At 35.9% G+C, this 107,032-nt stretch overlaps 4 protein-coding genes across 9 annotated transcripts; 1 reads left to right on the top strand and 3 right to left on the bottom strand.

Annotated features, from left to right (window-relative positions):
- Positions 1-5,798: 5,798 nt before the first annotated feature.
- On the bottom strand, positions 5,799-63,229 carry LOC135687731 (uncharacterized). The gene is made up of 51 exons (XM_089110860.1): positions 60,368-63,229; positions 59,193-59,505; positions 58,667-58,799; positions 58,395-58,505; positions 57,853-57,966; positions 57,288-57,401; positions 56,720-56,833; positions 56,321-56,434; positions 55,825-55,938; positions 54,863-54,976; positions 54,476-54,754; positions 48,732-48,957; positions 48,203-48,335; positions 47,934-48,042; positions 47,393-47,506; positions 46,814-46,927; positions 46,246-46,359; positions 44,438-44,551; positions 43,723-43,836; positions 42,481-42,794; positions 42,209-42,271; positions 39,139-39,466; positions 38,573-38,686; positions 36,598-36,711; positions 33,005-33,118; positions 27,512-27,799; positions 26,645-26,675; positions 24,308-24,620; positions 23,672-23,804; positions 23,409-23,519; positions 23,130-23,243; positions 22,551-22,664; positions 21,990-22,103; positions 20,577-20,690; positions 20,065-20,178; positions 19,539-19,652; positions 18,821-19,134; positions 18,533-18,620; positions 13,700-13,772; positions 12,904-13,216; positions 12,268-12,400; positions 12,005-12,115; positions 11,726-11,839; positions 11,161-11,274; positions 10,586-10,699; positions 9,582-9,695; positions 9,012-9,125; positions 7,602-7,715; positions 6,884-6,997; positions 6,358-6,471; positions 5,799-6,249 (listed from the first exon to the last, which is right to left on the bottom strand). The coding sequence occupies exons 1-51, from the start codon at positions 60,484-60,486 to the stop codon at positions 5,834-5,836; spliced, it is 7,644 nt and encodes a 2,547-aa protein (XP_088966986.1). The 5' UTR covers positions 60,487-63,229; the 3' UTR covers positions 5,799-5,833.
- A 1,208-nt stretch (positions 63,230-64,437) lies between these two features.
- On the bottom strand, positions 64,438-76,457 carry LOC135693761 (DNA replication licensing factor mcm5). Its single transcript, XM_065212334.2, has 16 exons — positions 76,200-76,457; positions 74,838-74,964; positions 74,021-74,149; positions 73,460-73,711; positions 72,401-72,477; positions 72,035-72,122; positions 71,057-71,310; positions 70,470-70,725; positions 69,571-69,636; positions 68,518-68,610; positions 68,290-68,373; positions 67,557-67,666; positions 66,648-66,776; positions 65,757-65,988; positions 65,109-65,147; positions 64,438-64,683 (listed from the first exon to the last, which is right to left on the bottom strand). Exons 1-16 carry the CDS (start codon positions 76,355-76,357, stop codon positions 64,582-64,584), a joined length of 2,196 nt encoding a protein of 731 aa, XP_065068406.1. The 5' UTR covers positions 76,358-76,457; the 3' UTR covers positions 64,438-64,581.
- Positions 76,458-76,556: 99 nt separating this feature from the next.
- LOC135687742 (pterin-4-alpha-carbinolamine dehydratase) lies at positions 76,557-82,520 on the top strand. Its single transcript, XM_089110848.1, has one exon. The coding sequence runs from the start codon at positions 76,632-76,634 to the stop codon at positions 76,953-76,955; it is 324 nt and encodes a 107-aa protein (XP_088966974.1). The 5' UTR covers positions 76,557-76,631; the 3' UTR covers positions 76,956-82,520.
- LOC135693724 (MAP/microtubule affinity-regulating kinase 3) lies at positions 79,260-101,447 on the bottom strand. Of its 6 annotated transcripts, none has more exons than XM_065212280.2 (20): positions 100,707-101,447; positions 100,091-100,246; positions 97,884-97,937; positions 97,399-97,447; positions 94,285-94,350; positions 93,906-93,976; positions 92,873-92,929; positions 92,154-92,390; positions 91,639-91,696; positions 91,407-91,468; positions 90,733-90,832; positions 90,154-90,260; positions 88,826-88,837; positions 87,438-87,601; positions 86,844-87,042; positions 86,311-86,435; positions 85,653-85,805; positions 84,915-85,121; positions 84,069-84,110; positions 79,260-81,016 (listed from the first exon to the last, which is right to left on the bottom strand). In XM_065212280.2, the coding sequence occupies exons 1-20, from the start codon at positions 100,824-100,826 to the stop codon at positions 80,656-80,658; spliced, it is 2,400 nt and encodes a 799-aa protein (XP_065068352.1). In that variant the 5' UTR covers positions 100,827-101,447; the 3' UTR covers positions 79,260-80,655. The 6 variants fall into 6 exon arrangements, with proteins under 6 accessions (XP_065068352.1, XP_065068360.1, XP_065068369.1 ...); XM_065212288.2 differs by having other exon boundaries at positions 79,260-81,013; XM_065212297.2 differs by having other exon boundaries at positions 86,853-87,042; positions 100,707-101,446.
- Positions 101,448-107,032: the final 5,585 nt, after the last annotated feature.

The following is a 107,032-nucleotide window of genomic DNA, read 5'->3' as shown; positions in this document are numbered from 1 at the left end:
GGTACCCTATTGTTTAAGTGCTTGGGGTTACCGAAACGCATATGACACCGGCCCTGATCGGGTTGAACTAAGGTATAGTTTTCTAGGAGGCGCCAATTTTGAGCCACCACACCACTGTGCTACAGCGTAAAATCTCAAGCTAAATCTGAATGATTTTTGCAAAGTAGATACCAGGGGCATACTGAGGTAAGGTAGTGTTGGGGATTTTTGTAGAACCCGTCGGTAATTTTGGGCTTTGTCAGTAAATGTTAAGATCCCAAAATTTTCAAGGCCATGATTGATTATACCAAAATCGATACCCCAAAAATTGTTTTCTACTTGAAAAATGCCACATCCCGTACCAATGTATGTTGAACCGAATCCAGTATATTTCTAGTGTACCATTCAAATAAAGTCTTCTAAGGAATTTTAACCTATTTTTCAGCGCGTTCAACGGGCATTTTCTTTCATGCAGGCTAAAGCCAGGGTCAGGAAAACATTACGGTCGCACGGCCACTGACCGGAAGAAGGTCCACGAAAACAAACAGAAGCGCCTATGATACACCCAAGTCACGCCCACTTTTTATTATTTTGCTAGGAAGGTTTGTCTTCTGGGATGTTTTTGTCTAGAGGAAGGTTGACAACTTTTCTGGACTCTGGCTATAGTTCCCGCAAAAGGCAAGGTAGAGTTTTTTGAGATGAACGCTCTGCGAGAAAAGTTATGAAGAGAAGAAGACATGAGCAATGTAAGGATTGAAAATGCAAGATTGATTTTTATGAAGTCTGATTCCTGAGATTGTTTACAGTCTGTAACAAACCGAGCACCGGTCAATAAAACATTAAGCCAGGTCAGAGTTTCAAAGATAAATGTATGTATCTAAATCATACATTTAATCAACCATCATTTTATTTAAGCCGTTGCATTGTCAAAAAAATAATTGCACTGTCAAACAGTAAAAATCGAATAGAATTATCATTTGAGACCATTTGAGACCAAGTGTTACCATTTGAGAATGATACAACACTGTTGTGAACTAGTGTCAAAAACGCTTTGGCCGTTTGTTTAAAGCTACCATGTCATTAATCACATGTTTATCCATTGGCCTAGCTAATAGTACAACTTCCCATTGGATGTGTCACCACTGATCTCAAAAAAGGACTGGATCGAGCTTCTCCAGCCCAGCGTTGATTCCACATTGCAGCGTCCATCTTGAGACCTCGATACGTTGAATGAGACTAGAGAGCAATCATGTTGGTTGCAGTTCAACTTGCTTTTTCATAGCAAAATTCAAAGTAACCATAGAAACAAAAACTTGCATCATTCGGAAGTGATGTTAAACATTTTTGCCGTGGTATTAAGCTTATGTAAGATCACTGTTCATTTATTTTCCTAGGCCTGTTGTATCTTAGAATATTTAAGAGTTTAATGATTGTTCGACCCAATCTTTTTTCGAAATCAGTGCTCGTCACCAGTCCACATGTAACGACAGAGTTGGAATGGATGGGTGTGTGATCCGTTGCAACAAAAAACTCAGAGAAATGTAGTTCTCTCGCTCTCTGTGTTTTTTCTCACCTTGCTTAAAGCCCAAGACACAATAATAACCCATCTTAATTATTCCGTTTTCAAAATTTTCAATAATTTTTGCATTCGTATTGATACAAAAATTTGTTGACTTTGGAGAATGCCTTATACTAAACATCGTTAAATTCTCAATTAGTATATGCTTAGCAATTGACAGCAGTATATAACCGCCCGACAAAAACATCCCAGAGGGCAAACCTTCCTCACAAAACAACAGAAAGTGGGCGTGGCTTGGGTGTGCCACAGGAGCATCTATTGACCTTCCTCCGGTCGGTGGCCCTGCGACTGTAATGTTTTCCTGACTATGCAGCCACCAACCTAATTTTTCCTTTTTTCGAGAATCAATGAAGATATATTCATGTCATGCTATTTAGGCAATTCTTCTTTTTTAACTGAAGTTTAACCAATGTTGCTTTTTGACCAGTCATTTTTACTACAACATTAGGCAAATTTTCAAATCGTCGACGGTCTTACATTTTGGTCATAGTATATCACTGCTATCCATTTACTTTTTCTACTGAAGGACTGAAGACATTATCAAATCTAGTTATTAGGAAAATTTTTCGCAAGTTTCTGGTTTCACTATTAGCAAAGAATTCCACTGCCCTCTTTTGTTCTTACTTTATCATAAAGCTAACAGAGTAATTTTGAAAACCAGGCTTTTGGAGGGCCTTTTCATTGAAAACGGATTTGAAAGATTCTACTTTATGACAAAGCCTTTACACCGTTCTTAGTTCTTGAAAGAATGAGGCCTTCCCACTTAATCAAAATGTCTCATCAGCCAATTCTTCTGTTTTGCAACTATTTACTGACAACGATATATATATGCTTTCATTTAATTTGAAAAGAGCCGCTTTAGCTAAGAAAAACGTATTCAAACAAATTGTCGTTGATTCTTTAACTATACAGCATTGCAACTTGATTACATGAATGCCAAGCCAATTGATTACAAGGTGAAGTGAAAGATGCAGCTTTATGGCAAAAATTTTTTAATCAAATTTCGTTTAGTCTTTAACTTGCCAGTTGCTTACGAGATAAAGTGAAAGGTACAGCTTAATGACAAAAATTTTTAATTAAAATGCGTAAAGCCTTTAGAAGATATTGTCTTGCAACTTGATTACAAGATAAAGTGAAAAGTGCAGTTTTGAGACAAATATTTTTTAATCAAAATTTTAAAAGTACATTGCCTTGCAATTTGCTTACAAGAAAGTGAAAATTGTAGTTTTTATTATTCAAAATATTTTGATTCTTAAGAAAGCAAAGCCTTGCCATATGATAGCAGGATATGCCTTGGCTACGACTACATGAAGCTTTGCATCGTATTAATACTCGTTAGAAGCCAAATATTGCTACATTGTTACACCATTACACTGGAGCAACATGCCATCAAAGAATTAAAATTTTCTCTTGAAAGTTTTTCATTATTTGAATTTTCCAGCTTTTCCGTTGGAAAATGTAGATCCTTGTTGATACTAGAGCCTGGACTACTTGACTGCAACATACTGTTTACAAATAACGCTAAGTGAATCTTTCTTGTACTTCACGGAATGTAAACAATTTCTTTTGTTAAAACAAACTTTTTTCTTTAATTTTTTCATGTCTCAGCTCTATATCCTTAATTTTTTAGGATCAAACCGCTTCAATGATTTTTAAAATCTATATTCTAGTTATTTGATAAACATCAATACCCTAAAGAATTATTTTTGTAAATATTTCGGATATAAAGGCATAGATACTAAAGTGGCCTAAAACCTAGCGCAGACTGCAAAATCTATCAGCGTTACATGTAATTTTTGTGTTTCTTTGAAACTTTTCATTGCCGCACACTGCACGATTTTCATCGCATGTTCCCGTTCTGCACACCAATTCTAATGATAAGCAAATCAAAATTTCTAAACAAAACTATTCCTTACAATCATAATTGACAAAAAAATTATTCAGATATTTTTTCGTGGTGATTCTTTTGTACATTAGTACATTTTAACTGTGCAGAACTCTTTTTAAATCTGCAAGGAACTGAGTGAAATATGGCTAAATTAAAACACAACTTACAAAGATATTTCTAGAAATATTTCAGAGCTGTAATATATATTCAAGCCATTGCTCCACTCTGCAGGCCAATGCACCGGTCACAAAACCGAACCCTCACAAAAGTCGAACCCTCACAAAACCACATCTTGCACTGCCAGCCCTCGTCTTGACCATCTTCTTCACTTTTGAAAACATTTGCTCAAAGTGCCAGTATCACTAAAGACCCGATTCATTATCGAGAGCAGTTTAGTGAAGTAACTTGCAAGCAAGATTTCTGGAAGATTTATAGCAAAGTAACCAATAAGGGAAAAAGAACGAAAATAGGCCCATTAAAATCGAAAGAGGGGAAACTAATTGTTGGCGACAAAGAGAAAGCTGAAGTTATGAACGATTTCTACGCAAATATTGGCAGGGAGATATCACAAACATTCACACAAAATAATGGCAAAAAAATTGAACATGTATATAGAATAACTCCTACAGTACAAGATCCAAGCTACGACAGAGAAGTTCTCTTGAAGCAGTTAAGGAAAATAAGTCCACATAAAGCGTCGGGACCTGATTCAGTTACCAGCAGAGAACTGAAAATACTTCAAGGCAGCATTGTAAACAGCCTGGCGATTATTTTCAAATCAAGTTTCCAACAGAGTGTATTTCCAAGATGCTGGAAGATAGCACGGATTAAATCTTCTTTCAAGAAAGGAAAGAAACAAGAGAGAACAAATTACAGGCCTCTCTCGATGTTGTCCATCCCATCTAAGCTACTAGAGAGTCAAATCTGCAACACTGTCGATAGCCATTTAGACGATAACAACATTGTGACTGACATGCAGTGGGGATTCACCAAAGGAAGATCTACGGAGGGTATCCTCTTAAAATTGACAGAGTCATGGAAACAATCAGTTGATAACGGTTTGATTGTTGGTGTGGTGTTTATAGACTTCCAAAAAGCTTTCGATACGGTTTCCCATGAAATTTTGTCGTATAAATTGCAAGCAGCTGGAATTTCTGGAAATTTACATGCATTGATTATGAATTATCTTACAGACAGGACTCAGTATGCTGAGATTAATGGTGAGTGCAGTTCAACAAAACATGTTGAGTTTGGTGTTCCCCAAGGATCCTTACTAGGCCCTAAGCTGTATAGTTTACATGTCAATGACTTACCATCTGCAATCACGCAAGGTGAAATGTATCTTTTTGCAGATGATACAACCGTTTATTGCACAGGCAAAGACTTGGAAAGTGTTGTAGACACATTAAACGGCATAATGGATGAGATACATAGTTGGTGCATATGGAACAAGTTGAAAGTACATCCAGGAAAATGTGAGGCTATGTTCATGACGAGGTCTCCCTTTATAGGGCCAATGAGGCCCATTTTGTATGGAGATGACCACATAAAGATTGTTCAAGAATCAACTTGTCTTGGATTGCGAATAGACAACAGGCTAGATTGGAAGCCTCAAGTACAAAATGTATGCAAAAGTTTTTCCAAGAAACTGGGTGCATTGAAAAGAATGAGACGCCTACCATCAAAAGTCTTAGAAGAAATATATTGCACAACAATCATTGCTAGGACAACGTACTGCATTTCAGTGTGGAGGAACTGTTCTGAAGCTACATTTAATATGCTTGAGGTTAACCATGCTAGGGCAGCGAGGCTAATACACAATCTACCTCGAAACTTAAGTAATGAAGAGAGCCTTGCAAGAGCAAATTGGCAGCCAATCTCATTTTTGTATAAACGGAGACTGCTCACATTAATGCACCAGATATACTTTGGATCAGCTGAACAATCAATTGCACAGATGTTTCAGAAGAAAGACCCGGAAAAACAAAGAACAAAAAATAAACTCCAGTTCGAAGTGAAAAGATATAATACAAACACTGGGAGAAACAGTTTCACATACAAGGCAACAATGATCTGGAATTCTATCCCAGACCAAATTAAGGACGCAGAAAGTGTACAAACTTTCAAAAAAAGACTAAAAAAGGTGCGTCAGGCAATAAATAACTTCACTTTAAACAAAGAGAATGATTTTAAATATTACTAGACTGCTAGTAAATAATTTTTTGAATTTTTTGATCTTTTACATGATGTAATAATTATTTCCTTTAGCCTTTAATTTATAGCAGGTCCACATCAGCTCTTTTGAGTTGCCAGACTTTCTAACCTGCTTTAAAAAATAAAAAATGTATGTATGTATGTATGTATGTATGTATGTATGTATGTATCTTTTACGTGAATTGTAGCCTGCATGAGAGAAAAAACCAGTTGAAAGATCTGAAATAATACTTCAAATTGTTTATAAGTTCCATCGGAGATACTCTTTTGAGATTTCTTCTAAAATCTGAAGTCTGAGAAGTGCTCTCACCTGTTCTGTAAACAGAATTTCTCCAGCTTCCACCACAATACATTCCAGTGCTATCTTGGCATTTTGTCGAGCAAGTGCTTTCATCTCCTTTCCCGTGGATGTCATATGATGGTCCACAAAAGCAATGGTAAAAGTACTGCAACCCTGCATATGGTTGATTAGATGCGAAACAAGCCTTTATGCAGTTGGCTGTAAGGTGTCCTGCTGAAATGTCTAGCCTTTTTGCAAGCGGGAGTGCCCTGGTTTGAGAATCTATGTAGCAGCCGACGTAATCTAGAACTGAAGACAACAAAAGAAGATGGAATAAATCTCAAACGGGAATGGGCACAGACAGAGAAACCTCAAAGAGAAATAAAAGAATATACGGCAAAAAAAATGCAATCTTACCAGTGTCACAGAGTAGACCTATTTTGCCATTATCACATCTGCAAGTAAACCTGTTGACACCATTAATGCAAGTGGATCCAACATGACATGGGTTGCTTGCACATTCATTAATATCTAAAAATATAATATAGTCAACTGTAGCTCTGCACAAAATGGATCACTTTGACAATAGATGCTAGAACTCTCCTGTAAATATTACCAAAAGTCATTTTTATCAATTTTATCATCAGATCTAGAAAACCACTGTAAGACTCGCTTTCTGAGATAGACTTTCAAACATAACGATTGTGTTATCATTACCTGCTAATATCAACCACATCAATATTATAAATTGGGATTAATATTAACAAATAAAAGCTGTTCTAAATATTACTTTGCAACTTGTGAGATTCGACTTCTGTTAAGCAGATAAAGGGCTTCAAGTCTGAAACCTTGATGTTCAAAGTAGAATGTTTTTTAAATATACGACCAGTAAAATCGGTCGAAATATAAGGGAAAAGGACTATTTGTAGAAGAGACACTTTACCAGTCTGACAATGTTGTCCGGAGTAGCCTGCGACACAGGTGCATGTATATCCGTTGATTCTATCAACGCAAGTCCCTCCATTTTGGCACGGACTGCTGGCACATTCATAAATGTCTGTTGTAAATAAGATTTCATTGAAGTTAATTAATGACTGAACTGATAACATTCGTTGCAATGTGCTGCAAAAGTACCGACAACAAAAAACATTCAATTGAATATCAAACACGAAATCAACTGATTTTATTTTGAATAATGTGGGCTGCTTTTGTCAACTACATCCTGAAAAAATGATTAAATTCAATGAAGGCGGTTCTCGCGATCGTGATACGTTTTGTGTAGGTTGATAATTATTCAAACAGACAAGAGACTTAAAAACCGGAAAGTTCCAGATATTCAAAGTGCAATACTTTGCAGTTGGGCAGGGTGCAAGTCTATTTTGTGCAAAACGGAAAAAGTCCAATTTTGGGAAGAGAGACATAGTGGAAATTGCGAGCGCATGCGCACTAGGATGGAGTCTTTACGGCTGTGATTCTGAGCCTAAAAAAAAAATTCAAAATGGAGACTTTGAAAGACAAAATTTCGATGAGCAAAATACATATAAAGACAGGAACGTGTTTTTCTATTGGTCGCACCCTAACAGTGGTGGCGCCATTATGGACTGTCCAAAGTTGTGCGCATGCACTCGCGATTTCCACTATGTCAGGAAGAGACATTTTACCAGTCTGGCATTCTTGTCCCATGTAGCCTGGTAAACAGCTGCAAGAATATTTGTTGATTCTATCGACACACGTGGCTCCATTTTGACATGGGGTACTGGCACATTCGTTGATTTCTAAAAGCATAACATTTCAACTCAGTCAATTTCTGAATAAATAAAAGGATTATTCAAATAATCTACAGAAATCTGGTAATCAGATATTAAACTTACACAAAAAGGAGTAACCTGTTTTTTGCAATAAAATGTCTTTTAGATTGAAACATTCGTAATCTTCAAAGTAAAATATTTTGCAGAAAAGAACTATTGTAATCCTGTGTATCCTGGTACACAGTAACAAGAATATATGTTGACTCCATCAATGCACGTGGCTCCATTTTGGCAGGGAGTACTGGCACATTCGTTTATATCTAAATATATAAGCATGTTTACTAGCAATACATGAATTGAAAAAATTGAAGTTGAGTGGAAATGTTTGTGAAGTGAAACTGAGCTTTCTGTTGTGAACTTTTTCATTTGTTCTTGCTATAAACAGAAACTCTTAACTGTTAAATTTGCGGTGATGCATAGGGACAAGATTATAACTAGGCAAAAATAGCAACTTGCTTTATTGCATTTTTCTGTTTAAGCTGATAATTTTCTTGCAATGTTAGCTACAAGCAGAAACCATAAAGAAAATTTATCGCTAATTTTTTTCGACAATTTTTTTATTTCTAGAAAAAAAGCGGTTTTCCAGCAGTGTGTCAGTAAAACAATTACAGCAAGGCTGATACTTAAAGGGCTTATGTATGCAATGTTAGAAACAAAGTTTGTTAGTTTTATTTAGAGTGCAAAAATTAACTTGCAGACACGGAAATAGCATGCTCCGTTTTATTTGCTGTTCGCAATAAAAGAACCATTCTAATTTAAAAAATGCACCACAACCTGCTTCAAAATCAAATGTTTCTTTTTTTATGCTGTAACTTGCTTTCTAAATAATATCAAATAGATTCTCAATTTATTTTTAAGGGATATAATTAAAATGTTTTTCATATCTAGATTGCTCCATCGGTACCATTAAACATCGCAAAGGTTACAGGACCACAACCCGGCGTTGCATAATACTGTGCCTGTGTATACATTTAGCAAAACAAATGAGACAGTTTCCATTGAAACACGATAGATTTTCAAATGCAAAAAACTATGTGTGATAGATAATTTTAAAGGAAATAAACTCTTTTAGTAGAGGGATTTGCTGCTTTCCCCAATTGCAACCGAGACCCTAAATATGATGTGTCATTAATAGTAGCAGCTTATACGTTAATGGTGTGAATTGTGTGGTTTAACTACTGCTAAAAAACAGAGCTTTAAGAATGGAACATCCATAATTTTCAAAGTAAAATATTCTGCAAAAAAGAACGTTTGTTATCTTACCAGTCTGGCATTGTTGTCCTGTGTAGCCTGGTAAACAGTTACAAGAGTATCTGTTGACTTCATCAATGCAAGTGGCTCCATTTCGGCACGGGCTGCTGGCACATTCATTAACATCTAAAATTTAGATATATCGACGCGGTTTATGCCAGAAATAATAAACTTCAAAGATCTCCGCAAGGATATGTTGGATTTTTAATAGGCAGGCTGTTTCCAATATAATATTGCAATTATGCTTTAGAGAGGGCACCACTTCCGCTTCAAAGTTCAAGGAATGGAAAATGTCAAATTTATTTTTGAATTTAGGCCAAAATGACAGCTTTTGGCAAAAGATGTTAAGAATTTCTTGATATGCTTTCAAAGAACATCTATATCAATTATACATCATAATAACATATACATCATTTTAACTGGAACCCACCAAACTTTGAACATTTCAAATAAAAGCTGTTGTCACAAAAATGGTTCCATTTCTGTAAATTGACATGAAGGCTTTCAAGGACCTTGTAATTGAGCTGATAATGAATTATTTCGTCTACAGACAAAGCAATTACTTTACAAAAGAACCTTTACCAGTTTGGCATCTTTTTCCTGTGTAGCCTGGTAAACAGTTGCAGGTATATTCGTTGACTCTATCAATGCAAGTGGCTCCATTTTGGCAGGGAGTACTGGCACATTCGTTGATATCTAAAGATATAAGCATGTTTACTAGCAACACATGAAATGAAGAAATTAAAGTTGAGTGAAGATATTTGTGAAGCAAATGCGAACTCGCTGTATGCCAAATACAATTTTGCATTGCTCATTGCATTGCATTGCAATGTTAGCTACAAGCAGAAACCATAAAGAAAATTTATTGCTAATTTCTTTCGACAATTTTTTTATTTCTAGAAAAAAAGCGGTTTTCCAGCAGTGTGTCAGTAAAATAATTACAGTAAGGCTGATATTTAAAGGGCTTATGTATGCAATGTTAGAAACAAAGTTTGTTAGTTTTATTTAGAGTGCAAAAATTAACTTGCAGACACGGAAATAGCATGCTCCGTTTGATTTGCTGTTCGCAATAAAAGAACCATTCTAATTTAGAAAATGCACCACAACCTGCTTCAAAATCAAATGTTTGTTTTGTTTTGCTGTAACTTGCTTTCTAAATAATATCAAATGGATTGTCAATTTATTTTTAAGGGATATAATTAAAATGTTTTTCATATCTAGATTGCTCCATCGGTACCATTAAACATCGCAAAGGTTACAGGACCACAACCCGGCGTTGCATAATACTGTGCCTGTGTATACATTTAGCAAAACAAATGAGACAGTTTCCATTGAAACACGATAGATTTTCAAATGCAAAAAACTATGTGTGATAGATAATTTTAAAGGAAATAAACTCTTTTAGTAGAGGGATTTGCTGCTTTCCCCAATTGCAACCGAGACCCTAAATATGATGTGTCATTAATAGTAGCAGCTTATACGTTCGTTAATGGTATGAAATGTGTGGTTTAACAGAGCTTTAAGAATGGAACATCCATAATTTTCAAAGTAAAATATTCTGCAAAAAAGAACGTTTGTTATCTTACCAGTCTGGCATTGTTGTCCTGTGTAGCCTGGTAAACAGTTACAAGAGTATCTGTTGACTTCATCAATGCAAGTGGCTCCATTTCGGCACGGGCTGCTGGCACATTCATTAACATCTAAAATTTAGATATATCGACGCGGTTTATGCCAGAAATAATAAACTTCAAAGATCTCCGCAAGGATATGATAGATTTTTAATAGGCAGGCTGTTTCCAATATAATATTGCAATTATGCTTTAGAGAGGGCACCACTTCCGCTTTAAAGTTCAAGGAATGGAAAATGTCAAATTTATTTTTGAATTTAGGCCAAAATGACAGCTTTTGGCAAAAGATGTTAAGAATTTCTTGATATGCTTTCAAAGAACATCTATATCAATTATACATCATAATAAGATATAAATCATTTTAACTGGAATGGAACCCACCAAACTTTGAACATTTCAAATAAAAGCTGTTGTCACAAAAATGGTTCCATTTGTGTAAATTGACATGAAGGCTTTCAAGGTCCTTGCAATTGAGCTGATAATGAATTATTTCGACTACAGACAAAGCAATAACTTTACAAAAGAACCTTTACCAGTTTGGCATTCTTTTCCTGTGTAGCCTGGTAAACAGTTGCAGGTATATTCGTTGACTCTATCAATGCAAGTGGCTCCATTTTGGCAGGGAGTACTAGCACATTCGTTGATATCTAAATATATAAGCATGTTTACTAGCAACACATGAAATGAAGAAATTAAAGTTGAGTGAAGATATTTGTGAAGCAAATGCGAACTCGCTGTATGCCAAATACAATTTCGCATTTCTTAAAAATTGTACAGCACTTCTTAAAAGAGAAAAATCATTTCTCTTAAATTTATCATAGTAAGTAAACGTAGACAAGAGTAAAATAAAACTAAAAGTAGCAACTTAATTTAATACTCAGATCTGTTTTAAACTCTGCTTCACTCCATCATTAGCAAGGTGATTTTACAAAAATGAATAGCAAAAATATTTAGCTAACTAACAACCTAAATTTAAAGACTGCAATGTCTTTCGTTGCGTTTACATCATATTCCAAAGTTAACATCAACTTTCAAAACATTATAAATCGTGCCTGACTCTGAAGCAAGGGAAAAGCTTTAAATTATTCGTTTGCTTACCTTCTTCGCAATGAGTTCCTGAATATCCAGCAAGACAGTTACACTGAAATCTGTTCACGTCGTTTCTGCATGTTCCTCCATTAAAACAAGGAAGGCTCTCACACTCATTTATGTCTGTGAATATCGTAGATAGAAATTGCTTTAGAGACATCGTGAAATAATAAATAGAGCCGTAGAGCCGCCATGAAATAAATGTCACATGTCCGCTAATTAATCCTCAACTTATTCAATTATTAATGTAAAATGAAGTCAAAGTCAGATTCTCGACCAAAAGCATACCTGATTCACAATTCCTTCCCGTAAACCCTGGATCACAAATGCAAAAATAACTGGCATGTTCATCCACACACTTGCCATTCTCACAAGGGTTCTTCTCGCAGTCGTTTTTATCTTCAAAAGAAGGTTACATTGCAATTATGTCATTGAAAAATATGAATGATAAAAATGCTCTTAAACTAAGTATGATTTCTTTCATACAAAGCAAAGGAAACAGCAATAATAGAAATTTGTAAGAGAGATTGCTCAAATCATAAGAAACATACCAAGTGAAATGTCACAGTGTAGCCCACGGTGATTCGCATCGCAATAAACGCATTCATAAAACGGGCTTGTGCATTTATCTCTGCATAGGATGTGAGAAGGACATGGGTTAAGAGCTCGGCATGTCGCACCAATCTATTCAAAACAAACAGTATATCAGGTTACCAAACAGCTCAATAAAATTTTTCTTGAGAACTAACTTTAGGATAATTTTTTCCTCTGATTGATACGAGTTAAAGCAAAGACAATTTTTCTTCTTTTCTCCGTATTACAGGTTGCACGCTTATATGCCTCTTTGAACAAATTTGATGAAGGAAAGAAAGATTATTTGACAATAATTACCACACAAACAAAAGATTTGAGAAGTGCGAAAACATCAATGGCAGCTGTGGCACTGGACGAAATATAAAAGATGGCGCTTGATTTCATCCCTTTTCAGGTTCTTTATCAACAAATACTTATCTCAAGTATCTATTATCGACGAATTCTGTTTAATGAAAAGCCACCGTTAAGGAAATTCGAGTGGTCTCTTAATAGAATCAAGAAATTCTTTTTAAAAGGAAAGGGTTAGCTAGACGCCAAGAGACTGTTTTCATCAAACATAAATTCATAGAGATAGCAACAGACAGTGAGCTCACCAACTTTTTGCTGTAATCAGTCGATTTGTACAACCAACCAGGAGCATCGACCAACTGCGTACCGTTTTCTCCATGTCTCCTTTCGTTGAGCTGGCACTCTTTGGTCTGCACGTTTAAGTTGTATGATCGACATTTGTGGTGCTCCACGCACTTCCTCGTGCATCCAATGTCGTCCACATCGCGTTCCGTTTTGATTACGTGGCCTTTAAGAGCTTTGCCCATGTGGAACACTGTGAATTCGGCAAAGGTTTGACAAGGGAGACGGAGTATCGTCGACTGTGCAAGTAATGGCAAGTAAAACAACACTGTCAGCCTAGAAACACAATAAACAGTAATGTTCTATAATAATAATAATAAAAGTAGTAATAAAAATAATGATGATAATTATAATAGTAATAATTTTTAAACATCTCATTTTCATTGAATACATTTTAAATTTACAATTATACGACTCGCTTTTACAGGCATCATATAATTGGCTTATCTGCATTACAATATTTAAAAGTCAATTAGTTCGGGGCTTAGCCATGGTTTGTTTCGACGACAGAAGATATAGTAGGTGCAGCGGATAGAAATGTTCATGAGTTTCATCAAGATGGATTTAGTTTGATTTGAGTCAAAATTCAGTTGGTGTAGCATGTCAGAGAGAGAGGTAGATGAGCTTCCAAGAATGCCAAGGGCACTCATAGAAAGGTTAACAAAGGTAACACGTTTATAGGCAGGGCTCAGTTCCTTGATAGGATCGCTATATTTCCTAGCTTTTCGAGTACTGTTTTCGTCGATGTTGCTTTCGAACCCAACAGTAAGCTCTAGCATGTAAAGGATTCGATCTTCAGTTACGAAGACAAGATCTGGTCGATAGGAGTCGCCTGTGATTAAAGAAGGTGATAGAAATGAAAGCAGGTCGGCGTAAAGTGAGCTGTTTCTAGGTGTTGAAAGGATTTTAGCCAAATATAGAAGTACAGAATCATGTCTCCAGGTATACCTACCATGTTCAAGATAATTCTTGCAGCTAGAGACTATGTGCTGTAATGATTCTGATTGGAGACAGAAAGAGCAGGCAGATGACTGAGTAATTGACCATTTGCAGAGGTTTTTCCTAGTGGCAAGAGTGTTGTTTAGGTATTTGATGGTAAAGTTGTAAATGTTTTTTGGTAACTTTTGCTGGACACTAGACCAAAGTTGATTAGTTCCCTTAGAAGCAAATTTTAAGATGCACGAGATAATAAATCCTTGAGATGTAAGAACGTTTTCAATGCGGTTTTCGTGTTCACTTTGGATGGATTTGAGAACTTGTTTGGTGTTGCGATAAACGTCATATTGGATGTTTGTACCAGTGCTAGAGTCTTTCCATAAAGAGCGAATCTCTTGGTTTGGGGACAGTCTTAAAGAGTTGCGGATAACTGTTTGGCATTGTAAGAACTTGGTAGATGGAAGAATGAGATTGATGCCAAACTTCGATTTTGGAATGACGAGGCTACTTAGTGAAGCACTTATTGGCAGCTCGAGCCATTGTCTAACAAAGCTTGAAACAACATTGTCTAGATTCTCTGTCACCCATAATAATAATAAAAATAATATTAATAATAATAATGACATCGGAGCTCTTGGTACACTAAGCAAAAATTTGAAGAAATTTGATGAGGGACCTTAGTTGAGAAAGTTTAAGTCTTTATAACAGAGGACTTGCATACTTAGGACAGCAAAAGTAATAAGAAGGACGCTGGACACCTAAGATTGAGGGATTCAATCCGCTGTCAGAAAAAGCCGCCTAACATCAAAAGGGCGTGAGGAAGAGACAATAAAAAGAATAATAATAATAATAATAATAATAATAATAATAATAATAATAATAATAATAACAGTTTTAATAACGGATGTTGACAGATCCACATAACATGGCTATTCTTTGTTAAACAATAAGTAAAATATTGTCCTTAGTTTAAGAAATATTGTCCTGAAAAGATGTTACAAAAGTGTCTATTAAATACGTTAAAATAAAAGGAAAAACATTTTCCTGAACTATCTTAATGCATCGTACAATTAAAAACGGTTTATTCAATTTATTGAAAACGCTGCAATTTTATTCTTAAATAGTTTTTCGATGATGATACAAATTTACTACATACACTACAGTTCCTTATGTTTTCTGGCAAAGAGTCTTGCTGCATTATCCTGGAAGGTTACGGTTGTTTCTTTTGGTACATTAGTGTTTTGGCTTTGTTTGATCGAAGCTCTCTGGTAAATTTTTTCTCGTCTAGAGGCAAGGGAACTCTTCATTAACTTTTGCATTTGTATATTCAAAAAGAAAAGAAACTTGCATCTGGACGACATCTGTAAACCCTCTTATCTATATATCTGGCTTTTTTTAAATATAACCAACTTCGTTCGTTTTAGAGTAGACAAATAAAGTATTTCTAGACAGAATTATATTCAACAAAGCTAAGGTGGACTTCCACACCACGGTATGGACGGAAAACGGTATACTGTACTAGGGCTCTAGACGCACCGAACAAGATTTCAGGCTAAGGGTTCAAGACGTGTCGAAGAAGTTGCAGGATAATGTAATTTATTAACTAACTTCCAATAACATAAGATACTTACGTAATTTTTGTCATGTTTACGTCTTGGTTAAATCACGAAAAGATGATATTCGTCTTTTGAGATTCATTGATCAGAGCAAGAAAAGACGCCCTTCCGTCGCCAATCAAGACTTCGAGGTAGTTCGTTATCAATTCTTCATTAGTTAAATAGAAGCTAAAATATTCAATTTAGCACAAACACCAGTCTTAGAATGCTGATTAACAGATGAATTTTCGATCGATATAGCAAGCACAATGTAGTTTAGAAAAGCAAGCGGGACATTAAAATCCAAACCATTGCGCCACACGATTCAATGGTGTTTTATTCCAAAACGCTCTTCTTGTACCTGCTGCATTTTCATGAATTTGCTTCTGGTGAGAATGCACAGTTTGAGCAGCAGCAGATTTAAAATGTATTTAAGAAAGGGGATTGGGTCGTTGCTCACAAAAGTTTCGATTTCTGGAGGACAAATGAAGGACGGACTTAAAGTTAGATGAGAAAATCACAATGGCAATGGTTAAAGGGAGTAAAGATGTTTGCTTTAGGTGCTTAGGGTAATCTTGTTGAAGACCTTTGATGCAATACTCATGATACAAAGATGCAGTTCTGATAGAGGTCTGATAAAGCTCTTGCAACCACAGGCTCTTGAATTATCTTTAACCGGGTGTAGCATTCAGCATAGGATTTTGGATAGACTTTTGCATGGAGACAGATCCACATATTATACCAGCCGTAGACATTTGGTAAACCATTTTTGCCTACACAGTATAGCATCATCGTCTTTCCATTGACCACACCGAAAGTATGAAGAAATGGTGCGTGTTTAATGTCTTAGACGTTTACGGGAACGCAGACTGCACTTACCGCAAATACACAATTGGCGACCGGAAGCTAATCAATTAAGGAAGTTTTAGGTGGGAACTTATGCAAGGGCGGCTTATGCAAAGAGAGGTGCTTATAATAATAATTTCCAAGCTGCCATGTAGATAGTTTGTTTTGTTGTTTTTTTCAAAATCTTCAAGGCAGTTTATTTGCAAGTTCACTTGATAATTCTTTACCTTGATAAAGTTATAAATCCAAGCGCAAAAAGATATCTTAAACCAAAATATTGATATGTCCATTGTCGTCGGTGGTCTCTTTGCAAAGCCAAAAGCAACGACTAAGTCGATGGTGGGGGAATTTTTACTACCAGGATGGCAGCTTATTCGAGGAGGCTTTACAAATTCTTTTCTTTAGATTACTGGGTTTATACCCACAACTGGGTATCTTATTCTGACGTTTTCTGTCCTGAGGAGTGTCGGAGGAAATAGCAGTTATGTTATAGAATGTTTGCTTTTTTCAAAGCCATTTTCAGATTCTGTACCGCCAAACATTTAAAAACGAACCTTAGAATGACATTTTTTGCGTTTCGAAGAGTCCCTTTGACACAGTTTTCTTCTATGCTCATAAAGAATAACAATACACTGCTACAAAATTACAGTACAATAGCGTTACCACGGGGGATGTGAAAAACTCATAACAACCTTGTTGCTATTCACAATTGTTTTGCACCAATTGTTTCAAAGTCGCTAGAGATGCTAGGTGAGACACCCAGGGAGGAGGGTAATCAGAACTTCCAGGTGAGACAACCAGGAGAGCTTGGTCGTTTATGCACACTCTCACCCAGCTACATTTTCCAAACAGGCTTTGATAATAAGTTTACAGAGAACCAGGTACACGGCTCAAAAAGAACAGAAACTAAAAAACATGAGTCTGCGAGAAGGATGGGTAGTAGCGACTGACCGAAAACGTTGCGTGCATGAATGTATCTCAGAGTTGTTTTGAATGTTTCACTAATAAAAGCACCAACAGCTTTTCGCTAAAGCATCGTAAATATTTTGTCTATAGAATTCTGGCCTAAGAAATCACTTGCACAAGGATTCATGGCTCGATTAGGCAATTAAAGTTACAAAATTTTATTTCAAGTTATTTCAAGATTTTATCTAAATTTGCTTAACAGGTCCTTTTATCTGTAGCTGAAAATTGTTGCCGTAAGAGGTTCAGCGAATGGTCTTCCTAAACGAAATCATTAACAGTTTAATGGCATTCCAATTTTTCACATTTTTACAGAGCAATATTTATGTCAGAGATTATGGAATTAGGGTAAATTGAAATACATGAAGCAAAAAAATGCTAGAACTCCGGCTCATTTCAGCGTTGATTTTTCTGTAGCCGGTTTGTTCCACTCTGCGAGCCATTCCAGAATCAAAACTTTACTACGTTCTTCACTTTTCGACATTTTGCCACAGAGTGTATGTATCATTAAACTCCAGATTTCTCGCCGTGTGCGTAAACTGTAGCCTGCACGAGAGTAAAGGCTCGTTAAATGAACTTGAAAATAATATCTCATAATTTCTTTCGTTCAGTTTTTTCTGAGATTTTTTCTGAAATCTCAGTTCAATCGCAAATATGATTCAAACTAGAATACAATCTGTTTCAGTAGCAAACCTGGATTTTTCTAGCCTTAAGCGCTGACAGAGAAAGAGTAATTTAGCATTCCATGTTTCCGCTTTTCTGTGCTTTTTATGGCCAAGCACCAACATACTCTTTGATGTAACAGTAACCTTTCAACGATCCATCAGCCAATCAGTCACTACAATCACTTCAATCACTGCACTACAATCAATTAATCCATCAATCAATAAATACATCCCATATAAAGCTTCCTGGGTACATTCTGTTAGTTTCAAAGAACCAGAAAATGAAGGTGCAGGTTGGCTGTTCTTAATTTTTCAATAAACTTATTTAAGGCAAGATTAATATTGCGTAAATTCTTTGGGAATATTCACCTCCAAGGAAGCCAAAAAATTAGCAAATGACATTTCCCAAACGAAAACTTTTAATCAATAATATAACTGACAATAAATTTTCAGATTTTTTTTTCGCGCTAATTTTTAATTTACAATGCTAAACTTTGAAGTAAGCAAAATTAAGCTAAACTTAAATACAACTCTGACCAAGAGTTTTAATGGTCAGTGGTCATGACAATGTTTTCAAACCACCCAACTTGACAATGTTCCGTACTTTTCAACCTTTTCTTCAGAATGTTTGCATCTTTTAAGTCCAAATTCATCGTCTTTTACGTGAAATGTAGCCTGTATGAGAAAAAAAGCCAGCTGAACGATCTGTTAAATAATTTTGATCAATTTCCTTGTACTTACTTTTTTGAGATTTCTTCTAAAATCTGAGTTTTGACTATATGCCCTTTGGTTCAGTCATACCTGTATAGCTTTAAAATGGTCTATTAAGTTCTTTTGGTGATTACTACGAAATATTTTGTAAAAAATATATTTTACAAGTAGTAAGCTTTTGTATGTATTATGATCATACCTGTTCTGTAAACAGAGTTTCTCCAGCTTCCACCACAATACATTCCAGTGCTATCTCGGCATTTTGTCGAGCAAGTGCTTTCGTCATCTTTCCTGTAGATATTATATGATGATCCACAAAAACATTGGCTATGGTACTGCAACCCAGCATATGGTTGATTAGATGCGAAACAAGCCCTTATGCAGTTAGCTGTAAGATGCCCTGCGGAAACTTCTAGCCCTCTCACATGCGGGAGTGCCCTCGTTCCACTATCTTTGTAGCAGCCGACGTAATCTAGAGCTGAGGTCAAGAAAAAGAATAGAATAAACCTCAAACGGGAATGATATGAATTTTGAATCGCTTTAATATCTGTGAACTCTTTTTTCTTTCAGTTTCCAATTATCGTTTTTTTCCGATTTTTGCCAATAAGCTTGTAAGAAAAGAAGATTGTCAATTGAGAATGTCTTGAGTGATTGACTGTTTCGCCGATCGATTAAAAGACTGGTTCAACGATCGATTAATTGATTTGGGATGATTAAATGACTGATTTATGTGATTGAATGATTGTTTGTAATGATAAATGGATTGATTTATGCCTTTATATCTATTCGTCAGTTATCATTAAGTTGCATAACATACTTGCAGTCCTCATTTTTATCAAACAGAACTAAAAGAATATACGGCAAAGAAAAATGCAATCTTACCAGTGTCACAGAGTAGACCTATTTTGCCATTATCACATCTGCAAGTAAACCTGTTGACACCATTAATGCAAGTGGATCCAACATGACATGGGTTGCTTGCACATTCATTAATATCTAAAAATATAATATAGTCAACTGTAGCTCTGCACAAAATGGATCACTTTGACAATAGATGCTAGAACTCTCCTGTAAATATTACCAAAAGTCACTTTTATCAATTTTATCATCAGATCTAGAAAACCACTGTAAGACTCGCTTTCTGAGATAGACTTTCAAACATAACGATTGTGTTACCATTACCTGCTAATATCAACCACATCAATATTATAATTTGGGATTAATATTAACAAATAAAAGCTGTTCTAAATATTACTTTGCAACTTGTGAGATTCGACTTCTGTTAAGCAGATAAAGGGCTTCAAGTCTGAAACCTTGATGTTCAAAGTAGAATGTTTTTTAAATATACGACCAGTAAAATCGGTCGAAATATAAGGGAAAAGGACTATTTGTAGAAGAGACACTTTACCAGTCTGACAATGTTGTCCGGAGTAGCCTGCGACACAGGTGCATGTATATCCGTTGATTCTATCAACGCAAGTCCCTCCATTTTGGCACGGACTGCTGGCACATTCATAAATGTCTGTTGTAAATAAGATTTCATTGAAGTTAATGACTGAACTGTTAACATTCGTTCCAATGTGCTGCAAAAGTACCAACAACAAAAAACGTTTCAGTTGAAGATCAAACACGAAATCAACTGATTTTATTTTGAATAATGTGGGCTGCTTTTGTCAACTACATCCTGAAAAAATGATTAAATTCAATGAAGGCGGTTCTCGCGATCGTGATACGTTTTGTGTAGGTTGATAATTATTCAAACAGACAAAAGACTAAAAAACCGGAAAGTTCCAGATATTCAAAGTGCAATACTTTGCAGTTGGGCAGGGTGCAAGTCTATTTTGTGCAAAACGGAAAAAATCCAATTTTGGGAAGAGAGACATAGTGGAAATTGCGAGCGCATGCGAAGAGACATTTTACCAGTCTGGCATTCTTGTCCCATGTAGCCTGGTAAACAGCTGCAAGAATATTTGTTGATTCTATCGACACACGTGGCTCCATTTTGACATGGGGTACTGGCACATTCGTTGATTTCTAAAAGCATAACATTTCAACTCAGTCAATTTCTGAATAAATCAAAGGATTATTCAAATAATCTACAGAAATCTGGTAATCAGATATTAAACTTACACAAAAAGGAGTAACCTGTTTTTTGCAATAAAATGTCTTTTAGATTGAAACATTCGTAATCTTCAAAGTAAAATATTTTGCAGAAAAGAACTATTGTAATCCTGTGTATCCTGGTACACAGTAACAAGAATATATGTTGACTCCATCAATGCACGTGGCTCCATTTTGGCAGGAAGTACTGGCACATTCGTTTATATCTAAATATCAAAGCATGTTTACTAGCAATACATGAATTGAAAAAATTGAAGTTGAGTGGAAATGTTTGTGAAGTGAAACTGAGCTTTCTGTTGTGAAATTTTTCATTTGTTCTTGCTATAAACAGAAACTCTTAACTGTTAAATTTGCGGTGATACATAGGGACAAGATTATAACTAGGCAAAAAAAAACAACTTGCTTTATTGCATTTTTCTGTTTAAGCTGATAATTTTCTTGCAATGTTAGCTACAAGCAGAAACCATAAAGAAAATTTATCGCTAATTTTTTTCGACAATTTTTTTATTTCTAGAAAAAAAGCGGTTTTCCAGCAGTGTGTCAGTAAAATAATTACAGCAAGGCTGATACTTAAAGGGCTTATGTATGCAATGTTAGAAACAAAGTTTGTTGGTTTTATTTAGAGTGCAAAAATTAACTTGCAGACACGGAAATAGCATGCTCCGTGTTATTTGCTGTTCGCAATAAAAGAACCATTCTAATTTAAAAAATGCACCACAACCTGCTTCAAAATAAAATGTTTGTTTTGTTATGCTGTAACTTGCTTTCTAAATAATATCAAATGGATTGTCAATTTATTTTTAAGGGGTATATTTAAAATTTTTTTTCATATCTAGATTGCTCCATCGGTACCATTAAACATCGCAAAGGTTACAGGACCACAACCCGGCGTTGCATAATACTGTGCCTGTGTATACATTTAGCAAAACAAATGAGACAGTTTCCATTGAAACACGATAGATTTTCAAATGCAAAAAACTATGTGTGATAGATAATTTAAAAGGAAATAAACTCTTTTAGTAGAGGGATTTGCTGCCTTCCCCAATTGCAACCGAGACCCTAAATATGATGTGTCATTAATAGTAGCAGCTTATACGTTAATGGTATGAATTGTGTGGTTTAACTACTGCTAAAAAAACAGAGCTTTAAGAATGGAACATCCATAATTTTCAAAGTAACATATTCTGCAAAAAAGAACGTATGTTATCTTACCAGTCTGGCATTGTTGTCCTGTGTAGCCTGGTACACAGTTACAAGAGTATCTGTTGACTTCATCAATACAAGTGGCTCCATTTCGGCATGGGCTGCTGGCACATTCATTAACATCTAAAATTTAGATATATCGACGCGGTTTATGCCAGAAATAATAAACTTCAAAGATCTCTGCAAGGATATGATAGATTTTTAATAGGCAGGCTGTTTCCAATATAATATTGCAATTATGCTTTAGAGAGGGCACCACTTCCGCTTCAAAGTTCAAGGAATGGAAAATGTCAAATTTATTTTTGAATTTAGGCCAAAATGACAGCTTTTGGCAAAAGATGTTAAGAATTTCTTGATATGCTTTCAAAGAACAATTATACATCATAATAGCATATACATCATTTTAACTGGAACCCACCAAACTTTGAACATTTCAAATGAAAGCTGTTGTCACAAAAATGGTTCCATTTGTGTAAATTGACATGAAGGCTTTCAAGGTCCTTGCAATTGAGCTGATAATGAATTATTTCGTCTACAGACAAAGTAATAACTTTACAAAAGAACCGTTACCAGTTTGGCACCTTTTTCCTGTGTAGCCTGATAAACAGTTGCAGGTATATTCGTTGACTCTATCAATGCAAGTGGCTCCATTTTGGCAGGGAGTACTAGCACATTCGTTGATATCTAAAGATAGAAGCATGTTTACTAGCAACACATGAAATGAAGAAATTAAAGTTGAGTGAAGATATTTGTGAAGCAAATGCGAACTCGCTGTATGCCAAATACAATTTTGCATTTCTTAAAAATTGTACAGCACTTCTTAAAAGAGAAAAATCATTTCTCTTAAATTTATCATAGTAAGTAAACGTAGACAAGAGTAAAATAAAACTAAAAGTAGCAACTTAATTTAATACTCAGATCTGTTTTAAACTCTGCTTCACTCCATCATTAGCAAGGTGATTTTACAAAAATGAATAGCAAAAATATGTAGCTAAATAACAACCTAAATTTAAAGACTGCTATGTCTTTCGTTGCGTTTACATCATATTCCAAAGTTAACATCAACTTTCAAAACATTATCACTGACGACAAACACGTCGTGCCTGACTCTGAAGCAAGGGAAAAGCTACGAATTATTCGTTTCCTTACCTTCTTCGCAATGAATTCCTGAATATCCAGCAAGACAGTTACACTGAAATCTGTTCACGTCGTTTCTGCATGTTCCTCCATTAAAACAAGGAAGGCTCTCACACTCATTTATGTCTGTGAATATCGTAGATAGAAATTGCTTTAGAGACATCGTGAAATAATAAATAGAGCCGTATAGCCGCCATGAAATAAATGTCACATGTCCGCTAATTAATCTTCAACTTATTCAATTATTAATGTAAAATGAAGTCAAAGTCAGATTCTCGACCAAAAGCATACCTGATTCACAATTCCTTCCCGTAAACCCTGGATCACAAATGCAAAAATAACTGGCATGTTCATCCACACACTTGCCATTCTGACAAGGGTTCTTCTCGCAGTCGTTTTTATCTTCAAAAGAAGGTTACATTGCAATTATGTCATTGAAAAATATGAATGATAAAAATGCTCTTAAACTAAGTATGATTTTTTTCATACAAAGCAAAGGAAACAGCAATAATAGAAATTTGTAAGAGAGATTGCTCAAATCATAAGAAACATACCAAGTGGAATGTCACAGTGTAGCCCACGGTGATTCGCATCGCAATAAACGCATTCATAAAACGGGCTTGTGCATTTATCTCTGCATAGGATGTGAGAAGGACATGGGTTAAGAGCTCGGCATGTCGCACCAATCTATTCAAAACAAACAGTATATCAGGTTACCAAACAGCTCAATAAAATTTTTCTTGAGAACTAACTTTAGGATAATTTTTTCCTCTGATTGATACGAGTTAAAGCAAAGACAATTTTTCTTCTTTTCTCCGTATTACAGGTTGCACGCTTATATGCCTCTTTGAACAAATTTGATGAAGGAAAGAAAGATTATTTGACAATAATTACCACACAAACAAAAGATTTGAGAAGTGCGAAAACATCAATGGCAGCTGTGGCACTGGACGAAATATAAAAGATGGCGCTTGATTTCATCCCTTTTCAGGTTCTTTATCAACAAATACTTATCTCAAGTATCTATTATCGACGAATTCTGTTTAATGAAAAGCCACCGTTAAGGAAATTCGAGTGGTCTCTTAATAGAATCAAGAAATTCTTTTTAAAAGGAAAGGGTTAGCTAGACGCCAAGAGACTGTTTTCATCAAACATAAATTCATAGAGATAGCAACAGACAGTGAGCTCACCAACTTTTTGCTGTAATCAGTCGATTTGTACAACCAACCAGGAGCATCGACCAACTGCGTACCGTTTTCTCCATGTCGCCTTTCGTTGAGCTGGCACTCTTTGGTCTGCACGTTTAAGTTGTATGATCGACATTTGTGGTGCTCCACGCACTTCCTCGTGCATCCAATGTCGTCCACATCGCGTTCCGTTTTGATTACGTGGCCTTTAAGAGCTTTGTCCATGTGGAACACTGTGAATTCGGCAAAGGTTTGACAAGGGAGACGGAGTATCGTCGACTGTGCAAGTAATGGCAAGTAAAACAACACTGTCAGCCTAGAAACACAATAAACAGTAATGTTCTATAATAATAATAATAAAAGTAGTAATAAAAATAATGATGATAATTATAATAGTAATAATAATAATAATAAAAATAATATTAATAATAATAATGACATCGGAGCTCTTGGTACACTAAGCAAAAATTTGAAGAAATTTGATGAGGGACTTTAGTTGAGAAAGTTTAAGTCTTTATAACAGAAGACTTGCATACTTAGGACAGCAAAAGTAATAAGAAGGACGCTGGACACCTAAGATTGAGGGATTCAATCCGCTGTCAGAAAAAGCCGCCTAACATCAAAAGGGCGTGAGGAAGAGACAATAAAAAGAATAATAATAATAAAAAGAATAATAATAATAATAATAATAATTATAATAATAATAATAATAACAGTTTTAATAACGGATGTTGACAGATCCACATAACATGGCTATTCTTTGTTAAACAATAAGTAAAATATTGTCCTTAGTTTAAGAAATATTGTCCTGAAAAGATGTTACAAAAGTGTCTATTAAATACGTTAAAATAAAAGGAAAAACATTTTCCTGAACTATCTTAATGCATCGTACAATTAAAAACGGTTTATTCAATTTATTGAAAACGCTGCAATTTTATTCTTAAATAGTTTTTCGATGATGATACAAATTTACTACATACACTACAGCTCCTTATGTTTTCTGGCAAAGAGTCTTGCTGCATTATCCTGGAAGGTTACGGTTGTTTCTTTTGGTACATTAGTGTTTTGGCTTTGTTTGATCGAAGCTCTCTGGTAAATTTTTTCTCGTCTAGAGGCAAGGGAACTCTTCATTAACTTTTGCATGTGTATATTCAAAAAGAAAAGAAACTTGCATCTGGACGACATCTGTAAACCCTCTTATCTATATATCTGGCTTTTTTTAAATATAACCAACTTCGTTCGTTTTAGAGTAGACAAATAAAGTATTTCTAGACAGAATTATATTCAACAAAGCTAAGGTGGACTTCCACACCACGGTATGGACGGAAAACGGTATACTGTACTAGGGCTCTAGACGCACCGAACAAGATTTCAGGCTAAGGGTTCAAGACGTGTCGAAGAAGTTGCAGGATAATTTAATTTATTAACTAACTTCCAATAACATAAGATACTTACGTAATTTTTGTCATGTTTACGTCTTGGTTAAATCACGAAAAGATGATATTCGTCTTTTGAGATTCATTGATCAGAGCAAGAAAAGACGCCCTGCCGTCGCCAATCAAGACTTCGAGGTAGTTCGTTATTAATTCTTCATTAGTTAAATAGAAGCTAAAATATTCAATTTAGCACAAACACCAGTCTTAGAATGCTGATTAACAGAGGAATTTTCGATCGATATAGCAAGCACAATGTAGTTTAGAAAAGCAAGCGGGACATTAAAATCCAAACCATTGCGCCACACGATTCAATGGTGTTTTATTCCAAAACGCTCTTCTTGTACCTGCTGCATTTTCATGAATTTGCTTCTGGTGAGAATGCACAGTTTGAGCAGCAGCAGATTTAAAATGTATTCAAGAAAGGGGATTGGGTCGTTGCTCACAAAAGTTTCGATTTCTGGAGGACAAATGTAGGACGGACTTAAAGTTAGATATGAGAAAATCACAATGGCGATGGATAAAGGGAGTAAAGATGTTTGCTTTAGGTGCTATATCATATCATAAACATATCAATGATATATCGTGCAGTTATTTCTTTTTGTCATTAGCAAAAGATACCCTGTCAGAAGGATTTATCTTAAATAAATAAATTTCATGGTATCTCAGCCTCAGCTTGTTCCTAAATTTCATTTTTGATTTGGACCAATTTTGAGGCTCGTGTTCATATAAAGCCGTTCTCTGTACAAGAAACTGTATATGAATTGATAATGATTGCGTTTTCAAAGTAAAAAGTTTACTTCAAAGGAAACCAAAACAAGGTAAAACGAAAACATTTCGTTAATAACATAACTGACAATAAATCTTTCAGATAATTTTTTTCGTGCTGATTCTTAATTTACAATACTGAACTTTCACAGTGCAATGTTCTGTCAACTCTGCAAGGAATTAAGCAAAATTAGGCCAAACTTAAATACAACCCTGACCAAGAGTTTAACTGGTCAATGGTTGGTGTAGTCCACTCTGCAGGCTATTGAAAAGTCAAAGCCTTACAAAAACTCATATTGCATTTCAAACCCCCAATTTGACAACGCTCTTCACTTTTCAAAACTTTTCCTCAGAATGTTCGCATCATTTTCATCTAACTTCATCGTCATTTACGTGAACTGTAGCCTGCATGAGAGAAAAAGCCCGTTTATCGATAATACCTCATGATTGTTATTAATTTTCTTGTACTTTCTCGTTTAAGATTGCTTTTGAGATTTGGCTATTTATTTTTTGGTTCAATCGAACATATTTTTCAACATACATTTTTTATAGTTACATATCTTACATATTTTTCAACAGAATATTTTTTATAGAAAACCTTAACATTTCTAACATATAAAGTTTTTAAAACGGCCTATTTGTACCACAATTTATTGTAAAATGGCTTGCTATTGTCACCAAAGACAAATTAAAAATTTAAAAAATAGAAATAAAGTAGAAAATCCCAGTTGCTGGCTTTATGAATCGTAAGACAAACAAATGGCCGCAAAAAGCAACAAAGACAAATAAGGATAAGTTGCAAACACAAAACAAGGAAAGCTTACCAGACAAAACAAATACCACTGAAAAGTCCTCTGATCAACTTTATAAAAAAACACAAACCTTCAAACTTTAAGGTTGAAATACAGAGAGTTTGGCAATAATAATACGTCGTACTTAAACGTCAAAAAATATCTTGTCCAAAACATATTTTGGAAAAAAGCATTTGGAGTATTGTCAATCATACCTGTTTTGTAAACAGAGTTTCTCCAGGTTCCACCACAATACATTCCAGTGCTATCTCGGCATATTGACGAACAAGTGCTTTCGTCACCTTTCCCGTAGATGTTGTATGATGATCCACAAAAACATTCCTTATGGTTTTGTAGCCCTGCGTATGCCTGATTGGATGCGAAACAAGCCTGAATGCAGTTGACTGTAAGGTGCCCTACCGAAATGTCTAGCTGTTTTGCATATGGAAGTGCTCTGGTAAATGTATCTATGTAGCAGCCAGTGTAATCTAGAGCTGAAAACACTAAAAGAAAATGGAATAAACCTTAAACGGGAATGGGCACAAAAAAGTTCAAGCGCCCGGAATAGCGAGAGAAGAATTTTGAATCGCTTTAATATCTGTGAATTCTCTTTTCCTTTATCTTCTCCGTCTTTTTCTGCTTTATGCTTATAAACGTTTAAGTTAACGGGATTGCAAACTATAAAAATTAAGTTGAACTTAAGGGTGCACTTATTTTTTGTAAAATATACATGTTTTTTATTTTAGCTAAAAAGCACTGAGCTCAAATATCTTGAGCGATTGATCGATCGTTGTGGTCGATTGCAATGATTGATTGATTTGGGGATTAAGTGGCTGATTGAAGTGACTTAGTAAATGATTGTAATGTAGAGATTGATTGATTGAATGACTTAATAAAATGTGATCAGGGGCGGACTGGGTCAGAATTATTAACCGGCCATGAAGAACTGAGAGGAGCCCAGGTGGGTGCAGTCTGGAAATTGGGGCGTGGTCAAGTGAACACTTCATCAAAATCGTTCAATTTCTGAGCAAGATAACATATGTAGCTGGAATAGCAAAGTTGCGCTGTTGATTACAAATGGGTGCAGAGTACTATAAATGAAATTTAACATTACATAATGAAAATTCGGTCTGATTTTGTTTTCAGTAATTTTGCGCAAGTTACCTTCTTGTAGAAGACAAAATTAGAATAATAAGAGAACTAACCTCAGATTCATAAAGGATAGTAAGTTTAAAATGAAAGGATGACTGAGGTGTGAGGAATCTTCATCCCTAATACAATGTTGGCAGACCTTATATCAAACTACAAAGGATAGTATACTGAATTTTTCTTGCACAAAGTGTGGTTCCCATGAGGAATACATTGAACGCTTATTGGATTGTCCAAATTTCTATCAAAAACCCAAAATAGAAAAGACTTTTTTAGCGACAAATCAAGCCAAAATTTGAGAAAAGCAGAAAAAACTTTAACTCAAAATAATGGTTTGTTAATTTGTAGGACCGAGCTTGTTGTACCCAATTGCGGGGTAACTGCTTCAAAATGAAGATTTAGCTTTCTGATTACAATTATCAGATATTTTCTGTTAACAGTTGGGGCCAGATTGTAGATTTTTTCATCAAATTCGTTTTCTATACAGCTGTACGAAAATTTCATATCTTAATCCTAAGAAGATCATAGCTAAATCATAACAGGAAGGTTCCCTTGAATTTTTGGTAATCATCCCCTAAATTGGTTTGCTTTCTGTATTTCAGACTTAATACGTGCTTATATACGATATTTTTTACAAAACTTTAGCATTTCAATCAAATACTACCAAAAGTTACATTTCTTTCCTTTGCATTCAAAGAAACCAGTGACCAGTCCTGTCCTCTTTTTGACTTTTTGCAACAACTTTGACTTCTTTTCTGAGAACCACTTGCAACTCAAAGTTTATTCGCCCACTATGTGCAATTTGTTTGATTCTTGTCATTTTCTTGACATCATTTTATGTCAATTTTTCCTTCCATGAAGCAATACCTTTATAGACAGGGCATATGCTCTAAGAATCTAACAAACATGCTAACCGTTGTTTTCTCAACAGATCCCGCTAAACTAAGATCTAAACTTGACAATTTCGATTTGTACCTTTTCAGAAAATCCTTTGTTGTCAAATGATCGGTGACGTCATTTTGGTATAATTTCTGTGTTTAAATGGTCATAACACGATGGTTATTCGTCAAATGACATTTAAACTTACATAGGATGAAAGATCTCAAAGAGTTCTTTTGATTGATATACACATATTTACTATTTTGTCGGCATTTTTGTAATCACGTGACCTTGAAAGTTTCAAGCGTTTAAATGGTCATAACTTGGTCGTTATTCGATATATGACGATGAAACTTGAATGAAATGCAATATTTCAAAGAGCTCTATTGATTGATATATTCAGTTTATGCTGATGCCAGCATTTTTTAATCACTTCACCCCCAAAAAATTGTTCTTTAGACAATTGCTCTCTTAAACATTCATGAAGTAAAAATTACAAATATTCCTAAAAATAATCTTGTTTTCTCCATCAATGTTCTTTTTTCTCAAAATACGTGACAGATTTCAAGCAAGGAAAAAATGAGATTGTGAGGCCATACAAAAGAAGCAGCCACAACTTGTCAGAAACTAAGAAAAATAGTGTAGTCCCACTCGCAATGCACTTGGCGTTGCAATACAGGCATGTACCAGGAGAGATCTGTTCCTTTTCTAATGTATCTTATAAGCATCCAGAGACCGAAAAGAGATGCAGTAGCTGATGGCCATTGGGGGCACGTGCCATCATCCCACTTTTCACAAATGTTCAAAGGAGCTCTCAACATTTTGAAAACGTGTCCGTTAACACCTGAATAAAACAAATTTTTCCTTAAATTTTCCGATTCTGTCTTACCCTGCAAGGACCTCCCTTCCCTTTGCCCGTCTCTGTCTGCAATGGATTTGCATCGAAGGGGCCGGGCGCACCTGTATGTGCATCGAAGTTAAAATGGAATGTCCTCGTCAAACCTGACAAATCAAAGAAGAGGATTTCGACATTGGTAAATTTCGTTGTCTAGAGACCAAATTGCCTTAGTATTCCAAGGTCTAGGGGGCCCCACAAAGTAATGAATGGCATCAATCAAATCTTAACAAATGCATGCCTAAAGGATAGCGACACGCTTTAGCCAATTGCAAGAAAGTGACTACAAGAAATATTCTGAAATCTACTTGAGCTTATCTAAAAGGCGTGGTCGCTGAAATTTTCTGCTCGCTTTACCCGCAGGGGACCTCTTTAAGATTTCCCATAGTGCTACTGGGTCCTCTCGCATGGTTCTGTTCAGGAACTGCTCCTGATTGCCTCAAGGCAGTCTGATGGAACCCTTGAGGGATTATCCGAAAGTTGACAATTCTAGCAAGAAATAATTTTGCTGGGCACGAAAATTCACATGGGTTGTACAGATAATACTTCCAGATGCACGCTAATATTTATCTATCAGCCCCTTCAAGTGAATCTCCAGCAGAAATATTAATTTCGGTCCAGTTTTAATTCTTGTCTTAAGTGAATAATGATTGAAAAGAGATGTAAAAATTTACTTCTTCTTAATATACAAAATACAGAACAGAAAAAATAGATATAGCTGAGATAGCTAAAGATAGCGAAACGTAAGTAGATAATATGTTTTGTAAATTTTAGAATTTTTTACAATCTTAATAATCTATATCTGCTCAGTTCTATATTTTATTGCCATTTTTCTCAGTTCTATGTTTTATTTCCATTTGTAAACAAAGAGTTTGATTGAAGTGCCCTAAAGCTCCTGTGTCCCTACCTACCAATGGAAGCAGAAGCAACAGTGTTGAGAAAGTGACTTCATATCTAATGAAGATCACGTTTCTATCTCGGGGCAAAGGTTGCAATGCAAGTTGTAGAGCGAACAAGTAGATTCATCGGTGCAACCCTAACACGAAGGGGTTACTATGCTAGTTAAACAAAAGCCAAGAATATAAATGCTATTATGGAGGGAATGGACAGCAAAAGTACCTTTTGCCCACTTTAAGCCGATGCACCAGTCCTACCTAAAAGCATTCAAGCATAAATAGCATAAAATATGTCCAAAGGTATACGGAGTTTCCATGATACTGGAAAAAGAGACTAAAGCAATTAGAAAACAAAAAGGCTTATTGGGTTAGTTTTTTGTTGTTTTTAGAAAAAGCGAACAGCACTCTGGTACTAATGCTTTACCAAGCAAAGTTTACCGTACGCTTTGTTGAGCCCATAAATACCCCTACATCAACCAAGGGAACAGAAATGCCAGTAAACCGCAGACCTTACCCTGGTATTCTAAACCAAAAACCATAGGACCAAGACTCCACAGCATTGCGCGCTATTCTTGTTGAATGGATAACAGTAATAACTTGAAGAAGCACGTGGCAAGAGATCTAACGAATCGGAAACAAATATCAACTAAAGGCGAATCAATTAAAGGACAAGCTCCCCTCATGAAATAACTCCGATTTCCTCTAATCATCATCATAGTAACCATTTACTGTGAATAGTGGAAAATGTTTTTCTAAATCACGTGATAGCAGAAATGCTGACATCAGCAATTTTTGAGATATTGCATTTCATCGTCTATGGCCATTTAAACACTGGAAACTTTAAAGGTCACGTGATTACAAAAATGCTGACTTAAGTAAATAGTTAATATGTATATATCAATCGAAAGAGCTCTTTGAGAACTTTTATTTTATGTAAGTTTTAATGTCGAGTTTAATGACGAGTAACCATTTAAACACTGAAATTTTACCAGAAATGACGTCACCAATCACGTGATAACAAAGGATTTTCTGAATAGGAACAAATCGAAATTTTCAAGTTTAGAGCTTAGTTTAACGGGATCTGTTGAGAAAACAAAGGTTAGCAGGTTTGTTAGATTGTTAGAGCATATACCCTGTCTATTACCCGTTCGTGTTATACACTAAACAGTCAATCGCAAGAAAAATTCGGTAGAAGAATCTTTAAGAAGATGCAGCAGCCCCCGTTGAATTGAAGTATCATTTGTATTCCATCATCTTAATGCCATGGCTTGAGTAAAATAAATAGTTAACGCCGGAAGTTGTTTTAAAGTTAACTACTGAATCACAGCTCCTTACTTTATTGCTAGCTTAGACCCTCGCCGTAGGCATAAATTTAAGTGAACTCTGCAACTAATGCTGTGCATGTGAACTGAACCTGGGTCTATGAAAAATTCCAGAAAATTCCATCATATTAAAAGTTTCAAATCCCTATTAACCTTCCAAAACTTTCCAAGTGATACTTTTTCAACTTTGACCCAATACTTTTTACAACCACATGAAATGACGCTATATTCAACCTCAGTTTTGATTTAATCCATGATGTAAATTATTCGTAATAGGACATCATAAGGCCTCATATTCCTAAAATGGTGCCCTTTTTCTGCAAAGATGGGACCTTATTTGCCAGAATTTTAGGAAGGGTCAGCCACTGAGTGTGATGACTGATTGATTGATTGATTTGGGGAGATTAAGTGCTTGATTTAAATGACTGAATGATTGTTTTCAGTGATATATGGATTTCAACTATTCTTCAGTTTATTATCAAGTTGCATAACACACTTTCACTACTCATTTTTATCAAACGAAAATAAAAACGAAAAAATAGACGGCCAAGAGAAAGGCAATTTTACCAGTTTTGCAAAGTGGATCTCCGTATCCTTCAACGCATTTGCATGTATATCCGTTGACACCGTCAACGCAAGTGCCTCCATTTTGACACGGGCTGCTGGCACATTCATTGATGTCTATAAGAATAAGCATGTTAACTCAGGAACACATGAAATGAAAGAAAAAGCTTGCCAGAATTATTGTAAGCAAATATACTTGCTGTAAAACTTTTGAATTTGAATTTCTGTATTATCTTATCAAAAATATCACTTGCTGCTTATAAGCGAAAAAGTGCCATTCTTTAAAAGTGTTGTCGAAACCGACACCCTAACCATCAGAGTATCAAAACTTCAATCAGTGTATCGGAAGAATGCAACTAGAAAATAAGCCATATTATCAGGGGCGCAGTGGCTGGGGGGGGCAGGGGGGGCAGCCGCCCCCCCTGGCAAAAAATTTGTCGGATTGTCGGAAAATCCAACGTTTGTCGGAAAATTTGAAATATTAGACAAAATGTAAGGTTTTCATCGATCCTGTCCAAAAGGTCGTATATTTTTTTAAACCTTTCGTAAAATAGGGCATGATCAACCCTTCTTACTCATTTTCATTAGAGTATTTATCGGAATCATCGCATTGCTGAAATTTGTAAAGGAAATTAACGCTCTGGTCTCAGTTATTTTATAAACTCCCATTTCCGACAGTTAAAATTCAACTCAGTTCATTTCGAAATGAATTCGCTGGTGTTGTAGAAGACGCAAAAAGTTATTATTTTCGCCATGACTTAGAAGAGAAAAATTTTGTCGAGCGACGAATACGCAGAAAGAAAAAGATGCCAAGGGAAAATTGCATAGATGAATTAGAGGGGAATAGGGAATCCGTATATCATTGTGATAGTGGATACAGCTATCAGCTCAATGAATACAATATTTACGTCTCATAAGGCAATTTTGACAGATTTTGCCTTGCTCAACCCTGAATGTTTTCAAAAAACAATTGAAAGGCAGTTGTGTGCAGTGTAATTCAAAAAGGTTGCGAAGAATTACGGCCTGGATGACGAAAAATTAAGAGATGAGTACAGCTCTTTCGCCAATAATTACCGTAAATTTTGGAAAGTTAGAGAAAAGAGCAACCCTCTCCTGGCTGCAGAAGAAAGAGAAAACTTTTCAGTTCCATTCAGTTCTTCAGTTGATGATAAGTATAACCTGCAAAGTGCCTTTCCACAGCTGGTCCTTCTTTACAAGGTTCTCTTCACTTTGCCAATAGGTTCAACAAACTATGAAAGAGCTTTTTCAAAGCTGAGGATTGTAAAAAAATCGGCTACGGTCAACGATGGGACAAGACCGCCTTTCCTCTCTGATAACAATCAACGTCGAAAGTGATATTTTACAGTCGATAGACTATGGTGACATCATCGATTTGTATGCTGCCACACCTCTTTTGAGAAAGATGCTGCTTGAGTAACAGTTTATATAAATTCAGTTAAAAGAAAACTATTCTTTTGGACGCGTTGTATCTATTTAAGGTTTAGCATAAATAAATGCAAAGTAATTATGATGCGATTTAAAACTTGCCAAAAAAACTTTTTGCTATAAACAGCTATAAACACTGACTTGACAGTTCATTGTTTAGTATAGCGAGAAGACTTGTAGGGTGTAAATTTATAACTAGTTGCAGTTTTGTTCATAGCGATTTATATTTGATAAGTTTTGTTAGAATAAAGGCCATTGTTGAACTTGAAGGTGTATAACGAACGATCCATTCGTTAACGATTTCGAGATCCATTCGTGATATTGTAGTATCAAGTGTTGCAGTATATGCAGCAAGGATAATCTTCAAGGAATGTATTGAGAAAAAATTTGTCGGAAAAATCATAGTTTTTTTCGGAAAATTTTCAGCTTTGCCCACCCAAAAAGTTAACTCCCACTGCGCCCCTGCATATTATCTAATAATAAATTATCATTTTCTGTCAGATGAGCAAAAACTAAACATCACAAATTCATTTTGCTCCTTCAGGTCAATTTTAGGATGTTTGTTCAATTATTAAAAGCATTTAAGCACTATGAATATTTTGAGCTAATTCACAAAAGGCTTGTGGAAAGCTTGATTTTGAGTGTAAATTAAAAACTGGAAAATTAGTAAGTTTAGAGAATATTTTCAAATCACTCCACAATTTGCGGCGCAGCGTCCGGGTATTCAAGGTATTCAGTGGATACCCTGTAATTTTTCAGAAAAATTATTTATACGACGTAAAAAAGTAATAACTTGAAAATGCTTAGGTGAGTATTGATTCGGGTTGAATTTGTTGCCTTCGATACGTTGTATTTCGTAAAAGTTCAAAATATCACGAAATTCATGGGAAAGTAAGACAGCGATAACACTGCGAAGCATCGAGAAGCTGTGAGATCTTTGAAGCTAATTTTGAAGATTGAGCTACGTTATGTTGAATTGAGACTGGTCATTAATACGCAGAGGTACCCTAGACGCCAGATGGTACTTCAACCAATCATATTGCTCCTTTCCATGAATAATAAATACCGTTGATTAGCTAAAACAATGAGAAATATGCAGCGTACAGCCTCAAGTTTGGCTCAAAATAGTCTCGCTTTTAGAGCGATATAAACAGTTAATGGACGTCGTAGCGGTGCGACAGCGGTGGTTGCAGTGATGGAGCTTCATCGAAATCAGTAAATATGGCTATGTCTCGAAAAACTATTGCAAATGACGTCTGTATGTCCGTATTACTGTTTCATCATCATTCTCCTATTTTACCCATAATCTACCAACAGCAAAGAGCAAAGGAGAGGTAGACTACGCTTAGTTCTGTGCCCTGAAAGTGCCAATTTTGTTATTACTTGTCAGCCCTTGTCAGTCAGGGATGCTTCAGTTGGTATTACGTGATAAAATATAAAACATGCAGAGAAGCTTGGATGATTTCCTTGGTGCATGCATGTTTATTATTGGCCTATTTTGTTTGCATTATTCTACATACCACAAACTATTTATAACTCATGTAATGCCCTGTTTGAATAATTTCGAAACATTCGAACCCGATTTGCATTAAGGTATCAAAAGTAGGTGTTTAATTTTTTTCCTCTTTACATCAGTACATATTTTAGAGAATTCAACAACAACTATTGCGACATATTTCGACCAATAAATTATTACTGACTTTCAATGAGATGTTTTGATTTGAATTACTTTTGATGATGAAATGGCTAGCGGTTAATTGATGTAACTGATGAGTTTGAACATGGACTATGGTTTGAAAATGTCTATTTGTATAATGATTGATTGACTTTAGTGATTGATTGATTGATTAATTGATTGACTGATTGATTGATTGATTGATTGATTGACTTTAGTGATTGATTGATTGATTGATTGATTGATTGATTGATTGATTGATTGATTGATTGATTGATTGATTGATTGATTGATTTGGGGGCGAATAAGTGCTTGATTTGAATGACTGTTTAAATGAATGATTGTTTTCAGTGATATATGGATTTCAACTATTCTTCAGTTTATCATCAAGTTGCATAACACACTTTCACTACTTATTTTTATCAAACAAAAATAAAAACGAAGAAATAGACGGCCAAGAGAAAGGCAATTTTACCAGTTTTGCAAAGTGGATCTCCGTATCCTTCAACGCATTTGCATGTATATCCGTTGACACCGTCAACGCAAGTGCCTCCATTTTGACACGGGCTGCTGGCACATTCATTGATGTCTATAAGAATAAGCATGTTAACTCAGGAACACATGAAATGAAAGAAAAAGCTTGCCAGAATTATTGTAAGCAAATATACTTGCTGTAAAACTTTTGAATTTGAATTTCTGTATTATCTTATCAAAAATATCACTTGCTGCTTATAAGCGAAAAAGTGCCATTCTTTAAAAGTGTTGTCGAAACCGACACCCTAACCATCAGAGTATCAAAAACTTCAATCAGTGTATCGGAAGAATGCAACTAGAAAAAAAGCCATATTATCTAATAATAAATTATTATTTTCTGTCAGATGAGCAAAAACTAAACATCACAAATTCATTTTGCTCCTTCAGGTCAATTTTAGGATGTTTGTTCAATTATTAAAAGCATTTAAGCACTTTGAATATTTTGAGCTAATTCACAAAAGGCTTGTGGAAAGCTTGATTTTGAGTGTAAATTAAAAACTGGAAAATTAGTAAGTTTAGAGAATATTTTCAAAATCACTCCACAATTTGCGGCGCAGCGCCCGGGTATTCAAGGTATTCAGTGGATACCCTGTAATTTTTCAGAAAAATTATTTATACGACGTAAAAAAGTAATAACTTGAAAATGCTTAGGTGAGTATTGATTCGGGTTGAATTTGTTGCCTTCGATACGTTGTATTTCGTACAAGTTCAAAATATCACGAAATTCATGGGAAAGTAAGACAGCGATAACACTGCGAAGCATCGAGAAGCTGTGAGATCTTTGAAGCTAATTTTGAAGATTGAGCTACTTTATGTTGAATTGAGACTGGTCATTAATACGCAGAGGTACCCTAGACGCCAGATGGTACTTCAACCAATCATATTGCTCCTTTCCATGAATAATAAATACCGTTGAAAAGCTAAAACAATGAGAAATATGCAGCGTACAGCCTCAAATTTGGCTCAAAACAGTCTCCCTTTCAGATCGATATAAACAGTTAATGGACGTCGTAGCGGTGCGACAGCGGTGGTTGCAGTGATGGAGCTTCATCGAAATCAGTAAATATGGCTATGTCTCGAAAAACTATTGCAAAGGACGTCTATATGTCCGTATTACTGTTTCATCATCATTCTCCCATTTTACCCATAATCTACCAACAGCAAAGAGCAAAGGAGAGGTAGACTACGCTTAGTTCTGTGCCCTGAAAGTGCCAATTTTCTTATTACTTGTCAGTCAGGGATGCTTCAGTTGGTATTACGTGATAAAATATAAAAAATGCAGAGAAGTTTGGATGATTTCCTTGGTGCATGCATGTTTATTATTGGCCTATTTTGTTTGCATTTTTCTACATACCACAAACTATTTATAACTCATGTAATGCCCTGTGTGAATAATTTCGAAACATTCGAACCCGATTTGCATTAAGGTATCAAAAGTAGGTGTTTAAGTTACTTCCTCTTTACATCAGTGCATAATTTAGAGAATTCAACAACAACTATTGCGACATATTTCGACCAATATATTATTACTGACTTTCAATGAGATGTTTTGATTTGAATTACTTTTGATGATGAAATGGCTAGCGGTAAATTGATGTAACTGATGAGTTTGAACATGGACTATGGTTTGAAAATGTCTATTTGTATAATGATTGATTGACTTTAGTGATTGATTGATTGATTGATTGATTGATTGATTGATTGATTGATTGATTGATTGATTGATTGATTGATTGATTTGGTTTGGGGGCGAATAAGTGCTTGATTTAAATGACTGAATGATTGTTTTCAGTGATATATGGATTTCAACTATTCTTCAGTTTATCATCAAGTTGCATAACACGTTTTCACTACTCATTTTAATCAAACGAAAATAAAAACGAAAAAATAGACGGCCAAGAGAAAGTCAATTTTACCAGTTTTGCAAAGTGGATCTCCGTATCCTTCAACGCATTTGCATGTATATCCGTTGACACCGTCAACGCAAGTGCCTCCATTTTGACACGGGCTGCTGGCACATTTATTGATGTCTATAAGAATAAGCATGTTAACTCAGCAATATGATCTTGACTAATCAAGGGTCATCAGACTTCTGATCGCAATATTCAGGCATTATATTACTAAGATGATGCAAGGCCAATGACATTTTCAAAAAAGGACGTTTATTGAATTGCGTTTAGCGAGGTCGCAAATAAATTTTCAGGATAGGCTTTTGACCCATCTACCTATAATCGCAAATGTCCCCTGATCTTGCAACCTTGTTTACCAAATTAGCTGTCATATCAATATAAAACAATAACAATTCTAAATATCTGATCTTCCTTCAGACATATCTAATACACGAACTAATAGCAGTATAAAAATACCAGAGTTCAAACTTTAAATCAGAAGCTATCTAAATCAGAAGCTATCTAAACGAATTATTTTATAAATGACAATGTTTTCTTCTTCTTTTTGCAAAATTTCAGAATGCACAAAATACCTGATTGTTTCTTGACCCAAATAATGAGATTGGACTTCTCGGCTGGAAAATCATGTTGATCAGTCAATCTATAAAACTTCTGATTCTTGACATCCTTAATAACAAAGCGGCATGACTTGTCCATGCTGCATTGATGGAAAGTCTTATGAAACATGCTTGTCATTGTCTGTGATGGGTTATGAACTTCTTCGAAAACAGCTTTACTTGCACTATCGATTTCGATTGCCATCATTGTAGCAAAGCAAAACAATGAAACTAGTAGCGTCAAGTACATTGAAACTCCAAAGATGGGCAATAGATCTGTTGACATGGTCCCTAAAAGGTGAAACTTTTGTCATTTCGTAAATTTCGCAAAGGTTTTACGTCTCCAATCCTTCTACAAAATAAGCGTGGTTTATGCAGATAACAAAGTATGAGAAAGCAAGAAACATGCTGGAAAGAAGGAGGCAGACAATAAATATCTATTAACGTACGTAAGCTATAGATAGAATTTGCAGGCTATAGCTGATTTTGACTCGCAACTTGTGTTCTCCAGATGGATATCTTGATTTCAATCTCAAAGTTTCCTGTTAAAGGTAATCGGTAGATTCGGTAGCAGCCTTCAATACTTTAGGTTAACCCCAAGCCAGCTTTAAAAGGCTTTCGTGCAGATGCAGATTACCAACAACGTATGATAACATTTTATCATGTGCTTTGTCTTGAAAACCAAGGTAATCGAGTGACCGACTCACCTCTTACCATTCCACCGAGGAATAACCAATATAAAACTTACTTTATAGTTGAAGTTATCTTCTAGCTTCCAGTGTTGCTTTTGCTTCGTTCTTCTTTGATTCTTCTTTGAAGCTAACCTCACGCATTATTAATTAAGCATTACTAGCTTACTTACATTTGCATAATTAATGTAAGTTTTAAAGCAAACTCTTCGGTTGCCTAGTGTCATAGAAACAGTTTCAATGATACCCACAAATGGAAAACAGTTTGATTTAGTTCTTCAATTGAGGTATCTATCTACTTCGAAGATTTGTCAGCTTTCAGGCAAAAGCTTAGAAACAATTGTTGGAGAAATAAATTTCCAAACCACTATTCCAGACTTATTTTTGAGATTTTTGAAAATCTAATCGTCTTTGCCCCATTTATCAGAACCTTGGATTTCTAATTGAAAAGAAAATGACTGGAAGACCTTGATTTTTAAAAATCTTTCAAAAATTCTGTTGATACATTCATGATGCCTATTAGCTCTATTCTATGTTAGTTTGTCATCTTGTAAACCCATCACTATCTTAATTTCATTTCATTTTTTATTCTTGATAGCTTCGTCTAGCTCTTCATAGAAGACTTCAAAATTACTTTCGTCGCTAGGCTAGACACTGCAAAGGCTAGCCAATGCATACTACAAGGTGGACGTGGGATGATTGCCTTTTATCTTGAACTTGCAGACAGCCTTTCCTTTTGCATGGTCGTAGCTCTTCCACGTTTCCTTAAAGGTGACTTTAATAGCCCTGCTACCTCAAATGACAATATATCATGGTCTAAATTAGCCCTACTTCAAAGTATTTACGGAAGAATCATTCAAATCGTGTTATCCGGGACTTTTTAAGATTTCTTCACCTTTGAGTTGCTTTTTTAAATAGCAGTTTCAGAGAAAAATGTCAAAACAGTTTTAAATAAGTTATGAAAGTTTTTAGCCCTACCGCTTGAAAAATATATCCTCCCATCAATAAATCTACTTTTTTCTAAATTACTAGAGTGATGATGCATTTGATATAGTTTAGGAAGGTCTTTCAAAGGCAATCATTGGATATCAAAGTAAAGGTTGTTAGTTGTATCAATCACATGCTTTCTGATTGGCCATTAATGATAGCATTGATGCAAGGAATACTGCATAAGGCCAGAATTTGTCCAACATATTTTCTATCTTTGAACATTCATTGCTTTACAATTACCATTTAACGATAATGAATCAATGCTCTAAATAAATCTAAAAATCCTCTTTCACAGCGGTTTCAAGCTTATCCGATGTTTAAACTCTGACAGACAGCGCTGACAGAGAAAGACTAATTTAGTATTCCATGTTTCCGCTTTTCTGTGCTTTTTATGGCCATGTACGAACCTACTCTTTAATGAAACAGTAGACTTTCTACGATAAATTTTTGAAACAAGAAATGTACATCATGATTTGCGAACTAAAAATAATCTTTGCATTCCAAAAGCCAGGACAACTTCTTATGGTATAGAAACTGTGAGATATTTAGGTCAAAAACTGTGGCAAACACTACCTTACAGTATAAGAGAGTCCCAATCATTGGCAACAATTAAAAAAGGATTAAGAGCACACCCTATAGAATGCGACTGTAGATTGTGTAAAATATTTATTGCTGGATTAGGTTTTATTCAGAACATTATACCATAAACATTTTTAATATTGTAACGTTGCATAAACATTTTAGCGCTATACCATATCAGTCGTTGCATAAATATTTTTAATATTGTATCATATATTTATTTAATACTAATTCTTTATAGATAGTTGACCTTAATTAGCTTCTTTATTAGCTATCATACGTTCATTTAGTAGGCCAACTTTAAACAAATTATTTATAATTATTATTATATTATAATCAACCAATCAGTCACTGCAATCACTTCAATCACTGCACTACAATCAATTAATCCTTCAATCAATAAATACATCTCATATAATGCTTTCTGGGTACATTCTGTTAGTTTCAAAGAACCAGAGAATGAAGGTGCAGGTTGCCTGTTCTTAATTTTTCAATAAACTTTAAGGCAAGATTAATCTTGCGTAAATTCTTTGGCAATATTCACTTCAAGGGAAGCCAAAACATTAGCAAATGACATTTCCTAAACGAAAACTTTTAATCAATAACATAACTAACAATAAATTTTTAGATATGATTTTTTTCGCGCTAATTTTTATTTACAATGCTAAACTTTGAAGTAAGAAAAATTAAGCTAAACTTAAATACAACTCTGACCAAGAGTTTTAATGGTCAGTGGTCATGACAATGTTTTCAAACCCCCAACTTGACAAGGTTCCGTACTTTTCAACCTTTTCTTCAGAATCTTTGCATCTTTTAAGCCCAAATTCATCGTCTTTTACGTGAAATGTAGCCTGTATGAGAGAAAAAGCCAGTTGAACGATCTGTTAAATAATTTTGATCAATTTCCTTGTACTTACTTTTTTGAGATTTCTTCTAAGATCTGAGTTTTGACTATGTGCCCTGGTTCAGTCATACCTGTATAGCTTTAAAATGGTCTATTAAGTTCTTTTGGTGGTTACTACGAAATATTTTGTAATTTATTTTAAAAAATGTATTTTACAAGTAGCAAGCATTTGTATGTATTGAGAATCTTGCCTGTTTTGTAAACGGAATTTCTCCAGCCTCCACCACAATACATTCCAGTGCTATCTCGGCATTGTGAAGAGCAAGAGCTGTCTCCATCTATCCCGTATCTGTCATATGATGTTCCACAAAAGCATTGACTACCAGCTTGCAGCCCTGCGTATGCCTGATTGGATGCGAAACAAGCCTGTATGCAGTTAGCTGTAAGATGCCCTGCGGAAACGTCTAGCCCTCTCACATGCGGGAGTGCCCTCGTTCTACTATCTTTGTAGCAGCCGACGTAATCTCGAGCTGAAGTCAAGAAAAAGAATAGTATAAACCTCAAATGGGAATGCGATGAATTTTGAATCGCTTTAATATCTGTGAATTCTTTTTTCTTTCAGTTCCCTATGATCGTTTTTTTCAGATTTTTGCCAACAAGCTTGTAAGAAAAGAAGATTGTCAATTGAGAATGTCTTGAGTGATTGACTGTTTCGCCGATCGATTAAAAGACTGGTTCAACGATCGATTAATTGATTTGGGATGATTAAATGACTGATTTATGTGATTAAATGATTGTTTGTAATGATAAATGGATTGATTTATGCCTTTGTATCTATTCGTCAGTTATCATTAAGTTGCATAAAATACTTCCAGTCCTCATTTTCATCAAACAGAAATAAAAGAATATACGGCAAAGAAAAATGCAATCTTATCAGTGTCACAGAGTAGACCTATTTTGCCATTATAACATCTGCAAGGAAACCTGTTGACACCATTAATGCAAGTGGTTCCAACACGACATGGGTTGCTTGCACATTTATTAATATCTTAGAATATAATATACTGTAGCTCTGCACAAAATGGATCACTTTGAAAATAGATGCTAGAACTCTCCTGTAAATATTACCAAAAGCCATTTTTATCAATTTTATCATCAGATCTAGAAAACCACTGTAAGACTCGCTTTCTGAGATAGACTTTCAAACATAACGATTGTGTTACCATTACCTGCTAATATCAACCACATCAATATTATAATTTGGGATTAATATTAACAAATAAAAGCTGTTCTAAATACTACTTTGCATCTTGTGAGATTCGACTTCTGTTAAGCAGATAAAGAGCTTCAAGTCTGAAACCTTCTTGATTTTCAAAGAAGAATGATTTGTAGATATAAGAACAGTAAAATCGATCGAAATATAAGGGAAAAGGACTATTTGAAGAAGAGACACTTTACCAGTCTGACAATGTTGTCCGGAGTAGTCTGTGGCACAGGTGCATGTATATCCGTTGATTCTATCAACGCATTTCCCTCCATTTTGGCACGGACTGCTGGCACATTCATAAATGTCTGTTGTAAATAAGATTTGATTGAAGTTAATGACTGAACAGTTAACATTCGTTGCAATGTGCTGCAAAAGTACCAACAACAAAAAACATTTCAATTGAATATCAAACACGAAATCAAATGATTTTGTTTTAAATAATGTGGGCTGCTTTTGTCAACTACAACCTGAAAAAATGATTAAATTCAATGAAGGCGGTTCTCGCGATCGTGATACGTTTTGTGTATGTTGATAATTATTCAAACAGACAAAAGACTAAAAAACCGGAAAGTTCCAGATATTCAAAGTGCAATACTTTGCAGTTGGGCAGGGTGCAAGTCTATTTTGTGCAAAACAGAAAAAGTCCAATTTTACGAAGAGAGACATAGTGGAAATTGCGAGCGCATGCGCACTAAGATGGAGTCTTTACGGCTGTGATTCTGTGCTGAAAAAAAAAATTAAAAATGGAGACTTTGAAAGACAAAATTTCGATAAGGAAAAAGCATATAAAGACAGGAACGTGTTTTTCTATTGGTCGCACGCTTACAGTGGTGGCGCCATTATGGACTGTCAAAAGATGTGCGCATGCGCTCGCAATTTCCACTATGTCAGGAAGAGACATTTTACCAGTCTGGCATTCTTGTCCCATGTAGCCTGGTAAACAGCTGCAAGAATATTTGTTGATTCTATTGACACACGTGGCTCCATTTTGACATGGGGTACTGGCACATTCGTTGATTTCTAAAAGCATAACATTTCAACTCAGTCAATTTCTGAATAAATCAAAGGATTATTCAAATAATCTACAGAAATCTGGTAATCAGATATTAAACTTACACAAAAAGGAGTAACCTGTTTTTTGCAATAGAATGTCTTTAGATTGAAACATTCGTAATCTTCAAATTAAAATATTTTGCAGAAAAGAACTATTTTAATCCTGTGTAGCCTGGTAAACAGTTGCAGGTATATTCGTTGACTCTATCAATGCAAGTGGCTCCATTTTGGCAGGGAGTACTAGCACATTCCTTGATATCTAAATATATAAGCATGTTTACTAGCAATACATGAATTGGAAAAATTGAAGTTGAGTGGAAATGTTTGTGAAGTAAAACTGAGCTTTCTGTTGTGAACTTTTTCATTTGTTCTTGCTATAAACAGAAACTCATAACTGTTAAATTTGCGGTGATACATAGGGACAAGATTATAACTAGGCAAAAATAGCAACTTGCTTCATTGCATTTTTCTGTTTTTCAACTCTGTTTCAGTCTTTCATTATTTAGATGGTATCTTATCCTATCTATGAACTCATTCATACTAACAAGTTTTCAGATTTTCTCACCTTGTATCAAGAGCTCATCTATACTAACAATAGCTTTTGCGAAAACCTTCTTTCTTTGATATAATAGTGTTCAAAGGTTCTTGTCTGTTAAGAAGTTTTATCGCTTTAGGAAAATCCGGAACAGGCAGCCCACTTATTCTAAAGGAATCAGGCTAACCAGGCCATTAATAGGCTGGTTGTCAGGCTAATGAATTAATCCTGCCTTCAAACGAATTGGTACACGCAACCTTGGTGAATAATATTCTGGAATTCAACCGTGATGTCATGCCGAAAGAAGCTATTGGCAATCAAACTATTTTTATTTTATCATAGGCTGATAATTATCTTGCAATGTTAGCTACAAGCAGAAACCATGCAGAAAATTTATCGCTAATTTTTTTCAACAATTTTTTTATTTTTAGAAGAAAAGCGATTTTTCAGCAGTGTGTCAGTAAAATAATTACAGCAAGGCTGATACTTAAAGAGCTTATTTATGCAATGTTAGAAACAAAGTTTGTTGGTTTTATTTAGAGTGCAAAAATTAACTTGCAGACACGGAAATAGCATGCTCCGTTTTTTTTGCTATTCGCAATAAAAGAACCATTCTAATTTAGAAAATGCACCACAACCTGCTTCAAAATCAAATATTTGATTTGCTATGCTGTAACTTGCTTTCTAAATGATATCAAATGGATTGTCAATTTACTTCCAAGGGGTATATTTAAAATGTTTTTCATATCTAGATTGCTCCAGCGGTACCATTTGACATCGAAAAAGTTACAGGACCACAACCCGGCGTTGCATATTACTGTGCCTGTGTATACATTTAGCAAAACAAATGAGACAGTTTACATTGAAACACGATAGTTTGTCAAATGCAAAAACTATGTGTGATAGATAATTTTAAAGGAAATAAACTCTTTTAGTAGAGGGATTTGCTGCCTTCCCCAATTGCAACCTAGACCCTAAATATGTTGTGTCATTAATAGTAGCGGCTTATACGTTAATGGTGTGAATTGTGTGGTTCAACTACTGCTAGAAAAGCAGAGCTTAAGAATGGAACATCCGTAATTTTCAAAGTAAACTACTTTGCAAAAAATAACTTTTGTTATCTTACCAGTCTGGCATTGTTGTCCTGTGTAGCCTGGTACACAGTTACAAGAGTATCTGTTGACTTCATCAATGCAAGTGGCTCCATTTCGGCATGGGCTGCTGGCACATTCATTAACATCTAAAATTTAGATATATCGACGCGGTTTATGCCAGAAATAATAAACTTCAAAGATCTCCGCAAGGATATGATAAATTGTTAATAGGAAGGCTGTTTGCAATACAATTGCAATTATGCTTTAGAAAGGGCATCACTTCCGCTTCAAAGTTCAAGGAATGGAAAATGTCAAATTTATTTTTGAATTTAGGCCAAAATGACAGCTTTTGGCAAAAGATGTTAAGAATTTCTTGATATGCTTTCAAAGAACATCTATATCAATTATACATCATAATAAGATATAAATCATTTTAACTGGAACCCACCAAACTTTGAACATTTCAAATGAAAGCTGTTGTCACAAAAATGGTTCCATTTGTGTAAATTGACATGAAGGCTTTCAAGGTCCTTGCAATTGAGCTGATAATGAATTATTTCGACTACAGACAAAGCAATTACTTTACAAAAGAACCGTTACCAGTTTGGCATCTTTTTCCTGTGTAGCCTGGTAAACAGTTGCAGGTATATTCGTTGACTCTATCAATGCAAGTGGCTCCATTCTGGCAGGGAATACTGGCACATTCGTTGATATCTAAAGATATAAGCATGTTTACTAGCAACACATGAAATGAAGAAAATAAAGTTGAGTGAAGATATTTGTGAAGCAAATGCGAACTCGCTGTATGCTGAATACAATTTCGCATTTCTTAAAAATTGTATCGCACTTCTTAGAAGAGAAAAATCATTTCTCTTAAATTTATCATAGTAAGTAAACGTAGACAAGAGTAAAATAAAACTAAAAGTAGCAACTTAATTTAATACTCAGATCTGTTTTAAACTCTGCTTCACTCCATCATTAGCAAGGTGATTTTACAAAAATGAATAGCAAAAATATTTAGCTAACTAACAACCTAAATTTAAAGACTGCTATGTGTCTCGTTGGGTTTACATCATATTCCAAAGTTAACATCAACTTTCAAAACATTATCACTGACGACAATCACGTCGTGCCTGACTCTGAAGCAAGGGAAAAGCTACGAATTATTCGTTTGCTTACCTTCTTCGCAATGAATTCCTGAATATCCAGCAATACAGGTGCATTGAAATCTGTTCACGTCGTTTCTGCATGTTCCTCCATTAAAACAAGGAAGGCTCTCACACTCATTGATGTCTGTGACAATCGTAGACAGAAATTGCTTTAGAGACATCGTGAAATAATACGTAGAGCCGTAGAGCCGCCATGAAATTAATGTCACATGTCGGCTAATTAATCTTCAATTTATTCAATGATTAATGTAAAATGAAGTCAAAGTCAGATTCTCGACCAAAGCATAACCAAGCTGACAGCACTAATACTAATTTGGTGCTTAGTAACTGGGAAAAGGCACAGTGGCCCTGCATCAAAGAGTCAATCAAAACAAAGACTTGATGCCTGTTTGAGGAAAATTGACACAATTACCGTGATTTTTGCTTTGTCGTGTGATAAATAAGGTTACCTCAAGAACACAAGAAACCATTTCTTTCTCAGATCTTGATTTTCTGTGCCAATACTAGTGTTAAACAAACAAAACCAAGTAGAAGTCAATTCCACCATTTACCTGATTCACAATTCCTTCCCGTAAAGCCTGGATCACAAAGGCAAAAATAACTGGCATGTTCATCCACACTTGCCATTCTGACAAGGGTTCTTCTCGCAGTCGTTTTTATCTTCAAGATAATGATTTCATTGCAATTATGTCAGAAAGATGCATTTGGAGAATATAAATGATAAAAATGCTTTTAAACTAAGTATGATTTCTATCATACAAAACAAAAAAAAAGCAATAAAGAAAATGTAGGAAAGATTGCTCAAATGAAAAAAACATACCAAGTGGAATGTCACAGTGCAACTCATGATGGTTTTCATCGCAATGAACGCATTCATAAAACGGGCTTGTGCATGTATCTCTGCATAGGATGTGAGAAGGACATGGGTTAAGAGCTCGGCATGTCGCACCAATCTATTCAAAACAAGCAGTGAATCTGGTTACTAAACAGCACAATAAAATATTATTTCTGCATCTTCAAATAAAGGTTGCTAAAATCGATTGAAAATAGCAATTATGCTAAGCAAAAAAACATATTTGTGAAAAGTAAAATTATCAATGACGGGTTTGGTATTGGATAAAATATAGAAGCTGGCGTTCAATTTCAAACGTTTTCAGGGACCTTCTTAACAAATTTTTATCACTAGAGAGCTTTTATCATTAAATTCTGTTTAATGAAAAGCCACCGTTTAAGAGCTTCGAGTGGCCTCTGAATAAAATCAAGAAAGGAAAGGGTTAGCTAGACAACAAGAGACTGTTTTCATCAAACATAAATTCATAGAGATAGCAACAAACAGTGAGCTCACCAACTTTTTGCTGTAATCAGTCGATTTGTACAACCAACCAGGAGCATCAACCAACTGCGTACCGTTTTCTCCATGTCGCCTTTCGTTGAGCTGGCACTCTTTGGTCTGAACGTTTAAGTTGTATGATCGACATTTGTGGTGCTCCACGCACTTCCTCGTGCATCCAATGTCGTCCACATCGCGTTCCGTTTTGATTACGTGGCCTTTAAGAGCTTTGCCCATGTGGAACACTGTGAATTCGGCAAAGGTTTGACAAGGGAGACGGAGTATCGTCGACTGTGCAAGTAATGGCAAGTAAAACAACACTGTCAGCCTAGAAACACAATAAACAGTAATGTTCTGAAAAGAGAGGGAACTCTTCATTAACTTTTGCATATGTGCATATCTTTGTATATGCGTACATGTATATATAAGATAATGTCGCATTCTTTGGTAGACCTCGATTTTATGCATTTTGATGTTTGTAAGTGTGACCAATTTCGTTTGCCTTATTGAAGTAAACAAATAAAGTATTCCTAGACAGAACTGAATTCAACATAGTTAAGGGGGACATCCACATCACGGTATGGATTTAAAACCGTATACAATACATGCACACGCAGAGCCGGGCCGCTTTCTGTTTGTGAAAGCTTTTATCACGGCAGGTTTTATCACGGATCTCGTACTCTCAACAAATCATATTCAAGCAGGGACGGATTTAGCGGGGGGGGGGGGGTTGTAGGGGGTGCAACTCCCACCAATAGCTCTGTGTCCTTCGGTAAGTTTTGTTTCATTCGGTAAAAATCATCTATTGGTAGTCAGTAGTAACAAAGTGACGCCAAGATTTTACATCATTTATTTTTTATCAGTATTTATCTTCTTATCAGAAGCGTAGCGGGGGGGGGGGGATATTCTCAAATGTATTTTAAGCTAATCTCGAGGGCATCGTCGCAAAAATTTTCTGCTAGCTTCGCTCGCAGGAGAACCTTAATGTGCACTAATTTTCCCCTCTTTTTGGGTTTGTATAGAAAAGTCTTTCACGTTCATGAGACACTCCTGATAAAATAGAAACTAAAATACTAAAGCAGTCCAATCCTTAATAAAAACTGGATTCTGAAATGCTTGTTGTGGACTTTGCTCCAAGGAAAACGGACTTGGTTGAAAACTATTGAATAATGATAATATTTTTAGATATTTTATTACAACTTTGGAAAATCACTTTTTACACATAGAGATTCCTCGCCTTACACAATTCAGGATATAAACGTTAGTGGAATTGTGAATGAAGTAGACAGTTGTAGAATATGGCAACGCCACCTATGACGTTGAATAAAGGGAAATTGCTACGTATAAATTCCATGGCTTTTTCAAGCACATCTACAAAATGGGTGTTTTCCCAAATTCTTAGGGGTTTGATCAGCAAAAGTATTTTTCTCTTTGGCCTACCAATCTTCCAAGCCTGGCTACGCCACAGTTAAACAACAAAATTATAAAAATGGACGTTTCCATCATTTATCAGTGACCTGAAGGGTGTGGCACCAAAATTAATGTCTAACACCCCCCCCCCCCCTCCAATCATTGTTGTTTAAATCCGCCCCTGTTTTTAAGACATTACGTCATATTTTCAGCAACATTTAAACTATATTTTAAGGTACTATATCACCCGTTATACTTCATCTACTAAGAAAAATGCAGCTAAAGATAGACTTTTGATTTCTCCCACTTCCTACTGCCAGAAACTATTTTTCACGTTGTTGATGGTTGTAGACCGTTATACCTGGAGGCTGGGGACACAGCCCTATCGTAAAATGTCCCTGGCCTAGTCCTAAAAATTTGTCTCTATTACGTATTCTCGCAGTTAATGCGAGCTGTTTATGGAATACGGAGAAGGCATTAGCGATAGCAGAATAAAGAATGTGGAAACGGTAATATAGATGTATGATGAAAGATAAAGAATGAAGTGAAAAAGAAAATTTAGATTTTAGTTATTAGCAGCACAAATGGATCAGCGATTACCTGTACAAATATTTAGCAAGATCTATGTAGGCCAGTGCAAGGGTAATGAGAACACATCATTTGAAGAGGAAACTGGCCGCTTGGACCAAAACGTTTCCGGTGCAACAAGGGTATACGTTATGAAAATTGAAATGCAGATTATCAGAAAATGATCATTGCGGTTAACTAAAAAATGTCCTTGCTTCCACTGATACTTCTCTTGATTGCATTTTCAAATTATTCGCGCGCGTCGTGTTTGTAACCTCAAAACTTGCGAAATTTAATCCATCAGTGGCGTCGGAACGGAATTCATATTTAGGGAGCTGCCCATTGTATTCCTTTTCATCTAGTACACTGTTATAAAGGAAATATACTACAGTTTGACAATAATTGGGCGGGCTCCAGCCACCCCCAGCCCCCCGGCTCCGACGGGCCTGTCCCCATTTAAGAACCAGCGGTAATATCTTTTACATTTTATTATATAACTATCGGTTTTTTATCAATATCAATACTTTCACTACTTTGAATCATGACAAGTAAGCGTAACTGATTTCAGAACAACGCCAGTTCCAGCCAGTCACATTTGCAAACCTTTCAATAGGTCCACTTTCGGCAATTCCTCCTTATTGATAATTTTTCAGGCTAAGTGTTCTGGACGTGTCGAAGAAATTGCAGTATAATGTAATTTTTCAACTTACTACAAATAAAATAAGAAACTTGAAATGGCTTTGAAAAAAGCAAACATTCGAGTAAAGCTTTTCGTAAAGACACTCTTCAGAGTTAATGGTTTAAAACGTCAGAACATAGATCGAAATTAGATACTTACGTAACTTGTTTCATGTTAACGTCTTGGTTGAATCACGACAAGGTGACATTCGTCTTTTGAGATTCCGTGATTTCGAGGTAGGTCGCTATAATGATGAATTAATTATTCACTTGTTATATAGAAGCTAGAATACATATTCAATTTACCACAAACACCAGTTCGAGAATGCTGATTAACAGATGAATTTTCGATCGATATAGCAAGAAGAATGTAGTTTAGAAAAGCAAGCGGGGCAGTAAAATCCAAACTATTTTGCAGCGAGTTAGATCAGTATATTACACCAGCCGTATACATTGGGAAAAACATTTTTGCCAACACAGTATAGCATCATCGTTTTTCCATTGACCACACCGAAAGTATGAAGAAATGGTGCGTGTTTAATGTCTTAGACGTTTACGGGAACGCAGACTGCACTTACCGCAAATACACAATTGGCGACCGGAAGCTAATCAATTAAGGAAGTTTTAGGTGGGAAACTTATGCGAGGGTGGCTTATGCAATGAGAGGTGCTTATAATAATAATTTCCAAGCTGCCATGTAAATAGTTTGTTTTGTTGTTTTTTTCAAAATCTTCAAGGCAGTTTATTTGCAAGTTCACTTGATAATTCTTTACCTTGATAAAGTTATAAATCCAAGCGCAAAAAGATATCTTAAACCAAAATATTGATATGTCCATTGTCGTCGGTGGTCTCTTTGCAAAGCCAAAAGCAACGGCTAAGTCGATGGTGGGGGAATTTTTACTACCAGGATGGCAGCTTATTCGAGGAGGCTTTACAAATTCTTTTCTTTAGATTACTGGGTTTATACCCACAACTGGGTATCTTATTCTGACGTTTTCTGTCCTGAGGAGTGTCAGAGGAAATAGAATGTTATAGAATGTTTGCTTTTTTCAAAGCCATTTTCAGATTCTGTACCGCCAAACATTTAAAAACGAACCTTAGAATGACATTTTTTGCGTTTCGAAGAGTCCCTTTGACACAGTTTTCTTCTATGCTCATAAAGAATAACAATACACTGCTACAAAATTACAGTACAATAGCGTTACCACGGGGGATGTGAAAAACTCATAACAACCTTGTTGCTATTCACAATTGTTTTGCACCAATTGTTTCAAAGTCGCTAGAGATGCTAGGTGAGACACCCAGGGAGGAGGGTAATCAGAACTTCCAGGTGAGACAACCAGGAGAGCTTGGTCGTTTATGCACACTCTCACCCAGCTACATTTTCCAAACAGGCTTTGATAATAAGTTTACAGAGAACCAGGTACACGGCTCAAAAAGAACAGAAACTAAAAAACATGAGTCTGCGAGAAGGATGGGTAGTAGCGACTGACCGAAAACGTTGCGTGCATGAATGTATCTCAGAGTTGTTTTGAATATTTCACTAATAAAAGCACCAACAGCTTTTCGCTAAAGCATCGTAAATATTTTGTCTATAGAATTCTGGCCTAAGAAATCACTTGCACAAGGATTCATGGCTCGATTAGGCAATTAAAGTTACAAAATTTTATTTCAAGTTATTTCAAGATTTTATCTAAATTTGCTTAACAGGTCCTTTTATCTGTAGCTGAAAATTGTTGCCGTAAGAGGTTCAGCGAATGGTCTTCCTAAACGAAATCATTAACAGTTTAATGGCATTCCAATTTTTCACATTTTTACAGAGCAATATTTATGTCAGAGATTATGGAATTAGGGTAAATTGAAATACATGAAGCAAAAAAATGCTAGAACTCCGGCTCATTTCAGCGTTGATTTTTCTGTAGCCGGTTTGTTCCACTCTGCGAGCCATTCCAGAATCAAAACTTTACTACGTTCTTCACTTTTCGACATTTTTCCACAGAGTGTATGTATCATTAAACTCCAGATTTCTCGCCGTGTGCGTAAACTGTAGCCTGCACGAGAAGAGTAAAGGCTCGTTAAATGAACTTGAAAATAATATCTCATAATTTCTTTCGTTCAGTTTTTTCTGAGATTTTTTCTGAAATCTGAGTTTTGACTGTGTGCTTTCAAGTTCAATCGCACATATGATTCAAACTAGAATACAATCTGTTTCAGTAGCAAACCTGGATTTTTCTAGCCTTAAGCGCTGACAGAGAAAGAGTAATTTAGCATTCCATGTTTCCGCTTTTCTGTGCTTTTTATGGCCAAGCACCAACATACTCTTTGATGTAACAGTAACCTTTCAACGATCAATCAGCCAATCAGTCACTACAATCACTTCAATCACTGCACTACAATCAATTAATCCATCAATAAATACATCCCATATAAAGCTTCCTGGGTACATTCTGTTAGTTTCAAAGAACCAGAAAATGAAGGTGCAGGTTGACTGTTCTTAATTTTTCAATAAACTTATTTAAGGCAAGATTAATATTGCGTAAATTCTTTGGGAATATTCACCCCCAGGGAAGCCAAAAAATTAGCAAATGACATTTCCCAAACGAAAACTTTTAATCAATAACATAACTGACAATAAATTTTCAGATGATTTTTTTCGCGCTAATTTTAATTTACAATGCTAAACTTTAAAGTAAGCAAAATTAAGCTAAACTTAAATACAACTCTGACCAAGAGTTTTAATGGTCAGTGGTCATGACAATGTTTTCAAACCACCCAACTTGACAATGTTCCGTACTTTTCAACCTTTTCTTCAGAATGTTTGCATCTTTAAAGCCCAAATTCATCGTCTTTTACGTGAAATGTAGCCTGTATGAGAGAAAAAGCCAGTTGAACGATCTGTTAAATAATTTTGATCAACTTCCTTGTACTTACTTTTTTGAGATTTCTTCTAAGATCTGAGTTTTGACTATGTGCCCTGGTTCAGTCATACCTGTATAGCTTTAAAATGGTCTATTAAGTTCTTTTGGTGATTACTACGAAATATTTTGTAATTTATTTTAAAAAATGTATTTTACAAGTAGTAAGCTTTTGTATGTATGATGATCATACCTGTTCTGTAAACAGAGTTTCTCCAGCTTCCACCACAATACATTCCAGTGCTATCTAGGCATATTGACGAACAAGTGCTTTCATCTCCTTTCCCGTGGATGTCATATGATGGTCCACAAAAGCAATGGTAAAAGTACTGCAACCCTGCATATGGTTGATTAGATGCGAAACAAGCCTTTATGCAGTTGGCTGTAAGGTGTCCTGCTGAAATGTCTAGCCTTTTTCCAAGCGGGAGTGCCCTGGTTTGAGAATCTATGTAGCAGCCGACGTAATCTAGAACTGAAGACAACAAAAGAAGATGGAATAAATCTCAAACGGGAATGGGCACAGACAGAGAAACCTCAAAGAGAAATAAAAGAATATACGGCAAAAAAAATACAATCTTACCAGTGTCACAGAGTAGACCTATTTTGCCATTATCACATCTGCAAGTAAACCTGTTGACACCATTAATGCAAGTGGATCCAACATGACATGGGTTGCTTGCACATTCATTAATATCTAAAAATATAATAAAATCAACTTTAGTTCTGCACAAAATTGCATCACATGTCATCACAATGTTGTTCGGTGTAGCCTGGGACACAGGTGCATGTATATGCGTTGACGCTATCAACGCAAGTCCCTCCATTTTTGCAGGGGCTGCTGGCACATTCGTTAATTTCTAAAAGAATTACGTCATTTCAAAAGGGGTGGTAGCAGATTTATTTGCTTCTAAAAATATAAAATCTAAATTTTGCAAATACTTGAAAAAAATTTTAGAGTGCAAAAATTAACTTGCAGAAACGGAAATAGCATGCTCCGTTTTATTTGCTGTTCGCAATAAAAGAACCATTCTAATTTAGAAAATGCACCACAACCTGCTTCAAAATCAAATATTTGTTTTGCTATGCTGAAACTTGTTTTCTAAATGATATCAAATGGATTGTCAATTTACTTCCAAAGGGTATATTTAAAATCTTTTTCATATCTAGATTGCTCCAGCGGTACCATTTGACATCGAAAAAGTTACAGGACCACAACCCGGCGTTGCATATTACTGTGCCTGTGTATACATTTAGCAAAACAAATGAGACAGTTTACATTGAAACACGATAGTTTGTCAAATGCAAAAACTTTGTGTGATAGATAATTTTAAAGGAAATAAACTCTTTTAGTAGAGGGATTTGCTGCTTTCCCCAATTGCAACCTAGACCCTAAATATGATGTGTCATTAATAGTAGCAGCTTATACGTTAATGGTATGAATTGTGTGGTTTAACTACTGCTAAAAAAGCAGAGCTTTAAGAATGGAACATCCGTAATTTTCAAAGTAAAATACTTCGCAAAAAAGAACTTTTGTTATCTTACCAGTCTGGCATTGTTGTCCTGTGTAGCCTGGTACACAGTTACAAGAGTATCTGTTGACTTCATCAATGCAAGTGGCTCCATTTTGGCACGGGCTGCTGGCACATTCGTCAATGTCTGCAAATAAAAAATGTCAGCTCAGTTAGTAAGATAGTAAATTGAAAATATTCCACATATCATGTTCTCTAGAATTAAATAGTTTGCACCCTCTACATACTATTTTCCGCTTCATTTGCTGTTCTTTATGAAAGAGCAATTCGGCCTAAGAAAGTGCCCAATTTCACGCTTCAAGATTCAAAGAATGGAATATGTCAAATTTATTACTGTATTTTGAATTGCATCAACATTGTGAATTCCTTCTTCTTTTTGCTGCTAACTTCAAATGTGTTAAATAAAATTCATGGTGTGAAATTTGTGGTTAAACTATCGCTAAAAAGAAAGGAACATCCGTAATTTTCAAATTAAAATACTTTGCAAAAAAGAACTTTTGTTATCTTACCAGTCTGGCATTGTTGTCCTGTGTAGCCTGGTAAACAGTTACAAGAGTATCTGTTAACTTCATCAACGCAAGTGGCTCCATTTCGGCACGGGCTGCTGGCACATTCGTTAAAGTCTAAAATTTAGATATATCGACGCAGTTTATGCCAGAAATGATAAACTTCAAAGATTTCCGATAGATAATTTTAAAGGAAATAAACTCTTTTAGTAGAGGGATTTGCTGCCTTCCCCAATTGCAACCGAGACCCTAAATATGATGTGTCATTAATAGTAGCAGCTTATACGTTAATGGTATGAATTGTGTGGTTTAACTACTGCTAAAAAAACAGAGCTTTAAGAATGGAACATCCATAATTTTCAAAGTAAAATATTCTGCAAAAAAGAACGTATGTTATCTTACCAGTCTGGCATTGTTGTCCTGTGTAGCCTGGTACACAGTTACAAGAGTATCTGTTGACTTCATCAATGCAAGTGGCTCCATTTCGGCATGGGCTGCTGGCACATTCATTAACATCTAAAATTTAGATATATCGACGCGGTTTATGCCAGAAATAATAAACTTCAAAGATCTCCGCAAGGATATGATAAATTGTTAATAGGAAGGCTGTTTGCAATAAAATTGCAATTATGCTTTAGAAAGGGCATCACTTCCGCTTCAAAGTTCAAGGAATGGAAAATGTCAAATTTATTTTTGAATTTAGGCCAAAATGACAACTTTTGGCAAAAGATGTTAAGAATTTCTTGATATGCTTTCAAAGAACATCTATATCAATTATACATCATAATAACATATACATCATTTTAACTGGAACCTACCAAACTTTGAACATTTCAAATGAAAGCTGTTGTCACAAAAATGGTGCCATTTCTGTAAATTGACATGAAGGCTTTCAAGGTCCTTGCAATTGAGCTGATAATGAATTATTTCGACTACAGACAAAGCAATAACTTTACAAAAGAACCGTTACCAGTTTGGCATCTTTTTCCTGTGTAGCCTGGTAAACAGTTGCAGGTATATTCGTTGACTCTATCAATGCAAGTGGCTCCATTTTGGCAGGGAGTGCTAGCACATTCGTTGATATCTAAAGATATAAGCATGTTTACTAGCAACACATGAAATGAAGAAATTAAAGTTGAGTGAGAATATTTGTGAAGCAAATGCGAACTCGCTGTATGCCAAATACAATTTCGCATTTCTTAAAAATTGTACAGCACTTCTTAAAAGAGAAAAATCATTTCTCTTAAATTTATCATAGTAAGTAAACGTAGACAAGAGTAAAATAAAACTAAAAGTAGCAACTTAATTTAATACTCTGATCTGTTTTAAACTCTGCTTCACTCCATCATTAGCAAGGTGATTTTACAAAATTGAATAACAAAAATATTTAGCTAACTAACAACCTAAATTTAAAGACTGCTATGTGTTTCGTTGGGTTTACATCATATTCCAAAGTTAACATCAACTTTCAAAACATTACCAATCGTGCCTGACTCTGAAGCAAGGGAAAAGCTACGAATTATTCGTTTGCTTACCTTCTTCGCAATGAGCTCCTGAATATCCAGCAATACAGTTGCATTGAAATCTGTTCACGTCGTTTCTGCATGTTCCTCCATTAAAACAAGGAAGGCTCTCACACTCATTGATGTCTGTGACAATCGTAGACAGAAATTGCTTTAGAGACATCGTGAAATAATACGTAGAGCCGTAGAGCCGCCATGAAATTAATGTCACATGTCGGCTAATTAATCTTCAATTTATTCAATGATTAATGTAAAATGAAGTCAAAGTCAGATTCTCGACCAAAGCATAACCAAGCTGACAGCACTAATACTAAATTGGTGCTTAGTAACTGGGAAAAGGCACAGTGGCCCTGCATCAAAGAGTCAATCAAAACAAAGACTTGATGCCTGTTTGAGGAAAATTGACACAATTACCGTGATTTTTGGCTTTGTCGTGTGATAAATAAGGTTACCTCAAGAACACAAGAAACCATTTCTTTCTCAGATCTTGATTTTCTGTGCCAATACTAGTGTTAAACAAACAAAACCAAGTAGAAGTCAATTCCACCATTTACCTGATTCACAATTCCTTCCCGTAAAGCCTGGATCACAAAGGCAAAAATAACTGGCATGTTCATCCACACACTTGCCATTCTGACAAGGATTCTTCTCGCAGTCGTTTTTATCTTCAAGATAATGATTTCATTGCAATTATGTCAGAAAGATACATTTGGAGAATATAAATGATAAAAATGCTTTTAAACTAAGTATGATTTCTATCATACAGAACAAAGGAAAGAGCAATAAAGAAAATGTAGGAAAGATTGCTCAAATGAAAAAAACATACCAAGTGGAATGTCACAGTGCAACTCATGATGGTTTTCATCGCAATAAACGCATTCATAAAACGGGCTTGCGCATGTATCTCTGCATAGGATGTGAGAAGGACATGGGTTAAGAGCTCGGCATGTCGCACCAATCTATTCAAAACAAGCAGTAAATCTGGTTACTAAACAGCACAATAAAATATAATTTCTGCATCTTCAAATAAAGGTTGCTAAAATCGATTGAAAAAAGCAACTCTGCTAAGCAAAATGAACATATTTGCGAAAAGTAAGATTATCAATGACTGGTTTGGTACTGGACAAAATAGAGAAGCTTGCGTTCAATTTCAAACTTTTTCAGGGACTTTCTCAACAAACTTTTATCACTAGAGAGCTTTTATCATTAAATTCTGTTTAATGCCAAGCCACCGTTTAAGAACTTCGAGTGGCCTCTGAATAAAATTAAGAAAGGAAAGGGTTAGCTAGACAACAAGAGACTGTTTTCATCAAACATAACTTCAAAGAGATAGCAACAGACAGTGAGCTCACCAACTTTTTGCTGTAATCAGTCGATTTGTACAACCAACCAGGAGCATCAACCAACTGCGTACCGTTTTCTCCATGTCGCCTTTCGTTGAGCTGGCACTCTTTGGTCTGCACGTTTAAGTTGTATGATCGACATTTGTGGTGCTCCACGCACTTCCTCGTGCATCCAATGTCGTCCACATCGCGTTCCGTTTTGATTACGTGGCCTTTAAGAGCTTTGTCCATGTGGAACACTGTGAATTCGGCAAAGGTTTGACAAGGGAGACGGAGTATCGTCGACTGTGCAAGTAATGGCAAGTAAAACAACACTGTCAGCCTAGAAACACAATAAACAGTAATGTTTAAAAATGGTAAGAGACTTTTCATAACCTTCTGCATTGTGAATATTAGAAAATGTCAACGTTCTCAAGTTGGATCAACAAACAATGGCGTTTGGTAAAATGTTTGGGATATGATTGACCAATGTACACTATCATAGGTTAGACAAATTAAACATGTAAAGCAGGCCTGTAAAATAAAACAGATTTACATTACATTTTACAACATACTAAAAGCTTTTTTGTCTGACACTCTTCAGAGTATAAAACTTTTGAATAAGGGCCGAAAGCACAAGATAGATTATATATATTCAACTGAACGTGTCTCAGTCTCCATCAGCTCCTCGATGAATACCTCCTCTGGGAATGGTGGGCTATCAAGCTCGCCCGGCACAGAGCACTCAGAGGAATATTTTTTAAAAGACTGCTAATGTCGAAAAACACATGAAAAATGTTTCGCCCTTGATGTTAAGGTATTGCTTAAACTCAGCAAGCGTAAAAGTTTGTCAATGTTTTACGGTAGATATAAGACAGTTGTATTATTTCATTTCATTAGAAATAACTCGCTGTTATTGATTTTTTTATGGTACTTCTTGCACCCCGAAGCCACACTCGATCTTAAACTATTTCATCTCTCGGTACAAGTTCAAGAATTTAACATCATCAAACATGCCTGGTTTGCAGCTTTAATTTTGAATTATATTTCGTCTTGTTCCTTAATACTGGGACATTGCAAGAAAGGTGCTGTAAACGCGTCATAAAATAATTTAACAGGTTTGAAGGTTAAGGACCTTAAAGAATTTAAAAATGTTGTGAAAAACTTACTTAAACTAGATACTTTAAATAACAAAAGATACTCACGTAGTTTTTGCCATTTTCGCGTCTTCTCTGCCGGACGCACTGCCGTCGTAAAATGATATTTGGAGGAACAGCAGGTCTAATAAATTCTCCATCGGTTGAATAGAGGCTTGGATTTTCATATTACTAGAATTACCAGCCGGTGAATGCCGATTCAGAGATGAATCAACTCGTGACGTAGACCAAATTCAAGAAGAGCCATCGCACCTCATTAAGGCGTAGCTTAATGGTCGTAATTCTGTCTCGTCAAATTCAATTCAATTAAAAAACGAAGTATCAATTGCCCCAATAAAAAATTAATGCGACGGCAGTATTGATAATAATTAGTTGCGAAAACAACTTGCCCTGGAATCGATACAGAGATTTATGGGAAAAACTATGGGAGACATTAACGCCAGAAATGAAAAAGTCAAAATCCCTTCAGATATTCAAAAAACTCATTAAAGCCCATTAATTCCTAGCTTGCAACTGCAAATCATGTAAGATATTTTATCCAAACTTAGACTTTTTATCACAAGTTGTATTTTGCGTTCATTTGTATCTATTTTGTTTTAAAAGTTGGCCTCAATTAGCTTTAAAGCTATATATTTTAACTGCCAACTTCATTTCATTTTATTTCATTCATTTGAAATGTTTAAGGAGGGTAGCTCTTCAGCAATGCTGATTTTTAAGGGGCCCTCCACTTAAAATACTTACAGAAATTTTTGGTAGAGTTTTTATTTGGTAGCCTTAGGTCAGTTGATGTATTCTAAGATTCCTAGAATTTAACTTGGATTTTTCTGTGATATTTGACTCACTAGTGATTAGCTCGTCTATGGTCCTCCAGCCCAGCTCTTTTATGAGTGGTTGGCTCGGTGCATCAAAACTGCTGCCAATTACAATACGAGCAGCCAGGTTTTGTAGTTTTTGTAAGCGTTTGATTTCGGTAAGACCACAACAAGGTAAGTGTGGCTCTAAAAAACTTGTGTACATAGTCTTCAGAGTTTCTTTTGGCAGAAAGGATTTTGCATGCTTCAAAAAGCCAATTTCTCTGGAGACCTTGGAAGAAATTGTTTTAGTGTGTTCCTTCCAATCTAGTGTGTTATCGATCTGTATTCCAAGATATTTGGCTTTTTGAACAACATCCAGCTCATTGTTTTGAATTTTTACCTTTAAAGATTCGTCTTGATTCTTTAATCATTTATGCTTAGGTTTGGTGGAAATAAGCAGGGCATGTGTTTTCATTACATTCAGTGAAAGTTTGTTGCCTCTGAGCCATTTTTCAACGTGTGCAAGGTCATTATTGATGGCCTCATTCAGCTGAGTGATATTATGCGATTGATGGCAAAGACCCGTTTCATCTGCATACATAGACACATTTGTTTTCTGGACAGCTAGTGGGAGGTCGTTTATATAAATGAGGAATAAAAGGGGTCCAAGACATGAGCCTTGGGGTACACCAACATTTATTTCCATAATTGATGAATCAACACCGTTTACCCTAGAGTATTGCTTCCGGTTGTAAAGGTATGATTTAAACCATTCTAACGGCTGTTGATGAATACCATAAAACTCCAGCTTTTTGCATAGTATGCCATGGTCAACCGTGTCAAATGCCTTTGTCAGGTCAATAAAAACTAATCCCACTAGCTTCCCCAAATCTAGTCCTTTATACCAGTCATCAGTGTTTTCAAGCAAACATGTTACGGTAGAGTGAAGTTTACAAAAGCCAAAAGACTTGAGATGACAGGTAAAACTGATATAGGGCGATAGTTAGACTTATCAGTTTTGCCCCCTTCTATAAAAACTGGGGTAACTCTGGCCAATTTCCATGAATCTGGAAAAATGTTAGTTTCAAGTGATGTATTGAACAAACAGGCCAAAGCGTTCTCAATATGAGGTAAGGCCAGTTTTAGAAAATAGCAGGAGATATTGTCATTCTCAAAGCCCTTTCAAGACTTGGTTTTGGAAACTTTAAATAAAAGAATTAATATATAAAAGATCACCAGGCTTGTCGCATAAAACGACAGTAACGCAACTCGATTTGAAGGTCACTTTTCTGTCGTAAACTCGCAAACTCGCATCGCATCGTGCTGAAACGTATCCGGAAAGTTTTTTCCCGCAACTATTTCTTTTCGGGTACGAAAATTTTCGCGTCCACACGGAGCGTATTCGAATCGTTTTCAGGCGTCTACACGTATCCACTTGTATCCGGAAATTGTCTGATTCGCTCTAGTGCCCAGTTCTTTTGCGGGAGATAATCCTTAAGTGAGCATGCGCATGACTAATATTTTCGCGCCATCCTTTTGCGTCCTTGTCCCACCATGCGCTTGTCCTTCCAGGTCGCGTCCAGAATCGCCTTCGTCGATGTTTTCCTCTTTTCTTGACTTTTTGGAGTTCAGTACTCATAGAAAGGAACTTCAATACATTATGTCTATCTCGTACGTACTTGTTTTGTAAATTCATCACAGCTGCATTTATCTGAACGCATGATATTAAACTAGAAATCAAGGCAACTAACACTACAATCTTTCTGTAATCCATGTTTGTTTGTACTAGCAGTGAGGAACTGGAACCCAGAAAATGACGTCGTGTATTTGAAAATTTTCGGATACAATCGTCCACAAGTATTCGTATTTGTATCGGATCAAAAAGTGTCCACTCTGAAGACCGTTTCCACAAATTCATCACAGCTGCATTTATCTGAACGCATGATATTAAACTAGAAATCAAGGCAACTAACACTACAATCTTTCTGTAATCCATGTTTGTTTGTACTAGCAGTGAGGAACTGGAACCCAGAAAATGACGTCGTGTATTTGAAAATTTTCGGATACAATCGTCCACAAGTATTCGTATTTGTATCGGATCAAAAAGTGTCCACTCTGAAGACCGTTTCCAAAAATTCATCACAGCTGCATTTATCTGAACGCATGATATTAAACTAGAAATCAAGGCAACTAACACTACAATCTTTCTGTAATCCATGTTTGTTTGTACTAGCAGTGAGGAACTGGAACCCAGAAAATGACGTCGTGTATTTGAAAATTTTCGGATACAATCGTCCACACGTATTCGTATTTGTATCGGATCAAAAAGTGTCCACTCTGAAGACCGTTTCCAAAAATATCCGGATACGGCCATAGAATACGCTGCATACGTGTGGACGCAGGAAGTATTCGTAGAAAAAAAAATTGCGTTTGCGTTTTCACGAATTTCCAGATACGTGTGGACAGGGCCGGCATTCTTTTTCAAAACCGATGTTCGTTACAACCTTTTCTCGCCATAAAAATTCACAAGAACCGTCATAAACTTAATCGCAGTTTCAATAAATTTGGAAAAAGCCCGCCAAAACACCAGAAATGTAGCGCGAGCGTACAGATATTTGGCACTACTTTTAAATTTGATGCGACGTAATCAAGCATCAACGGAAAAAAATTGGCATCGCCAAAAAATATTTTCGCCGTTCTAGTGTGTTATATGAACAACGGAGACTATCACAAAAATCCTCAATGTTTCTGGAATACAGAAAGGGGGTCTAAATTAGGGGAGAAACTGCCTGCAAATGCGGGTCGTCTGGAGGCCGATACCGGTGGATTTGAGCGATCGTGTGATTATCGATCGTCACGCTCGCTGAAAATTGAAAACAAATCAATTTTGAACGATTACTTCTAGGCAGAAGCTTGCCTTGTGCCGAAAAATCCCTGTCAACCGAGGGCTAGGTTACCAAAAATATAATCGTACTAGTTTCTCTCGCTTGTTTTTCGCAACATGTATGTGATACAAAGCATGTAAATCAACTTTTTGGGAGAACTTTTGTCCCCACTTCCAGAATGTTTTTGCAATTTTCAGGGGTCAAATTTTTGCGTTGGTGCCTCTTCAAACTCGACCTTTAAATCCAGAGTCGAATTTTACCGCATTTGCGTCAAATTTGACCACTTTTTAGCCATTAATTTAATTCGACCTGGCAGGAACATGACCTCTTACCTAGGCCTAAAATGCTCAATAGCTTTTACATCAAAAGAAAATAGAAACCGATTTCAATGGTGCCAGGGAGATACATTAAAAAATCAACAGCAGGTGGAAGAATTCCAATAAATTGTTTCTTAATAATTATCTTAATAGATTGAACAACTGTGTTAATTTCTGCTTAATACTACAACAGTTTTCCTGTATCGGCTGCTTTTTAGAAAGGCCCAAACACAAATTCGTTGGGAATATCTTCAAAAGATGAAGTTTTATCGTACCCTGTACAAGACTTTACGTTGAAAACGATGCTCTAGTTCACCCCTCCGCAGCATAACATGAATCACCATCTGGACCGCCCTTTCTGAGTGTTTCTACGAAGCAACATTAATTATCATAATTTATGATAATCTTTGCGTCATCTTTCTTAAACATGCGCTTAGAGTGTTTTATCAACAGAAAGGAAATTAAAATGTATCTGATTTGAAAAACAGGCTCCACTACACTATTGGCATTTAAAAATAACAAAGTCTTGGACAACTATTTTTTCACCAGAACATATGTCTATTGTATGTTAACAAAATTCGACATCAGTTTACATGATGTCAAGATAAGTCTAATTTTAAAGGAAAACACACAGCATTACTGATTCCCAAGGTTTGATAACAGAGGATTTAGTTCAAGTCCCTTGGAAAATTCTGTATTTTCAAATACAGAAAAAACAGATGAAGACAAACATAGATTGGCTCTCTGAATGGTATGAGCCAGAGATATTGACAGTATTGAAAATAGCCCATACCTGACGAACAAAATCTTGAATGATACGCTGCTCAGACACCTAGGAAAACAATAAAATTTCAGCAATAAAAGCGATATCGATACAATAATAAAACTTTACGCAATAACTGTGAAATTGAATTTTGACGTCACTAGGGCAGGGAAATTTGTAATAGAATAAGGCCAATCTCAAGTTCTGTTAAGGTTTGTTGCCAAATAAAGGTGCTTGTTTCACGCAGATGTTTGTTATCATTGTTGAACCCAACATAACGATGTCACCCAAAAAGAAACAAATTACCTGGGACAAGATAACTAATTAAAAGTCTTTGCAAGCAGCATACGGTAAATTAATTTTTTTCTACTCTTGGAATCAATAAAGCACAAAACTTTAAAAAGTGCAAACAAATCTAAAATTGAGAAAATTTACTGCTAAATTCATTATTTTATTACGTTGATGGTTTTATTGGGTCATTTATTACCCTGATTTGATTTTTCAAAATCATTGCTGTTGACTTTGTTAAAACGCTATCAGTACCGTTGCGAACGTACTAACTTATAGCATAGAAGTGTTTCTGCCAAGCAGCATCAGATGCGAACAGATATTACAAGGAACTGTTTAATATCATTATTTTATCCAACACCACGATGTCATCCGAAAGAATAAAATTACCTGTGAGCCAATAGCAAAACGCCTTTTAAGCTGTTGCTCGATCCTCCTTACTTCTTCGACGTCCTCTTCAGGAGTGAGTCCTTCAGCACCGGAGAGGCTTCCCGATCTGGCAGCCTCAAGTGTTGATACTTGGAACAGTCTCAGTGCCTCATCAACGTGTGCGTCAGTTGCAAATGGAAGTAGCTGCATCTTGGCAAGTGACTCTGATATCCTGATAATTGCTTCAAGTTGTCTACAAAATATTGTCTTCGAGTTATTTCACTGGAACCTCTCCGAAATTAGACCCAAACAGTAGTTATAAACAAGCAGTAGGAAAAACAGAACCAATGAGTGAGTGAAAAATAAATTCAAACAACCACGGCTCCTTACATAATCAGAGCATTAAGTTTGAAGTTTAAAGGAGTTTAAAGGAATGCAAACATTACAAGTAGGCTTGAAATCTGAGTGGAAATAATACCCGATGCTTGATCTGAAGTTTTGCATACCATTGGTAAGGTACAAGTTATTCTAGGGTAGAGCAGTGACTTTGCTAGCTAGTTCTACACAAATCATCGGATAATCTGCTATCAGTTGTATAGCTTAATCAACAGAGATGCTCTGTAGCTGCTTATGTAACCTTGTCAACCCTCAACCCTACACAACAACCTCTCAGTAAAGGCATCACTTCGATACCCCTGTGGGTGTATATTTCTTGCATTGTTGATTGACAGATGAAGAAAGAAATTAGCTAAACAGCCAATAAAACAACTTTTAAGGCTACATGATAAAAGTAAGCCTGCTTATTCCTACCAAATACGAATCATTAAACAAAAAGTAAAACAATCCTTGCCATAAATACCTTCTAAGGTATGTTGAATGCAAGGACGAAAAGACAGAATTCTCGATACTTACCGGACAGTAATTGGAATGCTACTTCTCTTGTTTGATTCCCTCTCTGCGTCGCGAGTTCCGCTTCTCATCAACACGTACCGGTTCTTTAATTTTTCAGCAGCAGTCTCAGACAACCTGGGACCACATTTCCTGGAAGCAACGCCACAACGGGCCCGGAATTAGGCTTGGCAGGGGTACAGGTTTTTACTAAAATAAGCCTTTGCACTTGCACATAACAATAAACGAGTTTTATTACAAATCTCCACCTTTGCAAATTGGTGATCAGAATCATAAAAAATCTAGTTGTCTCAACAGAAGAACTGTGCAAGCGATGGCGATATAGAAAAATAGAGTATAGTGGTCCATCAAGATTTCTTGTGGAAAGAGACTAAAGAGGTCTGCTTTGGTATTACATGGAGTCTTCTCTGTGGGACTAATTGCATTCATAATTTTTGTGGGACGGGGTGTAATCGTATTCATAATCTCTGTGGGACTAGGGGAAATCGTATTCATAATCGCCTCTATGGGACTAGGGGCAATTGTTTTCATAATCTCTGCTGTGAGACAAGAGGAATTCGTATTCATAATCGTCTTTGTGAAACTAGGGGTAATCGTATTCAAAAATTTTCACACAGAAATCTAAACGATGCTAAGCCAAATAAAGATCTCGCAAACAAAACATCCTTTCAGCTGACACATTCAGCAGCAAGAGACTGTTGAATATATCCACAAAACTTTTCATGTCAGCCTTCTTATCAGCAAATATCTTCAACTTAGCTTAAAAAGTTATGCAGTTTGTAAAGAGGCCATGATGTTCGGCAAGATGAGTAGTCGCCTGAATTTCAGGAACAAACAAAGATAGCCCAGCCTGCCTTTTCAGGCGCAAAAAACCCTGACTCAAAAGCATGGAGATGTTATAAAGCAACTTACGTTCTACAGTAATCGATATACTTCTTTAAAAATTCTAGCTCCAGTTCGCCTTCGACTGCTGCCTTTTGAGTAGCGTTCAAATGTACCTGCATCACATGCTTGGCAAGACGCTGAAATCAAAATCCAATAAACAGCTTTATCACTAACCATTAAATTACTAAGTGATATAGCATGGCCAGAGAATTAGTTAGTTCAATGTTATTTGTATATTACTTGAGATATTTGTATATGTACATTACATTTTCTATTAATGCTATAAGCTTGAATATCTTCTATCTTTAGTGTACAAAGGATCTGGACATGATATCGATTCAGGGCTACTTTAAAATTATAACTAAGTTTTAACAGCAACAAGAAAAGGAAAATAGAGAAAGGAGATATTAAAATTGATAAAAGGGCACGTATTGCTATTAGCAGAAGGGCATTTATTTGATAAAAGATTAGAAGAGCAGGTATGCTAATAAACCTTCGCAAAATACTCTTTCATCAAGCGAGTTAAAATCTCTTTGGCTCAAAAGTGACATGTCTTTCTAAGCGTACAACATCATGATTGAAATACGTCACTAACAGTTTTGTATCTAATTCCAAGCTTTGTCAGGTATTGTAAATAATTTTTTAAGAAACGTTGTTAGACAACTTTTAATAAGGTTAAGGGTCATCTCGGCCTATGTATCTATAATAAAATAAAATAGAAGTTTGAGGGGAATTTCTTAAAAGTGGAGAAATAATTTACCATATCTTTGGCTTTGTCGTGCTCATCCTTTACGATGAATATTGTGTCAAACCTTGATAAGATGGTTGGCATAAAGTCGATATTCTGAAAAAAAGGGAAATCCAATCAAGATCGAGTCTAAAAAACTCCGATAGGCTTTTCACTATATTTAAGAAATCTCTAGATTACTGATACCTTATGATATGATGCAATCTGGCATATTTCAAGAGTAAAACAAAAGTACAATACCTGCTCTCCTTTGGTTTCATCCCATCTTCCGTATACTGAATTGGCGGCAGCAAGAACAGAGCATCTTGAATTCAGGGTAGTGGTAATTCCGGCCTATAGTCAAAATTTGGGCAAATTCGTTTTAATGCTTAAAACAAACTTTGTTACAGGTTCATTTTGCACTAAAACCAAATTTAATAGGCTGACTAAACATTTTCCCATTCGGTCAACATCTGACATAACTCTGTCTTCCAGAAAGGGTACGTAAAACCCACGGGGACACTCAATTTTTTTAACAAACAATCACGGGTCATTCTGTGGTTTTTGGGTCTAGCTATAGATCTTGCCAAGCCCATTTTTTCTGGGTTGGGTTGTTTGCCCGGCAAAAACCAGCTATTGAGAGGTATTTTTTTGCGCCGTCAAACTTTGCCCTACTAACCCCCGTGTGATTAAAGACATCTATACATGTTATCTTAGCAGGAGGAAGCCTTTTCCATTCCTCAAATCCCTATGTTTAATCTATGTTTAATCAATTTTGCCACAAACTTAACTTATGATAGATTGAAAACCTACATGGGTAGCTCCTGCAAAAGTCTCACTGCCATACAATGGCTAAACCACTGCAAAGCACAACAACCTTTAGTGGCTGTGTGACCATGTTGCTTGTATTTGGGGGGGGGGGCTATGAAAACTGAAGCTGCAAAATGGCATTACTGCTAGAAGAGAACTAACATACAGCTTCAAAAATGCTAGTCAGAGGCCAAAATCCACAAGAAATTATTTATACACAAAAGCTGAGGTGATAAACCTTTATGATTGAACCATAACTGCTGGTAGATAGGCCGACAATGTATTTACTCGTAAACATGTATGGACACAAAACTTCTTCGTGGTTGTAACTTAATCAGGTAATACCTGTTATTTCTATCAAAACACCTTTAAATACTCCCCATCTGTTCAGCTTTTCGCAAATGAAGTAAACCAAATACGACCTTAGAACACCGAAGATCACCATGGACACTTTAAAAATCTTCAATCAAATAAGTAAAGGAGAACTATACAAGAAAAACTTACCTTTGCGATAGAAATCGTTTGCTGTTCCATAGCTTCATGAATGGCAACTCTGTCATCTTCTCTCATCTAGAAGAAACAGATCTAAATTTAACGCATTTCAGTACGAAAATCACAATGAATATCACCAAATAGAAAATTTACTGAATTTTCTGTTGAATTGTCGTTCCATCATGCAGTCTAAACTGCGAAATATGTGTATGATTTTAACTGGCAATCAATTCTTGTCTCACCACAACGTCATCTTAATTATTGGCAATAAACAGCATACTTTAAGTATCTCCGTTCCTGAGTATGAATTTTTATGCGTAAGTTGAGAGCTGCATGTTTAAGCAACTCTCCTCTTCCCATTTTTTGTCGGTTTTGGAAATAGCAAGGCAGTTTTGCCAGCCCTGTGAAAAGCTGGTACTTGCTTTTGACCACAGGTACTTGCTTGCTACATTTAAACTGTTTTGTGTCCAACAAATAGGGACTGACATCCTCAAACCTATCCGTCATCATATGTCTATCCATGGACCGCGGAGCATATTACAGACTGAGGGGGCTAAACCTTTTGCGGAGAGGGGGGAGACTAAACGTGCTAATAACCAAGAGCAAGGCTACTTTTTGTATGGCTTTAAGTACATTTTGAACTTATTTGGGGGGGGGGCAAATAACCTCACTCAGTCCCCCCTCGCTTTGTGGTAGAGTTATTATGAAAAGGCAGTTTCAACGCTTTTATATCTAAATAGTAGCACACTGGGCATGCGTAAGTTATAGTAATTTTAAACACGTAAGCAGCGACTAAATCCTAATACAGTTTCCGCTGTCGCTGTGTATATATATCTTTCAAACTGCATTTTGCTCAGATGTGGTACTGTAAATACAACAATGGAATTTTTGCCAATGGCAGATGGAAATACCTTATCAAATTCGTCAATGCACACAACACCACCATCAGCTAAGACCATTGCTCCTCCTTCCATAATGAAATTCCTAGAAACAGGATCCCTGCTTACTGAAGCCGTTAACCCTGCAGCACTGCTTCCTTTTCCGGATGTGTAAACTGCAATAGGAGCCACTTTTTCAACAAATTTTAGAAGCTGACTTTTAGCCGTCCCAGGATCACCAAGAAGTAGGACATTAATGTCACCACGACGTGTAAGTCCATCTGGAAGCCTAAAAATTAAAGGATTAAGCACTTATTTCCCCAAAAGCAAACGTGATAATGCCTGGCAAATGAGCTAGACACACTTAATGACTAGTCTTTATTTTCATATTTCTCTGTCCTATTTACCGAAATGACACTTCTGCACACGTTAACAATGGAAACAGCTAAAGCTAAACAATCCACAAATATAAATATTGAGACGGAAATTGCAAGACACATTGCTTTCAATAAACATGCTTGTAAAATGAAACATGATTTATTTCTAACTTTTGTTCAAGACAACAAATCGCAAGAAATAGAGTCCCATTCAACTAAGACTATCAAGGAAAACAGCATTACCTTTTTCTTGAGCCACCAAACAATAAGCAAGCAATTGCTTTTTTAATATCAATACTTCCGAATATAGATGGTGCAATGCTCTTTGCAATAACGTCGTGAACATCCTGTGTTGCAGCAAGCCTTCTAAAGTCTTCTTCTTCAGTAGGTGTGAATGGCGCTTTAACTGCAGCCCTTCCTCCGCCCCCAGTTTCTAACTGAATTCCAAGAACTCGAATATAGGGTTTCCTAATTCCTATACCACTTTCCTCTCGACCCTGAAATAGATCAAAATGAATGAAAGATCAGTACCTTGTTAGGCAAGACAGTTGTGAATAACCATTACCAAAGCGAAATTAAAACAACACACTTAATCATGTTGCTCTTGGCTATTTGTCATAATGGAAACCCTGTTAGCCTTCATACAAATCCCAATTGATAATTTGCTCTGCAGTAGGGATGCTGAAACCAGGGGTGCGCCTGAGGCACATGTCCCCTAAGAGTTAACCACTACAAAAAAGTGCTTCTCCAACTTTGAAATGATCCTAACGTCCCAGGTATGTGGTACCTGCCTATGTGAATAGAACTCAATGGGAGTTTCATTTGACAATTGAAAATCCAGTGGTGTAACTGACAGGAGATGTAGGTGGTGTGGCATATCCATAGTGCAGACCTATTACTTGGTGATAGGGTAAACTGTGAGATTATTGTCTTTATATATTTTTGAAAATTTTTATTTCTATAACCTTCCACCAACCTAGTTTGAAGGTCAAGGTACCAAAATATAAATATCCTTTTGAAATAAACCATTAAAACATTTAAGGACTTCTACAAGAAATCATAGCAATGGGAAGCATACATCGATATGAAAATTACTCTGCTTCAAATATCATTTACCACATATATCAATGTCTACCTGGAGCAACAGTAAACACAGCAAATCTCTGTTTACATAAACATCAGTTTACAACATGGTCATGAAACAAAAGTAAAACTACTCACTCTAGATGACTTCTGGAACACTTTCTTGATTGAATAAATTCCAATGATTGTCACTCTATTTCCTGGAACCACTTTTTCAGTCAAATACCTAACAGCAAAGAAAATATATTTGAAAATGAAATACACTAAAGCCATGAATACATGTATTGTTAGAGATTCAATGACTTGCATATAACAAAGTTTAGAGTTTTATTGAAAGAAATATATGATCATTGAAGTTGAATTCTTTATTGGGCATGGAGGACAAAAATAAGCGTACAATCACTTCAGGTTCCTGTACACACTTGCATTTTTTGGTCTGCTCAAGAAAACTGGCTCGATAATGTTAAAGAAAATTTGTTTTCAGAAATTGTATGAAAGCCATACCTGTCACAATAAAGCTGCACGTGTCTTGGCATTTCTCCATTTGGCACTGCATCCGGGGATTCTTGTAGCTTAAGCACCTGTGTTGTTGCATTAAAAGATACAGTGTTTGATATCATTACACAAAATCCAACCTTAGAGACTTAATAAAGATAAGATATATACTTTGAGTCTTGCTCATTCACAATGTTAATATGTGGCTAAGATATCAAATAAAATGACTTTTTCTTTTAAATTACTCATGATAAACCAATGTAACAATGATAAATCTATTACTGTATTGAAATAACAATGTTAACCAGGTACTACAAAAACAGGCTTTCGTCGGAAAGACGTGCAATCGCACACGCGAAAAAGAAAATTTTGAAATAATCATTGGACTAGTCTACAGTGGAATCCCAATAATATGAAACCAGGCTATAACTAATTTTCCGGTATAGCAAAAATATACCTGGCCCCTTCGATTCTGCCAAACCTCTTACAAATTCCCTCGGATCCCTTATATAACGGATCCTCTTACGAATCCCGTTTATAACGAACTCTCATTTTTATGAACTGAATTGTATGTCCCTTCATCATGATTTTCCTCGATATGACAAATGTTTTTGTAAATTTTCACCGTTATTTTGGCCTACTTTTTCCCTTGTGTATATTTATCACCTTTTCTCAGGGGAATAATTATTTTCATCAATAAAACAGACATTGGCAAACATGCACTTTATATGATGCAAAAAATGGAAAAGAGATTTGTGCAAAAGTTGACACCTTTACAAGGCTTTATGGCATTTCAATGAAAAAATCCAAACACAGAAGACTATAACAGACATTTTCATCTCCGAATTTTCTAAGGAACATTAAGTGTTGTTAACAAGATTTTCATTTTTGATTGCTAATTTAGCAAAAGTAGCAACCTTGCCAATTATGCAAGAAAAAGTAGCAAATTTGCGGATTTTGCTACCCATAGAAAGCCCCCTCTTCAGACTTTGCTTTGCTTTAAATCTAGATCTGATTAAAGTTTTATTCCCAGTTTGATTAAAGAAGCAACCAGGTTCAACTCCTTACCTGAAAATCCACACATCTGCATTTGTCAGGAAGTATAAAGAACGGATCAACTGGACAAGGTGGCTTGCCAGCTTGCTCTGACGGGCAACTTCTTGGCAAGGCATAGCCTTCCAGCCCTGGTTTCAAAGGAATATCTGGAATGGTATTTCTGCAGGAACGGCATTGCACAGTGATTCTTGTAGCTTTAACTCTAATTGCAGAGGCACTGATGATGATCCCAGGGATTTTTACCAATTTTGAAACATGATCACTCTGTTGTAAAAAGAAACATGATCACTTAGATTAAGTTTTTTCAAAACCATGGGTGGTTTATTGATTTCTCAAAATGGCAGTGGATGAAACTTTGCCTTTTAATAGAAGGTAGACATTTGCAGTGAATTGTTTTGAGTGAGGAATTGAAGTGAATCTTATCCGCACAACATTTTCAATCCTTGGGTAAAAATCTGATTTTTGAGGTAATTTTTTGATGCCATATTGCAAAAAATGCAAAATACAACCATTCATAATGGCATAACTTACAAAAATTTCTCTATGGCATAATGGCATAACTTACAAAAATACCTTCAGAGTCCTGATACCAATTGGATTTGCATTTGACTTCAGAGTTATTTGAATGTCTTGCACATCTTCCTCTCCAACAGGACGTGGCCTGGTAATTTCATCAGCCATCTCTTTTGCTGCAGCCTCAAACTAAAAGAAGCATTAAGGGTAGAATCAATTCTCTAGATGTAATTTTTTCCTGTCAACAAAATGACCAGAACTATCATCTGGAAAGGCATGCACAAATACCTTATTGCAACCTACAGAGCAAGGTTTTCTCCAGTTATACTCAAAACTATTCTTAAATTCGTGAAAATTCAAATGCTCTAACAATTTAGATTTGCATTTCAGCTAAACATGCATGATACAGAAGGTAGGGCAAATGGCACAATAAAAGTCCATTTAAGGTTACAGTAAACGTTTTCTGGATGAAAACATCCATTTTTCGATATTTTCATATTCAAGTTGCCCAACTTTCAAGGCACAAATGATACCATGTTTGAAACTAGCAGAAATTTTGAGAATGGAAAAAATTCCATGTAAACAAAGATTACCATAATTTTTTATCAAAACTTTTAGTTGAGGTCTGAAAATCTCTTGACCTGTTACACCGATTATTGTTACATTGCGGTTGTGGCTGCATGTCGCATTTACAATATCACATGGCACATTCGTGTATCCCATGTACGGCTCAGCTTATTTGAACAGGCTTATTGATCTTAAAGCTTCAAGTGACTTGACTTAGATTACGCTGTGGTTTATGAGTATACCTTACAAGTGTGATCAGTAAAATCCTGTTTTCTACGGACTTACAATTCCTCTACACACAGGTCCTTACCAATGGAATGTATTCAGCTGGACTTTTCATCAGCTTATCAGCAAGAAGTTCATCATAACTTGACAGATCATTTAGGTCAATATCCAGGTAGTATTCCCCAAGATTGTAGTGCTGTTTTAACTGATCCCTTAAAAGAAAAAGTTCTGCTTCAATAAGGAAGGCACTTAATCACAATCTTATCATAACTTCCAGCATCTGAGATTTTGCAATCTGATAAGAGAAAATGACATTTTTAAAGGTCTAAATAAATAATAAATGATAGAAGACAGGTCATTACATTTAAAAAACAAGGAAAGCCATGAAAAGATTAGGCACTAGAATTGAAACATGTTTGTTTATCCTATAAAACAATTTACATTGTAAAACTAGGGTTAGAGTTGTGATCAAATGTCAGTCAAGCATGGTAAAACATATTATGCTGTTCATGCTAAATGCAAAAATCGTTTTACAGACAGATTCCATAAGTAATCAGAACCAGAATTCAAGTGTCATTGTCAGCAGGCAACTTTTTTATCCTAGTGCCATCTCCAAATGTTCAAGTTGAAATTACATGTTTGTTAAAAGTAATTAATTGAATTATATTGTGCTTTGGTTGCTTACAACCTTACAGAACCTTTTCTTTCTTTACACAACCACAATCAATTTGAGAAACCTAAGAAACATTTATCCCATTATGGAAGAATAAGATAACTTGCATATTATATATTGATGTGACCTGTGCCTCTTCCAATCAATGAAGAATTTAATGCGAACACGGGCTATTCCTAATTCTTACGATTTTAAGGGAACCCGGCTTTAGCTTGTATCCAGGTTTTAGCAGACATTGTTTTTAGTCAGGTAGAGAAGCAATGCCCTTTTGTGGATAATGCCAGAATCTTTCTAAATAAAATCAGTATCACTGGTATTAAATAGAGGGTTGCATTTCCATAAAGGAAATTGAGGGAACTGACCCACGAAAGGATAGAAAGCAGAAAATCCAAAATACTGCCAGCATGTTGTAGGTGTAGGATTAGAAGCAAGGCCACCCACTAAAACTGCGCAGCTGAAATACCGCAACTCTCATGATTGACAAGTTCTAAGGAGAAGTGAAGCAGTGATTGTTAACTTCTATTTCATTAGTTACAACAATAGATTGCATTTTAAAGGCATGCATTATTTTGAGATAGTAACTTGAAAACCATTGTATAAGAAATAAATATATTTGAGAATAATAATGTAGTTTGATGTTTATTTTAGTGATAACATTTCCACGTTAAGTATTTTAGTGATAACATTTTCTTCTCTGATAAATAATATGCAAAATGAATATGAAAAATTAGCCCAGAAATGAAAAAAATAAACAAAATGAAAAGGGATCTGTACCTGTAGGGGTAAACAAAAGTCCCTTCGTGAAACTGTCGAATAAATTCCTTAAAACGCTTTTGGGTTTGAACACGATTGATTTCTTGATCATCTCCTTGATCCTGTGATGACCCAAAGGGGTCGCTAAAATACACTGGTTGCTCATCAAATCCAGACATCTCTGTTTTAGAATGGTGTTTGCATCAGTTTGTTAACTTCTGTCTCTTATTTTGCGTGTTTCCTTGACCGTGTTTCCTCTTATTTTGGATGGGGGACACCATAGAACAGTCATAAACACGTTTCCCGCAAAATGATAATATTTGGCGGGAAAAGATTGATCCCATGGTGCACCGTACGTTTCTAAGAGAGGCTACAAGCAGATGGTAGTTTCTGTAACGTGGAGAATACTAAGTGTTGGAAAAGTGGAAGTTTCATTGGCATTTCACGCTCAAAATGTCCGAGCCACCAGTTAAGAGATGTAAATTGAGCAAAGATGAGAGAAAGAAACAGATTGAGCCTTTGGCAGAAAGTGGATGGGAAATGGTAGAAGGTAGAGATGCAATGAAGAAACAGTTTTTATTCAAAGATTTTAACGAAGCATTTGGATTCATGAGCAGGATCGCTCTGAAAGCTGAACAAATGAATCATCACCCAGAATGGTTTAATGTTTACAACAAAGTAGACGTCACTTTAAGCACCCACGATTGTGGTGGCCTTTCATCGAATGATGTTGAACTGGCAAACTTTATGAATAAAGTTGAATCTTACTTCAAGTGAAATTGGACATTACTTGTGAGACGAGAACGCTGTTTTGTAGACTTTATAGTAATTAGACTCTTAGATACATGATACTATTGTATACATGTCTAGCAATATTTATAAGGGCTGTCTTTGACCTGTGAGCATGACATATTTTTGTTTTAAACCATTTTAAAAAAATCTGATTACAGAACAAGGTCTGTTTTCTCTTTAATTCCTTCAACTTAAACGATACACTAAAAATCGTCAAGAAGATGTTTCTCAGTATAATTATTGTCATAAACACACACAACGTTTTACTGACACATTCTTTTTATAATCAAAGATATCCTGCCAATTTTTCACTGCCCCCTTCATATGTATCGCTAACATGAAAAGTGGCCCATAAAATCATGGGCTTCAGCCCCCCACAAAACACTTTTGCAAATGCTGCAGCAACCCATGGGACCCAGTAGCAGGGTAAAGTATTTATTAAATAAAGTGTAAGTTGTGTGTTGTAATCGTAATTTGTTAATGGAATTTATTTAAAATAAACAAACCTAACTAAGAATGTTGGAGCTTTGTGTATTTATGAAAAAGTACTCTGAGAAGTAAATGTTCATGACAAATATCAGGCAAATATACGATTTCCATGTATTCAAGTGCTAGTTAAGTAAACAAATGCTTGCAACATTCAATGACTCGAGCTAATTAAGCATTTGACTTGCTCCTTAGGAGCTAATTTGATTATAGGTTGTCATAATTCTTTGATTTATTCAGTTGACATACACATAGCACTAAAAGTACTTAAAAAGAGTCTAATGTAAAGGGCCCCTACGGTTGTAAAGCCGATAGGTTTAGGGTTTTCCCAACTATTCTGTCAACACACTGCAAGCACCGTGGAGCGTTGAGAAAAGTGAGGGGTCTAAAAAAAGTGGGGGGGGCTAAAACCGTATGAAACGAGGCATTACTGGTAGTTTATTACTTAGTATTTGTCATTTTTGAAAAAGTGGGGGGGGGCTTGAGCCCCCCAGCCCCCCTGCTCCGCGGTGCCTGCACTGGGACTAACATAATACAGATCAGAAAGAGCCCATTGTGCTCTGAGGAGTGTCAGACGAAAAAGCTGTTAGGTAATATGTTGTAAAATGTTTGCTTTTTTCAAAGCCATTTCCAAGTTCTGTATCGCCAAAGAATTGTTCACATTTTTGTAAAATAAATAGCTCACAGATAAACTAACAAAGTGATCAAGGAACTTTGTTTTCCAAGAATGACTAACTCTGTTGAGAATTTTTAAATTGAAACTCCTTGAGTGTGCAATTTACTGAGAATGAATGCAGACTGCATGTCAAGTGTAGTGTTGCAATGTACAGTGATGTTCGATGTCAAAACTGTTTCGAGTGTCAACTCGGAAAATTAAAACTGCAAATTATAAAAGTTTCTTAGCTTTTTTCAATTTGGGTAGGATTATTTCTTAACTTTCGAAAAATTGAGCCCACCTTTTCTTATAAAAAACGAGTTTATTTGCCAACAAAGTGAACGAGACAAGCTTCATTTGCTGACAAGTTCGAATATTCACCGAAAAAGCACCCACGCATGGCTAAAACTTCTCGTTTTTGAAATAAAGCGTCCAAAATTGCATTTTATAGTAGCTCAGCATCGGCTTGTTCTAAATTTATTCTTAAAATTTCACAAATTTTGAGGCTCGTGTTCTTATAAACTTTTTCATATAAAAAAAAGTATTAGCAATTTCATATTTTGATATTGTTCTTTTTATGATCAACAAAATAAAATGGGATCTCTTTGAACTGCTGAAGGTTTTTATATGCTTTAAGTAATGACTTGTGCAGAAACTTTCCTTGACAAAAGAAGTTTCACTTCCAAATACTGGGGCATGTCATCTATAGCGCCACAGGGTACCAACTGCTAGACCTGTTTTTGAGCAAATACTCTTGGTCGTGTAAACAAACCCACACAGGGCCTCCGACGAAGGGGGGCCGGGGGGCTTGCCCCCCCCCACGTTTTGCAAAACAATAGTTTTTTTCAAATTATTTTGTTATGTGTGTTAAATTTTCCCTTGGTCCCCCTACTTTTAAACCTTTGTCGGAGCCCATGTCATACTGAATAATTCTGAACAAGACTATACAAAGTGTCTCCTTCAGCTGAAGGGGGAACAAGTAGCCCACGAACAGTGGTTGTGTTTGTATAACTTTAGTAGAGCCTTCTAACAAAGGCACGTGATCAGTCAATGCACAGGTGATGTCACTCTGCAATCGTTTCAAATGATTGTTCGATTCTCGACAATGTACAACTTAAGAGAGTTTCTCAAAAGAAAACAAATGCAACTGTCAACACAACCTGCAAACTTACATTAAAAAAACTTTTGATTGCGGCACTTCTTAAATCTCAAAAAAGTTACACTAAAGAAAGGCAAAAACTTTTTTACCGACATTGATATTTTATCGTTTGTAATAATCGACTTAAAAGCCTCTTAGAATCGCCCAATGCAATTAGGAGAAATTAGGTACAATCCATATATCTTTATTGTCATGACATTGGCAACGAAGAGATTGCGAGAAAGGAATTACATAGACGGAGATGGCTACTGTTTCCACGGTAGAAAGCGGGAACGTTAGAGAAACCACTTATTAATAACAATTTCTTAAACTAGAGCTGCCTTCTTCAAATCAATGACTTTCTTTGCACATGAATCCTGCCCAAATACCCAAAGGAGGAGGGTCTTGAATATTTGGAGTTGATAGATAATTCATTTTTCTTAGCTCCTCAAAGCATAACTAACCAAAAAATATATACAGCATTCAAGAAAATTCACTGGGTGGAGCATTTGAAAAGGAAAGCAAAAACTTATGCACTGAAAATAATATTGTAAAAAACAAATAGTCCAGCGCAAGAAACTTGTACAAATGTTTTGTTTTTTTTAATCGCGTGGATAGAAATGAAGTTATCGTTGGAGTGTGTAGAAAATAAAGACAGGATGGTTTCTTTACTTCTGGTTTGTTTACATGATAGCTACAGAAAATATTTCTAATGAGTAACAGTTAATGACTAATGGAGAGTTAATATTCATAAAATCAAAAATGTCATAAAAACAAATTAACATTCGCGAGGGACTGAGGATCATGCCTAGGACCAATCATAATCTCATAATTTAACCACCCTTAGGAGTTAGTTTAGCCATGTAGTTACACAGAAGATATGACCATCTTCGAACTTGCAGCTTGACTCTGGGTGTATTGCGTAACTCTTAGAAGAGTTATCAACATACAATACAACCGATTTCTGTGACCAAACGAAAGTTAGACCTTCGCAAGATTCAACACTTGAAATCATCGAGGTTACACGCAGACGACGCTGATTTACAGATTAACTTTGTCATATATACGCTAATAAAACTCGTGCCCGGGATAATTCCCCTTTTATTATCCAAAATAAAAGATTTTCACAAAACTAAAAGCTCGTTAATCAACCGCTATCTGCACAACCTGAAAGTAACAATAATACTGATATCCAGATCAGGTAAGGGAGACCGTATTTTTACACAAGTAAAGTACACGCTTTGTCCAGTTACTGATCTGGTCCCATTCCTGGGGGTCTTTTGACTTTATTCAGCTCTCACTGGAAATGAGAAACGTATCAACGAACTAATCATTCTTTGGGGGTGTATTTTGAAGCACTGTTCCTCGGCTTGATCGTCAGTATCATGGTTAAATGTAGTACAGAGTCACAGCTTTAATTCATTTGCAATCTTAGATGCAATGTTTTTGAAGGCTATTGATGAACCGGATATTCGCTTAAACCGAACACCGTTTAAGGATAAGCGTGGTAACTTGCAAACCTCCATTTCCCATTGGACTAAAGAGTCTTCATATGCATCCCCGTGCACGCAGAACAACAAGAATTTCTCTCGCTGCTCGTAATCGCATGCATTTGAGTCTAATACCCGGGTTATTTCATCCATCATATCATTTGCGTCCATACTACTGGTCGTCTTCATGCTCCACGTGAACCGAAGTGACCGTGGCTTTAATTGTGCCCCGGTGCTCGTGCTACTTCCGGACTGCTGATCTTGTTCAAGGGATCTGCTGCAAAGTAAGAATAAATGCAACATTTAAGGTAGGTTCAAATATATAGCCTCACAAAACACGCTTAGAGGCAGTCGACAGAAACTAAAGTTGCTTAAACTGTCAATCAAAATTGACCAATCAACGAGCGTGATACCACTCGCACGCATATTGATTGGTCAATAGTTGATCGACAGATGGTTTCAGTCACTTCAGTATCGACAGCGTTTGCCTTAAACGGAATTTCTGATAGAATTTTCAAACAATTGTTTAATGTTGCACAATATACATTTTGCATGCAAAGTTAAGAGCAACACATGCCGAAATTCAAATTCCAGCTAGCGTCGCAAAATAATTCATAGTTGTACATCAAACACAATCTAAGCTACGACCAAAGACAATCCACCTCCCCTTAAAAATATGAAGGATATTTCTAGTTGGTTTTTTACGTGGGAAGCGTTCATAGTCAATCTCTGACGTAGTCGAAGATGTTTCCAGAGAAGATCTGGGCCTCCCAAATTTTAAACTTCCATGCAGGCCCTGCTGTGGGCAGCTGTTTTAGGGACAACGTTTTTCTTATCATCGAGAACTTGCATGTATTCTAAATTCCATATCGTTTTGTCTTTCGTGAAAAACCTCATATTTTGCAGGTGGCTTTGAAGAATCCTATTGTCGTTAATCGGTCCTATTGTCGTTAGTCGGTCCTATTGTCGTTAACAGGTACATAGTCAGCTAGAGTTTTTGCGTTGCTATTTGTAGCTTAGGCCTGATCGTAGAAGTTCCTCTTCACGGCTGTAATTTTTTTCGTTAGATGAAAATATCTTTGTCAGAAGAAAAATCTCTTAGTGTGTTGTAAAATGTTTGCTTTTTGAAAGTCGTTTTTTCTCTCACGAATAGAGCCGCTTTAAAACTGAGAATTTCTCAATACTAGGTTTGAAACACCAAGAGAATCTACAGTTCAGCCAACTACAATCAGTCTTCCAATCTACAGCACTGTTTATATCTGATCAACTCACTGATCTATCAATGGATGAATAAGGTCTACTTCTAGGCAGCAATGAGCTGGAAAGGGCCAAACACTGAAAGGGGACGTTTGCCGGCACGCCATGAAGCAAAAACAAAAAAAGCCGTTCGCGCGCAAAAATTAAAATTTTGGATGCTGTTGGCAGACAGTAAAACCCAAACCGAAATCTGCCAAAAATATTGCGAATTTTTCCCGGTCACGGTTAATTTCAAAAGAACTTCGGTTGTAATTGGCAAAACCTATATTGGACGCAAATTTGCAAAATGGATGGATGACGTTAAAATTAGGTACTAGGATTGTGAATGACATTTTTAACCACAAAACCACTTATACTTTAAAGAAAAAATACTAAAGCCATATTCTAGAAACGAGGATTAAAAGGAAAACTAATATAGCGCTAAAATTTGTAACATACTCTAAAAATTTACAAAGAAATGAAGTGCAAAGAAATGGCTATTGTTCACGGCAGGGCTGGACACGCATTTGGTTCCACATGTTGATTATAAAAACAACGGTTATTCAACCACAAATTCCAGACATTCTTTGAATAGCTGTGGGGCCAGAATTCCACCACGCAAGTATTCTTAGAATTAACGCCGGTTGCTTTTGTACACTACTGAAGCATTGTCTATTGACAAAACATTGTCCATTGACAAAGCAGTATAGTATTATTGAGTTGGATTACAAGTGCGTTTCTTTGTACTTGGAATGGCAAGACCCCTGAAGGGAAGAGGAACACAAGCTGCGTGCTGGCTCTGTTCACAAACAATGGCCTGTGTAAAGTAAATGTGCACGTGCAGGAAAACGAAACACATTGCAACTTCTTCGATGCACAAAAGACACCCGATGCTTCACACCCACAATTAAACCACAAATATCTAGGACTTGCTTTGACCCTGTGAACAGGAGATCTCCTGAGCGCCGCTAAACAATACCTTAATTGAAAACCCATTAGGTCGAGTGACGTTACTTTACATTGTTACATTTTATTCGACACAAAAAATATCTGTTTATTACGCATAGAGTGTGAAGGCCTTTTGTAATTCCTGTTGACAGGAACGTGAAACTGAAATTTTTAGAGGTGAGGTAAAATAGCTTTTTGACTATCATTTCGGCCATATAATACTTTCCTATGGCACCCGTTTGCGAAAACTAGCATTTTGTCATGCATATGACAGCTATAATCAAGTATCAGACATTTTTTGTGCCACTTGGAGTAGAAGTTGCAAGTGCATTCCTACTCTTCGCGTAGTTATTAGATGCGGCTAAAAGTAAGCGAATGCTAGCGTCCTTAGCGTCCTTAGCGCCCTCATGCGTCCTTAGCGCCTTCATGCGTCCTTAGCGCCCTCATGCGTCCTTAGCGCCCTCATGCGTCAATGCGATCAGGGCTGTTGGATGATGTGTTACTCTTTCACCCTCAGGGCTTTCGCCGACTCCAGTCTGAAATGGAAAAAAATTCGCTTTGTTAGAGGCGAGAAACAGTTAACAGAAAAAGACGACGAATAGAAATTGTGGAGAATTGCTGCGACAGGGCAGTTGGAAAATAGAGACATTATATTTTGAATAGACCAGAGGCAAAAAAATTGTACTAGCTCAAATTTTTGTGGCTCATAATCTGCCTAGTCAAATAACGTGTTGTTCACGCACAGAAAAACTTACAAAATTTATGATAAGATAGGCAAAGCGAAGGAATTGCCCAACAGATAGCCCTGCTGAATACTGAAATAAAGTGGTATTTTTCTAAGCATTGAGTATTACGCTTTGCATTATCAGCCCTAGAGTACTAGACATAAGTATTATCAGCTTAACATTCCAATACATTCTTACTTATAATTGTTTTTATCCAGCGAAACCCATACAGCTTTCACTGGCAATGTGAGGATACATAGTCCTCTCAAAACATGAACTGGAAGCGCAACTCACCTTCGAACACAGACCTGCCGGTAAAGCCATTTCTTTGCTCTCCGCGATGCAAAAAGTGCAGGCAAGCAAACAAGCTGTTAAAAACGCAGCTTTGCATGCCGAAAAATCTGCATAAAAAGCACTTACCGGCGCTTTCTATGTTTGCCAAATAAATTTTCTCGTGACATTCTGCGAAACAACAGTATTATGTAAGCTCTTGAATGAGCCTGTTTGTCAAAATTCCTCACGAGAAATACTTTAACTTTCGAAAAATTATTTCAGCTTTACAAAGCGAGCTGTCGGACGTGTAACAACACAAAAAGTTACCCATTTGCCCGAAGATTCAACTGGAAGTCTGTCTTTTTGACAGAACTGCTCAACGACTTTGTTATTGGGCATATTTAAAATTTACTACCACGAATTTCAAACTCCGAATCGCACTTTATGAAACGAAAAAACCGTGATTGCCGCTTCCCAAAATTTTTTTAAAGGAAAGCTCCTCAAATAAAAAACCGGAGCATTGGGATAACCTTTAAAAATCTGGGACTAGAAAGTTAATGAACGAAAGGGTCCAAGATAAAGGTATTCAAAAATTTTTAAGAATGTGTAAACATTGATAATTCTTTTAAATTTTTCAATTAACTAAAGATGTTATTCCACTAGTAAAAGTGGAGAAAAGTAATCCTGGGATTATAACAGAGTGAATATAACAGAGAACAGAACATAGAACTTAGTTTGATCTGATAATTGAGAAATCTTTTAGTTGAAGAAGAGAAACATATCATTATTTCTTCTGCCTGGAATTATTTGAATTTTAAGAAATCAAATCAAGAATTTAAAAAACTGTGAATCTTACAAAACGTCTTGGCGCATATAAAATCCGATACGATGACGGTGGCGTCATAAAAAGCCTTACAGTCTACATCCCATCGTGTACAGTCTCAATTTCATTGCAGAAATCGACTTGACTAAATTCAATAAAAATGGCCCTACCTTTTACTAAACCTTGATGTCAGCTTGCTTATGAAAGAAGTTCTTCCAGACGCAACTGGGCTACCGGCTTCCCTGCTCCTTTCTTCGGCCATCTTCTTCCGTTCTCTGGTTTGCCCGCTATGGAACGTACTTCGGGCAGTTGTGCCTCTGTTCAGTTTTGGTACTTGAGTTGTCTGGGCTGACGTCACATGCTTTAACGGAGCAGTGCTAGAAAAACAGAATGCAAGATTAGCAAAAAAACTGCAAAACAAAAAAATGGCGCTATTCAGAGAGGTATACAGTGGGCAATTCTTGTCAATCATTTTCTTTATCTGTATTTAAATAGATGCGTATTAATGATATTCTGGAATCATTTGATACTGTAGATTCTCTTGCCTCTCTACCATCAATACAACAATATCTATAATATTAGGTTCTGCGTTACTGTATTAATAATTGAAAAAACTAAGCTGTAAGGTTAAGAAATACGGTCTTGTTTTTGCTCAACTTCTTTTGAACCAGGAAACTTAAAAACTGCCATCACTCTAGCTTTTAATATCTGATGGTCACTTTCCGCTTCTCCTTTGTTTTTGTTACAATTTGAATCGTAATGAATATCTGGTGTGGCCGATAGAAGTTAGAAGCCGATAACGTCAAATAAATTAAAACATCTAGCTTTCAAAAATCATTTTTCTAGTGTGGGTAAAATCAAAAAGTAGATTTAAAAAATTTTATTGTGAATAGTTTGAATTCTCTCACCCTGGCCTACTTTCATCATCGGCAGTAGTCGTTTTATCACGATCGGAGCTCCTTGTAAGAGCGGCGGGTGGCAATGACATCCTTGTGGGAGATAAACGGTTCGGTTGCTGAGGTATCCTACTACGGGCTCTGGCCCCTGTGTCTATTTCTTGGCTAAGGTGATAAAAATATATGTGACTTCTAGAATTCGTTTGCAATGTTTATTCATCAAGGAATATAGTAGCATTGGTAACAGAGAGGATTAAAACTTAAAAGTGTTAAAATAGAAATGTTAAAATGACATGTTAAATTTTTTGCCTACGCCTATATTCAATCCAAGGTGGCATGACTATCATCTTAAGAGAATAAACACTAGATTGAATTGTGAAAATAGTAAAATACCAGACATGCCAAGACCAGACAAATGTTCAAATACAATTGCAAACCCAATTCTGAGAAGAAGATGAGAACAACTGATTCGTTAGACCTTAAAGAATCATTGCTAACGATGAGCCTTCATGCGCGTGGCAAATTGTCCAGGCGATGATCCAAACAATGGCAGTAAACTTCTACGGATTAACCAAAATTGATTTAAGACTGTCTGAAAATGCATTATGGGATGCTTGCATAGCGCAAAGGCTCATTGCTAGCAATGAGTCTTCAACAATCTTTCGCGTACCTTGACTTCTCTTCTCCATTTGCTTGAACTGAGTTCGCAGTGGCTGAACTTTGCTGAGCTCTGTTGCCATATGTTGCGCTACTGTATGTGTTTCTACGGGCAGCACTTGACGGTGCACTATGTTGCTGTAAATGCGAAAATGTAACAAAATTACAAACTCGGCAATAACAAAAGCAAGTTAAAGGCAAAAATCGGCAACATGAGATAACACCAAGTAACTACCAAAGGCCGCTACCACCCATGGGATTGATGTGGGCTGCAGCAATGGGCCTAAGATTTAGGGCTGTTGAAGTACGTTTACAACGTGCTATATTTTATGCAAATTCAATTTGCTTTCCTTCCAAACAAGAAGCTATAAATTAGTCCTTATAATTTGCTTTTCATTTAAACAAAGAGCTGTAAATTAGTCCTTATAATTTGCTTTTCATTCAAACAAAGAGCTGTAAATTAGTCCTTAGAATTGACGAAAAATATGTCTGCTGATGCCTTAGCTTAAATAAGGGCTTGGCTCCCGGTTGGGTTAAAACTCTTACCCTGCCTACCATCTTGTTGGATTTGCCTGCAACTACATCCGGGATCTGCGATCGATTGGGATTCTTTCCCGTCACTGAAGCTGTTCCACTATCTGTTGTTCTAGTCGATGAAGAAGTATGTTCACGGCTATTTACAGAGCGATCGGCACCATTGCTTGTTGCTGGCGACATATTAACCGCCTCGTACGGTTGTTGAACTCTAAAATCAGAACAGGCAAGGTAGTCTCAGTCCCTCAAGTTAGCTCCTTTGAAAACCAAGAACTTCTAAATTTGCTTAAAACCCAAAATTAGATTGGATAAAACTGTAATCCATTATAAAAATTAAGAAATGATATCTTAACAAAGTGACCAAAAAAAATTCACTTGAATTGTTAAATGGACAATCTCTAATTCTACTGTAGTTGATAGCTTGGCAGATAAATAAATTTCAGATTTATAACCTTCGGCCTTACAAAGCAAAAAACATCTACGAACCAGTATACGTGTAAACAGACAACATAATGTGTACTTTAAGCCTAAATCAACAGTTAGTGAAGAGGAAGCCTGCCTATCCCCTTTACAGCTACTGACAAAAAGAAGCAAACCCTAACATACCTTGATGGTCGTTGCGTCTGTGATGGGACTCTGTTTTCTCTGTTGCCCCTTCCACTGACCCGTGCCGATCTGGCTGTCTGTGGGGCAGCACTACTTGTGTCGGTGTTACCGCTCGTTCTACTGATGTACGACGAGTCTAATGATATGTTATCATGACTCGAAAGCTACGATAAAGCCAGGTGAAAGCATTTTTCATGAACATGTAATGCTGCAATAACTAATGAGATGCTGTTAAAACAGACCTATGTTATCATAACTGGGCAACTTCAGAGGTTTGTATATGTTCCTACTTAGAATCAAAATGTAGTTTTAATGAAACTGAGAAGCTACGCCTATTGTGCAGTGTCTTGGTCCGTCTCTTGATGTGACCACGCCTGGTGATTCAAACTCCTGGAATTGCAGATGGGACTACCCTCACTCTGGGTGAAGGTATGGGACTAGCCAGGGTCTCGAGCCCCAGACCCTTAGATCTGTTGTCCGCCATCCTTACCACTGAGCCATTTTCGCACCTTCAGAGATGGAAGTGTTATTATGGAAACATATTTGACGTATGGCGGTATCTTTTCTTAATTTGGTGCAATAAAATATGACTAAAGACTGCCCATATACAACCCCTTACAAAGACTTAAAACTTACATTAGCTAAAAAATACATCAATATATACATTATGATAATCATAACTATGTCTAAATGTTTAGCTTGAATACAGGCAAAAAGATAACGTTAGAAAAACTTTGAACTCGTCCTAAACAATTGGAACATTGAATTGGTGTATTTAAATTTATGATCGACAATCTTAAGAAAAATTTGACAAAGTATTGTTTCATAATTATTAACAAATCAGCTAGAATAACAGCTCATTGAAATTTCATGTTTGCTTGCATGCTTGCTTCACAGGCGAATGGCGACAGATTTTTTCTCAAAAAGGCATTCCAAGAACGATATAGTTCTAATTGCTAGCATGACAACGAATTTTTCACTCAAAGTTTTTTCTTAGTCTATTACTCCTTTGAAAACATTTTCCTTAAAAACTCCAGATGCTACAGACATGTATGTGTACGATGTTAAAGAAACCTCATGAGTGATAAATCTTCCTTAAAAATTAACCACATCTAGTATATCATAAGTATGGATTGTAAGCAATCGTGATAACTGTTGAATAAAAAATCAAACATACTTTTAGATCCGTCTTTAAACGTTTAGGTTACAGGGGTGTTATGTATGTTCTCTGGCAGCCCTTAGATTTATCGTAGCAAATGAATATTAAAAAGTGGCCTTGGCATAAAGAAATGGTTGTATAGATCTTACAGCTTTCAAGGATTTTTAATGCCCAGAACGCATTTAGATTAAAAAGCTATCTTTGCAGTCGATCATGTTTGAATACAAACCTTGGCAGCGATCTAAAACAAGAAAAACAAACAATCCATTCAACGGGCAATGACCTGATTGCGGAGTTTAGGGAAAAACAAATGAACTGGGAAAGGGCATTGAAGAAAAATAAATGAGGAAAACATCTGGGAGTCCTAACGAAAAATTTGAACCAAATTAGGTTCATTGGATGCGTGTCCCTGATCACTTATACTTGTTTATACATGATTGACTGCAAATGATAGCCCAAAGTTACCATTTTGTCTTGCAACCAAGTACGTAAGGAACACTTTGGCTTTCAACCAACAGTTGCATGAGCAACGCTGGGTCCAATTACGGTCAACAGCGATAAATCCAAAAATAAGTTATTATCGTAAATAACTTCTTATCAAAAATAAGTTTGGATTTATAATCCGAAAATAATTAAAGTCATTTTCCAGGGACCTGGCAAAATTTGATTTTCAAAATATCAAACGCCAAAAGTGTCGAGGTTAGCCTCGTCAAAATAAGATTAATTCCGAGGATGATTTTTGTGACCTGGTTTGTTTTACAAAGCATTCTAAACAAGTATGGGAAAAGTGCATTAATAATAGAACAGTCCAAAAAATATTCTGAAACCGTTGCTTAACAACAAGGGCAAGTTTTTAAAACAAGCTAATTAATTGTTGATGACATATCTATGAACTAATTCTTACATATTTTGATTTTTCATTCAAGGCTACAGCGAAAACGCAAACATTAGGTTTGATTGCTATCATTGACTATTCGATTTAAAGGCAATCTGTCGCGACGTTGATTGATTATAAGAACAAAGGGATTTTTTATTGTTTCCAGTCCCCCTTTAATTTATCGCATTGTAAAAAATATAGCGGAGCGCTGGAATTGTGTTTAGGCTATTGTTCCAGCTATTGTTCTCGTTAGCCAATCCACAACGAGACAGATTGCCTTTAAGTTCAGAGAACAAAACTTTTTCATGACGGTACACAAAAGTTTGATCATAGCGAGAAAAAGAATTGCAATACACAATGTGATCAAAGCAAGCCAAAGTAGGCAAAATGAAGAGAACAAATAGACATTTCAGGATAGCAGTAGTCTTACAAAGCTATAGCAAGCGTGTTGTTTGTCATGATGGTAACGATCTGAGGAAACTGGCTTAGCTAGCAAGCACTCTAGCAATCTCTTTCATTCAACCTACATTTGGTTCTCGAGCTTTATACTTCATATGTAGAATGTGATCAAGCAGAAAAAAATTGAAGCTCTTAGAGAAAGTGTTCTTCTCGCAAGTCTATAAAACTTTAGAATATTGTGTTTTGCTACAAATTTGCTTGTAATAAGAATAAATACTTACTCTCTTTTCGTCTAGCAGAATATATGTTGCCATTACTTCGTCGTACTTGTTATTCGTCAGTGATTCCTTGATTTCATCGGCAGAGAATCCCATTCTTATCATCAATTCTGTGAAAGCCGACAAAGATTCAAGATTTTTATCAAAATTAACTATCAAATAAGCTGTCAATCCATAAAATTTCATATCAGTTTACCATATATGTAGTTATCAAGCATACATACATTTTTCAACGTTTGTTTTATAGATATAAAATGTATAATTTCTAACAAACTGTTTCGAAACATCAAAACAACAACTGGAAGGTGTCTCAGCTCTTAACAACCCTTGTTGAAGTCTCCTTACGACTTTCCCAAACAACAATATTACAAAGTGCTCTACCAACATTTTGTAGCCACATTTGAAAAAAACCAAGCTGTCTTATGAAAAATCTTGATATTTTATTCTCTTGGCGTAACAAACATTACCTTACTCTAAAGTTTAGACAGAAATACTTTATATTGGTTCGAGGTATATGAGCAAAATATCAGAGTATCGAAATACCTTTCTTAGTTTGATGATAAATTCAAGAGATTGACTTACCGAGTCGTTTTTTGTCATTAAAGTCTGGCTTTGGTTCTAAGTACGGTTTTAACTCTTCATTTTCATAGCCAATATTCATCCATTTATCTTGCATAATCATCTACAAAAGGTATGAAAATACTAGAAAATAACGGTAGAAAAATAATTGAAAAATATTCCTCAATTCATGCCAGAAACTATTCTATTCACCTTTTCTTTATCTCTACTGCTCGATGTCAGAAGTCAAATATATATCATAGTACGAAGTGCAACTAAATGATTGACCTGAGCGCTTTAATAAAAAATAAACCAAACCTGCTCCAACCATGATCCTGAAATTGAGCACTTGTTTTAAGTTTATCCTGAATTGCCAACAAAAAAAGCCAGGTATTTAAGAGTTCTTTATCGTCTCTCTCGAAACTTTAGATGAGAACCAAAATCAAATGCAGTAGTGTCATGAAACATCTAAGTTTGAGAACTAGGAGTCAATGATGAAATTGGTCTTCTTGTAGTCGGTTTAAAAGGCCATTATCTCGATTTTGGCAAAGGACCAAGTGCCTTGGTCATGTAACTGATTAAAAAGGTTTTATTTTCACGACGCTCATGTGCCGAACACAGCTTGTTCATAACAAGGTTAACGAGCAATGATAAATGCTCAGATAAGAATTCTTGAATATAAAGAAAGTTTTTCATACCTCTAAAGATGCTCTTTTTTCTGGATTCAACACTAGAAATTTCTTTAACAGATTTTCACAGTCTGTTTAGGAAAATGAGATTTCGATAAGACAAAGACACGTAAACTGATTGTCACACATCATTCATCTTGCACACTTAATAATCAATACAAAATGCTTATGACAATATATCACGAGGGCTTTTGCGGTTAAGTTACAAGTTGCAAAATACTACACAGAATATTTTCCTTACCAGTTGACATGTAGAAAGGAATTCGGTATTTGCCCCTAAGAACCCTTTCTCTGAGTTCCTGAAACAGATGGAGTAGTGAAAATCAGGCAATAGAAGACATAAGTAAGATGATCAAATAACCAAGTTACGCGAAAAATATAGTAGTAGGTAAAAAAAAGTAGCGGTAAGTAGTACCGTTCACACAAATTTCTACGGATAAATTTGTTTCTACATTTTCCAACGAAAAATTGGATTGTTTCTTCTTTGTAAGAATGGAATCCAAAAAAACTATTAATTCAGATATTAATTAATTTATATTTATTAATTCTTTATTAATTTATATTTATTAATTCATATCTATTTATAAAGAGCTGGATATTAATTTCAGCTCTTTAAAATCCCACCGAATATCGCTTTGGGAGCTCATCATAAAAATTGTCAAAAACTCTTTTTCATGAGACCAATCTAAGCACAGCACTCGCGAGACAAATAAAATTTCACTAAAAAAACTAATGATAAGTTCTTTTGAATCTCACCTTCAGGTTTTGGCCATCAAAAGGCAATGAACCGCTAACTAACGTATAAAGAATAACACCTAAACTCCAAACATCTACTTCAGGTCCATCATATTTCTTTCCTTGAAATAGTTCAGGAGCTGCATACGGTGGACTGCCGCAAAATGTATCAAGCTTATTGCCAGGTGAAAACTCATTACTAAAGCCGAAATCTGCAATTTTAATATTCATATCTGCATCTAGAAGTAGATTCTCCGCCTACAAAAAGAAAAAGCCAAGTTGTCAGAGATCCGACGGCCCTTGCACAGACAAAAACCATACAAAATCTAGCAACAGATAAAAATAATCCTCAAGATCCACAACTACGTAAAAAAATTATCCGAAACACATTTCACAGACAACCACAAAGGATTAAATCTCACCACGACAACACAGAGTTGCTGTTGGCTTTTGATACTCATGGAAGCAGTAAAAGCGTCAATCATCGAAACAAATAGATATATTGGCGAATTAAGAATCCGGCGAATGAAGAATCCGGAAAATGGCATTACTTAACAAGCGAAAGGCAGTAAGGACAAAGCTGGAAAATGTTAGTTTGTTTTATTCCTGCAAAACCTAATGAAACCAGTTCTCTGATATGAAGTATGTGCCACGCAAATTTACCAGAGGAAAAATTACCAAAGTGCAAATTTACTTAAGTGCAAATTTACCACAGTATAGGAAGGATTAGAATGACTTACTTTTAAGTCCCTGTGTATAACATGCTTTTGATGGCAATACTGAACAGCTGAAACAATCTATAATAAAAAAACAAGCCATTTACGAGGGAAATAGCTAATGCAGACAAGCTGTTGTCGATTTGCATGTGACGTCATAAACAGCAGCTTACAATAGAAATACGCCTAGCAAATACAGATGGTCGGTTAAAATTTGACCGTGCTACATCGTAAATACAGGATTAAAGGGCTTAACTGGGGATCTCAAGTATTAACTCAGTTTTGCTGATGAAAATGCTGCCATCATTTAGAGTCTGGCAACTGTTATGATGTAAATGAGATAGAGCAACGCATGAGTTCAGAACAAAACAGAACGATAGATGATCTTCTAGACTCCAACGGCTTCTTCAACACGAAACTCCATAAGAACATCTAAGAAGACGACTTGAGCTAGGGCTTTTGCACACATGTTACTATATTTCTAAGTTTCTACGGCAACTTTCATAAGACAACTTCCCCGCACCCGGACCTAGCATTACAGTAAAACAATTATCATTGATGTCAAACAGTAAAATTGCATTCTTTAAATCTACCGGTTTCATCGCATTAAAATCACGCCTAATGGGCCAAATACATTATCATAATCAACAAAGATTTTTGAGCGCTTTCAATCGAACTAAATGATAGGCAATTTTTATCAAAGAGCTAAAAAAGGAGATATGTGACTATTCAAAAGAATCTATAAGAAATTTATGTTGCTAACACCTGCGAGGAAATTTATGTTGCTAACAGCTGGAAAACTAACAAATCCAACTCGCAGTGTTAAAAGAAAAAACGAGGATTTTTGTCCAAATATGATTTTATTGTGTATGCAAGTTGGTTGCCTATCAAAAAAATGAGCCAATAGTCTAGCAAAGGAATGAGCTAAAGAAATGACTTGACACCACATCATCAATGTGCATAATAACTGGGTATCAACACGAAAATTCGTGTAATTTTTAAAAATGTCATCTTGACAAACAAAGATCTAAACCATCCTTCATGGGAAGCTTCCTACCTGTCTAAATTTTGCTCTAGCCTCCTTCTCCTTCATTCTGCCATGAGCAACGAGATAGTCAAAAACTTCACCTAGAAATGAAATAATCTTTAAAAAGATCTGTTAGGCGTTTAGAAACATTTCTCAAAATTAAATGATCATTTTGAAAACGTCGAGTGGCAGAACGCAATAACAGAAGCATCATTTGTGAACTACATACAGCCAGTATCTGTTTGCTGAGAAGCCGTATGAATTAGAGCTTTCTACGTTAAACTTTGCAGCTGGAACGAAAAAATCTCAACCCTTTCTCTCATGGATTGTAGATCTGGCAATGAAATAATGTGCTGAAATAAACCGGAACATTTTGGGGGCAATACAAACACTTTTGATGTTTCCATACCTCCACTTGCATATTCCATTACAAGGTATAGTGTTTTCTCAGTTTCGATGACTTCATAAAGTTTAACTGCAAGAAAAGGAGCATCGAGCTAATCATATTGCATTTCGTAGAATCGCAATATTACATTAACGAAGCATTCAAAAAACACACAATACACTATGCCACATAATACCCAATATGGCCTCTACTTCCTTAAGTAAGGCCTCAGAAAGGCCCCTCGCTGGTTCCCATCGTACGAAATAGAACTACCGAAATTATGATTAGGTTTGCGTGGCAATAATGTGGCCAACTGAACGTGCTTTTTCATAATGTCGTAGCAACCATTGCCAAGGAATTATTTACTTTTCTGAATCATCGAGGATATAAATTAAATGTTTACTTTTAGGTCGCATTAGGTCTGAAAGACACACTTGAGTTGCTCAACTTTAAACGCATTTGCATCCGTGGCCAGGGAAAATATTTTGGAATTGCATCGTAAACATAGAACTTCCATCAATGTTCAACACATGCATCGTTTCGGTGTAACCTCCAATCGGAAGGATAAGAAAACAAAGGCTACCTTTAAGCTTCATGAAAAAAAACTTAAATATTGATTATTGTTTTGCCTGGACCCAATGGGTCTTGTGTAAATACCATTTTGGTAGGTACATATTACTAAACAAAACCCTTTCAACAAAAGAAAGAAAAAAGCAAATCGATTTCCATATTGTTGCTGCATAATGTATCCAACGGATCCTTTTTTTAAACAATCAAAACCAAGAGGCCTGCAATCGGCAGGAAAGACTCCAAGTTAATGACACACAATCGTATAGAAACTCGTCACAATCTAATATCAATCGGGCTTAAACTTTTACAAAAACTAGAAGGAGCAAGGGCCTAGGAAAAATTCACATTGAATAGTCACCCACAATGCAAGGCCAACTTTCTACTTACCCCTTGGGAGAGAAACAAAGGACGCAACAGACTTTTATAGCAAGGAAATGATCCTACGATTACAATTCTTTTGGCGGTAAATACGGCATAACAATCGCGCAAAGCGGATTATCAATGTTCTCTTTGTAACAATAAATGGATATCGACAAGAGCGTTACATGCCTGAATTTTGATTAGCAATTAATCAACTGACCTCGAAGAATTACGGCGAATATCTCCACCAGAATTGGCCAAAAAGTCGACGGGAGATTGAATCATGTTCTAGTAATTATGCTACGTTTGATAACGTCCATACTTGTTAGTCTTCAAGACTATTTAGAAACCTCGTGGTCGGTGCGAAAAAAGCAGAACATTACGTGGGCCCGTTAGCTTTGTGGGAAATCAGCAGAACAAGGCGATGTCTGCTCCGCTACCTCTTTCTCGTTAGGTTTTCTTACGAAGCATAAAGCCCCATCTTGTCGCTGGGTGCAAAAAACCACCATACATTGATAAAATAAGAATAGGGTTCAGGTTACACTGGCGCTTTTGATCTCAACTGTAGCATGACAAAAGCCCTTCCCTCTTCAATATGTAAATTCTTTACTATGACAGAAACAGGGGTAGCAAATTAACAAGACTAATGATAACGGGAAAATCATAGGACAACATTCTAACAGCACGATGTCATCTCACTGCTTGAGAAGTTCTGACAATTATTTCCACAAACTTTTGAAATATTGGAGCAATCACCGACACTTTATAGTTTGGCTTTCTATTCAAGCAAAAAATGAGCTGAGAGCACAAAAGGTTTGCAGAGAGTAGCCTACTTCTGTTAGTTTGGCTGGGATAATTTCAAGTTGCTTTGTCTGCCAAATTATATATTATACGTCACTAACCACGATGAAATATGACACACTTCTACAAGTGAAAACAGAAATGATGTCCCACTCAAAAATACTAAATCTGAGTAACATTTTGTAAAAGAATAAGCCCTTTAGACTGGTGGGACATTTACCACAAGGCGAATCTTCTGGCATGAATCTGCACCTATTTTAAGAAGAGCCAGACTATTACAGGGGTTTGCCAGGTTGATGTTACGAAAAGATCATCTTGTGAAAAAGGCCTCCAATTTAATGGCAATGGAAATCCGCCATTGGTGAAAACAGCACAGATAAAAATGGTTGAAACTGATTACAAACAGGTATACAGAGAAAAACTTAAGAGGCTAGATTTCCCTACTCTGTGCTGCATTCCACATAAAGCAAACATCATGAACCATGTACATAATCTCTAGATTAAAATATCAGAGACTGACTTTACATCTCATATAAAAAAAGTTAAAAATTCCCAAAATTGAAATTCCTTTTACTCAATGAATTGCTTTCATCACCAATCTAACTCGGGTGTACAGAATTTGAACATGCTTTTTGGTTCAAACAATGAAAAAAATAATACCAATCTTTTTTAAACATTGATATTTAAGTTCATCTTTGTAAGACAGAAGATTCTTATCAAAATATTACTTAACTTCCCAGCAGACCGGCTATGTGACTAAAAACAGTCTATTTTTAACTATATATATACATTGATTTATATTTGGTAATGTTCATGCTTCTTTTGATAAACCCATTAATAGGTAGCTGACTATACTGTGCATTACCAAAATTATCTTCAACATTTGACACTTAAAAGACAGGTCATTTAAAGTAACCTTAGCAAAACAAACAGGCAGTTTTAATTAAAATAATGGGACATATGCTTTGATAAAGTCCATTATGTTTAGCCAAAGCAATGATAAACACAAACTGAGATCAAAGGGTAAATTTATGTGGCCATCATTTTCGTGTTTTGTACTATAGTAGAATATGAATTCAGCTGCTGAGGTGCATTGCTTATTTGAGTGATTACTAAAAGAGACTCACTCCTAATGTACCTAGCAAGCAAAAACTTGATGAAAAATTAACTTTGTCTGAAAACACACATCTAACTTCTCCAAGCTGCTAAACAGCTGTCTATCCATCTTCTGCCTCAAACAGGTAGATGAAAGGAGCTGCTGGTTTTCATTTTGTGCACAAAATCTCGGCTTCTGGATTCAGATGAGGTTGATCAAACAATATTAAAGACTCTTAAAGACTGTTAGATGAATACTGTTTTTCTTAATAACATAAAATGTTCTAAAGTAACAGTAGTTATAAGACTTACCAATATTTGGATGATCGAGAAACTTCATGATACTGACTTCGCGAAAAAGCTAGAATACATGATGCAGCTGCATAAATACTAAAATCTTATCCAAAAAAATCAGCAGATTATTGAAATAAAACACACACATATATATATATATGAAGATTCATCAAAATCTTTAAACAGTTATGTGAAGAAACCTGCTTCAATAGTACTGCAAACTTATCTAACAGGGGAATTAATAGCCCAGGTGTGTGAGTCATTATCCTAGGAGTATCTTTGCCTTGATTTGAGGTTTTTGCAGGCTTTTTCTCTTTCTAGTCTCCTTAGATAGCCATGATCTTCACTTTAGTATTTTGATGTATCTGTACAGAATAAAATTTTGATCCAAGGACCACACAATATAAATGATCTTCATAAATCTTTATTCATTAACATGAACTGACAACAATTCTCAATAAAAAATCAAATAAAAATTTCCTTTATAAATTTTTTTAACATACCTTCTGTAAACTGGTTGGGTTTAGCTGTGTTTTGTCAATAATCTTAATTGCAACCTAAAAGACAAAAAAATTTGAACACTATTTTTCCATGTTTTAGACTTGTACAAAAATGAGCCTTTTTTTATTGAAATCTATATATACTAAAGATAACTGACAACAAAAAAACAATACTATTCTAAAAATAAAAGTATATATGATATTTAAATATCCACAAACAAAATCTTTTAATGCTATTGCCTACAACCAATAAGGGTTTCTTGGACATTTTATTAGTGTAGGTATGAAGAAAGTGTGACCAGAAAAAATTTTAATCTCAGAATGTTATCACAAAGAGAAAAACGCATTTTAAACTTCCTTTCTTCTCAGGGCAACTCAGAGATCACCAAATCTGTAAGACTGCTACTTCCAAAGACAATTTTAAAATCATTACATTTTGTTTAATTATAAAAAGTGACCTGTGCAGGGTCCCTAATAACAGTGCCTGTCAGGGCCTTAATGTCCCCACACTTTTTTTCAGTACTAAAGGAGATTTTTTGCAAAATGTTTTGTTTTGAATCTTTTATTTGCTCTTGCCCCCTTTGGCCACTTTCCAACTTGTTGTGTTGGAGCCTATGATGCAGGTGTTTTTATTTAATCTTGAATGCAAATTTGTGTTGATTGTTGCATCATGCTTATATAAATGTAGATATAAAGAGGTATATATAAGATATTCTGGAGGTACTGTAAGCAAAGGTCTTAAAGTTAATACACAATGCAAGAAATATTTTATTTTCAATCTTCACATTCTAAGTATATGTTGTAACTGTATCAATCATATACATCACTTTGCTTTTGCATGTTAATTAAAGTCTCAAAAACAATTTTTCCCTGCATAATCGTATAAATCAGTTCAGAAAGCTTGTCGTATATGGTCATTGGAGCTTGTCAAAGCTTTAAAAGTTTGAAATTTCATCAAGAGCAATTGGAAGTCAATAGGAGTTAGGGAATTTAAAAAAAACTGATCTACAAAGAATCTTTCTTTGTTTGCTTTTGGACAAAAAATGATTTGAAACAACTGACGAATTTAGAACTAGCTTTCTGAGATAATATTCATTGATTTGTCTACTTGACTTCTTGCAAAATGTTTTGCACTTTCCCAAATTTGAAGAAAACTAAGCAACCTTTCTGTCAGGAATTGGAACTTAATCTTTTCCTAAATTTTGAGAATAATGTGTCTAAGCAATCTGTAGTTACAATGGTTCTTGATAAAAAGTTAATTAAAAATGACCAAGATAGAAAAAATTATATATTTTGCAACAAGAATGAATCTTTTCTTCAAAAATCCTCACAATACAGAAAGCCAAAAGTCTTCTTGAAGAGGTTATTTTACTAATATAGCCTGAAATACCCATACAAAAATGCTGGGGGATCTTCAAACATACAAATTCGATGGAGGCATCACAAAAGACCAAACTTGGTCTGCAGAAAACAAAACTCCCCACCATAAAAAGGTCTCTTTTCTGGTTTAGTAGGAGAAAGTTTTGTTTAAATAAAATCCGCTGGCCAAGCCTATGTATTCAAGGCACTTGAACATATTGTGTAGGGAAATATAAGATAAAACCAATTATGAAGATATTATGAAGAAAAAAACTCCGAAATGCAAAGGTCACAATGAACAGAGAAATGCAAGCACTAGAGAGCTAAATAAATAGCTTGAAAACCAGCCAATGTAGATTGGTTAGCACTTTTAATTCTATACATGGTCCTTTCTAAATGAATCCAAACCAGTACAAATTTCTTGAAATATCTACTGACACTCTTTGAAAAAATGTCAAAGGTTAACCAAAAGTAAGAATCTTAGAAACAAAATTTTTGAGTTTTTAGCCATCACTTCTTAGTTATAATTACCAAAAAAAATTTTTACTGCTTTCTTCAGATCTGGACAGATAATTCTTATTCCTGATAACATTAAAAATATCAAACTTTCTCGATTTTAGCTTTATACTGAGACTGTGGTTCTGACAGTCTTAGTTCTTGGATGTATTCTAGTTGGAGTAACCAATCAAAACTATTGTGAGATGGTGGGTTGGCATATGATAAAGGTTATCTCAATTGTATGCATTCGAATGAATTCTGCACATCTCTGCGGTTTCAGAAAACTTAAAAATTGGTCGAAATTACAAGCTCGCGATACTTTTAATGAAACAAATAAAACCAAAGCAACAAACCTCGCGACCAGTGGGTGAATGTTTAGCAAGTTTAACTTTCGCAAAGTTTCCTTTCCCAATGGTTTTAATCAATTTGTACTTTCCGATGTAAACATCGTCCCCGCCGGTTGCTTGACGGTTTCTGCTGGAACGTGTTGATGAATGACCGTCATCACTCTATGAATAGAAAGAAAAACAATCATTAGCCCGTGCAAACGACAGCGGCTACCAAGCCCATGATTCTGACGAAAATATGCCAAATCGTAGTCCTTTCTTAACCTCAGGCTTGCTGTCAATGTTGTTGTTGATTATTGTGGCTATGTGCTTCCAGCTTTCAATGGCGCCCAATCTGACAGATGAAATACTATGCAAAGCTTTTTCCCTAAACTAAATCTATGACGACCAAAAGTTGATACTAAGAAACAAAACTCGAAGAATAAGAAAGATATACGATTTTGCAACATTTCACATTTCCATCAATGCATCTAAAGTAGCAGATTTTAAATGCGTGCGTCAGGAGGCCAAAACATTGTACCGATTGATATTTGAAGGAGGAAGATGGCAGGTTTTAATTCAAGGAAAATATGAAACATGACAAGATAAAGAAATTCCCAAACTGAATTTTTTTGCTTAATACCCTATTTCCTCTGCTACTGGAGCTGGTGGTTCTGCCTGATCTCGAGTGCCCATGGTGCGAATGTCCATGTCTCCCATCTGCGTTTTCTACAACAGTCGACAAAGCCGTCCTTCCAGACATTTTTTATACAACTCAGCAGCCTGAATCAAATCTAATTCACCACTGTTCTCGTCTTCATCATTTGGAGCTTACCACAATAGTAAATAAGCGGGTCGTAAACACAGCCCTCGGATACAAGCCAATTGAAAGGGCGATGCTTTCACAGTTACTTCTTTCAAAACGCCTTGACTAAAAATACATTTCTCGTCGAGCTGAACCAGGTTTGAAGCTTCCAGAGTCTGCCAAGACCGCTTCAACAAAATTTCATATCAATTGGCAACCTTGATGGTGTTGTATCTAGTCAGGGCTACAGTAAAATTGACTTGAAACACCGCCTTCCTGTTGCAGTGGCGGAATTCCAATATGGAGGCAGTGTCACGTATTGAATTTTCCTTCTGCTACTTCAGCGAAAGAGTCACATGTCGTAGAGTTCGTGCACCTTATTTCGATTTGAAGACATTCAAGAAGCGCTACAAAAACTCTCCTGAATACATGTACAACTAGCTGTGTCAATCAAACTCGATAAACGTGAAGGCAAATCGACTCAAAGCAAGCCTTCCTTCTCGAATTCCAAAATGGAGACGAAGTCGCTAGCAAATCCCGACCTAGAAGCAAACAACATGTACTAGTGCCCAGACTCTACTGACTTTGCTTGCACTGTGCGGCCACTCCTTGGAAAGAATAATAGTATGCGGGAGCGCAGAGGACTAATAGTGTTGTCGGAAAAGTCGTAAAAACGATTGATAAGCAATAATAGATGACAAACTGCCCTTTGTGTGTAGACTAAATGGGTTATTATCATATCTCAGAGGATGTGCTTTGTCATTAAATGAATACTATCACTTGTAACCCTTTAAAAATTAGGCAGCTCTGAAAATGAATTGCACCGCTAACCCATGTAGAAAAAAACCATTTTCATCCTAGAATAGTTTAATTTTCTCCCTTGTACAGTAATAGAAATGCTTTTCAAATTAATTATTATTTTCTCCTTGCTCATTAAGTCTCAATGGTGTATGATTTGGGATTAAGGTGTGCTATTTCACCGTGCCCCTTTGATTGGTCTTTAATACGGAAGGCTTTAAAATTAATTACTTGACTCAAGATTTGAATGTGCTTGGTAAGGCTTGTACAGTGATGTTTCTCAAATCATGACGTAAAATTAACCAAAATACCACATTGAGTTTGCCAAGTCATTCTATAATTGAAAAAAGATTTCTGCTTGTATTATCTCTGGGAAAAGGTGGGTGCAAACAGCATATTTCCCTTTACTTACTTGGGAATACCTGGTAGATTCTAGATTGCCTTCAAAACTTGTGAAATTGAAGATAATATTCACCATTAATAGGCTAAAATTCCAAAAGATTCAGGGTGCTTTTCCTGGATCACGTTGTTGGTCTCTGAACGCATACAGACCTATAGGTGTCAAGAATTTGGCGTCTCTGCCATTTAGAGCTACGCAATCCACGCAACTGTTGCAACTGGTGCCCCTTTTGTAACCCCCTTTGAATTCCTACAAACAACGTAGAACAAGGTTCTGCAAGCACGTAACAATTGAATGAAAATTGCCATCTGGGTCTATAATTTCCATACTTGCTGCTTCACGTTTGCACGCGGATACGCTGTCTGATTTAGACTTCAGTAATTTTACGCAAGAGCTCAGATTTTCTCTTAGCTTATATGGTAAAAGATAGGGCCAACTTGCAGATGCTTTCATTGAATTTGACCTCTATATAGCTGTACGAAAAATTATATTTTAATAAAAATATCATAGCTAAATCGTTCCATTGATATTTGGTAATCATCCGCTAAATTAGTTTTCTATATGTCTTTCAGACTAAATACGTGCTTACATATGAAATTGTTCACAAAACATTTAGGCTTATCATTTTGAAAACCATTCCAATCAGATGCTATCAGATGTTTCATTGCTTCTTTGCATTCCAAGAAACGAGCATAATGGATTTTCCCTGCACAAGTTCAAATTTGAAGCCTAAAAAGGGAGTTCTATTTAACGTATTTCCCACCTTAGGATAGCGGGTTAGACATACCTAATAGGGTATGCGAAGGTATAGATCTGAAGAGTCAGAAAAAGTGTAGGACTGTATAAGTTAAATTCAATAAGATTAAGGAAAATGTAATTAAACAATCTTTTGGTGGTGCAAAACTTGAAAAGGCCTTTGAAAAAAGCAAACATTTGAGTAAACGTCTAGTGTTAGGAAACAAAACTCATCCCCAAATAGAACAACCACCTCTGTTTTGCAGATCTAAGAGTATAACTAAAACCTGCGATTCTGCTATCGGGCAGCATTTACTGGAAAACCCAGATTGTGCAAAAAACTATGTTTCTGAATGGCGACATGTTTCGGATTATTGGTAAAGCCCGATCGTCATTCCATCTACCAGTTTTGGAATCTATCTATATAAGCACGAAAAACCCGCTATTGTGTAGACAAAAGGAGTTCGCTTTCACCTTAGGACTCCATTGGTAACATTCTCAATAGACAAGCGGCACTGATTGGTCAACCTCAACAGTCATGTGCTCGCGTTCCTGATTGGCCTATTTCGATCCACAACTGGGTATATTTCCTAGCGTAGGGAATATAATTAACAGCGAACAAAAAAATCTAAATACAACGCAAAAAAAATACAATAAACTATTTACAACGCAAACGATTTTACCTCAATGTTCCTCATGGTAGAGAGTTCAACGTTTCGTATAGTTTCTTGAATATACCGTCAGAATTTCTTCTTCTTTTCCTGCTGGAATCTAGAATTTCCTTCTTCCTTCCAACGACTTTCCTTCTTCTTCCGCTAAAATTTCTTTCTTCCTTCCAGCGACCTTCCCCTCTAATCTCAGACCAAAACGTCAAACAGCCAGCCTTCGACCTCATTTTAGCAGCCAGGGCTCAACCGAACAAAATCAGCAAAGCCCAGCAAGAAAAGGAATAACACAGAAGATTAAAACGAGGCTGCACTCAATATTCTACAACCTGTGATCTGACCTGTTCCATTTCTGCATCAACTTTGCCTTATTTTCTGAGGACAACTTCCAACTCGAAATTCTGCGCAGTTATTACTCTTAGATACAGTGTTAGGGACAGATTATCGATGCCACTACCCTGGGTACCAGACTCACTTTGGTACCCAGGGTACGATGCCATGATTTTTTGTGTCCCCCAGCAAATTTTTTGTTTCCATTTGGTGAAAAATCATTAATTGGTAGTCAGAAGTAATCAAATAACGCCAATATATCATTTTTTTACTTACTTAAAGGTGTGGCTCCAAAATCCATTAGTTATCTAGCACCTCCAAAGTCCTTGCCGCTTAAATCTGTCCCTGCACACTCTTTTCAATGTTCGTCCATAATGTACAATTTGGCTAAATTTTGTCATTTTCTTTAGCAGCATGCGCAGGAGCATTAGCGAAATTGAGCTATATATAGTTAAACATATAAAGATTAATACATTTATAGATACAATTAGTAATACATGTAGGCCTGTTGGTGTCAGTGGCGTAGCTTATGGGACATCCCCCCTTAATGGCAAAAAATCTTTTTTAAAAAGGGCTTTTTATGGCGTTCAAAAGGTAATGGACCCCTAATCTCTCCTGGTTCAGTTTGCCTTTGCCCCCTAAATCTTACCACCCTGGGTACGCTACTGGTTGGTTTTAACCATATATCGATCGATCTGTTTTGTTTTGAACAAATATACTGTTCTTTCTCCTTCAAATCTTAACAGCATACAATATACTTGAAATCGAAGTTTTTGATTCCCTAGAAGTTTCAACAAGGCCAAAAAGGAATCGGAAGAAATGTTTGAGGTACGATGTTATTCCAATTCCTCTGAAAACCCTAATAGAGACGATTCAACATGTCTAAGAGGCTAAATGTCATTTTGCAAAGATTCTTTAAACAGGCTCTATGAGTGTAATGGGTTAGCCTGATTGTTAGATAAAACTTCATCTGACCTTAACTTGCAGGAAATAGTGGTTGGAATTTTTATCTTTCAGTATAACTTTTGCCATTAACATCAATTTTCTAAGTCGTCATCAACATGAATATGATCAACGTCTTTCATGCATGTTCTTGTGTAAACTTTAAAAGACAAAACAATAATATGCCAATAAGATGTCACATTGATGTCACATTGATGTCAACATGATGTCACATTGATATAAACGTTTATAGATCGTATTCAAGTAACCGTTTATGTACGTTCGAAATGCCACAAAAAGGCTTTATTCCATGTTTTTAGTTTTTCATAATTTTTCCTTTAAAATAAGGTATAACTTTTGAGCTGGGTGTATCGATATAGTGGGCATTAGATGACTAAAAATTGCTAAAGTTCCCATTGTTCGACTAATGGTTATAAGCAAATTCTTTGCAATTCATGTACGTTTCATTTTGTTACATCGTTCCTTTGTTGCTTAATTGGCTTTCCGTGTCCAAATCCTACTGAAATCAGATCGTTAGAGAGTTCCCCGCTAAGCATGATAAATTAGTTTTTGTTGTGAAAGTACACCTGTAGAACTTTTATAATAAGGGCAACTGATGTGACATAACTAGCGAATTTGCTTGCTTTTTGTTTTTGTTATGAATAAGGGAGGTTGTCAGGAGAAAGAATTCAAAGGTATGCGCGAACCAAACTGTAGGAATCAGAAGGATGTATTGATTGGAAACAGGGGATAAAGTGCTGAATTGAGACAGTTGTGTTCCTCGTCCAGGTTTGCCCTTTCATAGGGTATTCACGTTAACTGTAAAAATTTTCGGGATACCTCCATGAATTTGAAGCACGAATTCAAGTATCACTCCCTTCAAACAATGTTAGTTTTCGTAAAATGGCATAAGGGATTAGAAAGAATGCTTTTTCCTGTGTTGTGTATAACATTGGTCTTAACTATAAACATTGCTCTGGGACGAATAGGGTACGAATGTTTTAGGTATATTGAAAAGTAAAAAATTCAAACATGGCTCACAAAAGGCGGTCGAGGGCTATCTTGGGCTCTAAAGTTCTCACTCTAGCTACCCTCTTCCCTCTCAACAACTCTGCAATGAAGCAGTTGGTTTTTCGAATATCTTTCTGATTTTAGAGAGCATGAATTGTTGTCTGGTTATCTTCTCCCGATTGGTGAGATCAATAAAGCATTCGCTATAAGACCCATTTCACCATTACAGAAGAAGCAGTCGTGGTCCCCCGGGCACCAGAGTCTTCATTACTTAGTCTCAGAAACGTAGTTAGAAACTAGTCACAGAAAATTATTTTTCCTTGCCAATGCAGCTGTCTATGATTTACGAGGCTCTAGTGCCCAGATTACAGTCAAGGACCGCGGAGCATGTTACAGGTTGAGGGGGGCTAAACCGTTTGGGGGGAGGCTAAACATGCTTAAAACCAAGAGTGGGGCGATTTTTAGTATGATTTTAAGTACATTTTGAAAATTATTTGGAAATTAAAGCTTCCTAACCCCCCCCCCACCCCGCTTCCGCGGTTTCTGGTTACAGTTGTTTAGTTGATAACCCAAGTGACTCTGAAAATCTATTGCTAAAAGGCGATCTTGCCCGAGATTCTTCAAGCAGTTACCACTGTTTTGATCTTTCATTCTTCTAACACTTGACAACATACTTTTTTCACATTGAAGCACGTGTACTGAAGAAAAGGTTGGAATTTAAGTCAAAGTCGAACGATTTTGAATAAAAGCTTTATATTTCATTCAGAAAGCTAATTCAATAAGTTAATTCAACAAGTTAATTAGTAAATTAAACAATATTTCCAATTAATAGTATTAATGTATTTAATAAATATACGTTAAAGTTAAAATCCTAGTTGAATTAGAAGAAATATAAACGAAAAGGCTTGGTTGAATGGCACGAGAAGCTGGAGCTAAAATTGATTATGGAGTTATGTAAGTGGTGAAGTCAAAAATCTGTTGCCTGAAATGTTAAAGACAGTGCCTATAAACCTTTCTTTACTCATCCTTTTCAGACAAATTTTGGTAATGGTTTGCTGCATTTCTTAAAGATTTACTTTTAAAATTTTGAATTTTTCACGGACTGTGGATGGAAGTGGCGGATCGTAAAAACTCGATACTAGAGACATCTACTCCTCAAAAAGCTCGCTGCTATTGAAGAAAGTTGAAAGTCTTATTTATTTTAAGTTCGCTGCCTCTTAGTACATTAGTCTTTAAAATTAAATAAGAATTTTCTAAGAATAGTGATTTCGGAATACTGGTAG

This window comes from Rhopilema esculentum, chromosome 10 (assembly GCF_057945365.1).
Source record: "Rhopilema esculentum isolate cy_ngs chromosome 10, ASM5794536v1, whole genome shotgun sequence".
Taxonomy (NCBI): Eukaryota; Metazoa; Cnidaria; class Scyphozoa; order Rhizostomeae; family Rhizostomatidae; genus Rhopilema; species Rhopilema esculentum.
Note: the sequence above shows the minus strand (reverse complement) of the source record. Positions and strands in the feature narration are given on the sequence as shown.

Excerpts from the sequence above, each read along its gene's own strand:
- LOC135687731 (XM_089110860.1), bottom strand. The coding sequence starts at position 60,486 with ATGAAAATCCAAGCCTCTATTCAACCGATGGAGAATTTATTAGACCTG. Across the intron at positions 20,179-20,576 it reads GGGACAAGAATGCCAGACTG|ACATTTATGAATGTGCCAGC; the intron begins GTAAAATGTCTC and ends TATTTACAACAG. Across the intron at positions 11,275-11,725 it reads AGGAACTCATTGCGAAGAAG|ATATCAACGAATGTGCTAGT; the intron begins GTAAGCAAACGA and ends TTATATATTTAG.
- LOC135693761 (XM_065212334.2), bottom strand. The coding sequence starts at position 76,357 with ATGTCTGGATTTGATGAGCAACCAGTGTATTTTAGCGACCCCTTTGGG. Across the intron at positions 72,478-73,459 it reads GCAGATGTGTGGATTTTCAG|GTGCTTAAGCTACAAGAATC; the intron begins GTAAGGAGTTGA and ends GCAACAACACAG. Across the intron at positions 68,611-69,570 it reads AAACGATTTCTATCGCAAAG|GCCGGAATTACCACTACCCT; the intron begins GTAAGTTTTTCT and ends TTTTGACTATAG.
- LOC135687742 (XM_089110848.1), top strand. The coding sequence starts at position 76,632 with ATGTCCGAGCCACCAGTTAAGAGATGTAAATTGAGCAAAGATGAGAGA.
- LOC135693724 (XM_065212280.2), bottom strand. The coding sequence starts at position 100,826 with ATGTCTGGAAGGACGGCTTTGTCGACTGTTGTAGAAAACGCAGATGGG. Across the intron at positions 86,436-86,843 it reads CCAACAAGATGGTAGGCAGG|CAACATAGTGCACCGTCAAG; the intron begins GTAAGAGTTTTA and ends TCGCATTTACAG. Across the intron at positions 84,111-84,914 it reads ACATCAAGGTTTAGTAAAAG|AATGTCACGAGAAAATTTAT; the intron begins GTAGGGCCATTT and ends GTTGTTTCGCAG.